Raw genomic sequence first — 144,179 nt, forward strand, 5'->3', positions numbered from 1 at the left:
TGAATTTGTACCTTCATCTCTCTCCTCAAATTTGGGACGGTTTCTGCCACTATTTCTTAAATCTTGGTGCAGCTCTCTTTTGCTTCTGGGGTTCCCACGAGGGAAGCTTCATCTTTAATGGCGGCCCATACGCGCTTTTCAGATTTCCAAAAGTTTTTGTTCTCCTGAGACCAAATAACTTGAGTCGACTGGTTTTCCTGATTCTTCTCTTGAAGTATTGTTAAGCCCGAGGCAACTTTTCATTTTTCAGCCACAGAATTTGATTTTTTCTAAAAAGATAATTCCTTAGTTGATACTAATTTTGTTCATGTTTTCAGTTTAGTATTTTAGCATATTGATGACAGTTTGAAGTCTTTAATACGTCTAATGCCCGTTTGTTAAATAAAAGGAGGTTTCTTGCCACATTATTTTCTTCCTTTGAATAGGTAGGCCATGTTTTTCTGTTTCTTTATATGCTTTGTGATCTTTTTCTGAAAATGAGGCATCTGGAAAAATAACCATCTCTTCCAGCCTTTCCATGCTGGCCCTGTGCCAGGGAGACCTTCACTAACTTGCAGTGCCCGAGCTCTGAAGTCTTCTCTGGGCACGTCTCCCCCGCGGCTGTGTACTGTTTTTTATCCCCACTTCAGACGCGACTTTTATATGTCTTAGTTTTCTAGTTTTCTCCCTGCTTCTCAGGACCTTACATGTTCCCATTCCTGTATCCATAATTTCTTGCCCCATCATCATCGGGTCTGTGGCATCCCTGCAGCTTTTATGAGCAGAGCCTTCCTCTTTCTGCAGCTTTCCCCAGCCTTTGATCTACATTATACCACTTTTCCCTGAGCCAAGTTAGAAGAAAAGGAGACCGGTTCTTTAGGCAGCTGTAGACACATTGGAATGTTGCAAATAAGCTCTGCCCTGTTCCCTATTTGAGAAGGATCACTGGGAGCTGGAAGCTTTCTCCTCACCATGCCACACTGTGGAGGGGTTCGAGAAAGGGTGAATAAAAACATCAGGAAACTTTGAAAGTGACCTTGTCTTGACTGGGCATTTGTTCAGTTGCTGTACCAGTGCCTATCTTCTGGAAGCTCTATCAAGTTTTTTGTTTCCATGTAGGAATGAGGGCCTGGAGCTTCCTAGTCTGCAACCTTGTTCTCATTTTCTTTGTACATGGTATGTAACACAATCACCATGCAAAAATCAAATGTATCTATCATGTAATGAATTATTTTAAAGCAGTCAGGCTTAACAATCCAATGCAAGAAACAGAACATGATCATCACTCCAGAACCACTCTACTTACCCATCTGTAATCAAAGCACCCATATTGTCCCCCACCACTTCCACAAAGGTGACCATTCCAACTTTGTGGGTAATCACATCCTGCATTGCCTTTGAGCTTTAACACTATACGTTCCTAAATACTATGTATTAGTTTTAACTGTGTATAAATGAAATATTATGTAATCCTTTTAAAGAATACAGTCTTCTGGGGTGCCTGGGTGGCTAAGTAGGTTGTATCTGACTTCAGCTAAGGTCATGATCTCACGGTTCACCCACATCGAGCTTTGCACTCACAGTGCAGAGTTGCTTCAGGTTCGTTGGTCTCTCAATCTCTGCCCCTCCCCTGCTCACATGCTCTCTTAAACATTAGAAAAATTTCAAGACTAAAGTCTTTTAAAATCATTGTTTTTAAGATACTATTCTTTATAAATGTAGTTCACTCTTTTCCATTGTATACTATTCCATTACATGAACATACCGCTATTGATTTAAACTGTTTTTGACAGAGTCAGGAGTAGAATTACTGGGACTTGGGGAATGTGTATCTTCAGAGTGGTTTTTAACAGTTTTAAGCTCCTACCAGCACATAGGACACTGTTTTTATACATCCTAACACTGATTTTACACATTTTAGCTAACCTGATAGTACATTCCTTTTCATATATTGCCATTTGGATTTCTTCTAGTCTTAAGAATTAGTCAAATTCTTTTGTTACTTACATATTCTAGCTATGTCCGTTGCAGGTTAGGTGATGAAACATAACTCATTTGCCCAAAATACCCAGTATGTTCTTGTGGTCCCAGGGTAAATAAATAAAGCCCACTGAAGTGTAGGACTCACATTACCTGATTTCAAGACTTACTGAAAAGTTACTCAAGACAGTGTGGTACTGCTGTGAGGCTAAACACAAATCACCAGGACAGAATAAAGAATTCAGAAGTAGACTGACACATTTTGGGTCAGTTTTCTACAGAAGTGCCAAATAACTGGGAGAAATAAGTCTTTTGTAAAACAAATGGTGTAGACTCAAGTGAATAAAAAAAAGAACTGCTACCTCAGGTCATATGCAAAATGTAACAGATGACAGACCTAAAAGTTAATTCTATCTAGCTGAAAGATAAGAAATGGAAGGTAGGCTTGCCTTCTATAATGTTTGCTAGTGTAGTTATTTTGTCAATAGGGCCATAAGGACATCTTAAAAATATGCATTTCCTTCAGTCGGATACAGACCTGAGCTCTGACCCATGTTCATCTAATTCTGTCAAAGAACAGATGATGTTTTATCTGTCTAGCTTGTTTGAATGATTAAGATAGTGTGCTGAGGTTATAAGAGAATGCACTGTCATCATAGTCACTCTGGTTCCAATTAATCTCCAGCTTTCACTGAAGCCAATTTCAAAGAAGCAGACACTTGATACTCTAATCAACATTCCTCCAGGTTCTTCTTAAGATTTAAAAATAGTGTTCCAAGAAAATTCCCTAAAATTTTCTAAGTAAAGAAAATATTTCTGCTCGTCACAGTGGTGGATTAGAAGTTTGAGCCAATTCCCTGGGTAAGGTCAAGTAGAAAAACTAGACAAGCTGGGGCGCCTGGGTGGCGCAGTCGGTTAAGCGTCCGACTTCAGCCAGGTCACGATCTCGCGGTCCGTGAGTTCGAGCCCCGCGTCGGGCTCTGGGCTGATGGCTCGGAGCCTGGAGCCTGTCTCCGATTCTGCGTCTCCCTCTCTCTCTGCCCCTCCCCCGTTCATGCTCTCTGTCCCAAAAATAAATTAAAAACGTTGAAAAAAAAATTTAAGAAAAACTAGACAAGAAATAACACCTACTTTAAGACTTCATAGAACCAAGATGGTATCATCAGCTCTAGAAGATGGAAATCCTGAGCGAGAATCTTGGTATTTAGGGCATTTTCACCCGGAAATTGGGAGACCAAACAGCAATTCCAGTAAGTTTGTAGAACTAGGAGGATAAATGTGGATATTGAATCTGCATGGGTGGAATCCTTGAAGAGTTTCAGTCTAGGAATAATGAGCTGGCCCTACCCAGGGGTAGCAGGCTAGCTTTGTGTAGCCTCCCTTAAATTGGATCAAGGTGATTCTGGCTTGCTAGTTTCCTAGGCAGCTAGAAGAAACAAAATCCTCTACAGAAAGGAAAAGTTCCTATGCCTGAACTTCCTCATACAATTTCTTACATATGTCTAGAACACATAACCCCTGCACATTAGGAAATTAAGATCACATGAACAACTGGCAGGGAAAAAAAATCCCACACACAAGAGAAACAAGACCCACAGAGCTCATAGACAGTGGATTTATTAGTGACAGCTGAAAAGAACTATGGCACTACAGGAGTTTGAAAATGTCAATGGGTCAGCTGTAAACCATAAAAAGAAATCTAACAGATGGGATAAATTCTAGAATTGAAAAATTAAGTGAAATGAAATCAATGAACGAGTTTAGCATCAGATTATAGCCATAAGTGAGGAGAGAATGTAAGGAGAAAATACACAGAATGGAGAAGCAAGGGGAGAGTGTGAGCCACATAAAGAGGGTTTGAGTCTCAGAAGGTGAATAAAGAGAATGGAGGAGAAGCAATATTTAAAGAGGTGACTGAGAACTTAAAAAATATTTTTGTGAGAGAGAGACGGCACATAAGTGGGGGAGGGGCAGAGAGAGATGGAGATAGAATCTGAAGCAGGCTCCAGGCTCTGAGCTGCCAGAGGGGCTCGAACTCACAAGCTGTGAGCTCATGACCTGAGCTGAAGTCAGAGGCTCAACTGACTGGGCCAGTCAAGCACCCCACAGAACTTTAAAAGTAGCTGCTGAAAACCAACAAGGTCAGCCAATCCAAACTAGGATACATTAGGATGAAAAAGACACATGATGCAAACATCTTAAGAAAGCTGATACAACACTATTATTAATCAGACAAAATAGGCTTTTAACAAGAAGTGTTACTGGAAATGTGATCTTTGCAAAAAACTGAAGGTTCAATATACCAGTAAAAGTTCCAGTTGTATTTAACATCTAGTAATATGGGTTCAAAACAAAAAATTGACAGTTCGATGACTATTAAGCAAATCTGTTAGTAGCCTACAATTTAAAAAAATGTTCTCACTTATTTAAGGGGGGGGGGGGGGGCGGGGCAGAGAGAGAGGGAGACAGAATCCCAAGCAGGATCTGCACTGTTGGGGCAGAGCTCAATGTGGGGCTTGAACCCATGGACTGTGAGATCATGACCTGAGCTGAAACCAAGGAGTCGGACGCTTAGCCAACTGAGCCACCCAGGCGCCCCAAAAGCCTACAATTTTAACACGTCATCCTCAGCAAATAAGTTTCAGATATATGTATACACACACACACACACACACACGTTGACCATATGTTGGACTACAGAGCAAATTTCAACCACTTTCAAAGGGTTAAAGTCAGAGTATCTGACTACAATGTAATTAAGGTAGAAACTGATAATAAAAGGATAATAGCAAATTACATTTGAACATCAAGAAATGTATATCTAACCCATCGTTCAAAGAAAGTGCAACGGAAATTATACATTAAACTGAATGACAGTTCAAATCAAAACTTGTGAGAATGGAACTTAAGCTATATTTGGAGTAAATGTATCCCTATATTAGGAATTAAATTTCTATATTAGGAAAATAAATCAACACATTAAAAGAACACCTCCTGTCCAAGGAAAGAGAAAAAAAAATGACACAAATTAATGAAACAAACATACTGTAGAAAATGTCAGCAAAGCCATAAGTCAGTCTCTTTGAAAGGGAAAAAAAAAAAAAAGCTAACAAAATTGACTGAAAACTGCTGAAGAAAATGAGCAAGGTAATGAGGGAGAGAAGAGACAGACACCCATTAAGGATACAAGACAAAAAAAGAAAATCAACGTTAGGAACATTAAAAAAAAAGTGATATGAGCAACAGTTTTACATTAATCTATTTGAAAATTTAGATGAAATGGGCAAATTCCTTGTGAACCACAACTGAACAAAACGGACTTAAGGAAGTATAACACCAAATATTGCTAGGTCCGTAAAATAAATCCGTAATTAAAAACCTCTGCACAAAGCAAAGTCTAGGCCCAAATGGTTTTACCAGCAAATTCCATCAAACACTGTTATTTCAAGCATGTAAATTTAGTTTAACACTGAGCAAAAAGTCTCTAATTCACTATATTAAAAGAATAAAGGAGAAAAATCAGAATCATCACAGTAAATGAAGAAAAAAAAATCCACTTGATAAAATTCATTCATGGTAAAAACTCAGCAAGCATGTGGAGAGGAGTATCAATAACTTCCCATGTGAGACTGGGGGAAAGACACCAATGTTACCTTTTCTATGCACTACTGTACTGGATATCCTAACCAGTGCAGAATAAGAAAATATGTAACCACCAGAAAGGGAGAGAGAAAACTGCCATTATTCCTCAACTATGACAGCACATTTATAATAAACAATACATTTAACAGGTTGTTGAGTGTAGTTTCAACATAAAAAAACCAAATTTTTTATATGCTGACAACTGAAAAAGTTTTCTGACATCAAAAATATACATTGTAATAAACTTACAAAATATACAAGGCCTATTTAAAAACTTATGTAAAACAGAAATTAAAGATGACCCAGACCTAAATAAATAGCCCATGTTCATAGAACAATGCAGTATTTTAAAGGTGTCTATTTTCTCCAAATTATTCTACAGTTTCAATGCCCAACCAAAAGCCTGACAAGGTTTTTCTTTCCTTTCCTTCCTTCCTTTCCTTCCCCTCCCTCCCTCCCTCCCTTCCTTCATTTATTTTTTGTTTTTGGTGTTACTTAACAACCTGGTTCCAAAATTTATATAAAAAAGCAAAAGGCCATAAACAGCTAAGAGAAGATTAAAGAACAAGGTTGAGAAGGGAGGGGGACTTGCTTTACTGTATCTTAATGATCTTAAGGCTACATTAAGACAACAAACAAAGAAAGGTTAAGAACTCTAATATAACATAGAGTCCGGAAACAGACTCAAATGGACACCTGACTTACTGCATTGGAGTACTGCAGAGGTGTAGGAAAAGGATGTTTTTCCCCAATAAATGGTAGAAAACTAGGTGTACGTATGCAAAACAAAAAGCATCTCAAAACAATCCACACTGTACGTGACAAATGAATTGCAGACAGACTACAAAGTTAAATATAAAACAAACTTTCTGGAAAAGAACACAAGAGACTATCTCAGAAGATTTTTTAAACAGGGCATAGAAAGCTACAGGCACCCAAAAGACTGAAAAATAAGACTACGTTAAAATAATGAATTCCTAGGTGGTCTGCAACACAAATGAAGGGTCTATATACAAGATATATAAAGAACTACTACTAATACTACATGAGAAGAAAAACCAAGAGAAAAATGGACTAGAACCAAAACCTACATAAAAAGATTTCCAAATGGCCAACCTCCTCCTACAAAGGCAAATTAAACAAAATGAGAAACCGTTATTCATCCACCAGAAAGGGATAATTAAAAAGACTGACGGATTAGGATGTAAGAATTACAAGAATTTTCATATCCTCTTTAGCAATTCTACTTCATTAGGTAAATACTCACCAAATACGTATGTATGGAAGGTCTAAGAAAGATGCAAAAGGATATTCCTATAGCATTATTTGTAATCTCCTTAAATTGGAAACAACATAAATACCCACCAATAAGATGTGAGGTGGTGTGAAGGTAAAGGAACGGACACACACACAATACTATTTTGTCAATGAAAGCAATGCAGTTGCATGCATGCAACATTCTGGATAAATTTTATACCAACTGAGGAAAAGACGAATATTAAAAAAAAAATGATTCCATCTACATTGTTCAAACTGTAGGTGCAGTTTGAGAAATACTTAAGTATTAGAAGCAGAAATCAGTAATTACTGTGAAAGCTAGGAGAGTGTTTACCTTTTGGAGGCTAAGTGGGACAGGCCAGTGTCTGGCTAAGGGCATGAGGAAACTTCTGCTCTGGAGTTCTGGCATCGTTCTGTTCTCTTGACCTGGGTTGTAGTTACAGAGTTGCTTGTTCTGTGGTAATTCACTAAAGGATACAGTTTCGCGTTCTTCTCTGTTACATTTCACCATTACAAAAAAATTTACTTTACAAGAAACTTTGACGGATTTCTTTAGGGACGCTCTGTCTCCGTTTCCTACCATGTCAATTGCAGGCTACTGTTGAGCTCTCCATTTATCCACTACTCCACCTACCTTAATTGTGGATTACACGCCGCAAGGTGGATGTCTGACAAAACCCACATCAAGCAGCAGCAGTTCCAGCAAGATGAAGACAATTCTGGAGAGTGGTTGCACAACAATGTACTCAAAGTACCGAACTGTACATTTAAAAATGTACAGATGTAAGATGGTAAATTTAGTTAAGTTTTTTTTTGCCACAAATAAACAAAAAAAGGCATCTTTCATCTTATGGTCCTGTACTAATGCTCTGGAAGATGCTTTTATACTCTCAGGTCCTCTGGCCTCTGGCTCATGGCTTAGGGACTCAAATGAAGTAAAACTACAAATGCACACTTGGGTAGGTAATAATGTTATGTCTGAAAACTGAATTTTTATCTTTGGATTTGCTGCCCCACTGCCTTATTTATACCCGAAAGCACTCAGCTTTGTTCGATTCTAAAATGTGGAACAAACACTGTTTTATGGCCTAAAACTTCAAGGCTATGATCTTTAATACCTCCCTCTGTGATATCTGGTGTTAGTGATCACACATGAATTCAGAGATCTAAAGGCTGTTTTGAGCCAATTATCGAATATTCCAATGTATTTAAACTACTACAATTTCACTTAGTGCTGTAATGAAACCACAAATGGGGTTACAGTATGGTGTTTTACTGAACCACTGAGCCGAAATGGTGTTCCCTAAAAGTGAGACGGGTAGAAGATCATCATTCTTGCTCTTACTGAGAAAATTCTACAACGAAGACTGCGTAAGTAAGATCTAGACTCCTTGAAATGGAGATGAAGTTCCTACTTGGCTAGGTATGTTCCCCCCTTCACTCGTAAAAAGTCAAAATCTGATTTGAATTCTGAAGCAGAAAGAAGGAAAAATAAAATAGTAGGTCTAGACCCAACTAATCTAGGACTTTTTTTTCTACAACGCCCTCCCCCCGCCATCTGTGGGGGAATACGTTCCAAGACCCCCAGTGGATGCCTAACCATGCGGACAGTACCCGACCCTCTAGAACTGTTTTCTCCTACACATACATACCTATAATGAAGTTTCGTTTACAAATTAGGCACAGCGACTATCAATAAAATTATAAATTACGTAATAAAAATTTATGGGAATGTGGTCTCTCTCTCTCTCTCTCTCTCCCCCTCTCAAAACATCTTATTGTACCGTACTCACCCTTCTTGTGCTGATGTGAGAGAATAAAATACCTACGTGAGATGAAGTGAGGTGAATGACGCAGGTATTGTGAGGCATGTTAGGCTACTAGTGACCTTCTGAAGACGCATCATAAGGAGGCTCATCTGCTTCTGGATCACAGTTGGCCTCGGGACACAAACTGAGGGAAGCAAAACCACAAACAAGGAGGGGGGACTACTGTACGCATATTCTCTGAAACCTTTGTAGAAGTGAACAAGGAAGGAATTATATGTTCGGAACTCTGTAACTCCTTTCAAAAAGAAAATTTGTGTAAAAGACAACACTTAACACAAAATTTGAATTAACTTTATTTCCCCTACAGTCAACAACTTCTCTGCATTGAATTTTAAAGCAACAAAGTAAAATAAAATCCCCCAAATGACAAGGTATCAGAAATCCAGATTTAGTTACACTTTGTGAAAATGTTCAGCCATTTTATTGGTCTGTAAAAGAACCATCATCTGGGTCAAAAATGAATTCTATAAATCAAAGTATATTCTACACTTTGGAAAAGAAAATCAGCAGTAACATTCTCACTGAATATTGTAAATTACACTTTTCTTCATAAAAGGTACATACTATTCTGCACTTTTCCACCAAAAGCAGTGGTAAGTTATGCTTGTTTATATAAAAAAAAGTTATATCCTGTGGCAGGAAAAACCCTTTCTCTTTCACTTTTACTAAACAACTGGAGAAAATTTTCAAGTCTATATAAAGTTGCCTATAAGCTGGAAAATGAACATATTCAATCTCCATTTATACTTTAGTGCATTTTTTGACAATTGTCACATTTTTAATAAAAGTAAGAAAATGCATATAGCATTAAAGAGTGTTTCATCAAATGCTTCAGGAATTAAAAAAAAAAAAAAAACATGGAGCAGAAGATAAAATCATTGTGAAAGGCGAAACTATTAGAAAATAAGAGAAATCCAGGCAAAGTTTACAAATCCTTTGTCATTTTGAAGAGTCACAGAAAAGGAACTCTGGATACCTGTCCACTTTAAGGGTTTTTTCCCCCTTAATCTTTTGCATGTAAACATAGTGCTCATCTCAGTGATACCAAACCCGATCCCGGTAGGAAACCTCCTGTGCGGTTGCCATGCCTTCCGAAGGATATAAATCTAGCCCTTGAATGAACAATGCATGAGATCTGCTCTGTAAGTACCTGGTGAAAACAACTGCTAACAGCAGCAATAATGTGTCAACATAAAAAACTATTTGCATCAATTAGTTACTCAGAGGTCCATCTTTGAAACAGCAGCTTCTTAGAGCAAATAGTAAGCAACAGAAAATGTACATTTGATGAAACATTCTTTGCACTGGAGAAACATGAAAATAAATATAGCTCAAGGAAGTATAATTACTTTTCTAATACCTCTTTCTCAGACCTGTACTAGTTTACTGGTTCAAGAGAATCACATCACATTTTGTCATTTGTATTTTACATATTGCTATTTGGGTAATTCAGAGAAAATGTAGGTCTCGTAAAAAATAAAAACATTGACAAGTATGCATGTGCCAGGGACCAAATTAGAGGGTTCTTTGGTGCAATTAGTCCAAATTCTCAGATTTGAAGGATAATATGTACCAATAAAAAAAACCTGCTGTTAGACATTTACAGCAGTGCTCTGTCTTGCTTCACATTACAAATAGAAAATAGCTGTTCTCAATAAGCCAATTTTAGTTTTTAAATCAGGCATCGCCAGAAAATTTTGTACATTAATCTGGACCAGTGATGGTTCTGTACCCTCTGCTGTGAAACATGACATGAGCTAAAGGCAAAGACCGGTTCTCACAAGGACAACTGCTTCAAGTTAGGAACCCGAACAGTGCATTTAAACAGTCTTCTTAGATAGTTTCTTGCCTTTCTTAAAAACTAGTTTATTTTTAATGTAGCCACGCTTCCTTTTTGTAGTCTAAAAAAGAAAACAGAACATGTGGTATTAGTGCAGGTTTCTCCCAGAATAATATATACACACATGGTTGACAGCACTGTGACAAAGACTGTCTTAATGAGCCCTTAAGAGTTCTTCTCTTGGCTGCCTCCTTGAACAATCGATGAACACTAATAACAGTTCTATGCTAAGGATGCAGAGAGATCCAAGATAAGTTGGACTAGGTTCCTAGCTTTCAGATGAAAGCACCACCCAGAACATTCCTCAAATGCACAGCATACATTCCTCACCACCAGGTAAATGAGCCCCTCCCTCTCCTCTCAACACACCAAATGCCTAGCTGTAAGAATTACTCACATTTCCAGGCATGACCGAATATAACACTAGACTAAGGCATCGGGAAATGTTAATGCTACTCCTGGTGTAGCCTCCAAGAATTAGCTGTGTGTCAGAAATCAAATTAACTTAGTTTTGGTATGTGTAAAATGAGAGTGATTGTACCCATCTACAAAGATGAAAGAGAAATAGAATTACTTGGCACATCCTCCCAATTCAGGCGGAAAAATAATTTAAAAAGTGAAAACCAAACACCAAGGGGAAAAAAAAGCTCTAACACTCCTTGAGTTTCACAGATCTTTAAAAAATAACGTTCTTCTAAACACCTCAGGATCCCACTAAAATACTTTCAGCAGATGTTTTCTGGTGTAAGAAACAAATCACTACACAAATGTGGTGGTAGAACTCATTGCAAAAAATTTAGAAGATAAATCATGAAGACACATGGGTCTCCACTCTGACATATCCACTGATACTGAAAAAAAGTGCTAATTTTTTCAAACAGGTAATTTAAAGCACTGGGTTAGAAGAGGCTGGAGACTTAAGAGAGGAAAGCAAATATTCCTCTAGCGCAGTATAAAACAGAACATAAAGCCATGGCAACCCCAAATTCAAAATCCATGTTGTTGGCTACTAGAATATATGTTTTGGGCACACAAGGCAGACAATTTTTATTGATCCATTCATTTGCTGATTTGGGGGAAATGATGGGAAGAGAAGGAAGGTCAGATTCAGAAAACCCACTATCATCAGCTAGACAGCAATTTCAGTGGCCTTGTTTCTCAGAAAGGGTAGGCCTTAACTGGGCTTAGAGGTCTCGGGAGTAACTGCCTTGAGACGAGCACCATTTGCTTTGACTTCTGCATTGATGTGACTCACCAGTTTCTCCTGCCACATGACTATAAAAAACCAGATCATTTGTCATGTGATGTACAAAAAGACTGTTGAGTGAATGTGGTATGACTAACACATTGCATGTCAGCTCCTCATTTAAATATATCAGTCTAGATATAGTTACCTATATCGGACAGAAAGTACTGATTTAAAAAGCTCTTATTTATATATCATACAGCTAATATTCAGCACTTTCATAGCACACACTGAAATAATCGACTCTGAATACATTTTAAGTAATGCAAAGGGAAAGACAACTGTTCTAATGATTTAAAAAAAAATTCTGAACAATGTAAACTGAACCTAAGCATCTTTCAAGACTTACGACTGAAATGGGTCCAATAATTACTATTATAAGCATAGTCCCTTAAAATGCAACCTCAATATTTTACTTGACCGGCTCATTATTTCGCGTCTCCCATAGAGAGCAACCTATGTAAATAGTCATTTTTAGTGCCTTTTAGAGCTAAGATTACATCTATTTGGCTTAAGTGAGCAATAATGACCTTCAATAAAATACTTCATATCTTACTAAATATTGCTTACAAAGGGACTGTAATAGTCTCATCATCGTAATTCCGGTCTACAATTTTGTCATGATCATTACATTTAAAAATAATTATCTTAAGAGAAATGATTTTTTCAAAAATTCAGCACTTGACCAATTCAAACTTAGTTTTTAGTCAATGAACAACAACGTTATGAAGAATGGAACATGAAAATGCAATATAAATTAGCTTTGACCAAAAGATAAACCAATTGCAACTGTACTTGGGTATTTGGCATTTTTACTTTCATAAAAGCTTAGAAAGTGATGGCCACAGATCTATCTTACTTTCAAATAAGTCTTACTAACTGGAATCACCCAAACTAAAAGCCAGAGTGCCTCTGGAAAACCTCACCTCAGTTTACTAATAACCACTATGCTATCCAAAAGAGGCTGCTGCTTGAGATATCTCAAGTGCTCAGTTTGAAAGGAACGGCCTTAGGAGGCTAGCTTGATACTTACTTTGTAGATAAGCCATAGTCTACAGAGATCTAGCAAATTAAACTTTACCAGGAATTTTTAGTAATTGTTTTTCAGTAATGACTTCCCTCGGCACCCACCTTCTTTGACAAATACTTCTGTTTTGGGAAAATGTTGGTGACTCGAGGTTTGTGGTCTAGTGTCTCCCTGTTATCAGGTGCTTTCACTTTATATATCCTCACAAGCCAGTGTTCTGATGTAAAGGCTTCCTCCAAATGTTTGAATTTAATGTCCTTGTTTCCAATCTCAGCGTTACGTGTTCGATCAAAACCTGGGGGTGTACGAAAATCCAGCTGCAAAAGTGACATTAGTATGGGATGTTAACCATATTAGAAAACATTCAGATGTAAATGTTCTAATGAGTGAAACTCTCTCCCTTTAAACTAGGAAACCAGAATCAGAGTAGTATCTTGTAACATTTCTCATATGTTGCTAACTAGATAGGAAGAACTCAGGAAGAGAGAAATGAAATACAGCAGAATTAGAATTGCACTGCACCCTTAGAGTAGATGAGCAGCCTGCGGGCATTAAAAAACCCAAAACAGCCAAATGAGATCCATCAAAGCCCTTTTGATAGGTTTACAGAGAAACACACAGAAGGGACTTCTTTTGTTTCAGGGCCTTGCACGAGTCGATTCTCTCAGCCTGCAAGTTCTTCATTCAGCTCTTCCGCTAGGCTGATTCCTTTCTATCATTTGGTCTCAGCCCAACACCATCTATTCAGGGAAATATTTTCTTGAAATTGGTGGTTGAGAAGTCTCCTCCATTATTTCCTTATCTTTTACTCTACTAGCATTCACTGCTAAAATGTTTGATTTATTTTTAAAGTTACCTGTGTCCTCCACCAGGATGTAAGCTGCATGATGACTTTATCTTATTCAGAGGGTGGCTTTATCTCCCCAGTGTTATTTGTTAAATAAATGCACAAGTAAGCAGCGATACTACATCCAGAAAGTGGGAACTATAAAGGAAGTTAGAAAAGCCAAACCACGGGAGGATTTATGAGGAATGAAAAGAGGAAAAAATGGGGGGAGGGGAGAAGATTTTAAGAAATTCTCAGACTAAGTTTATGTTCACACAGAGCATGCGCAAATTCAACTTTAAAACAAAACAAACTCTAATAAGGGAATAACTTGTTCTTGCAGATCTACACGATGGAAGAGTTATCCTCCTATCTTAAGCACTTACTCTTCTTGACTATGGAACGCATCAGAACGAGCACATGGTAGAAACATGGCTTAAAACTGCTAATAATTTAAAGGATAGCCCCCCAAAACGAAAGAAAAGTCCTTTAGTGCTATCCTTAATGACCAGAGAAACTAATCTTTGACCCATTCTCTTAAGGAGCCAGTTATCATGACTTAAGTGGTCGTTCTTATGTGAGTGTAGAGACCAAGCAGTTGCCCTCAATAAAAAAAAATCAAAACATAAACAAAGCCCTAAATCCAGTAGTAAAACTGTCTATTTTCTCAAAGCCACCTACAGAATATACAGAATATCCTCACTGGTGCTGGGTAATAGCCCTGTATGCAGACGGCAGCTACACTGGTGGGTGTAACAACTAAACTTGCGGAATCACTACGTTGTACCCCTGAGACGAACGTAACACTGTGTTGCCAACTGTACTTCAAAAACGAAAAAACAACCAGGAGAATGGAAAAACAAAAGCCACCTATAGAATAATTCTAATAATTCTTTTTTTTTTTTTTTTTTCAACATTTTTTATTTATTTTTGGGACAGAGAGAGACAGAGCATGAGCGGGGGAGGGGCAGAGAGAGAGGGAGACACAGAATCGGAAACAGGCTCCAGGCTCCGAGCCATCAGCCCAGAGCCCGACGCGGGGCTCGAACTCACGGACCGCGAGATCGTGACCTGGCTGAAGTCGGACGCTTAACCGACTGCGCCACCCAGGCGCCCCAATAATTCTAATAATTCTAATAATTATCTTGACTCCTGGTATTTGGATAAAGTTCGACAAGCAATTTTTCCTCTGCCTTCTAGCATCAGCTTATCAGAAAGCAATATGAAATCGGGCAGTATTCACTGAAATCTCAGTATGAAGACGTAACTTGGCATTGCAGTCATGCAATCTAAGAGCTATAAAAGACCTCAGAAATCAAGTCATCAGTCCAACTCCCATTATACACACGAGGAAAAAAAATGAGTCCAGGGAATGTGACTTGTCCAGCCAGAGCGGAATCTGAAACTGAGGTACTATGGCAGGAGGTCCAGTGTTTTCTTTTGGCCACCATGTTTCTTTGCACATTCACTCATTTTATGGACCCTTAAGCTTTTGTACCCACATCATTCTAATATCCTAGGAAACTCTCACCCAGATAGTCCTAACTAGCTATGATAACAGAACAGGGATAGAACTAGTATCTGAAGTGACTATGTAACTAAACTCTTTAACTTCAGGCTATTCCCCACCCAGCAGCAAAGTAACCTACTCAAGATCACACTGTTTCCTACCTAGAAGACTTCTCTGTAGAACAACGTCTTCCAAAGGCACGAGGTCAAAAGGTGAGATGGCAAGCAAAGGTGGGATCTGAGCCTAGTGTTAATATGTTGGAAAGAAATCTTTGTTCTAAAAAATTCTCTCCCTAACTTTTCATAGTTTCAGAAATCTAAATTTAAGGGGTGGGGAGACGGAATCTATAGATAAGCACATTTTTCTTCACAGCACAATTGTAACATTCATTATCCTGTTTTCTAGAGACAAACAAGACTACTTTAAAACTATTCCTTTGAAGAAGATTATGTAAGAACTGATATAACCAACCTGCATTTCTCCAAATCTGTAGTACGACATTTTATACATAAGACAATTCAACAACGTGGGGGATCCTGCTTTGTCTACACGGAATTCTCCTTGTGGGGTAAAATAGTCACTTTCCTAGAAGAAAGAAATTAAATTTCTGTCAGTTCAGTATAACAGATTCAAAGCTACCAGTTTCCCCCTTTATTTCCCCTTATAGAGGCAGCTTTTGAAATATCTTCAAAAAGCTGTATTTAGTTACATCTGAAAAAAACATGGTATTAGAAGATTAATTTATAAATTTAACATAACCTGGAAAAAACCTAAATGTCCACCAGTAGGGAAAGGTTAAAGGAATCATGGTGCGCACACACAACAAAGCACACTGTGCAAATATGCAATAAAGGAATGGAGGAGGCTCTCCATATTCTAATATGGGAAGATCTCCAAGATACACTACGAAGTGAAAAGAGCAAAAACAAGATATGTATTTTGGTACTACTTACCTGTTTGAATAAGAATCACAAGAAAATAATAAGTGATTACCATGGACTTTTGCTTTTCTTGGAGGAGGGGTTAAGTTTTTACTGTGTATCTCTTTATATTTTATTTTTTGAACAATGTGAATGTATTAACTATTCTCAAATTTCAAAAACACTAAATTTAAAAAGCATGGAAACTGGAGCTATCATATGTCACAATTTTAACACTGTTAAAAAGCAAATCCACATATGAAAATCATGCACCGGGAAAATTAAGATTAATACAATGAAGTAATGTTTTAAAATCATATTGAAGGGAAAACATCATAGCATTTACATTTGAACAGAAAATCGAGCACTTTACTTTGTCCCTGTCATTTGACACATATACATACATTTTCCCGAAACGTTCTTTTTTTTTTTTTTTTTTTTTAACGTTTTATTTATTTTTGAGACAGAGAGAGACAGAGCATGAACGGGGGGAAGGGCAGAGAGAGAGGGAGACACAGAATCGGAAGCAGGCTCCGGGCTCTGAGCCATCAGGCCAGAGCCCGACGCGGGGCTCGAACTCACGGACCGCGAGATCGTGACCTGAGCTGAAGTCGGCCGCTTAACCGACTGAGCCACCCAGGCGCCCCTCGAAACGTTCTTTTATTCTGGGTCACTGGTGAATCTTACTCTCATCTTTTGTCCCTTCATCATGTAAACCACAATGATGGGTGCCAATCCTCTATGAGCTCACAACTGAGAGGGAGATACAGCTTAAATCTACTAAAAGAACAGGCTGCATGTGATTTGACGATGAATAAATACCCAGATGCACCAGAGAAGGGCTTCTGGAAAGTGGGCACAAATGTGGTGGGGAAAGTATTCAAGAAAGAGAAGAGTATATAAGTACAGGTATAACATAAGTCAAAGAAAGAAACCACAAGGCAAATTTCATGGGCTAGAGTAGATTGAGAGATGGAAAAAGTCGGCAGAGGGTAAGAGGCCAGCACAGGAAACTGAAGTATTAAGGGGTTTACATTCCCAGCTAAGGAGTTTGGATCTTATACCACTGCTTCATTACAGAGATTATTTCATACCAACCACTAGGCTGAGCTTCATCCACGTTACCACAAAATTTTCTTAAGGGCACCACAAATTAACTACTCCCGGTCTCCCCATCAGTGATAATCTTAGGCTACCTTAATCAGCATTATAACACCAGAACCGAGAATGAGACCTAGCGCTTCAAGCATGTAATGCTGACTGGCCAAAAATAAGCTGTCCATAGCACCAAGCTGACAGTGCAGGGTTTTCGTTGCAACTCATGTCTCTCTGATTTCAAGGCCCTTAGTCTACTGAAGGCTTTTAAGCTGGAAAGTGACATGATCAATGTCATGTTAGATAGGGAGACGAAGCAAGATTAAGGCAAAGACAGCAATTTCAAGGTTACCATCCTATTTCAGGTTTACAATCATAAGGGTTAGTATCAGAGTGGAAGCAATGGAAGTGGAAAAAAGGGGCAGAAGTGAGAGGCTGTGACAGAGTAAAAAGCAAGAGTTTTAAGAAAGGACTGTTTTGTAGGGGAGAATAGAAGTACCAGGGGTGAATTTCAAAAGTTTTAAACCTGGAAAAATGCTCATAGTACATTTTTAATAAATAGTAAAGTAAGAGTGAGGGACGAATTTGGGGCATAAGATGACAAAAACAAATATTATACAATTAGCATGATAAGAAAGTTACTTGGGACACTGGAAGCTGTCTTTCACACATAGGCAATGATCTAGTTTCTTACCCGAATGTCTTTTGGATGTTCCCCTTCAGCTATCCTAACCATCCAGAGAAACTTGTTGATGTCATCACCAGAATAGCCAATAACTCCTCCAAAAATAACCAAAACATAATCTACATCCAGACTCCTCATGATTTTGTAGGCTGCTGTTTCATTTGAAGACATAGCTTTTCCTACCTATAGAATAAAAAATGAGAATGTATATATTTAGTCCCACAATACACTTAAAAATAAAAATGTACATTGGATGGAATGTACATTGATTTACATGGAATTCTTTTTAAAGAAATGATCTGCTATGAATTCAACAAATTTACCAAGATTTATAAGCACCTCACTTAACCAATTACAGCAGGAATGTCAAAATCTGAATACATGTTCTAATAGTTAAGTTTCATGAAATTAATATTTTAATATAAAAGCAGGCAAGCTTAATAGAAATACAGTTTCTCAGAAGTGCGAGACCAGGGAGGACCAGCGATCTAGCTGGTACAAATATATCCTTCTCAGTCTACCGGATGTCCAATGATTAGCTACAATGCTAATACAAATAGAACTCATTTGGTTAACATCCATTATCTATTTAAAATCTTTAGAGAACCGAGAGGGGATTACCTTAATTTATGCAAATTACCTATTTGAATGGACATAATTTACATGCCCATAAAATGCAGTACCTTTGGCTTTACATCCTTGCAAATAATTCAGCCTACAATTCTGAATGAAACTTAGATAAATACCATTTCATTTTCATTTTTTAAAAAATTTTTAAGTAGGCTCCATGCCCAGCGTGGGGCTTGACCTCATGACCCTGAGATCAAGAGTCGCTTGCTCTACAGACTGAGGCAGCCAGGCACCCCAAGTAAATACCATTCTTAAAAACAAAATATATAAGCATACCTGGAATTCGCTTTGTTCAATAAATGTGTGAAGAGTTATTTTGAGAATTCAGGAAAGAATACTTTTACCCACATCCTCTACTTAATCACAAGTGAAGCCTGACTGCTAAGGATTTGGAATTTTTGATCTTTTATCAAATTCTTACCAGTGCTATGTGGCTGTTATTCCAGGTGTTGTTATCCACCAAAGTAGTTCTATTAGCCATTCCAGCTATCTGATAGCCATAATCCCACCAAGACATCACTCGGGCATGTTCATCTGTATTTTGCCTTAGCCAAAAATAAGCTTCTCTAAAATCATCTAAGATATTCCTCGTGCTGAAAAGAATCACAATATTCTTGTAAATAAGACCTTAAATGCGAAGAGGGTAATCTAAAATCTTGAGGCGCTGAACCATTAAACAATCTCATATTTTAAAAGCCTCAACAAGAGGACGGGAAATGGCCATGAAGAGCTAGATATGCACACAAATCACCTGGCTATCTTAAAAAAAAAAGAGCAGATTCTGGTTTAGTAGGGGCCTGGTACTCTGTAAGTCTAAGTACCCAAGTGAAGCAGAAGCTGGGGTGGAAGGGTGTACGGGGTTGCAGGGGGGGCGGGGGTGGGGTTTGAAAGAAAACCGTGGTAGATTCAAATGCAGAGCCTCACAAACATCATTCTATCTTTTGAGACAGAAAAAAAAAAAAAGAGTAGGTATAAAATCCTTTTGTAGCCAAGTTACTTTCTTACCCATCATGATTATAAGAGGCAAGGACCACACTGGGACTGGAGTAGGCATTGCTTGTGACCCAAGTACAGTGGACTGCAAACATCATCAATAGCATCAGCATCAACATGGTGACAATGCTTTTTATATTAGGACCTAATCCCTCTTCAGTTTTTTCTTGTTCAGTTACATGTTTCCTCACTTTACCTGCCTGAAGATAGAAAATACTGGTTAGACTAGTTCATCATTTGCCTTGCTTCATTAAAACACTCAGGGAAAATGTTGGGAGAATGTTAAACCAATTTAATTCTTTGAGAACGAAAATGTACAATCCTCAGGTATTCTTGTGTGGGTGATGCAAGGTTTTCTAAAAATTATCAAGGTAAATTCTAAAGCTAAATGTGAATGAGAAGGCTACCCATTCCTGGAGCTGATTACAGGGCAAAATATCTCCAGTAAGAAGCTTTCAAATCCAGGTGCCCTTCTGTTTTACTTAAATACAAATGAAACGAAATGAAACGAAAGGAAACGAAACAAAACAAAACAAAACAAAGGAGATAACCAAAAGGCCTCATTCTGGCAACCTTTTCTTAGAAAATGTGAATTTCTTGCCCTGAAAATGACAATGTCCACTTACAATTCAGATCTACAGGACTTCAGTATAAGACAAGCCTGCATTATCAGAATCCATCTTCTAATTACCAAAACCCCAAAATAACAGACTTGTGAAGATTACATTTTTGAAAACAACCAAAAAATCCCACCCAAAACTGAAAGAACAGACTCATACGTTCTCAATTGCAAGGCTAGTTAAAAAAAACACAAAACCACCACCACAAAAGAATGTGCTTTATTAATACAAATCTGTATGAGTTATAATTAGACTTATAATAAATAATGAAAAGAAGACTTTTAAAGTTAATATTTACACGAGGAAGTTTCACTGGTTATTGGTATTTAAAAACCTAGTTAATATCCAAACAGTCAAGTTTAGTATGTCATCCAAGTGCTTGCAGCACATGTACTAAAACTGGAACAACACGGAGAAGATTAGCATAACTCCTGTGCGAATGACACGCATATTCCTGAAGCATTCCGTATTTTTTCATGAAAGGTTCTTTCCCCCCACCCTCGTGAAAGTAAGTAACAACTTGGGATAAAAAACAAAACAACAAAACAAACCAAAAACAGTCATCCAAAGCAAGTGCTCTAATTCTTACAAGTCTTTTCTATTCCTGAATCAAATATACTCCTGCTGTTATGTGAGAGGTTAAAAGTGAATTACATCATATTGGCCAACCGCTTGTTGCTAACAAACTAGAGGCTTTCTTCCCTTTATTTTACTTTTCAATCAACCAAATATTTAAAAAGTTTACACTGAATAAGGATCTGAAGGAGAAGCACTTGTGCACATACTTTCAGAAATGCAAAATTTTATGTAACTAAATAGAGCACAAGGTTTTTCCTCTTAAAAGTGGAGGAGTTTTAGAGAAAACCTGACAATAAGAAATGAGAATTCCTTCTGTGATTGCATCATATATTCTTCAAGCTAAAAGACCAAACAGGATTCAAATTCTGAGGCAAACAGTCAAGACCAACTAGAAATGTCACAGGCCGTCTAAATCCTTTTTCTTAATATGTATAGTTTTTACCATGGTAGAAAACATAAAATACTTAAAAATTTTAAAGGCCTTACTTAGATTCCCACCTTATCATACAAATTTCCTGGGTTTCTTTTATCATCCTCATCACTGCTGTCTTCCACAGGTGGGTTTTCCCTTTTCATGTCATCCCCCAAATAGTGCTCAAAAACATTTGAGAAGGCAATTGCAGATAGCATACAGACGACCGGAGTCAAAGTCAACATCAGCCGCACCATCACTCCAGCAAAATAGACAGCACTGATTGCATACAGAGCAACTGCAAAGACAAGTTCTCTTATGACACTTCAGAAGACGCTCACAGGAAACTCAACTCAATATTTAATGTTACAAAGCTAAAAATAAGCCAAAGTTAAAAAGAGACAAACATCTCATAAAAGAGCTAATTGGTTTTAAACTGATTAATACTGACTGTTTCAATAGTCATATTTAGACATTGTAAATCAAATGGACTAAACATTACATATCAACAGTTTTAGGCAAATGTATCATGATGTAAATTTAATTATGGGAAAGAAGACAATTCATTATTCGTCAATAGCATCACATATTAGGATATCCACAGCTGACAGATGAAAACATATTGGGTGAATTATATTATTAGGCTCAGTAAGTTTACAGAAGCAAATAGTCAATGAAAAGCCAGTACACGTATCTGGTATACAGCCTGCTTTAAAGTAAGAATAGGATGAGGGGCCTGGGTGGCTCAGTTGGTTAAGCATCTGACTTCAGCCCAGGTCATGATCCTGTTGTGATCTCAAGCCCTGCTTCAGGTGAGCTCTGCTTCTCTCTCTTTCTCTCTCTCTCTCCCCCTCATGGGATCTCTTTGCCCCTCTCATTTTTGGCCACACACACACACACACACACACACACACAAAAGAACGGGATGAGAAGAATATAACTTATTAACCAAAGGAGGAACTCGTAAAGTTACTGTCAAGAGATTTAAGAACTCGTATCTCATTTGAAACTAATTTTTTGACTAAAAAATAGATTCATTATACCATATCCTTAAATGTATAGCTCAATGAATTTTTACATACCCACACATCTATGTAATTACCACCAATACCAAAATATAGGACTCCTGTATATATCTCCCTCAGAAGGAACCCTCATGCCTCTTCCCACTTCATAGCTGCTATCGCACCTCCCCCCACCCCAAAAAGGGTAATCACTATTTGGATTTGGACTTCTAAAACATCAATTCAGATTTTATTCTTAAAAACTTCTTAAAAATGGAATTATATAAAAAAAGTTCTCTTCTGTATTGTTTATTTACCCATGCTATTCTTTTGTTTTTGTTTTGAGAGAAAGAGAGTGTACACGAAGGTGGGGGATGGAAGGGGGGAGAGGGAGAGAAAGAGAGGGAAAGAGAGAGAGAGAATGAACTGAATGAATCTTAAGCAGGCTCCACGCCCAGCGCAAAGCCCAATGGGAGACTGGATCCCATGACCTTGGGATCATGACCTGAGCCAAAATCAAGAGTTGGTTGTTCAACTGATTGAACTGCCCATCAGGTGTCTCTACCCATGCTATTCTTTGATTAATTGCGTGTTACACTACATTGTACAAACAAGTAAGAATTTATTAATCTATTCTACTGCTGATAATCTTTGGAATGTTTCTAATTAGGGGCTACTATGGATAAAGTTGCTATGTACATTCTTAAACGTGTCCTTTGTTGGCCATAGCACTCACTCCTCTTGGGTATGTATATACCTGGGATTGGGATTGCTGAGTAATGAGGTGGGCAAATGTTTAAGCTAAATCCCTCTTAATGACGGGATATTAATATGGCCTTATCCAGAGTCCACTGATCTATATAAACAGGGCAAGAAGGAATACCATCCTTCGTTATATAACTTGCACAAGTGCTATTTTTCTCTCCTGACTTTACTCTGGAAGAGTAACTTGAGTGTCACTCATGGTTCATGTATCATACTTGTACAGGTTCAAGTCCTGGTACTACAAATTATTTGCTGGTGTGACCCTGTGCATGTTAAAAACCTTTTTAAAGTTTCACGTTTTAACATGCGCAAAACAGCCACAATATACTTCTTGCGATGACTGAATCCTGTAAAGGTCTCTGTTATCTGCTTATTTTGCCTACTTATATTTCAAATGTCATTAGAATAGTTTGTATTACTGTCTTTTTAGTTGGAAATATATACAAATCTATCAGTGAAGAGGCTGTTTACTTAAAGATGAAATTTTACATCTTTTTACTCTGAAATTCAGGCAATGGATGCCCCTGCAAACTTCTTCCTATGTAATCAGATCTAATATAGAAAATAAAGACTATATTGTCAACAAAGTTATAATTTCCAATTCTCAGCCATGGTCTATAAATAACATTACTCTCTCAGAAAACATCATCAATTGAATGAAAAATTTATATACTAGTTCTCAATTAACACAGTTAATGAGTATATACGTAATGCAAATTCACAGAATTTTTCTTGGCTAAAACACTTACACAAGAGAAGAAATTTATCTAGAATATGCGTAGCCCCAGCAAAGAGAAATAAAACTTTAAAGTGATAATCTCAATAAAGAAAAGAAACAATTGTTCCAAATCAAAGTATTGATTAAAAATCTCTTACCAAATACTCTTTCATCGTTGATATTTTTAATGCAGAACCATAGGCCTGCTGGGAAGGTACACACAAGAATATGTAGATCAAAGAAGAAAGACACCCAAGTCGTAGGTTGATGTTCAGACACTGATGCAATAATTGGAATGTGTATTTTTGCATACCTGGTATTTAAAAAGTTAATATTGTTTAAAATTAAAATAGGAAGGAGTTCCTTTTAGATGAAGAAATTTCCTTTGACTGTAAATATGGTTCCTATTCCCCACCCGTTCTTGCTTAAAAGTATGTTCCAATGTAACCTGCTAACTGGAAATAAATCTAGTCTACATGGGTAAAACTAAAAACCAATATGCCACCCCTAATACTGGAAGAGTTCTCTAAAACCAGTTATAAAAGTGTTGGTTCTGACTTTTAATACAAAAATCTTTGCTCAAATAGGAATTTCCTGCAGTTTTGCCTACCATCTCCTACGTTTGTACCAGCAAGTGTCATTCTTTTGGACTTATTACTAGCAGACATACCTTATCCATTAAGGTACCATATTGCCATAATATGTTTCCTAACAAAATGATGCAAATGTAGGTGAGGGAAACGGAGAGGACAAATTACTCCTGAAATACCCTGAGATCCCAAAATAGTCAAATAAATTACTTACAAAAATTTGACCTCGTAATTTGACCTATTCAGAGTAACGGTCTACAACCAGGGATTTCCCCCAAACTTTCTGGTGATCCACGATCTCTTGAAATACGTGTCTAAATGTCAGCTTCAGTCATTTATAAGTAATTTGCTTACACTTTTAATTAGACCTGGGCATGAACCCTTTTGGTATCACATCAAAGGGCAGGCCCAGTCAATAAATTTTTTATTAATAGATTTATTAGGCCACATAGGGAATAACAAAGAAGACAGAAAAGTGGAAAGAGGAAACAAAGATAAATTACCATCAGCAGCGTATACTCTTATCCTTAGGAAAACATTTGAGAGACAGGTTTTATTGAACTAGATGTCTAACTTAAAACCAAAATTTTTATTAATTCATTTTATAATAGCACTCTTCAAAAATGCAAAGTATCCTCAAGTGTATTTGATAGATTAAAACTATCAAGGAATTTAGGATAACGTGGTATTAGGAAAAAACTTAAATTCTTCCTTCGTATCTATGGCATATGGGCTTATAACATAGCACCTTAAGAGTTAAAAATTAAATATTATTAGAAGATGGAAACAATATAACGGTTAAAAACAAAAATCAATCATTAAAAGGGCACAAATGTTACCCTAAATGTTCTGACAAACAAAACTAAAATAAGGAGTTGACTCTGTAGAAAAGAAATGCATGACTTACATGTATCATACTAAAGGTGTATTCTAAACAGGAATTTCAAACAAAGATAAATTACGAGGAAGTCAACATTTACCGAACTAGTATATGCTAGGTACGCTTAAGAAACGCTGCCCAAGTACTGACATGTAACAGAGGAAAAAAGGTATTTTAAAGTAGTATGAGGGCAAATAACTTATGTGCACTTACCCAGTGTCCCATAATGAGTAAAACCTGCCACTCCATGGTGCAATGTAACCTTGGAAGGAAAAAATGTAGAGGAAATCAATCTGCCTTTTTATTGTTTATGTTTATTGATTGCTATGGGTTAAATTAATATTAAAAGAATTTCAGTTTTCTTTTATAGGTGACAACATATTTCATACAGCTGGCAGTCAGGCAAAATAAGGTTAGTAATCATATAAAAACAAATATCCATGGCGATCACATTTCCAGAGATATACAAAAAGTCAACAGATAAAACTGTATAATGTTTTCCCATTCTCCTTTAAACTTCTAGTTGACTAGTAAATAAAGCTAAGACATTAAGATAGCATTTGATAAAAAGGGGGAAGATGTCTAAATTATTTAATGCGGTGTGCCAAATTTAGATAAAGTTCAAAGATGATTTTAAACATTCTTGCCTTTACTCTTGTCAATTAATCCTTCTTGGTTTTGAGCTATGCCAGGAGCAGATGGAAACTGATTTGGTTGAGTGTTTAAAAGTTGGAAAGAGACAGAAAGAGTGTAATACACACAAGAAAGGGCAAGTCTGCAGTAAGTAACACTGGAAACTTTGAATTTTATACAGTTTGGGCCTGTTCATCTATCAAGAGAAGGGTGTTTGGAAGTATATTTATCAGAGCCTGAAGCACCAAAATTAGGTACAGTTAAAAAAAACACAAAATTTATAGTGCTATTCAGATTTTAGAACCTTTGACTATTATTTTCATATTGTTTGTAAATACAACCACAGTATGTGAATTACTAGGATAAATGAAAAGTGCACAAAATTTGTAGAAGAATTACCTTTTCGAATAATCTAGAGATAAGATTTGCAGTCTACAGGTTATGACACCTACCTGTATAAGTCAAATAGATGACACTAAGGAACACAGCACCTGCAGCTAGTGATACACCCAAAAAGAAAAGGGTCTGGAACTCTTGTTTTGTTAATCGGTCTCTCAGATACTGCAAGAAAGCATAAGCTTGCAGCAATGCAAAGACACCTGATTAAAGAAAAGGGTGATATAAATAATCAACAAAGCACTTTCCCAAAGATTTTTTAAGATGTTAATTTGATGAGCTTCTTAGAATACCCTGTACTTTACATATCAAAGACTAGTCATTTCATCTAACCAACATTTCCTTTGTCGAATGACAGTTAACCAATTAAAAAAAATTATAATTTTTTTTTTTTTTTACATGATCAGACTCCCCATACACAGACCAGGTAAGAAAAATCTCATTTCAATAACTAGAGCCTATTTATCACATTAAACTCCTCTCTTGTCCCATATTTTAGTGACATGTTTTCTAGGGAGAAAAAAATAGAGAATTGCCATTAAAAAATAGCTCTAAGATTTACTGAAGGATACAAACGACTTGGATCAGAAGAATCCTAATAGTCACTGCTTATAGCTGAGTGACAGGACGTGACCTCAATTACACACTTACGTAAGATTCTAAATTACTAAACATAAGGGTGAGTGCTAAGATAAAACTAAAGTAGGAATAGCAAAAAGTATTTCATTGTCAAAATGGACAAAACATAATACAAAAGCACAGGTGTAAAACTAAAAGACACAAAAACTCTAAAAATCCAACACGGCATATTGACTTTTCTTCTAAAAAATTTAGTAATGAAAGTTATTTCTCACAATTTTAACCATTTTAGAATGGTTGGGTAAGGTATAATCAAAGACTCAGATTTTAGGAAATAATAACCCAAATACATAAAAAGTGAGATAACTGCTATAAATGACATATACTCAAAACTGGATATGCATTTCTCTATCAAACTAGTTGGTAATTTCCTAATATCAAATTAGAAATGTAAGTAGGGTGCCTAGGTGGCTCAGCTGGCTAATCGTCCAACTCTTGATTCTGGCTCAGGTCATGATCTCACGGTTCATAGGTTCAAGCCCAGCGACAGGCTCTGTGCTGACAGAGCGGATCCTGCTTGGGATTCTAACTCTCTGCCCCTTACCCCACTCCCTCCCTCTCAAAAATAAATAAATATATTTTAAAAATTAGAAATGTAAGTAAAAGTATTCATAAAGTGCTATGTAACAGTAAGGTGTGGGTTCTTAACCTATTTGGAGGGGATGGGTTTCAAGATTCTAACTTAGAATCTGATAAAAGCTATGGAACATCCCCCTCAGAGAGTTAAACATTCTGATACTTATAAAATGTTGCAAATAAAATAACTACCCACAGACTTCCTATGGGTGTCATGGACCTTGTGTGGAGAATCTGTTGAAGTTTTATTCAAAGATCTCCCATTATCTTGTTAATTGTAACCTAGATTAATAATGGCAAAGTAGTCTGTTTATATGGAGGAATATTGTATTAAAGCCATTAATTTCAATTGGTGGATAAAATATTTTAGCGAGATGTAAGGGACATAAACATTTATACCATGTTTTTTCTAAATGTGCTAAAATGCAAACCCAGTGGTACAGTAAACTCAGTGTACAGATATGCTACTTAATATCTGTTTAAATAAAACATATGTTATTTAGTGTCTGCAAATAACATGGATTATGCAAAAAGGGATAGTCTCCCTTTTCAAAACAACAGTAGTGGGGCGCCTGGGTGGCGCAGTCGGTTAAGCGTCCGACTTCAGCCAGGTCACGATCTCGCGGTCCGTGAGTTCGAGCCCCGCGTCAGGCTCTGGGCTGATGGCTCGGAGCCTGGAGCCTGTTTCCGATTCTGTGTCTCCCTCTCTCTCTGCCCCTCCCCCGTTCATGCTCTGTCTCTCTCTGTCCCAAAAATAAATAAAAAATGTTGAAAAAAAAAAATTTAAAAAAAAACAAAACAAAACAACAGTAGTTAGGAAAACAGGCACATTTGGGAACATAGTATCAGAAAAGTCTCAAGAACAGACATTCACATTTTATAGTGGCAATGTTTCAGAACCAGTATGATGAAAACTAAAAACAACAAACACCAAAAAAACTTCATTCCCTTGAAGACTGGTCAGTCATGCATTCATGTATTCAGAAAAGGGAAAATAAATAGTTTTGCATACCAGCAGCGGCCATGTGTTCACTTGTCCTGATCGGCTGGAATCCCACAAAGGGTATCTGCATGGATAATATTAAACCCACAATGTAGAAAGTGCTATACGCTATAAAGACAAAATAGGAAATAAGGATAATTTACTTCTACCAGTAAGCACTTCAAACATAACTCATATATTTTTAACAAACTTCAACCTTATTTTAAGAACAGAATCTTGAAATGACTGCTCTGTTCAATAGATATTTGATGGTTAATCACATAAATCATGAGAATTCTTTCTGCCAATCTTTAAAAAAATGTTAAGTACTTAATTTTGCAAAATATCATTTAGAACAGTTTAGGAGACTGGTGCTGCTTTCCTTTTCCATTTTAAAATGGAATCAAGGGGCGCCTGGGTGGCGCAGTCGGTTAAGCGTCCGACTTCAGCCAGGTCACGATCTCGCGGTCAGTGAGTTCGAGCCCCGCGTCAGGCTCTGGGCTGATGGCTCGGAGCCTGGAGCCTGTTTCTGATTCTGTGTCTCCCTCTCTCTCTGCCCCTCCCCCGTTCATGCTCTGTCTCTCTCTGTCCCAAAAATAAATTAAAAATGTTGAAAAAATTAAAAAAAAAATAAAATAAAATGGAATCAAGTTTTCAATATATCATTAATAACTGACATGACCCAGAAGCTAAGTAATACATAAATAAGTAAACACTATTCCTACTGGCATTACTCTGAAGCATGACCTAAAGATAAAGAATACTTATCCTCATCATACATGAATAGCTGCTATTGTCTCAAAAGCTCTCAAGTATTCCACATCCTTTTTATAGTCTAACATTCTAACAGTACATCTAAGAAACCAAAAACAAAAAACCCTGTCCACGAAGTTTTCTGTCATAAAAGAAAAGGACTAAGTATATAGAAGTTAAGCCATAAAATAGACTAGTTAATGAATTTTTTAGGGTCTAATAAAGAAAAATTATTTGCTTTTGGCGCTGAGTACATTATAGTATTCTTGGCTTACATATCAACATAAATGTATAGGGAAATGGGGGAGGGGTTAGAATTTGTGTAACAGACTTGTTTTGCATTTAGATGTTCACAGGTCATTATTAAATTAAGTTCATTACAGAGAAAGTTAGAATTTAGAATCACTGTAATTGAAAATTATTTAGAAATGAAGATAAACCCATCTGAAATAAGTTAATACGAAAACTTCCGTTTATAAAGCTTATTCACAACATTTTATGAAGCATAGTCAATAGTTGTTGGCAAATAAAGTATTCTATTAGGAAAAGACTGGGGTGTATTTTGGAAGGGAACCGTTAGAAGTATATATATCCATATTCTACACTGTATGTAGCATAGCATTCAGCAGCATACATTTCTCTTCCCCCACATTTAGTTGAGTTTATTTGCCTTCAAAGGAAACCCATCCGTAGAAGGTAAATCATGGGCTAATGGTTCAAACGTTAAGTTGTCTCTCAAGCTGCATTAGAGAGGACTACAGTGTTAGGAAAAGGATAAGAAGCTCAAGTAAATTTAATAGGAAGGACCAGTGTATGTGAATAAAGTTTCCAATATCCTCAAGCTAATGGAGAACTGGTTGTCTAGATGAGACTACAGAAGTAATCCACCTAATAATATACCTTCCAGACATATTAATGTTGGAATGGAATTATCCTCAGTGAGGTACTTGAACAAATGCAATAAAAGCTAAGTAAATCAGAATTTCTATATTATGGGACTTAAACTGTGGCTCAGTTTATTTGACGAGATTTCTAGTTATCAGTACATTTCTATCAGTCTTGTGTAGATCACCTGGCACAGAGTCATAAAGGCGGAATCAGGAAAAAAATGGGAATGAGTGATCTTGATTTTGAACTACCTAATAAAAAATTCAGTTTCCTCACTACAGAATGAGGGGTCTGGCCAAAAAGATTTGTAGATTAACCACCCCCCCCCCCCCGCCCCCGAACAATAACCTAAGATTCTTTTATTAGGCACCTAGAGCTGCAAAATCAAACCCTAGACAGTAACTGAACAGAGAGAGGCACATCTAGAAAGGCCAGGCATGGGAAAACCTTGTATTTTAATTATAGTTAAGTCTACTTATGTCCAAACAGCACCATCACCTCTTAGGCTAAGTTCTCTCTTTCTTATAAATACTAATGAACACTGAATGTTATAACACTGTCACAGAATTTGGATTAAGTATGGTAAGTGGCACATGCTGAACAAAAAAGTAAAGCCTTTAAAAAAAAAAAACCTGAAGTGAAATTTATATATAATCATTTAAAAGTGAACAATTTAGAGGCATGTAGTACATTCACAATGTTAAGCAACTACCACCACTCTAGCCCCAAAACAGTTTCATCACCCCAAAAGAAAACTCCATATTCAGTAAGTAGCTGCTCCCTATTCCCCCCATTCCAGAAGGTAAATACAAATCTTCATCTGTCTCTATGGATTACTAGTTTGTTCTAAATGTGAAAGTAACAACAAACAAAAAGTAAAAAGTAAAAGTCTCTAGCCCATTTACTTCCCTAAGTCATTTAATAATTACTTTTCCAGAATTAATCACCAAAAGATATGGTGAGCACACATAAGCACATTCATATGCATATTCTCTCTCTTCAAATGGGACTATACTATGCTTGGCGATATAAAAACTTTAGCAATCACTTGCTTGGGAACTACTGAAGTTTCCTCCCAGGGATTTGCTCAAGTTCATTTCCAGACTTACTCAAAAAGAAGAATAAACCTTCTAATATTCTCAATTCAGTGTTTTTATGCAACTTCATAGAGACACTACCATCAGTAAAGAAAAAAACTCTATACAGAAGCAGATGCACTAGTAATGAGTGATGGAGAGGAATTCAAGAAAAAGAACCTCAATCTCAGATAACATAAAACACCAGGTGGGATGTTAATTTGTATTATTTTGTAAACAGAGGTTAAGGTCAAATTAAACTGAATTAATAGAAATAAGTTCAACAATATTTTACCTTTGAATACTCCTATACATATTAGATTTGCACCAGTGATACAAAGCTGGTAAGTGTGATATACGCAATAATCCAAAGATCACCATTTTCTTTTAAGAGAACTGGATTCATGTTTCCCTATATTTCCTATTTTTTGGATCGCTGATCTTGAGATGTTTACATAGGGGAACAGATGTTCCTTCTCATAGCACTTTTTTCTACATAGACAGTACTTCCATTAAATTAAAGTCAGGACTGCTTGCCAGCTGATAGAAAATATCACAAACTCATCTTACTTAATACTGTCCTCCTCCGTGAATCTGTAAAATTAGATACACATCTCTGTACCTCAGTTTAAATCCCATTTACAAAACCCATGTTTTAAAACACAGAAAATAACAATTAGACATACTTGAGTAGAAAGGAATAGTGAAATAACGCTCAATTCTTAAAAGTAAACACCATCTTCACTACAAAGTGAAGTCCACGCTTTGTACAACGGCATCTAACAGTGTGTTTAAGAATTACCTAATTAAAAAAATAAAAAAAATAAAAAAAAAAGAATTACCTAATTAATTCATTCAAATATTAACTTTATGTAATTATGGTCCAGGCATTCTAAGGATACAAAAACCCTATTAAGATCAATCCTATCCTCTAAGCGTTAGACATCTATTTGGGAAAAAGCAGAGATGTACACAAATAACCGTAATACAATGAAACAAATACATGTCACAAAGGTTAAAAAAACAAAACAAAACCCTAGCTCTATAAAAACTTCTCACAGAAGAGTGAGAGATCTCTTCTTGACGTGAGCACTGAAGAGACAGTGGACAACATCTGTACCATTCTCTAATGTTCTAAGAAGACCTCAACAACACAAACCCATAGATAGCAACCATTCGCCCACTAATTGTTCCTATGAACTGTCTAGGAAACTTGACCAAATTACTACCTACGACTATCACAACTTTCAATCCATCCATGTTAGCCTACTTTTCTTACCCTTTTAAGCAGAAGAACAAAGCTTTCCATCAGAGTAATGAACTCTAAGAAAATGCACGATACCAATAGTGTTGTAAATCATTTATTACATCATGAAAATGTGACCACACTGCCATCCTGTGGAAGCACAGTTACTGGCATTCACTACTGCATATGATACTCCCAATGTGCTCGAAGAATTCCAGAAAAAATGGCCATTCTCTATTATTGTTTATTTGCCACCAAAGAAAATCCCTTTGACTTGACTCAAATAGTAATCTTCTAAACAGAGCTTAAATATCTTTCACCGTTAAAATATTTATTTTTTTATCCAAGGGTATGGGGTAGGGCCAGATTCATACAGAAAACTACCATCCTTGACTTAACATGCACGAATAAGTTGTTATATACAATTAATTAAAAGGCACTGAAACTTCTGATTCAAGCTCCATTAAAATTTTAAGTTTTCAAGAAGTTCCTGTTGTTCCCCAACTAACCTTTAAGGACCTCCTCCCTGACAAAGCAAAGACTTATGTTGATGGTACTCTTTACACTTATAAAATACTACTGTACTTTTATTTAAAGTTGGAAAATATTTTGTGAATATTGTATTTCCATTAACTTTGATCCACTATTAAATCACCTTAGCATTTTTTTAATGTTCATTCATCTTTGAGAGAGAGAGAGAGAGAGACAGCACGCGTGGGAGGGGGGGTGGGGGCAGAGAGAGAGAGAGACACAGAATCTCAAACAGGCTCCAGGCTCTGAGCTGTCGGCACAGAGCCTGACTCAGGAACCGTGAGATCATGACCTGAGCCAAAGTCGGGACGCCTAACCAACTGAGCCACCCAGGCGCCCCATACCACCTTAGCATTTCTGAGCTGCTTCATCTCCTGGTTGATATTTAATGGGAAGGGCTAACAAAATATTCCTTTGCTTTCCCAATTCTCTCTAAACCAAAGCAATATTAACCAAAAGAAACACAGTGGGGAAGTATTTTATAATCCAACCAATCTTGCTTCATTATTAACAAATATGATTAAAGAACCGTAAGACTGCTGAAGCTTTTGATTTATAAAGATACTTTACTACTTGATTACTGTGAATCCTGGGTAAATAAGCAGGATGAAGAATGGTAAGAAACACGAATTAAAGCTTAAAAATGAAACAAAACATAAAAAACATTAATTCTTCTTTACCAGCAGAGAAATAGAATTTTTAACAAATACAGTAAAAAAAATAATTTTTCTTTTCCAAAAATGCTGCTCATCATTCATTTTGGAGAGAATGAATCTTTGAAACAGATGTTTTACAAGTTCGATTTGTAAAAAGCAGCAATGACTTGTTCAAAACACTTGAGAGACACTTAATCCTAACTTTTAAAAACAGCATATATATTTCATACTGATACATAAGATGAAATCAAGAATACAGCAGAAAGTAAATAAACATCCGGGTTTTGGTTTTATCTGTATCATGTGAAAGAATTATGCACTTATTTTCTGGCAATGGTTGATGAGTTACAGAAGTGTATTAAAATATAAAGTAAGTTGTGTGTGTTTAAAGACTATATGAAGAACTCAAGAAATATGTATAATTTTTACATAACATAAAAGTATTAATGATCCTAATTAACACCTTTAGAGCTAAGTTTAGTTACTAAACTTAATATGCCAAGAAACAGTAATAGACAAATATCAGCAACCTCAATTCACTCATAAACAAAACAAAGTAAATATTTTAAACCATGCAGAATCACAAGTCATGTCATCACTAAAAACCTAAAAACACTTTTTTAAATTCTTCTTAATCTATCTTTTTCTTAACGTCAACTATTGTGGTTAAGTGGCTTCTAAATTCATTTAACTAATACCACTAAGACTCTGTTAATTTATACTACACAAAAGCAAACCTTTGGACTTCGGAATATAAAATTCTCAGTAAAACAGACCTTTAAAGGAAATCTCAGATCTGTTCTTCTAGATAAGAATACCAAATGATTTATTGCTTCTGTTTAGTTTGCAGAACATGAATATTCCTTGTTTCTATTCACTGAAAAAGTTTTTCTGATTAAGCTAATGATTACTGCTACATCATAGGTAAGACTGGTTCTAAATATCCTGGGTCTTAAAGTAAGAAGATAGAAGACTAATCCTGTGCAAACTAAATAATGAGTTATATTAACCATACTGATGGCAGCAGAAGCAACAGCATCTTCGAGTGTGCCCCTGAAGTAAATCTTCCCCTAAAGTAACCACTGAGAAAGTTTTATTATAAACCAGTTTAAAGAAAATTTCCCTATCCACTTCCTCCGATAATTAGTTTCAATTACCTATTGTAAGATAGACATCTGGAAAACTCACTTTACGGAACTAATATTGCAAATTCTAGTGAAATTTTTAATGAAAACTTGGTATAAAAATGGGGGGGGGCAATTATGATAGTCCCTGTTTGTCTGCTCTTGGCTCATGTTCCCTTGAAGATACAAAAAAGAAAGGCAAATCAATTAAGTCAAAATAAGACATCAGTAACAAATTGTAAACACTCTATGCAGCATGGGAAAACCATGTCTTAATGGTATATGGACATATTCAATCCTTATAAAAATCTAATTCATCTATAGGCTATAAACGTAATCTTTTATTGTGGTAAGAATTTATCTGCCACAAATACAAAACTGTATAACCCTTTATTACTTTCAATATCTGAGATCTAAACTATCAAAATGATTTTAGTTTATTTACATTCTGAAGCCCTTCTAAGAGTTACTTTATAATTTAAAAAAGTTGCTAATTAATAGGTTTTAAAGATGTTTTATTACCTATAACTATGTATTAGCAGAAATGGCAGACACCTCTTTGATATTTAGCATTTCTAGCTTGTAAAATGTTACTGGCAATTAAACAAAATACATTTCTGTAGTAAGAAACGTAATTCTTATGTTGCTTTTTGAATTCTTAGCTGACTTAGAGAAGTCATTTGAGAAAAAACTAATTCTATTCTATTTAGTTGTAATTTTTTCCTTCCTGAGTTTTTATTTATTGTAAAATGCAGCAAACCTTAATTTCTTGGGAAAATTGCCCTCCAAGGCAGTACAAGTTACGTGCAAGACCAAATATGTTACTTCTCTTCTATTCTGATTACCCCATGCCTCCACCTAAGTATATGCTATTGCCCTATAGTCTGTTATTTCACAATACTCCTAACTCTTCTTTCCAGGAGGCTTCCCAAGGCCTTAGAATGGGATATATTAATAAGGTATTAGTATAGACAGTAAAGAGTCAATGTCATAAATATTTTATCTCTTAAACTTCATGTGAACAAATGGGAGCTGTTTCTGATCTCAAGCTCATAAAATTAAATCCCTTCATGGTGTTTTTCAAGGGACACTACCAAAACAAAGAATTCTAGATATTTCAAAAAATAAAATTGGTAGTTTTCCCTATTTAAACAGATATCAGACTTTATTTTTCAAAAGAGTGCACTTAGGGGTGCTTGGATGGCTCAGTCAGTTGAGCGTCTGACTCCTGATTTTGGCTCAGGGCACAATCCCAGAGTCATGAGATTGAGCTCTATGTAGGGTTCCACACTCATGGAACCTGCTTACGTGTGTGTGTGTGCGCGCTTAGGAGCAGAGACAGAAAAGTGTATTTGTGTGTAAGTAGAAATTTGATGGATGGCAGCTAAATCTCAAAAGGGTAGAAATAATAAGATGGTTAACAGCATCTAAAATTGGAAAACAAAAATCAAGAAATAGGAGTTTCGGGGCGCCTGGGTGACTCAGTTGGTTAAGCAACTGACTTCGGGCTCAGGTCATAATCTCATGGTTCGTGAGTTCGAGCCCTGCATCAGGCTCTGTGCTGACAGCTCAGAGCCTGGAGGCTCTTCAGATTCTATGTCTCCCTCTCTCTCTCTGCCCCTCCCCTGCTCACGTTCTGTGTCTCCCTCTCTCAAAAATACACCTTCATATTTTTTTTTTTTTTTTTAAGAAACAGGAATTTCATTTTGTGCTACTATGATTTGTAATAAGAAACATACATTTGGTCTTCATCCACTGTTCTGGCAGAGAGCTCCCAAAACCCTTGGAACTTCCTAAGTGAGGAGAATGATGAAGGTTCTTTTATTGTGTTACTGAGGTGACTTTTGCACCTCACCTAAGATGAAGGCTGGTTGCCAGAGGGAACCAACCACATGATCGGAAGGCTGGAATTTCAGCCCCACGCCCCTGACCTCCAGGGATGGGAGACGGGCTCAAGATTGAATTCAATCACCAACGGCCAATGGTTTGATCAACCATGACTATGTAATGAAGCCTCCATAAAACCTCCAAAGGACAGGGTTCCAAGAGCTTCAGGTTGAGAAAGTGGAGATTTGGGGAAAGTGGAGCGCCTGGCAAGAGAAGGGAAGCTCAATGCTCTTTCCCCATACCTGGCCCGATACATCTCTTCCATCTGCATGTTCCTGAATTACATACACCCTTTTATAATAAACCTGTAATCTTGGACTCTAGCAAATTAATCAAACCTATGGATTTGGAAGAGGTCATGGGAACCTCGGATTTACAGTCATATGGTCAGAAGTCCAGGTGACAACCCGGACTTGTGACTGGCATAAAAGCAGAGGCCAGTCTTATGGGACTGAACCCTTAAGCTGTGGCATCTGATGGTACCTAAGGGTAGACGATACCACAACTGAGTTGAATGTTAGGACACTTAGCTGGTGTCAGGGAACAGTTTGGTGGTGTGGCAAACCTCCCACACATGTTGGAATTGGTGGTTTAAAAAGTACATTCGTGGTAAAAACCAAAAGAAACAACTGAAATAACTGTAAGTAGTTGTTTCACGATAAGAATTTAAGGACTAAGCCGATTAAGGAAAAGGCGGAGAAAAGAACTGCTGATTTTGCTTTTAAGCTTTGTAGTAATATTTGACTTTCTCAATTATATACATTATCTTAAAATTTTAAACTGTATATAATAATAAGCACACCACTCTATTATTGTGTTTTAGCTGCTCTGTGATGCTCTATGTAACACACCAGTGTCATTTCTCTGCTATATTTTTCATAATCAAAATAGCTGTGGTGAAAGTTTATCTACATTTAAAACAAAAAACAATCTTTAGTCATCCTCAGTCTTTATAATCACCTCTTGGCCTCTGGCATTCTTTCTTCTTTTTTAAAAAAATTATTTATTGGGGCGCCTGGGTGGCTCAGTTGGTTAAGCATCCGACTTCGGCTCAGGTCATGATCTCACGGTCCATGAGTTCGAGCCCCGTGTCGGGCTCTGTGCTGACAGCTCAGAGCCCGGAGCCTGCTTCAGATCTGTGTCTCCCTCTCTCTCTGCCCCTCCCCCGTTCATGCTCTGTCTCTGTCTCAAAAATAAACATTAAAAAAAAAAATTATTTATTTTGAGAAGAGCACAAGCAGGGGAGGGGCAGAGAAAGAGAGAGCGAATCCTAAGCAAGCCCCGCGATGTCAGTGCAGAGCCTGACATGGGTCTCAAGCTCACGCACTGTGAGATCACGACCTGAGCCTAAATCAAGAGTTAGAAGCTTAAGTGTCTAAGCCACCCAGGCGCCCCTAGAACTTTTTCTTCTTACCTGGCTATTCCTTCATAATTTTAACATTAACAACAGAGGCCAACACTTAAATAACACTTTGTGTTAGTCCTTTTATAAGCACTTTTCATTATCCTTAAATTCTACAAGGTGGGAATTATTATTATCTCCGTTTGACTCATGAGGACATTAATTAAGGCATAAAGAAATTAAGTAATCTGCCCAAAATTGCTAGTAAGTGACTAGTGGTAAAGTGACCACTAGTAAGTGACTAGACCAGGAAATTGAATCCTGTTAATTTGGTTCTGCAGTACATGCTCTTTTTAAAGAGTTTTTTTTCGGGGCGCCTGGGTGGCGCAGTCGGTTAAGTGTCCGACTTCAGCCAGGTCACGATCTCGCGGTCCGTGAGTTCGAGCCCCGCGTCAGGCTCTGGGCCGATGGCTCGGAGCCTGGAGCCTGTTTCCGATTCTGTGTCTCCGTCTCTCTCTGCCCCTCCCCCGTTCATGCTCTGTCTCTCTCTGTCCCAAAAATAAATAAAAAATGTTGAAAAAAAAAATTTAAAAAAAAAAAAAATAAATAAATAAAGAGTTTTTTTTCTTTTCAAAATTTATTTATTTTTAGAGAGAGGGAGAGCAAAAGTGGGGAAGGAGCAGAGAGAATCCCAAGCAGGCTCCCGTTATCAGCACAGAGCCTGATATGGGACTCAATCCCATGAACCGAGAGATCATGACCTGAATGGAGATCAAGAGTGGGACACTCAATCAATTGAACCACCCAGGTGCCCCCGTAGTGCATACTCTTTACCCTGTTAGGGCACTTCTCATTTATGGTTACATCATCACAAACCCTCTGTAAGTCTGTTTCTATACTATTTTCTCCTCTCAAGATCATGATTTATCTCTAAAACTTTCAGAAGGACAGTCAGTTGAAAAGCCTAACAAGACTTTCCTGAAACTTAAAAGTCAAAACTGATCTTCACAAACTCCTTCTCATTTCCATTTTGTTCATATGCTATGATTACAATGTATTAACGGATACCAATTACATTGATGGCCCTAGAAAAGGGCCATCTTTTGATCATCTATGCATCCTAATGGCTAGCACAAAACTAAGTATTAAACATTTAATCCTCTACTGAACTGATTTACTCCTCAAAAAAAAAAAAAAAAAAAAAAAGGAAAGAAAGAAAAGGTAAAATTAGGCAAACTAAATTCTAGTGCTTCCAAGCTTTTTACATGCTTGTAGAATTTTTACATGCAATTTTTACGTCTATTGTTGTGTAGCATTAGATATGTTTTGTTTATGTATGGCAAGTATAAACATGATGCCTAAAATTTATTGGTTTTACTTAAAAAATTTTTTTTAAATTAAGAAAGTTTTTAAAATAAGCTCTATGCCCAATATGGGGCTTGAACTCATGACCCCAAGATCAAGAGTCACATGTTCTACGGACTGACACAGCCAGGGACCCCTCTGGTTTTCTTTTTAATTCATTCAAGAGCAGGATTGTCTTTTCTTCACTCACAAACTCTACAATCCTAGAACAATTTGTACAGAACTAAAGTATGTGGTATATGTCTATAATACTTTGCTCTTTATATGATGGTTCCACCAGCAAATATTACCATAAAAATGTAGTTTAGATATAATATAAAAAGTGATTCTGTTACTCTCTTCTTACTCAAATGACCTCAACGAAAGCACACACACAATAAGCAAATTCTTCAGTGACATTTAAAAATCACTTATCAATACTAGAAACTAGTTTCTTCCTGCTCTTTAAGTTATTCTAATTTAAAATTTTAATTGTAATAAACCATGAGATAAAATTCACATTTCTATAAATTAAAAAGTCTCATTTATTATGAATTTAGTACATGCTCATTGTAGAAAATCTGGAAAGCAGAGAAAAATATGAAGAAAAAGTATCACTAGTAATCCTTGCTGTCTGCTTTTTATTAACTTTCTCCTAACTCACCAAATACCAAAAAAGATTACATTTAATGATGCCATAATATTTCATGATTTGGCAACACTACAATTTAAGTGTAACTTAAAAATTAAAATTTCTCTATTGGACATTTAAACTATTTTCAATTATAAGTAACACCATAATGAACACTGCTAAACATGTCTTCATATCTTTAATAATTTATCATGTAAAGTGTGATTAAACATTTCTAAAGGTTAAATGATTTTACATCCATTAGTGTTATGCGATACCTGTAAACCACTCTCTCTATAAATGCAAATTACGATATGGGTGTTCTTTCTTCTTATTAAAACATCAGAATCCTATTTGTGACATAACTGTGTGTAATTCACTTCCCAACATGGTGAATACACCAAGTACAAAATATATCTTCACAAAATAATTTAACTTTCTTCCCACATAAATTTCAAGGGGCTTTTCTTTTCCCTTGCCCCTCCAACCCCCCACTCCTGTGCCACACATACCCTATACATCCACATTATCTTCCATGTGCCCCTCTTCCACATGTGAACAAACTTTTGAGTTTTCCCTGGCTTACCAACGGATTCTAAAGACACGTGCAAAAAATCTACTGAAAGGGAAAACCATTTTTCATAATTATTTCAAATGATTCATTTTTACTTCATTTAATTTGATACTAAGAACCCAATCAAATATTTGGTTTAAAGGATTATGAGTTTGCCATTTATCAATCATTATTTTCTTTATCTAAATGTTTCTGCTCATGAGGAGAGAGAACTACAGACAAAGGATGTTACGTGATAAAATCAGAGGACAAACCTCTATATGTAGCTTTATAATGCCTTCAAATTTTCCAGGACCATTAAGTTAGGTTAAATTGAACTTAAATCTTGATACATTTAGGATAAAGTAGAGAATAGCTGATTTTTCTATACCATCATTTCCCATCCATTTAACAGTAAACTATGAAAAAGTATACAAATCACCTAAAATACTCTTAATCATATGAATGGAATAAGCTATAAAACAAGGAAGGTGGGGGTAGAGAATCTCAACACTACAAAATTATCTGAGGTGTTTACTAATCTAACTTCACACATATATATAATATCCCTGAACTACTTTAGTGTTCTTCCCTCTTAAAAGAAGAAACATTTTCAAGAGCCAACCAAAGCAGTATTAATTGCGTACTTTTTGTAAAGTTACCATAGAAATCCTATTGGCCAAATACAAGGTCTTTCCTTAATTCTCACCCTACTAGATCTTAGTACTAACACTCAAGGGAAGTTGGACACTGTTCATGTTTTCAACTTTTATGTAGAAAATCCTGGGGCGCCTGGGTGGCGCAGTCGGTTAAGCGTCCGACTTCAGCCAGGTCACGATCTCGCGGTCCGTGAGTTCGAGCCCCGCGTCGGGCTCTGGGCTGATGGCTCGGAGCCTGGAGCCTGTTTCCGATTCTGTGTCTCCCTCTCTCTCTGCCCCTCCCCCGTTCATGCTCTGTCTCTCTCTGTCCCAAAAATAAATAAAAAACGTTGGAAAAAAAAAAAAAAAAAAAAAAAGAAAATCCTTTCATTTGACCTCTTTAACAATGTATGTATCTAGCTCCTTCTATTTTGGCTCTTCTTCCTCTTCCTGATTCAGGGACGTTTCACAAGTCTATTCCTCAATCTGCTCCCCACTCTATTCCTCTGACCATTAAATTTTCAAGACCCAGAAGTTTTTAAATTAAACAAATTTTTAGTTCCTCCCCTATTACATTTAACTTAAAAAATTTCTCTACTTACATATCTCTAAAACAAAAAGTTGAGACTTGAAGTTTAATCTATCATTCTCCTTTCTGGATCCTAAAGACTGTTTACAGTGTTTTCAGGGTAGAGATATATCACAGGCTAATGTATTTCAACAGTAAGGTATTTATTTACATGGAAGGCATACAGTTTTAATAGAAATAGTAATTTGTAGCATCATGGGCTATGGAGCCAAAACTTCTAAGCTCAGGCCTAAATCACATGGTCTTGGGCAAATTATGTCCTTTTTTGCTTCCTCATCGTGTAAAATAAGGACAGTAACAGTACCTACACTACCCTCTCACAATGTGGTTATGAAAATTAAATGAGTTAAATACATGTAAACAACTTAGTCTGTGGTATCAAATAAGCACTTGATAATACATTATTTCAGTGGTGACTGTTATAAAGTATGCTGAAATGACTATATATGAACTTTTTAAATTGATATGGTATACACCCTATATAATTCACCTTTTTAAATATGCCATAGAGTGCTTTTTCTTATTATAGTCACAAAGTTGTGTATTTATTACCACTATCTAATTCCAGAACACTTCCTCATCCCCAAAGAAACCTCATTCCCATTAGCAGTCACTCTTCCATTCCCCAAACCTCTGGCAACCACTAAACCTATTTACTTTCTGTCTCTAAGGATTAGTCTATTCTGAACATTTCATACAAAAAGAATCCTACAATTATACATGGGCTTAAGTGTCTGGCTTATTTTACTTAGCATAATGTTTTCAAGCCTCACAATGTATCGGTACTTCATTCCTTCTTACGGCTAAATAATATTCTACTATATGAATATACACACTTTATTTATCCATCAGTTGGTGGACATCTGGGGTGTCTTCACTTTTTGGCTATTAGGGATAATAAATATTGCAATGTACATCACTGTACACGTTTCTGTGTGAATAGTTACTGTCAATTCTCTTGGGGGTATACCTGGGAGTGAATTACTGGGTCATAGGGTAACTCTCCAATTAAGTTTTTGAGGAACTGCCAGACTACTGGGTTTATTTTGTTGTTTTTTAAAATTTTTTTAAATGTTTCTTTTAAATTTATTTTTGAGAAAGAGCATGACCAGGGGAGGGGCAGAGAGAGAGGGAGACACAGAATATGAGGCAGGCTCCAGGCTCTGAGCTGTCAGCACAGAGCCTGACGCAGGGATCGAACTCACGGACTGTGAGATCATGACCTGAGCCGAAGTCGGACGCTTAACCAGACTGAGCCACCCAGGCGCCCCTTTGTTGTTTGATTTTGTTTTTTTAGGTAAGTAAATAAGCTTTATCTTTCTGTTACTGCTTTCCAACAACATTACCATACTGGAATTGTATTATTTTACTAAGACATTGGGTTCAAACCACAACTTCTCTCTTATTAATTCAACCTATAAAGGTTCTGTCTCTATCATGGATAATGAGCTCTACGATTTGAGACATCTATCACTAAGCATCTTATTCAAAAGATATGTTTTAAAACCTAGAGAAAAAAAATAAAGATTTCATAGAAAACAGGTTCGTCTGAATGTTCACCTTCCCAAAAGTCCCAAGTTTAAAACCTAATGGCCAATGTATCAGTATTATGAGGTGGCATTCGGGAGGTAGTAAGGTGGTAGTAAGGGCTTTGGGGATTAGTAACCTTTTAAAAGAGGTCCAGAGAACTAGTTCCTCCCTTCTACAATGTAAGGACAAAGCAAAAAGGTACCAGCTATGAACTAGGAAGGGAGCCCTTACAAAAACGTGACCATTCTGTTACCTTAATCTGGGACTTTGCAGCCTCCAGAACTGTGAGAAATTTCTGCTGTTTACATGCCTGTGGTGTTTTGTTTTAGCAGCCCAAATGGACGAAGGTACTCTGTCGTATACTATATAGAAAAGGTTTTCAAAAGTTTATTAAACTGTTTACTCTTACAGTGACTGTGCTGAATTTGAATATGCATATGTGAATGATTTTCTTTTCCTTTTTTAGTTTTTCTTTTTCTAACGTTTATTTATTATTGAGAGACAGAGACACACAGAGCGTGAGCAGGGGAGGGGTAGAGAGAGGGGGAGACACAGAATCTGAAGTAGGCTCCAGGCTCCGAGCTGTCAGCACAGAGCCCGATGTGGGGCTCGAACTCACAAACTGCGAGATCATGACTTGAGCTGAAGTCGGACGCTTAACCAACTGAGCCACCCAGGTGCCCCATATGTGAATGATTTTCAAGACAGAATACCCATACCCCCAAACTAAGGAAAAAACTGGGCTGACAAATATTAAATCTAGTATCTGCAGACTAATTTTTACAACAGCAAAAACTCATCAAGAAGTTGGTAACAATGTATATACGTAAAAGTGCCTGACCCACCTTATTGATACAAAAAAACAAAAAAAATATATATGAAATTATTTTCACCTTCTTATGAGTAATACGGCCAAACAGAAATGGCTGTTCAATGAAAATGTATGGCTGTTCAATGAAACATCTCTTAGAGGTGAGATTTCAAACGTCAAATCACTCACCTATGTAGACTCTTTTGCTGTATCTCTGCATCAGTAACAGCACAAATACATGCAGTGGAATAAGGTTGATGATAAACACATAACCACCCCAAGCAGAGACCTACGGATTAAGAAATGCAAAGTTAAATAATTTAAATGTCTGCTTTTAAAAATAGATTGTTTTATTTGTCATGACAATCTAAACATATAATGAACAAATATAAACAAACACTAGGATTTTTGGCAAGTGTGACAGATGCTTAAAATTGATTTATGAAGCCTACATATAACCTATTTCTATGTATTATTAAAATAATAATCCCATAAATCCAACATGCTTCTCTATATTCACTGGAGAAATGGTCAGATTAAACTTAGTAACACTGAGAACATTATAATTTTGAATTGGTAGTAAAAAGTCTGTCATAAAGGTGAGGATTCTTAAGATACAGATCATAAACTTTTAAAAGGGAAAAGAAAGGCTTTTACTTCCCTCACTTTTGAGAACTACATTGCAAGAAGCTTCACTGAGAATAAGAACAATGAATGTTTAGCACCAGCCAACAACTGAACTATAAGGAACTCTCGGATAATCTGGATATGCTTCAAGATACTCAAAAGGTACTACCTTAAGTATAAATTATTTCATACTAATGGATTACAAATCAAGATTCCATTTTAATGTTTAGCATGTATCATAAAGTTAGACTGTTCTATCAAAATAACGGAGTATGTTCTGGTCTAATTTTTTTTTGTATGGTTCTTTAAATTTTTTTTTTTTTTTTTTTTTTTTTTAAAGTAAGCTATATGCCCAATGTGGGGCTTGAACTCACAACCCTGAGATCAAGAGTCACATGCTCTACCAGCTGGCTCTGTTTCGGTAAAGATAATGTTTATTTTCGACCAACACTATTACCTTTTTGAGTATATTCAATAGGCAATAAGCTCTTGTCAAGAACAAAGTTGTGGGTGTACATTAATAATCAAAAGCTTGAAAGAACCATTTGACCAATAGACACATTAAGACACTAGATGTTAATATATACATTCTAACAATGCTGCCCATATCTAAAATATTTCAGAACCACTTGTAATGAACTGCCTTCGGTATACAATAAAGAACATGTTTATTGCTTCACTGACATGCTATTTTACACCAAAAACAATGTTACTCTGATTGAGCAGGGGTTCTAAGTGAAGGACTTTGAATTACCTCCAAAATTTAAATGTAAACTTCAAAGAGAATGAGTTTTCTATTACTTGGGTACAAGCACACAGATATGTGCCTGGCCTTAACCACTTTAAAAGGGGCATGGATAATTTGGATGCACAAATTCCATGCTATGTGTTCAAAAACAAACAAACAAAACCTTACTTAAAATTATCACTAGTTTTCAGCACAAGACTACTAGATGATAGTCTGTGGTGTGGGAAAAAAGGCAGGAGAATGAAGAGGTAATTCTGAACCCCAATCTAAGTAATCTGTTGAAAAAAGTACGTAGGTAGTTTACCTAGAGGATAGCACCATTATTTAGGTAAAGTTGTACATCTGAAAAGAAAAATTGTTTCACTTGCTGCAAATATTATATTTGAGGGATTGGCATTTATTAGCCCTCCCCACTAAAGCAAAGTCCATACACACTCCAGAGATGGGGGTAGGGAAGAGGATAGCAGTAATGAAGGGGACTATATTAAACAAAATTAAAATCCAAAGATTTCAGGAGAAAAGGAAGTGGAGAACTAGTCTGGATGAGAAGAAAATGATGAAGACGAGGAATTGGTCTAACTGTGAAAGACTTGCCAGACCTTGTATAATTTCAATAATGAATTCTTACCATATAGAAATATGATAAGCAGCAGCACATCGTCCAAAAAACTGACCCAGTTTTTACAGATTTTACCTAAAAAACAAGCAAATGTTTATCAATGTTCCTGATGGGAAAAAAAAAAGTTAAATATTTAGTAAGCTTGTACTACAAAAAGCCAAAGTTATTAAAAAAGTACAGAGGTTTTATTCAGATATTCAGATCCACTTAAGATATGCATTTAGAACACCAGGCAACAGTCAGACATTTTATAAATAGCCTTGATTTTTCCGTTGTTGTTATGCAGTTTTCAGTAAAAACACTCATCTTAAAAAAAAATTATATTTTCCTATATATGCTTTATTTTCTATTTTAAAATGATTAACATCAACAAATTAAGATTTTAACTAAATAATTTGTTCAGCAGAACTACATTTTTACATAGTTGGTCTTCTTAATCTGTAATTTTTCATTTGAATATATACATCTTGTATAGAATTCTAATTATAAGCATCCATTTTTGAAAACCTATCATCTAGAAATTTTCAGATACCATAACCAATATCAACAATAATTAATAAAAATTGGGGTGTCTGGGTGGCTCAGCTGGTTAAGCATCCAACTCTTGATTTCATTTCAGGTCATGATCTCACTGTTGTGAGATCAAGCCCCATGTAGGGCTCCACCATGAATGTGGAGCCTTCTTGGATCTTCTCCCTCTCTCTGTCCTTCCCCCTCTCACATACACACTCTCTCTCAAAATAAATAAACATTAAAAAAACCCAATGATCAATAAATAATTATCTATATCTTCAAGATATTGATATTCCTAAAGAAATTTCTAGGATATGTCAGTAAAATGCTCAATCACTCTGAACCAGAAAGACAACCTGCAATCAACGAGTTTCAAAAAAATAACATCTCTACTGTCTAAAACAAAACAAAACAAAAACAAAAAACAACAAAAAACTAACCAAAGAAATAATTCCCAGATAAATTTGTATGTTCGTCTGAAAATAACAGTTTGGTTCAGAAAACTAAATTAAAAAAATTTTTTTTTCAGTTTATTTTGAGAGAGAGAGCACATGCAACACATACACAAGTGGGGGTGGGACAGAAAAAAGGAAAGACAGAATCCCAAGCAGGCTCTGTGCCATCAGTGCAGAGCCCAATACATGCCTCGAACTCATGAACTGTGAGATATGACTTGAGCTGAGATTAAGAGTTGGACATTTAACTGATTGCACGCCCAGGTGCCCCAGAAAACTGAATTTTAAGTTTCAAAAACACAAGTTCTAAATAGTTATTTATGCCAAGGGTAAAGAGTCATCTTTAAAAAACAAATCGAATATTCTAAAGACATGATAAGCCTAAGTCCCATTACAAGCAATTCTGATTAAAAGAGTTATCTCCATGTTCTGATAGGAAGTTCAAATAGTTAGTACTATATTCTACATACCTAATTTCAAGGAATTTACTTTTAAAATGAGCCTCTACTAATATATTAAAAGAAACTATAGGTGACATGTAATCTTTGGGGGAATTGTAAAGCACACACACACACACACACAATGAAAGGAGGGAAAGAAGAAGGAAACGTTCCTGGTTTACAGCACTTAAAGATATTATCAGACTAACTTCTGTTACATAGAGAAAGACTGCTTTGAATTCAACATCATAGTGTATGTGTGTGACAAAACACCCCCCCCAACCACTGCCAAAACCAGCTTGACCTATGCTAAAATGTGAATAAGGAAGGCAGCATATTAAAATTTTGACAATTTTAAAAATAAAAAAATTCCCAGGGCAGATTAGAAATGATTCCTATAATATCCGATCTCCAGAGAGATTGGAGAAGTGAGTTGGAACCAAGTGCTAATGAGAAAATCACATAGAGACCAAAAGACAAATTAGAGAGACCAAAGATGATTTTTAGAAAGGAAAGCAGCTACCAGGGAAATGGGAAAGAAAAGAATATTCAGAAAGCCTACTTCTAGGTGGGGAGACTAGAAGAAATAGTGTTGTTAGAGGATGAGATGAGCCAGAAACAAAAAGGAATCCCAAGGAATGGAGCACAGAAAACTATGCTAGGTAGATCAATAAACAAGGAAAAAAAAAAAAAAAGATTCTACATAGAGACTGAAAATTAAAAGGACAGGTCATCCAGTAAACTGGAGGTAGAGATGACGAATGTTGAGGTTAAACCTGCAAACGACCATTCAGTCTTTTACATTTGTGTGTCAGTTATCATTTTATTGCCTCTTAGCTCCAAATGCACCCTTCAATATATGTTCTAACAACAGAGTATCTTCTATTTCTCCTGTGAAGTGAGTATGATGTTAAGTTTTCTCAGCAGAGGGTGCTGAGGGAACGTTGCACAAGAGGCTCTCCAATGATTTCAGGTTGCAGGCTGGAGTTGGTGGGGTGGCTGTGAGAACATCTGGTGGTGCTGACCCCAGCCATGGGCCCAGAACACAGTCCTTCTGTGACTTTGCAACATTAGTCTAGAAATAACTTTCCTGCAGTCCTCTTGATATGGTAACCAAAAGCCTCATACACATTGTAGAAGCTCCCTGCCACTGCACACCATACTACAAGTCACTAGCTCCCCATTCCTGAATTCCTATACTCCAGAGGGTGGTCAATTGCTTGTCAGGCAGCTCCAAGCCAGCTCTAGCTTGGCCTAACCATGAAACTTCTCTGGGGCTGGTAGGCTGAACCAGACCCTCTTCGAATGAAATCTGAATCCTTTCCAAGTTTGTCCTTCCTTGGGTACTTTCCCTCAGCCCTAGCAAATCATATACAGTTTCCTTCTATATTAGTTACTCTTCTATAGCAGTTAATAATTCTCTATATAAAATTCCCCTTATTTAATCTACTGGGATTGATGGGGCCCAGTCCTGTATAATCTACTACCAAAAAACCAAAATATATTTACAACTACTAAATATAGTCCATACCCTGAAATTTCCTCAAACTCTAAAACCAATTGTATAGGTTGAAAGAGAATGAGAAAAGGAAATGTACTATGAATCAAACATATTCCACTGTATTAATAATATACAGAAAAGTCTGCTAAGCTATGTTGGACACATTGTAAAACTGTAAGTCAGTCATGCCTCAACTGGAGAGGTAAGACGCAAAAGCGAGAACTACAGCCAAAGCCCAGTATGAGAGAGACCATGTGATGAGTACAGACACTGAGTGGCAAAAGGTCCTTATAGATCCCGAATGTCATTGGTAACAGAAATGCAAGTCAGGAGGCTAATATATGACTGAGTATTGAGATCCAAATTTACAGTGGTAGGAATGTGGACATAAAGGGGAGGCTATGTTCAAGGGCCAAATCAACATTTTTGGTGAACTAGAATTAGAGTAGTGCAGAAAAAGAAGTTGAGAACTCCTAGTTTCCTACCTTGAGGTACTACCCATCAGTGAGGAGGAGGAAGGCCAACAGATGGTAGATATGAATGGGTGGTTTTTTAAGTCAGTCTTTCACATGTTAATATTAAAACTCCTGAGTTAGAATTCTTCAACAATGGAAATATAAATCAAGAGAAAAAAATGCCTGGAAAATTCCCCAATATTAGGAAATTAAACAACATGCCTCTAAAGAGTCTAAAGGTCAAAGGAGAAATTGAGAATTAGAAAAAAATTTTAACTACATGACAATAAGAATACAACATATCGAAATATACAGAGTATAGCTAAAGCAATGATTAAAGTATAATTTAAATTTCATATCAGAAAAATAGAAACAGCTAGAATAACTTAAACATTAACCTCAACTAGCTAGAAAGGAGCAAACCAAATACAAAGTAGAATAATAAAAGTCAAGAATTCAGTGAAATAGAAAACAAATACAGAGAAAAATAAATGAAACCAAAAGTTGGATAAAATTTAACTAGACTGATAAGAAAAGAGAGAAGATACAAATGACCATTACTAAGAATAAGAGAGGTAATACCACTGCAGACTGTACAGAAATTCAAGAATTATAAAAGAATATGATGTATTTGTGCCAGAAAATCAGATCATTTATGTGATATGAAAATTTTCAAAAAAAGAGATCTTTTAAAGAAACAAAATCAGAACAGAACTGTGTCAATAAAAATTGAATTAGTAATTAAACAATCTTCCCAGGTTCAGATGGCTTCACTGGTGAAAAGTATCAACAGTTAAGGCAGGCACAATACCAATCCTATAAAAATTCTTTCAGAGAATAGACAGGGAAACACTCCCCTAACTTATTTTAGAAGCTCAGAATAACCTTGATATCAAAGCCAGACAAAGATATCACAAGAAAAGAAAACATATTAATATCCCTCATGGAAACAGAGAAAAAATTCTTAACAAAATAAAATCAACACAAAACCAACAATATAAAAAAAGATTATATGCCATAAACAAGTCCAATTTCTTCCATGAATTCAAAGTTGTTTTAACATTGGAAAAAAAAATTAATGCAGTGGTTCCCAACTGGGGAATAGGGACTGAATACTCCTGGCATCTAGCGTGTAGAGGGAAGGGATGCTGCTAAACATTCTACAACACACAAGACAAGAAATAACTGCCTGGCCCCAAATGTCAATAGTGTTGAAGGAGAGAAACCCTGAATTAATGTAATTAAGTACAAAATCATACAAATCCTCAATAGACACAAAAAAGCTACTGACAAAATCTAATACCCATTTATGGTAAAAATTCTCAAACTGAAAATATATAAAAACTTCCTCAAGCTATGATCAAGGACATCTGTAAAAAACAACTAACATTATACTTAATGGTGAAAGCCTGAATGCTTTCCTCTTAAAATCAGGAAAGAAAGGATGTGCAGTCTCACTGCTTCTATTGAACACGCTGCTTCTACTATACTGGTTCTAACCAGTACAATCAGGCAAGGTAAAAAAATTTAATTTATGCTCTCAGAAAGACATTGTTAAAAATATAAAAAAGACAAGCTACTGACTGAGAGCAGATGTTTGCAAAACATATATCTGATAGAGAATGTATTTCCAAAATATATAAAGAGCTCTTACAACTCAATAAGAAAACAACCCAACCAAAACATAGGCAAAAGGTTTGAAGAGACATTTCACCAAAGAAGAATCAGAATGGGAAATAAGCACATGAAAAGATGCTCAATTATTAGTCATTGGACTAAAGCAAATTAAAACCACGAGACACCACAACATACTTACTAGAATGGCTAAAATTTAAAAACCTGAACATACCATGTGCTGGTAAAAAAGTAAAAGCAATGCCTCATATTGTGATGGAGGGAATGAAAAGTAACAAAGCCACTCCGGAAAACTTTTTGGGAGCTGTTTATACGATTAAACTTGTACTTATAAACCAGCAACCCCACACCTAGGCACTTATTCAAGAGGAATACAAATATATGCCCATGTGCAACACTGTATGCAACTATTTATAGCCACTTTATTATCACCCAAAATTGGAAAACAAAATAAGCTACGGTACACTCATATCGTACAGCCATACATACTACTCAGCAATAAAAAACAGCAAACTACAAAATCATGCAACAACGGATGACTTACGCTAAGTGAAGCTAAGCAAGACATAAAGGGCCACCCTTTACTGTACTGTTTCTACAACACACCTTATGGAAACCAAACTCCCAAAGATATGTAGACAGAAATCAGACCTGTGGTTTCAAGGAATTTGGGTTAAGGAGAGGAATGATTACAAAGGCACAGGGGAAAAACCTTTAAAAAAAATTCTATAGGAGGCAATGATATATATGTATGCACTGTTCCTTGTACTATTTTATCTGTATCAGCCTTGTTGTTGGTGAATAGTAACAACAGAAGTAAAAATAAGCATGTACTCATCAATTTCTGTGTTCCTATAATGTTCTATACATTTACATGCATTAACTTACTTAAACTATGTAATGTAAGAACGATTATTACTTCTATTTTAGGGCTGATGTAACAGACATGCGGGTAGTTTCAACAACTTTCAATGAACATAGAAAAACAAAAAGAAAAAACAAACAAAAAAACCCAACTCTCAGTGACAATAGCTAATATTCAGAAAAGAAATATCCAGACCATGGTGGTTTGGCTTCAAAGACGGTATTCTTCACAACTTGCTCTTGATTTAAAAAAATAAACTAAACAAACAAGGTTAAGGGTGCCTGAGGGGCTCAGTTGGTTAAGGGCCTGACTCTTTTTTTTTTTTTTTTTTTTGGGACAGAGAGACAGAGCATGAACGGGGGAGGGGCAGAGAGAGGGAGACACAGAATCGGAAACAGGCTCCAGGCTCCGAGCCATCAGCCCAGAGCCTGACGCGGGGCTCGAACTCACGGACCGCGAGATCGTGACCTGGCTGAAGTCTGACGCTCAACCGACTGCGCCACCCAGGCGCCCCAAGGGCCTGACTCTTGATAAGGGCTAAGGTCATGAGCTTACAGTCTGGTTCCTGAGTTGGAGCCCTGCACTGGCTAGGGCTTTGCGCTGACAGTGCAGAGCCTGTTTGGGATTTGCTCTTCTCTCTCTCTCTCTCTCTCTCTCTCTGCCTCTCCTCTGCTCACGTGTGTGTGTGTGTGTGTGTGTGTGTGTGTGTGTGCGCTCTCTCTTTCTCAAGACAGAGAGAAAAAAAAGGTTAGAATCTATAGAACACGAATCTAAAAGCATATTAAAAATTGTCTGTGGGGGTGCCTGGGTGGCTCAGTCGGTTAAGTGTCAGACTTCTGCTCAGGTCATGATCTCGAGGTTTGTGAGTTCGAGCCCCACATCGGTCTCTGTGCTGACAGCTTGGAGCCTGGAGTCTGCTTCAGATTCTGTGTCTCCCTCTCTCTCTGTCCTTCCCCCACTTGCACTCACGCTCTCTCTCTCTCTCTCTCTCTCTCAAAAATAAACATTAAAAATTTTTTTTTCTTAAATGTCTGTCATCAGTGCTTTGAAAACAGAGTACTGTATCTTAAAAATTTTAAAGATGTAACTTGTAAAAAAAAGGTTCAGCAGTTGGTTTAAAAGTAAACACACCAGATGAGGAATCAGTAGACAACTTACATTTACATTTTAGCGATTACATATAAAATGTTTTTATCTTCATAATGTCATTTGGCTACAAACAACTTTTCAGAGTAGTCAGAGCTGTTAGTACTTTATTTTCAATTGGTAATGATCAGATATTAAATAAACGTAATTATCTATTGCAACTCTGTAGCCAAAACATTTTTATTTCATTTATAAGGAAAGTGAATGAGATTAAAGTGTCAAATACCTTGCCACAAGTCAGAAAACAGCTTTCTATGCCAGAACTCCAAACCAACTCATTTCAAATACTGAAGCTGTTTCCACTTTAAACCCAATTTATTTTAAGTATGTTAGTTTAAAAAATACAACAAAAAAACTCACTACATAATCTTTTAGTCCTTAGGATGCTTTTCATCATTTTGTCACTCCATCATTCTTAAAACCAATATGATAACTCAAAATGCTCAACATCACTCATCATCAGGGAAATACAGTTCAAAATCACAATGAGATACCACCTCACACCTGTCAGAATGGCTAACATGAACAACTCAGGCAACAACAGATGTTGGCGAGGATGCGGAGAAAGAGGATCTCTTTTGCACTGCTGGTGGGAATGCAAACTGGTGCGGCCACTCTGGAAAACAGTATGGAGGTTCCTCAAAAAATTAAAAGTAGAACTATCCTACGACCCAGCAGTTGCACTACTAGGTATTTACCCAAGGGATACAGGTGTGCTGTTTCAGAGGGGCACCCGCACCCCAATGTTTATAGCAGCACTATCAACAATAGCCAAAGTATGGAAAGAGCCCAATGTCCATCGATGGATGAATGCACAAAGAAGATGTGGTGTGTGTGTGTGTATGTGTGTATACACACATACACACACACACACACACACACACACACACAATGGAGTATTACTCGGCAATCAAAAAGAATGAAATCTTGCCATTTGCATCTATGTGGATGGAACTGGAAGGTATTATGCTAAGTGAAATTAGTCAGAGAAAGACAAAAATCATATGACTTCACTCACATGAGGACTTGAAGAGACAAAACAGATGAACATAAAGGAAGGGAAACAAAAATAATATAAAAACAGAGGGGGACAAAACAGAAGAGACTCATAAATGTGGAGAACAAACTGAGGGTTACTGGAGGGGTTTTGGGAGGGGGGATGGGCTAAATGGGTAAGAGGCACTAAGGAATCTCCTGAAATCACTGTTGCACTATATGCTAACTAATTTGGATGTAAATTTAAAAAAATAAAAAAGTAAAATTAAAAAAAAAAAAAAAAAGCAATATGATAACTCACAATTTCCCCTACCAGGTCACCAACTTCATTTAACTCTAAATAATCAACATATATAAAAGCACCAGTTCCACACTGTGTTCTATAAAAGCATCTGTTGAATTAATTAAAAAAAAAAATTAAGCCGCTTAAAAAAAGAATGTTGTAATGGAGAACTCGGAAATAAAATTCATATGGAAATACAAAGGACCTTAAATGGCCAAACAAAAATTATTAGTGTATACAAGTATTTTTTTTTTAATGCTTATTTATTTTGAGAAAGAGCAAACAGGGAAGGGGCAGACAGAGAGGGAGAGAGAATGTCTGAAGCAGGGCTCAGAGACTGACACAGGGCTCAAACTCATGAACCATGAGATCATGACCCAAGCCAAAATCAAGAGTTGGACACTTAACTGACTGAGCCACTTAGGCACCCCAAGAGCTAGTATTATTTTAACTTTGATTTATAACTCCAAATTTAGTCTTCTACATACTTTAAGAAACTAATACAAAGAATTATTAGTTTATGTTTTTGCACACACAATGTATAAAAATCTAATTTTGTGACATTGCCAATCAAAAGGGGGTAGGAACAGAGTTGTGAGAAGATTTTTATATATTATTAAAGATGAGCTAGTATAAACTGAAATAAGAGTAGTATAGTATTAGATTGCTAAATGTAACCCCCACGATAACCACAAAGAAAACAGCAAGAACATATACACAAAAGGAAATGAGAAATGCATTTAAACATTTCACTACAAAAAAACGAAAGACAAAAGACAATAATAAAGGAAATGAGACAGAAAAACTACTAGGCATATGAAAATAAGTAGCAAAATGACAGAAATAAGGTCCTTCTTATCAATAATTACTTTAGATTAAATTACACTCTCCAGTCAAGACAAAGACTGGTGGAATAGATAACAACACATGGTACAACTATATTCTGCCTCCCAGACACTCACTTTAGATCTAAAGACACAAATATACTGAAACTTAAAAGGATGGAAAAAGATATTCCATGCAAACAGTAATGAACTGTTACTATACAGAGAATGGGTGACTATACTAATGTCAGACACAACAAACTTTACATCAAAAAAGGTTTCAAGACAAAAAGGACAATATATATTAACAAAACTTGCAATGCTGTAAGTATAACAATTACAACATTTAGACACTTCATGACAGACCATCAAAATACATGAAGCAAAAACTGACAGAAATTAAGTGAGAAACAGTTCTATAATAGTTGGGGATTTCAATACACCACTAGATAACTGGTAGAACCAGAAAGAAGAAACCGAGGAGTTCACATAATACGCCAAATAGACCCAATAAGAAAAAGGACACGCATTCCACTCAAGTACACATGGGACATATTCTAGGATAGACCATATCTTAGGCAACAGATTAATTCTACAGAGATAGATACAGCAGAATACATATTCTCTGACCACAACTGGGTAAAATTAGAAACCAATAACAGAAGTGAAATGAGAAAATTCACAATTTTGTGGAAATTAAACAAAATGCCCTTAACAACCAATGGATGAAAGAAGAAATAACAGGGAAATTTAAAAATACTTACAGAGGAAAGAAACTGAAAACACAACACACCAAAACTCATGGGAGGTTGCAAAGTAGTGCTAAGAGAAAAAATACCTATAAACACATCATTAAAAAACAAAACAAACAAAAAAACCAGATTTCAAATTAACAACCTAACAGTAAAACTTAAGGAACTAGACAAAGAACAAACTAAACCCAAAACTACTAAAGAAAGAACATAATAAAAATTAGAAGTAAGCAAAATAAAGAATAAAAATAATAATAAAATCAATGAAACCAAAAAGGAGTCCTTTGAAAACATCAACAGAATTGACAAATCTTTAGCTAGGTACACTAAGAAAAAAAAAAAGAAAGTCAAATCACCACATCAGAAATGAAAATGTAGGGGCGCCTGGGTGGCGCAGTCGGTTAAGCGTCCGACTTCAGCCAGGTCACGATCTCGCGGTCCGTGAGTTCGAGCCCCGCGTCAGGCTCTGGGCTGATGGCTCAGAGCCTGGAGCCTGTTTCCGCTTCTGTGCCTCCCTCTCTCTCTGCCCCTCCCCCGTTCATGCTCTGTCTCTCTCTGTCCCAAAAATAAAAAAAAAAAAAAAAAAAAAAAGAAATGAAAATGTAAACATTACTACTAATTCTGTAGAAATTAAAAGGATCATAAGAAAGTGCTATGAATAACTGTACTCTAACAAACTGGATAACTGAGATGAAACAGGACAAATTCCTATACATATAAAATCTACTAATACTAAATCACATAGAAACAGAAAATCTGAATAGACTTATAACTAATAAAGAGATTGGACCAGTAATCAAAAATCTCTCAACAAAGGGGCACTCGGGTGGCTCAGTCAGTTGAGCGTCCAACTTCAGCTCAGGTCATGATCTTGCAGTCTGTGAGTTTGAGCCCCATGCCGGGCTCTGTGCTGACAGCTCAGAGCCTGGAGCCTGCTTCGGATTCTGTGTCTCCCTCTCTCTCTGCCCCCAAAATAAATTTTTTTTAATAAAAAAATAAAATTCTTAACAAAGAAAAGCCCAGGACCTGATGGCTTCATTGGTAAATTTTACAAAACTTTAAAAGAACTAATATTGATACTTCTCAAAATTTTCTAAAACACTGAAGAGGATGAAGCGTTCCCAATTCATTCCATCAAACCAACATTATACCCTGATACCAAAGCCAGACAGAAACACCACAAGAAAACCTACTGACCAATTATCACCCATGAACACTGATGCAAAAACCCTCAACAGAATACTAAAAACCAAATTTAGCAAGTATGAATTCCCAGAGAGATTGAATACCAGCAGTATTCAGCCAAGAGAAAGAAAAAGGGTCATAAAGAAATATAGAAGACAGAAAATCCAAGAAAAACAGTGAAATAAACTGATATTTAAGATTTCAAAGACAACCTCTCAGAAATAGTTATCAATCTACATGTTGAAAGAGAGCACCATTACCAGAAAGGTCAATTCTGGGACACATCTAGAAAATTTATTATTTTAATGATATTGAAAAAAAAATTACTTCAGGAAAAAAAAAGACCACTTTTCTTATGAAACAATGAAATTAGGTTCTTGACAGTATGAAGCAAAATAAAATGCAGGTGGTACGATTTTAATAAATTCAAGCAAAGAATGTATGACCTAGAATTTTATATCCAGCTCAACTCTCAAGCTATCAAAAAACAGGTTTAAACCTGCAAGGACTTGAGGAATGAATACTATTCTTATGAGACTCTCCTAAGGAGTCCTCTAGAGGAATATCTCAGTCCAACTGAGAAATATGTATAAAAAATATTTTAAAATATGAGTATACAAAGTATCATGTACTAATATATAACATATATTACATATTTAATAACAGTGTATGTTAATATACCATATATAATAAAGGTCATATATGAAAAACCCACAGCAAACATACTAAATAGTGAAAGACTGAAGCTTTTCCTGTAAGATCAGGAACAAGACAAGGCCCACTTTCACAACCCCCCCCCCCCCCACTTTCACAACTTCTTTGCAACATACTACAGTTGACCACTGAAAAACGCAGGGATTAGGGGCACTGACATTCACACAATCGCAAATCTGCATATACCTTTTAACTCCTCCAAACTTTACTAATAGCCTACTGTTGACTGGAAGCCTTACCCCTAACATAATCAGTTAATCGACACATATTTTGTATGTTGCATCTATTTTATAATGTACTCTTACAATAAAGTAAGCAAAATATTTTACTTTAATGTTTATTTATTTTAGGAGAGAGAGAGTGTAAGCGGGCATAGAGAGAGGAAGAGAGAGAATCCCAAGCAGGTTCCATGCTCAGAGCAGAGCCTTGATCCTACAACGATGAGATCATGACCTGACCCAAAATCAAGAGTCAGTCACTTAACCAATTGAGCCACCCAGGTGCCCATGGAAAATATTTAAAAAATCATAAGAAAAGAAAAACACATTTATATACTGAACTGTATTTATCCAAAAAAACCCCATATAAGTGGATTGGTGTTGTTCAAGGGTCATTTGTACTTGAAGTTCTAACCAGAGCTATCAGGCAAGAAAAAGAAAAGGTATCCAAATTAGAAATAAGTAAAATGATTGTTTCCAAATTGTATGATCTTCTATGCAGAAAATTCCAGATTACACACACACACACACACACACTGTTAGATCTAATAAATGAATTCAGCTAAATAGTGGGATACACAAAACCAATACATAAACATCAGCTGTATTTCTATATATTGACAATGAACAATCTGAAAAGGAAATTACTGAAAAAAAAATCCAATTTCAATAGTATCAAAATGAATAAAATAATACATATGAATTAACTAATGAGGTAAAAGACTTATACAACTCTAAAACATCATCATAAAAAATTAAAGGCATAAATAAATGGAAATGTACCATGCTCTTTCATGAACTGGAAGACAATAATAAGATGATAGTATTCAAAGTAATCTATGAAGGTTAATGTATTCTGATTCAAAATCCCAATGATGTTTTTTTGCAAAAGTATAAACCCCATTCTAAAATTCATATAGCATCTCAAAACAACTCTAATAACCAAAGTATCTTGAAAAAGAACAAAGCCAGACAAAATACACTTCCTGATTTTAAAACTTACTAAAAAGCTACAGTAATCAAAATAGTCTGGTGCTGGCTTTATAAAGACCTACAGACAGACAAGAAGAGCAGAATAAAGAACCCAGAAATAAATCTCTGCATATATGGTCAAATGATACTCAACAAGAGTCCCAAGATCATTAAATGGGGGAAAGGATAATCTTCAACAAATGGTGCTGAGAAAGGTGGACATCTGTGCAAAAATAATGATGTTGAACCCTTACCTAACACCATATACAAAATTCACTCAGAGAGAAATCTAAGACCAAAAACTCTTAGAAGAAAACACATGGCAAAAGCTTCATGACATTAAATTTGGCAGTCATTTCTCAGATAGGACACCAAAGGCACAGCAACAAAAGAAAAGATAAACAAATTGAACTTCAAGGAAAATTAAAACTTGTGCATCAAAAGACAATGTCAACAGAGTAAAAAAGGCAACCCACAGAATGGGAGAAAATATTCAAAAGTCATGCATTTTAGAAAGGATTGATATCAAGAATATACAGAGAACTTCTAAAACTGATCAACAACAACAAAACCTGATTCAAAAAACAGGCAAAGGATATGAATAAACATTTCTCCACATATACAAATGGTGCAATTTTTGAAAAACCTATGGCCTTTTTATGTAAAGTTTACTTATTATTTTGAGAGAGAGGGAGAAAGAACGAATGGGGGAGGGGGCAGAGAGTGAAGAGAGAGCAAGAAACCCAAGCAGGCTCTGCATCGCCAGGACAGAGCTCAGAGCCCAATGTGGGGCTCAAACTCAGGAACCATGAGATCATGACCTGAGCTGAAGTCAGATACTTAAATGACTACGCCACCCATGTGCCACTACCAATGGCCTTTTAACCACAAGCAAAGATGCTCAACATCATTAGATACCAGGGAAATGCAAATAAAAACTACAATGAGATACCACAGGTTTTGGCAAGGATGTGGCAAAATTGGAATCCTGTGTACTGTTGATGGGAATGTAAACTGGTACTACAGTGGCTACAGAAAAAGAATGGTTAATTCTTCAACAAACTGAAAACAGAACTGTCACATGACCTGGCAATTTCATTTCTGGGCAAATACCCCAAAGAATTGAGAGCAGGATCTCACAAATACCCATACACCTATGTTCACAGCAACATTATTCACAATAGGTAAAATACAAAATCAACCTAAGTATCCATCAACAGATGAATGGATAAACAACATGTGGTATATAAACATAATGGAATGTTATCCAGCCTTAAAAAAGAAGGAAATTCTGTTTTGTGCTACAACATGTATGGACCTTGAGGACATTATATTATGCTAAGTGAAATAAGCCAGTGACAAAAAGACAAAATTGTATCATTCCACTTGTATGAGATACTCAAGGTAATCAAAAATCACAGAGACTGAGTAGAATGGTGGTTGTCAGGGGATGGGGGGAGCGAAGAATGGGGAATTATTGTTTAATGGATGTAGTTTCAGGTTTTGCAAGGTGAAAAGCTATGGAGATGGACAGCAGTGATGGTGAATGTATTTAACATTACTGAATTCTACACTTGTAAATGGTTAAATTTTTTTTTTTTAATTTTTTTTTTTTTTAACGTTTATTTATTTTTGAGACAGAGAGAGACAGAGCATGAACAGGGGAGGGTCACAGAGAGAGGGAGACACAGAATCTGAAACAGGCTCCAGGCTCTGAGCGGTCAGCACAGAGCCTGACGCGGGGCTCGAACCCACCGACCGCGAGATTGTGACCTGAGCCGAAGTCGGACGCTTAACCGACCAAGCCACCCAGGGACCCCAATGGTTAAGTTTTTTTAATGTTTATTTTGAGAGGGGGAGCATGAGCAGGGCAGGGGCAGAGAGAGAGGGAGAGAAAGAATCCCAAGCAGGCTCTGTGCTGTTAGTACAGAACCTGACGTGGGACTCAATGCCACGCACGAACCGTGAGATCATGACCTGAGCTGAAATCAAGAGTCAGACACTTAACCGACTGAGCCATCTAGGCACCTCTAAATGGTTAAATTTCATGTTATGTGTATTTTACTATAATAAAAAGAAACCATATGAGATACCACTTCATGCCAATAGGTGATATCTTAAAACGCACACACACACACACACACACACACCCACACCCACACACAGAAAACATTAAGTATTGGCAAAGATTTAGAGACATTAAAAGTTTCCTACGTTGTTGGGAGGAATGTAAAATGCTGCAACCACTGTGGGAAACAGTCTCGAGGTTTCTCAAAAAGCTAACCAGAGTTACCATGTGAACCAACAATTTTACTCTTAGACATATACTAAAGAGAAATGAAAACATACATCCCCCAAAAAACTTGGTACACAAAAGTTAGCAGCATTATTCATTACAATCAATATGTGAGAAAAACTCAATGTCCCATCAACTGATGATAGTTAAAAAAAAAATTGCAGTATATCCATATAATGAATTATTTATCCATTAAAAGAAATGAAGTATTGATACATGTCAGTAACATGAATGATTATGCTAAGTGAATGGGAGCCAAACATAAAAGCGCATACATTTAAAAAAAATGTTTGTTTATTCACTTTGGAAGGTGGGGGCAGAAAGAGAGGGAGAAAGAATCCCAAGCAGGCTCCGCGCTATTAGTGCAGAGCCCGACACAGGGCCGGAACCCAGGAACCGCGGTATCATAACCAAGGCCTAGTTCAAGAATCCAAAGTGCAACCGACTGAGTCACCCAGGCGCCCCCACCCCATCCAGACTTCTAAATGAGAATACCTATTTGCTTGTTGATTTTATTAACATTTTTTTACTCACATAGCAAACTCCTTCAAAGTCCTTCCTCAAAATCACCCCTACTGCATGAAGTTGGTGCATATGATGGATATATGCTATATTTTTATACTTTCATTATAAACGGGTATAAACAACATATGGCATAATTTGTACTGCTTAAAATTTAAATAAGGATATTATACTGTACATATCCTACCTCAACTTATTTTTCCACTCGGCAGTATACTGTCAAGATCTATCAACGTTCGTACATACTTCTATAATTTAAAAAATTGCATGTCATTTGAAAGGCCTTAAACAGATGTTCCAAAACATTTTTTTCTCAGCTGCACAAAATAAACTAAAAAAGTTTGTTTTTAAACATTTTCGGGTGAATATACAGCAGCATTAGCAGCATCCTACTGCTTGTCAGCATCTTCATCTTCACAGGTGTTTTCTTCTGAAACTCAGTGTCAAGTAACCATCTGACTGATCTGTTCTTCTCTGGAATTCCTTGCCAAAGTGAAAATATGCAAGAGCTCAGTAATTTTAAAAGATGAAATTTATTCAAGAGAAAAATAATGCTTCCACTCACCTAGCTACCTAAAAACATACTCAACGTATAAAAAATATATTCACATGTAATAATTTTGGCAGTTTTCAACATGAAAGGGCATGAGCATAGGCTACAGGTAAATTAACAGACAAACAAACAACTAAATACATGCAAGCTTTAAGCTGAAGCCAGTACTAAGTAACATCCTTTTACACGTTAAAAAGAACATTAAGTTTATAGAACTTGGCAACATACTTCTGGTTTCTAGTTTCAGAAGTACAGAATCATTCCATTCTAACAAAAAGTAAAAAGCTGAACAGACTAAAAAATCAACAACTCTTGGATCTGTAAGCGAGGAAATGACAGAGGACAAACTGGAGTAGCCAACCAGCCCTATCTACTTACGGAAGGCAGGTGGGGGGCAGGGGGGGGGGGGGGACACTGGTCAAGTTTACAGTCCAGCTTACTAAAAGACAGCTAATCCTAGAACTACAAAATGTTTTCTCTCTCCACACACCTCACATCCACTTTACTAAAGGCTTATTTACCATAATTCCTTTTACCTAGCAGATCATGTCTGGCTATGAGAAAAATATTGCAAAGTATACCAAAAGGCAAAAAACACAAGTTGAAGAGACAGAGCAAGCATCAGAACCACATACGACAAACATATTGGAATTATGAGATCAGAAATGTAAAACAATTACATTAATTACATTAATTGATTAATATGCTAGGGGCTCTAATGCATAAAGTAGACAGCATGCAGGAATAGATGGGTGATGTAAGTAGAGAGACAAATCTTAGGAAAGAACCAAAAAGCAATGTTAGAGATAAAAAATACTGTAACAAAAATGAAGAATGCCCTTGATGGGCTTATTAATGGACTGAACACAGCTGAGGAAAGAATCTCTGAACTAGAGGGTATCAACAGCAACCTCCAAAACTGAAAAGAAAAGAGAACAAAGACTGGAACAAAACAGAACAGAAAATCCAAGGGCTGTGGAACAACAACAAAATGTGTGATATACATGTGTGGAAATACCAGAAAAAAGAGAGAAAGGAATAAATATTTGAAACAATGACAGAAAATTTCTCCAAATCGATGTCAGACACCAAACCACAGATCAAGCACTAATGAATAAATGCCAAAAAGAATCCAACTACCCTGTACCAGGCACATCTTATCAAACTACAGAAAATTAAAAGTAAAGAAAAAATGCTGAACAAGAAACAGTAAAGACACCTTACCCAAAGTAGAACAAAGATAAGAATTACAGGACTTCTAGCCAGAAGAAGCCTGCTTCAGATTGTCTGTTCCCCTATCTCTCTGCCCCTGCTCCTGCCCCACTTGTGCGTGTACGCTCTCTCTCTCAAAAAACAAATAAAACATTAAAAAACACCCCCAAAACAGTAAGTCTCTAGCCACACTAAGAAAAAAAAGAACACATAAATTACTACTTTTAGAAATGAATGAAGTGATGTCACTACAGTTCCCATGGGCATTTATTAAAAAAAAAAAAAATAAAGGAATACTATGAATAACCTTATGCCCACAAATTTGAGAACCTAAATTAAACGGACCAATTCCCTGAAAGACAAAAATCTGCCAAAACTCACACAAGAAGGAGACAGTCTAAAGAAATCTGTATCCTTTAAAGAAATTGAACCCATAATTAATAACCTTCTAAAACAGAAAGCAAAAGGCCAAGGTGGGTACACTGATGAATTCTACCAAAATTTAAGGAAGAAATTACACCAATTCTCTACAATCTTTCAGAAAATAGAAGTAAGGGGAATACCTCCTCATTCCATGAGACTAGTATGATCCTAATATCAAAACCAGGCAAAGACATTAAAAGAACACTACAGAGCCATATGTATTATGAACACAGATGTAAAAATCCTCAACAAAGTATTAGCAAATCAAATCCAGCAATGTACTGTAAGAATTATATACTATCATCAAGTGAGATTTATCCCTGGTATGAAAAGCTGGTTCAACATTTGAAAATTAATTAAAGGGTGCCTGGGTGGCTCAATCTTTAGGTGTCTGATTTCAGCTCAGGTCATAATCTCACGGGTTCATGAGTTTAAGCCCCACATCGGGCTCTCTGCTATTAGCTCATGCTTCAGATCCTCTGTCCCCATCTCTCTGCCCCTCTCCACTTCACTCGTTCTCTCTTTTGCTCTCTTAAAATAAATGAACTTAAAAAAATTAGTTTATCACATCAAAAAACTCAAGGAAAAAAGATCATGTAACTTTTATCAATACAGAAAAAACATTTGAAAAAATCTATCCATTCATGATAAAATCTCTCAGCAAATTAATAATAGAGTGGAACCTCCTCAACTTGATGATATCTACCAAAAATCTATAGCTAACATCACACTTAATGTTGAGAAGTTCAAAGCTTTCCCACTAAGATCAGGAAGAAGTTAACAATGTCCCCTCTCACCACTCCTTTTGAACATCGTATTGGAAGTACTAGCTAATGCAATAAGACAAGAAAGGGAAATATAGGGTATATAAATTGGTAAGAAATAACTTGGTAAAAGCAAAGTAATGCTAGTTTTGCAACAGAATTCAAAATCCCAAGTCACTAAATCATATTTCAACTTATCTTAAGTATTTTTGACCCCTCTCTCCACCCAAAAAGAAACAAAATCAATAGATGCTTTCTGTCATCCTCTTTTTTGGAGCTATGACATATAAAGGATATTATCATCATCTGTTAAAACAGGCATAACAAGATTCTTGTAAAAAATCTTATATGCACACAGGGGTGGGAGGGGAAGAGGAAGGGAGAATGCACACATGAGCAGTACCTGACATTTTAAAATGTTATGGCATTATTAAGTTGATTATGAATAGAAATAGATCCCTATATGGAACTATAATTGATAAAGGACAAATGTATACAACCTACAGCATTTCCACAGAGTTCATGAGTATTAAATGGTAGCAAAACATTAAGTGTTACTTACCCATAAGTAGTATGTGAACTGAAGTGCAAAAATAGCAATGCCTTCATTATCAAAGGAGCCAGCTACTGAGCGAGAAATGTAACCTGGCACAATAGCAATAAAACAAGCAGCTAAAAGTCCTGCTCCTTGGTTCCAAAGTTCTCTGGTAAGCAGGAAAGTAGATATAGATGTAAGGCCGCTAAAAGTCGGTGCAAGGAACACACATACGTCTCTTATATGAACTGTTATGTTCAATGTATTTAAAATCCAATGGATGAGGCCAGCTGTTATCATCAACCCTGGGTAAACCTAGGAAGACAAAAATGGAAAATTTAACTGCATATAAAATAAGGGAATTAAAAAGACTAACATAAGTTCTTTTCTTTATTATTACATATTGTTTATAGTAAGTTTGAGAATAAGATCTCAAAACAGTTTGCCTTCTTCACTGAACTTCTACACTACAAAACTAAATGCTCTTTTGTATTGGATACAAAGGAAAAGCTTATAAATGGAGCAATACATATTTAAATAAACGATCAGATAGACTGATTAAAACTGAAAATGTTTAGAAATAGAAAACTGTCGGCAACTTTCTTATAGATTCTACTATTTTTTCACTAGAAAACAGAGTCTTCGTCTAACTTACTCTTTTAAAAAAAATTTTTTTTTTTACATTTACTTTTGAGAAACAGAGTGAGACAAAGTGTGAACGGGGGAGGGGTAGAGAGAAAAGGAGACACAGAATCTGAAGCAGGCTCCAGGCTCTGAGCAAGGGGTCAGCACAGAGCCTGATGCGGGGCTCGAAGCCACAAACTGTGAGATCATGACCTGAGCCCAAGTCAGACGCTCAATCGACTGAGCCACCCAGGTGCCCCCTAACTTACTCTTAAGTTTAGGGTTTTAACAGGCTCCAACGTGGCCCACACTTTTGTGTATGTAAGGGGAGTGAGAAAAAAAGAGAAGAAAAGTTATGTGCCATATTATTTAAGTGTCTTCCCGCCTTCCAAAGCCAAGATTTGGAATGTAAACAACTCTAAATAGGGAAACAAAACAAAACAAAAAATACAACTAGTCAATTGGTGAATTCAAAGATAATTATTTTGGGATCCTGAAAGGTTGAACATTTTTACACCACTTAGTATTTAAGGCTGGAAGAGAATAACAAGAAACTACAAGAGGCCAATTAAACCTTACCCTAAAAGGGGAACATGATAACATTAGGAGAATTCAGAGAAAAATAAGTAGGATGTTATTTTTGAGCTATTCATAGGTGATTAAATGTGTATTTACATTTCCATCCTTATCTAACACCTGAAAGATTCTTTCCTTTCTTTTATCACAGAAACTACAAAAAAAAAAGTTACGTTTCTTTTCCTAGCTATACTGATTAAAAGTGCAAACCCTCTATGGTCTTTAACTCCTTCCCTTGCTTCTTCTCCTTAGCACTTACCACCATTTAACATACTTCTCGTTACTTTATTTATTATCAATTAAACTCAACACCCTTAAAAGAATATAAACTCTGGAAGAGCAGGAAAAGTTTCCCCAGCACCCAGAACAACAATTAGCATAAAAGAGATGCACAATACCTATTCAGTGCACGGAAGGAGAATGTGATTAAAGAAGGGGGTAAAGTGTGGCAATCATCACAATTCTTAAAAACTAAAATTTTGTGCTTTTTCACATAGAATACCAGGTCCCAACGCACAATTTTGACAGCCATATTAAAAAACAAAATGAAAATGAATCTGAAAGTACCTCTTAAGGTAGTCAATACATCCAAGATAATATGGCAGACTAAGCTGATACACAAAATATAGCCAAAATACATACAAGTAGAGGAGCAAAGGACCTTAAAAACCAACCAAACAAAAACACCCACCCAACAACAACAAAAACATATTTAAGCTCACAAGAAAGGGAAGCGTCTAGATGCCAAAAACACAGAAGGAATTTAAAGTAGGTTCTGATGCCAAGGGAGCCCCAATGAGAAAAGAAAAACACTCCAGGCTGGACACACATCTTTGAGACTGGAGGCTAGCAGGGCGGCTCCAGACAGGGATCAGAGAAAATACCTGATTCCCAGCACGAACCCAGGGTCTGTTTATGGAACTAGACTGGACAAATTATACCCACCCATCAAGGGAAGCAGTAAGGAATTTTTTTGCCTTACTTCCAAAGCTTTGAATAGAAACAAAATGAGAAACTCATTCAATACATGTGTAAATGTGAGTTCCACATTTACAACAAGTTCAGATGTAAGAAGCCTCAAGCTGAGAAATAACCTCTAAAAACTGTCCTAAAACCAGTAAAACCCCTATTAGCTAGGGTGAAAGCAAATGAGAAAAAAGTATTACAAAAATGGTCCCAAATACCAGGACACTTGGAGAAGAAAACAAGCCCTCCAGTGACGACGAATTCAAAATAAAAAGTTATACACATGCCAGGAAACAAACTGTACTCATCAAATACTGCACTAAGGTATATAACAGGATATATCTTCCTTATCTGCCCTGGAGACCATCATGACTCCTCTCCTTGTTTCTGTATCTCTGTTTACATCAAGGATAAGAAGAGGGGCGCCTGGGTGGCGCAGTCGGTTAAGCGTCCGACTTCAGCCAGGTCACGATCTTGCGGTCCGTGAGTTCGAGCCCCGGGTCGGGCTCTGGGCTGACGGCTCGGAGCCTGGAGCCTGTTTCCGATTCTGTGTCTCCCTCTCTCTCTGCCCCTCCCCCGTTCATGCTCTGTCTCTCTCTGTCCCAAAAATAAATAAAACACGTTGAAAAAAAAATTAAAAAAAAAAAAAGGATAAGAAGATGCCCCAGATTAGAAAAACATCTCACTATCATGGAGAACGTATTCTTCTGACACAGAGGGAACATTTATAAAATGTGGCTATATGCCAGGCCACAAATCAAGTCTCAAAAATTTCAAAGGACTGAAATTTCTGTTTGTTCTCTAACCATAATAGAAGCATAAAGTAAAAAAAGATAACTAGGAAATCCTCTTATGTTTAAAACTCAAATTCTAAATAATCCGTGTACCAGTGGGAATTATAATGGAAATTAAATTTCAACTTGAATGAAAATAAAAATACTATGTATCAAACCTTATACATTATAAATGTAGCTAAAACAGTGATTATTGGGAAATTTATAGTTTTAAAATAAATACATCAGGAGTGCCTAGGTGGTCAGTTGAGCATTGGACTGTTGGTTTCAGCTTGGGTCATGATCCCAGAGTTGTGGGATCAAGACCTGCGTACAGCTCTGCACTCAGAGTGGAGCCTGCAGAAGATTCTTTCTCTTTCCCTCTGCACCTCTCCCCCATTTGTGTGCGCTCTCTCTCTAAAATAATAAATGAAATGAAATGAGATGAGATGAAAACAAAGAAAGGTTATTGAGTAAAGTATCAAGAAGTCAGAAAAACATCAAAATAATCTCAAGAAAATGTGGGGAAGGAAAAAAATTGAAATTAACATAACAAAAGACAAATATATAATGCAGATAATCAACAACGTCAAAGTTTCTTTGGGTTAAGAAATCTAACAAAAGTGATAAACTTCTAACAAAAAGTAAGGCTAAATATATGTTCCCCATAGATGTCTACCTATCATTTTCTTTTTAACATTCTTCCTACATTCCAGATCCCATACATATTTTCCCTTATGTCACATTCTGAATGTAACAGCTTCCCATGAGCTATGATCAATACTCAATTACCTGAAGTAACTTAGGGCAGCTTTAGGACCTAAAAATTGAAACTGATTCTTCTAAATTTCGATTTCCTTCCAAAAAATATGATTTCAACAAAGTTGTTACAGAATAAAATAAAACCGCAAATAACCTGAACTTAAGATGTACTATGACAAGAAATCTCCCCTCCCAGTGTCCCCTTGTTAGAAATAGTGGCTAGTATGAGATAACACAAACATGTGCAGGGAAGGGGTGGGGAGGGAGTGTCAAGAAGAGATTTAGTAAATAAAAAAATACTGGATAATCAGCTACAGAAAACTGTATTAGTTAACTATACAAAGGTTTCAAGGATCTCCATCACCTTAGTAACTAATGATTTACTGAAATAACTATAAAACTTTGTGATTAACATAAATAACTGCAGAGATACTTACAGTACCACCCACTATTCTTCCTAGTGGATACCATGCTCTTTCATCAAACCAGTTTAAAAATTCATAGAACCCATGAGATGCAAGATGATGTGTTGATCTATAGTTAAACCTAGAAAAAACAGGAAAAAAGGAAATGTTATAAAAGTTTGCTTACTAGAAACAAGTAGCTCTATCTTTTTAATATTATAAAAACAAATATCTTTATATTTAACTCTATAGCTACATAAAAATTTCTTTCATAGAAACTGAGTAACATTATTCTCCAAGGAATAGGCTTATAATACTACTAATATAACTAAAAACAAAGGCCCATCCCCCCCCCCCCAACCCCCAACCCATGCCTACAAAACGAGTAATGCTCAAAATAACATTTGGTCATTGCTTAGGATGCAGGCAGTACATGGCTATGGATTTAAACAAAATAAGGTGAGGGTACATGGAATTCACCACACGGTCCAAGTCAATGACTCTCAAAAGATTAATAACTACTGACAGAAGACAGCATCAGAATAACTTGACATGGTCGCCTTCAGTCCTACAACCCTAAAAATTACAGGAATAAGCAATAAATTATAATAGCACTAAAACCATAAGAAAATAAAGTGTAAGAGCACTCACTGTAAAACAAGAACGACCTTAAGGAATGAGAAATTTAATCAATGAAAGACAAAAGATAAATGAGAAGAAATGCACTGGACCATTTTTAGACAAATTTCATCAAATACAAAAATGAACACACCCAAATATCAAATATTTGAGAAAAGTAAGCAACATGAAAGCATCAAAAACAAATGGAAGAATACCATAGGAAGCAGAAATAAGACTACCTACAAAGACTACCTAAGACAGGCCTTGGCAGCCTGATAGGATATAACAATTATAAATATATACAAACTCAACATCAGAGCACCTAAATATAGTAAGCAAATAGTAACAGATCCAAATGCAGAAATAGAGAACAATGCAATAATATTAGAGGAATTTCAATGCCCTACTTTCAATACTGGACAGAACATACAGAGAGAATATCAGTAAGTTGATACCGGATTTGAACTACACTTCAAACCAAATGGATCTAACAGATTAATACAGAACATTCCATATAACGGTGGCAGAACACATATTATTCTCAGGCACACACAGAATATTCTCCAGGATATAAATGTTAGGTCACAAAACAAGTCTTAACAAATTTAAGAAGACTAAAACTATATTAAGTATCTTTTCCAACCACAATGGTATGACTCTAGAAATCAAGAAGAAAACTGGAAAATTCATAAACATGTGGAAGTTAAAAACAGTTGTGAAAAACCAATAGGTCAAAGGAGAAGTAAAAAGGACAATAAAAAATATCTCGAGACAAACACAAATGGAAACATAGTAAAACATACAGAATGCAGCAAAAGCAGATTTAAGAGGGAAGTTTACAGCAACAAATATCTACATTAAATAAATAAATAAATAAAAGATCTCCAACAACCTGACTTCGCACCTCAAGGAACTAGAAAAAGAATAAACTGTACCCAAAGTTAGCAGAAGAAAGGAAATAACAAAGATTAGAGCAGACATCAATGAAATAGAGACTAGAAAAACAAAAGATCAACTAAACTAAGAACTGGTGTTTTTGAAAAGATAAACAAAATTGACAACCTTTTAGCTAGACTAAGAAAAGAGAGAAGACTCAGATAAATAAAATCAGAAATGAAAGGGGAAATATTATAACCTAAACCACAAAGATACAAAGGACTGTAAGAGACAACTATGAACAAACACACACCAACAAACTGGACAACCTAGAAGAAATGAACTAATAATAAAAACATATAACCTACATCAACAATGGACCAGGAAGAAATAAAGTCAAAACAGAACAATAATAAGGAAATTGAATCAGTAACCAAAAACCTCCCAAGAAAGAAAAGATGGCCTCAATGGCAAATTCCTCCAAACACTTAAAGAATAATTAATGCCAATCCTTAAACTCTTCCAAAAAACTGAAGAAGTGAGAACATGTCTAAACTCAATTTATGAGACAAGACTTACCCTGATAACTGAAGCCAGATGAAGGTACTACAAGGTGAAAAACAAAAAAAACAAAACAAGCTATAGGTCAACATCCCTGATGAACATATATGCAAAAATCAAGAAAATACTAGCAAACCAACAGCACATTCTTTAACACACCATGATCATAGAGCACAACCAACAGGTTATCCCTGGAAGTCAAGGATGGTTCAACATATGGAAATCAATAAATGTGATACACCAGATTAATAAAAATGAAGAATAAAAATCATGATCATGTCAACAGATGTAGAAAAGGCATTGGACAAAATTCAACATCCTTTCACGACAAAAACTTTCAACAGATTGGGTATAGAAGGAAGGTAATCTGAACATACTAAAGGTCATATATGACAAGCCCACAGCTAACATCAAACTCGATGGTAAAAGGTTGAAAGATTTTCCTCTAAGATCAAGAATAAGACAAAGGTGCCCACTCTCACCACTTCTATTCAACACAAAACTAAAGTCCTATCCAGAGCAATTAGGCAAGAAAAAGAAAAGGAATCCAAGTTGGGAAAGAAGTAAAATTGTTTGCAGAAGACACAATCTTATCTACAGAAAAACCTAAAGACTCCACTAAATAACTGTAGAATAAAAAGGATTCAGTAAAGGTGCAGGTTACAAAATCATCATTCAAAACTCCGTTGCATTTCTACACACTGTGAAATATCTGAAAGAGAAATTAAGAAAACAAACCCACCATTTACAATAGTGTTAAAGTCAATAAAGTACTTAGGAATACATTTAACAAAGGTGTAAGACCTGACCAGCACACTGAAAATGGTGACAATGCAAGAGGCAAGCAAATGGAAAGATATCTCATATTCTTGAATTGAACCATTTACATTAAAGTGTCCACGTTACCCAATGCATCCTACAGATTCTATGCAATCCCTATAAAAATTCAATGGCATTTTTCACAGAAAAAGAAAATCTAAAAATGTGTATGGAACCACAAAAGGCTTTGAATAGAGAAAGCAATCTTGACAAAGGATGTGGTATCACAAAGGTGGAGGGATCATACTTCCTGACTTGAAACTCTATTTAAAGCTATAGTATTCAAAACAGTATGGTACTGGCACAAAGAAATAGACCACTGGAACAGAATACAGAGCCAAGAAATAAACCCACACATACATAATCTTTGACAAGTGTGCCAAGAACAAACAATGGGGAAAGGATAGTCTTTTTATTTAATGGTGTTGGGAAAGGTGGATATTACATGCAAAAGCATAAAATTGGACCTTTCTCTTACACCATACACACAAATTAACCTAAAATGTATTCTAGAGCGGGGCTCCTAGGTGGCTCAATTAGTTAAGCATCCAACTTTGGCTCAGGTCATGATCTCATGGTTCATGGGTTTGAGCCCCACATCGAGTTCTGTGCCGACAGCTTGGAGCCTGGAGCCTGCTTCGGATTCTGTGTCTCCCTCTCCCTCTGCTCTCCCCTCCCCCCCGCCAGAATTCTGTCTCTCTCTCTCAAAGATAAATAAATGTTAAATGTATTTTTAATGTATTTTAATGTATTCTAGAGCTCTTTTGCTCAGGCCTGTGGCGCAGGCAGGATGGGCGAGTTCAAGATCTTCATACTTCCAGGATGCTCCATGGCCACCAACAAGATCAGAAGTGGCATGATAAACAGTACAAGAAAGCCCATTTAATGGTCACAGCCCTGAACGCCAACCCTTTAGGTGGTGTTTCTCATGCAAAAGGAACTGTGCTGGAAAAAGTTGGGGTTGAAACCAAACAGCCAAATTCTCCCATCAGGAAGTGTGTCAGGGTCCAGCTGATCAAGAATGGCAAGAAATAAAAATAAAAATAAAAAAATCACAGCCTTTGTACCCAATGACGGTTGTTTGGATCTTGTTAAGGAAAATGATGAGGTTCTGACTGCTGGATTTGATCACAAAGGTCATGATGTCAGTGACATTCCTGAAATTCACTTTAACGTTGCCAAACAGCCAATGTCTCTCTTTTGCCTTTATACCAAACCAAGAAGGAAAGCCCAAGATCATAAATTTTGATGGTGAAAACATGACAATAATAAAATAAATCAAGTATTATAGACTGAAACGTGAGACCTGAAACCACAAAATTCTAGGAAAAAAGACACAGAAAATGTTCCTTGGCATTGCCCTTGGCAATTATTATTATTATTATTATTATTATTATTATTATTATTATTTCCAGGAGGGGACACCAAAACCAAAAGCAAAGAGGCTATATCAAACCAAAAAGTTAGAAAAGGAAACGACGATATGAAAAGGCAACCTATGGAATGAGAGAAAATATGTGCAAAACATATTGAATGAGCAGTCAGTATCTAAAATAAATAAGGAACCATAGCACTCAGTAAGAACAACAAAAACCTCCTCCAAACAAACAAATCCGATTTTTAAAATGTTTTAATTTTGTGAAAGAAAGAGCGTACGCGTGGGGGAAGGGCAGAGAGCGAGGGAGACAGAGGATCTGAAGCAGTCTCTGTGTTGTCAGTACAGAACCCCAGATGGGGCTTTAACTCACGAACCTGTGAGATCATGACCTGAGTCGAAGTCGACGCTTAACCAATCAGGCTGCCAAATCTGATTTTTCTTTTAATTTTTTAATATTTATTTATTTTTGAGAGACAGAGAGAGAGAGACAAACAGAGCATGAGTGGGGGAGGGGTGGGGACAGAGGGAGACACAGAATCCGAAGCAGGCTCCAGGCTCTGAGCTGTCAGCACAGAGCCCGATGTGGGACTCGAACCGACAAACCGTGAGATCATGACCCGTGCCGGAGTCAGATGCTTTATCAACGGAGCCACCCAGGAGCCCTGCCAAATCGGATTTTTAAATGGAGCTGAATTATCCCTAAGATAACATATGGTCAACAGATACATGAAAACATGCTCAACATCACTAGCCATCAGGGAAATGCAAATCAAAAATACAATGAGATACACCTCACACCTATCAGGATGGCTATCTATCATCAATAAGAGGTAACAAATGTTGTCAAGGGTGTTGAAAAAAACAAAATCTCAAACAGAGACGGTGGGAATATAAACTGTTATAGCTATTATGGAAAATGGTATGGAGGCTTTAAAATGGAACCACAATACAATCCAGCAATCCTATTTCTGGGTATATATCCTAAGGATGAAATCAGTATCTGGAAGAGGTATCTGCACTCCCATGTTCATTGCAGCACTTTCATAACAGCAAAGATATGGAAATAATTTATGTGTCTTTCAATGGATGAAATGGAAAAAGAAAACGTAAATATATATATAATGGAATATGACTCAGCCACAACACAAAAGGAAATCTTTCTATTTGATTTGTAACAACATGGATGAAACTGGAGGGTATTCTGCTATGAGGAAACAAGCTACAGAAGGAAAAATACTGTGTACCACTTATAAGTGGACTCTTAAAAAAAAGTTTAACTCAGAGTAGGATCGTGGTTGCCAGGGGATGTGGAAATGGGGAGAGGATGGTCAAAGGGTATAAACTGTCAGTCATAACATGAATAAATTATAAGGATTTAATGTACATCATGGTGACTATAGTTAATAATACTATATTGCATACTTGAAATTTGTTGAGTAGATCTTAAGAGCCCTCATCAAAACAAAAGTAACTACCTGAGGCAATGCATGCGTTAATTAAATTGTGTGCTAATCATTTCCCAATTTATGTCTATCAAATCATCAAGCAATATACTTTAAATATGTACAACTTTGTCACTTATATGTCAATAGAACTGGAAAGAAGTATTATGAAAAAAATTAAGAAACCTAAAGATAAATCCAGAAGTTTTCATGTTTATCTTAACTGGAGGGAAAAAAAGCCTCATACACAATCTCGATAAATTTCAAAATGTTAAGGATAACTAACTACAAGTCTCCTAATTTTACCTCCTATCTCTAGTCCTCTTCCTGCTTTCTGTACAGGCAGCCTTGCCTACCCAAGATCCTCTCGTTAATTCATTCTAACTCTCCCCAAAAGATGCTGGTCACAACTGGGTCTCTTCAACAAGTATTACCAGCATGCTCAACAACTTACCAATATTATCTCCCTGCCTACGTAGGTTTTTTAAAATTTGGGTTTAGTTTTACCTTGAATGTCCCAAAGGCATTTCAAACTCAACATCCAATTAAACTCATGATCAGACTCTTCCTACCTACCTCCAAACGAATATATACACTATGTCTGCTTTTAGGGTGTTCCGCCGTCTAAATTAAAGCCAAAAATTTAGATGTAATCATTGATGATTCCTTCTCTTTCACATCCTATACACAAATCACAAGTTGTCATACTACTTCTTATTAAGGATCTCTAAAATTTGTCTACTGTAACTGATATCACAAAACCACAAAGGATCATAAAAGACTGCTATGAAGAATTATACGTCAACAAATTGGACAATTTGTCTACTCTTTTCCTACTGCAGTACTAGCACTCTAATCCAGGCTATCGCCTTAGGCTACAGCAGTAGTCTCCCCATTCATCTCCCTAGATCCATTTTTGCTCATCTCCTAATTCCCCAATCTATAGGTCTTAAGAACATCTTTTCAAAATGCAAATGTGATCATATTGCAGCCCGCTGCTAAACTATTCAAAGGCTTCCTCTTCCAAAAAAGTTTTAATAAATTGTAAGGAATTAAAGGGAAAGAAGCTCCACTTCTTAACATGATCAAAGCCACGCACGGTAGCCCCCCTTATCTGTGGGGAACACGTTCTAAGACCCCCAGTGGACGTCTGAAGCTGCAGACAGCGACAAACCCTAAATACATTTTTTCATACACATACCTATGATGGTAATGTTTAATTTATAGATTAGGCACAGTTAGAGATTAACAGTAACTAACGGTAAAACAGAATCGTAATATACCGCAATAAAAGTTATGTGAACACGGTCTCTCTCTCAAAGTGTCTCACTGTACGATATTCATCCTCCCATGCTGATGTGAGATGAGAAACTGCCTACGTGATGAGATGGAGTGAGATGAATGATGTAGGCACTGCTGACCTTTTGATGAGAGAACCATCTGCTTCAAGACTGCAGTTGGCCACAGTTAACGGAAACCACGGAAAGCAAAACCACAGATTTGGGAGGAGGGGGTCTCACTACTGAATCTATCCTTCAGTTCTCCAGACTCATTTTGCTCCTTCCCAGGATCTCCAGACTACTACTAATTCCCTTCCCTTGGACGACTAATATCTCCCCTCTCTTGGCGTAAATAACTTATCCTCAAACCTTAGCACATCTCTAAGGATACTGTTCTGAAAATGTCCCATGTACTTTTCTTCCTAATACTTGCCACAGATGTAATTTCACATTAGCTCACCTGATTAATATTTACCTCACTAGATAAATACTCCCAATTAGGATGCTACTGTGTCTCCAACATCTAGAACAGCATGTAGTAGACAGCAGCCCTCATGTATTTGTTGAATGAATAACTGATTTCATAAATATGTTTTCCAGTGGGTGTGAGATCACGACAGCTTCCCAGATAGCTACCTAATGCCAATTTTAAATGGCATCCCCAAATTAAAGACTAAGACACTTAATTGTAATTAATCTAATTAATTTAATTGTATTTCCTGAGATGGAAACCTGAAGGCATAATCAAAAAGTTAAACAAGAGAGCTCACTAAAATTCTACTGAAAATCTAGTCAAGGTACCTAAAAACTAAACATAAACAGAAGTAGAATGTTTAGTCCCATTTTATCCCCAGGATCAAGTTACTCCTGGTATGTAAGACTCCCAGAACTCCCTTATGGATTCTCACATACCCATTCTCTTTGATTTTTCAGTTTACTTTCCTCCTGCCTGAATTGTCATTTATTTTTTACCCATTTTCTGGCTTAGTTTCCAACCCACCGGCATGAAGGTTCTTCTGAATGTCCTATGGCTTTCATCTCTTACCCCTTGGAAGTGAAACAACAGGACTACAAAAGGCAGTACTTTTTTTTTTACAGTTTATTTATTTTGAGAGAGAGAGAGAAAGAGAGAGAGACAGAGAGAGAGGGCGCACACAGGGAGGGGCAGAGAGAAAAGGAGAGAGAGAGAATCCCAAGGAGGCTCCTTGCTGACGGCACGGAGTGTGATGTACGGCTGGAACTTACAAACCGTGAGATCACGACCTGAGCCAAAACCAAGAGCTGGATGCTTAACCAACTGAACCACCCAGGAGCCCCAAGGCAATACACTCTCATTTTACAGGGCACTTTCAGTGTTAGAGCAGTCACTACTTTTTTTTTTTTTTCAGACCCGTAACACAGTACCACATTCTCACTCCTCCCCCAGATGACACAGCACTCAACTAAACAACCCTGTGTGACAGCAAAATTAACTATGACTATAGAAATAATAAGTAAATAAAAAGTGGACATTCTATCCAAGAGTTCTTGTTGCTTGGTAATATTACCAACACAGGATTATCAAACATGATTTCTGACAACAATGATAACTATGTGTTGACATTTCCATGATGACTCCGGAGGTTGAATACTTTTCATATATTTATTAGCCATTAAAAATTTCCTCTTGGGTAAAATGTGTGTTGAAGTGCTTTAGACATTTTTTTTCTAGGTGATTTAAATAAGTTCCTTACACTTTTTTTAATGTTTATTTTTGAGAGAGACAGAGCCTAAGCAGGGGAGGAGCAGACAGAGAGAGGGAGACACAGAATCTGAAGCAGGCTCCAGGCTCTGAGCTGTCAGCACAGAGCCCAACATGGGGCTCGAACTCACGAGCCATAAGATCATGACATGAGCCGAAGTCGGCCGCTCAACTGACTGAGCCACCCCGGTGCCCCTAAGTTCTTTATAAGCTATAAACTTCTTTTATTACGTGGCTTCTCTTTTCACTCACAATGGTATTTAAAAGAATAGAAATTCTTGACATAAACCTAATTTGCCAACCTTCTGCTATAGGGTTAGTGCTTTTCTCCTGGTTAAACAAGTCCTTCCCTACCCCAAAGTCATAAGGATATTGTTTTCTTTTCTTCTTCATGACCATTTACAATTTCAACTTACTCATTTAAGTCCTTAATACACTTGGAATGGATTATTACACATGGTAAGAAATAGGGATTCAATTTTATTTTTACTTCCTCCTTACAAATGATCATTGTCCCATCATTTATTAAAACAATGATCTTTTCTCCATTGTTCTACAGTTCCACTTCCATTATATTTTAAGCGTTTGTTAATGTGCAGATCTGTTTTTGGGTTCTATTTTGTTCAAGTGGCCTTTATGTCTTGCATCAGTAACATGCAACCTTGGGGCGCCTGGGTGGCTCAGTCAGTTAAGCATTCATCTTTGGCTCAGGTCATGATCTCACGGTTGGTGAGTTTGAGCCCCATGTCAGGCCCTGTGCAGACAGCTCAGAGCCGAGAGCATGCCTTGGATTCTGTCTTCCTCTCTCTCTGCACCCGCCCCCCTCAAAAATAAACATTAAAAACTGTTTTTAAAAAATAACATGCAACCTTTATTACTGGAGCTTCAAATTATATCTTGATATCTGGTACAACTTTTTTACACTGTGTTTTTTATTTTGTCCTTTTACATTTCTAGATAAATTTTAAAGCAAGCTTGTCAATTCCATCAAAAAAAAAAAAAAACCCCAACAAACAAAAAAACCCAAACACATGTGGCGTTTTGATTGAAGTCCATAACTCCATATATCAATTTGGGAAGAATTAACATCTTTACAATACTGACTCATCAAATCCATAAATGTAGTTTATCTCCTTCATTTAAATCTTCTTTAATGTCTCTCCAGAAAATGTATAATTTCACCTTAGAGGTCTTGCAACATCTTTGCTTAGATTTATTCCCATCTTTAATGGTATCTTCAATTATTTTTTAAAACTTGTTTGACACTGACAGGAAATCTGATATTTTTACATCAACTTTATAACCAGAAACCTTGCAAATGCTTATTCTAAATTGACAATCTTTTCAGTCAGCAGAAAAATAGAATCATATTAATTACAAAGTAAACAAACTTAATTGAAATAGTTAAGATACACAATATGAAATTCCAAAATGGAATAATCTACTACATTTCAAACTATAAGGGCATGGAAACTTTATTCAAATTAAATCTTCATGAAAAATAAAAGACAAAAGTGTATTTTTCAACAGAAATGAAAACAAAGTTCTTGAGGCTACATATAGTTGCAGTGATGTTAACCAGTGAGGTTAACTATTTCATCCAATTTATTTCAGTATCTTGTTTTGGCTCACAAGATTGATACCTATGTATATTAGTCAAAATTTTTATAAACAGTAATCATCTTTTAAAAGTTTTCCTTGTTGTGGGGCACCTGGGTGGCTCAGTTGGTTAAGCATCTGACTTCAGCTCAGGTCATGATCTCACGGTGCATGAGTTCGAGCCCTGCATTGGGCTCTATGCTGACAGCTCAGAGCCTGAAGCCTGCTTCGAAGTCTGTGTCTACGTCTCTCTCTGCCCCTCCCCCACTTGTGCTCTGTCTCTGTCTCTTGCAAAAATAAACAAAAATTAAAAAAAAAAAGTCTTCCTTGTTGTTAAAAATATTGTTTAATTAAATGATGCAGAAGTTTGTTTGGAGCCTAACAGGAAATTCTGATTCAAAACTGAACAACCACATAATTGTACTCCTCACTGTGTGTGTCTGTACTTACACACATACATATAAATTATATTTATAAAAATTAAACCAGAAGCATGCAAATCTAACTTGATAAAATATCATGACCCTATGTTGCAGATTCAGTTGTTAATACAAGTATAGTCTGATTATTTTCATTTATGTGAATTCCCAGAATCCCTCCATTGGGAATATTAAAAACTCAATCCAAACTAAATAGACATTTTTCCAAAGACATACGAATGACAACAGGTACATGAAAAGGTGCTCATCACCGCACATCAAAACCACAATGAGATATCACCTCACCTGTTAGAATGGCTATTTTTAAAAAGACAAGAAATAAAACAAGTATTGGCGAGGATGTGGAGAAAAGGGCACCCTGGTGCATGCTGTTAGTAGCAATGGTGCAGCCATTATGGCAAACTGTATGGAGGTTACTCAAAACACCAAAAGTAGAACTGCCACATAGGATCTGGCAATTCCACTTTTGGGTATTTATCTGAAGGAAACAAAATCACCATCTCAAAAAGATATCTGCACCCCCATGTTCACTGCAGCACAGCCAAGACATGGAGACAAACTAAGATTCCATCAATTAATGGATAAAGAAAATGCAGTGTGTACACACACACACAGAAATATTATTATTCAGTCACTAAAAAGAAGGAAATCCTGCCATTTGTGACAACAAGGATAGACCCTGAGGGGATCTGCTAGGTAAAATAAGATAAAGACAAATACTGTATGATTTCACTTACGTACGTAAGAAATCTAAAATAAACCCCTCATAATTGCAGAACAAACTGATGGTTGCCAGAACTGGGGGACAAGAGGTGGGTGAAATGGGTGAAGGTGGTCAAAAGGTACAAGCTTCCAGTTATATGTTACGTCCTAGGATGTAATGCACAGCATGATAACTATAGTTAACAATACTGTACTGTGAATCTGAAAGTTGCTATTAGAATAGATCTTAAAACTCATCACAAGGAAAAAAAATCTATAGGTGTGGTGATGGATGTTAAAACTAAATTTACTGTAGTAATCATTTTGCGGTATATACATATATCAAATCATTATGTTGTACACCTAAAACTAATCTACTGTTCTATGTTAATTAATCTCAATTTCTTACAAAAAGAACCTAGGGGGAAAAAGTTAATAAATTAGGAGAACAAACCAACAACCCAATCCAAACAAATATAAAAAGCATCTGGACCAACAACACAACTACTCTGGATTCTATTATAGTAAATAGCTGAAAAATGAATTTATCAGCTTTTAGTTTCACCTTCTTGAGTAATTTTAGCATGGTCCTTCCGAGGTCTTTGTTCCATCTACATAGAAACCCACCACAAGCATACATTTTACTCTCTCTTCCTCATGCAATCCTCTCAAACCTGAAATATATTCTATCCTCCCTTTTCCAGTCCATTTTCACTTGTGCTTTGAAAACATCACGTTGGAACCTCTACTCTAGTTCACCTAAGATATTTTTCCTTAGTGATTTTTGTATACTTGGAGGTATCCCAGTCCATGGCACTTCACTCAGGAGACTCAACTGATGTTTTAGTTAATTCTCCTTTTTGCACACCAGTCATTGGAACACAGACTTAAATTTTTGTCTTCTATTCCCTTCTTCATTAAACCCAAGCAACTGTGTGCACAAAAGCAGTCTTCAATCTCAGCATGTCCAATTTACATATTTAAAAAATGTTTAAGTAACTGGAGTGGGGTGATAGAGACAAAACAAGAGGACCATAAAGTGGTAACTGTTGAAGCTGGGCTGTATGTACTCAAGATTCATTATAGTATTAGCTCTACCTTTTTTTTTTTTATTAGAGATAGACAGAGAGATGGGGGGGGGGGGGGAGTTGGGGAAGGAGGGAGAATCCTAAGCAGGCTCCACACTCAGAAAGGAGCCTGAGGCAGAGCTTGATCCAAGAACCCGGGGATTAGGACCTGAGCCAAAATCAAGAGTTGAACGCTCAACTGACTAAGCCACCCAGGTTCCCCAGCTCTAACTTCTGTGTATGTTTCCAATTTCCCATGAATGTGTATGTGTATATGTATGTACGTGTATAGTTTACATATACGCTGTCTTTGAATAGCCACACAATACATATATATGTAAACTTTATTATGGAAAATATCACACACAAACTTACTCTCATATACAAATTATAGCTTCCCCCAAGTAAAACTAGGTAAACTGACTGAGAAATGAACGTATTAAAGGTCAGGAGTCACCAAAATAAAATGGAAATAAAAGAAACACAAGTGGTAAAATAACCTCTATCTTAAAATAGTCTGAGAACACTAATCAGATTTTAAATATACCCCATCTTTTACTAATATTGTCAAACAACTTTCAGTATTTTAACTTCAATAATTTATTTTGAAACAAGTGTGACAAAAGATGGCAATTATTAAATACAGATGATAGCTGCCTGAAGATCATTATGGGTCTACTTTTGGTTTATGTAACATTTTCATGAAAGTTTTTTAAAAATAATGAATGCTTCCCCCAAATACTCTCAACCCAATCTCTAGAGTCACTCTGCAATTCCAGTGTGTGGAAAAATGACTTTATTAAGACAGACAAAATAATTCTCACATGGACATGTTTAATTTCTGAAAGAAGCATATCAGTAATTCCACTACTTGCCAGTAACAAGCAAACTGATAGTTTAAAAATGTAAGAAAAAAAATGGGATGAAAGAGTACATGTGATTTTTAAATTTGATAAAGAAACAGCAATAGCCATATTACAAATTAAAGGAGGTCTTAAGAGGGGTGCCTGGGTGGCTCAGTCAGTTAAGTGTCTGACTCTCGATTCTGGTTCAGGTCTTGCTCTCACAGTGAGATCAAGCCCTATGTTGGGCCCTGTCCTGACAGCATGGAGCCTACTTGAGATTCTCTCTCTGCCCCTCCCCTGCACACACACTCTTTCTCTCTCTAAATAAAAACATTAAACAACAATAACAAAAAAATAAAAGAGGGCTTACAAGACCCACCTTTACATAGAAGCTAAGATACGTTAATTTTGTTTTCTTCTGCAATGTTTATTAGGTAAGACCTAAAGTGTCTTTTGGCTTTCTAAGACACTGCATTCTATAACTGCTTTTCCCTGTATCTACAGGAAACAATGGAAAGTAAGAAAATAGGAATAAAGAACTTGATTCTGAAAGCCACACACCTGTTTTGGGTTTTTTTTTTAAATCCTTGCAAATCCTATAGTTTATTACTTCTTCATCACAACATACCTTTCAAAAATTAAGCAAATCTTATGTCCTTGATTTAGGGAGAAGAGACTACCCCTTAAAGTAGCAGCATGAGATTAAATGATGGAATCCTATTTATGGAAAAAAGGTTCTATCTCTTGGGATCTAGTAGAGATAGTACAATTCTGTATTCAAAACATTACAGCTTAAGTAGAAATTTACAAGCTGGTTGAAGGCTTATCCAGCATATACGGTATTGTTTCTTTATGAAAACAAACACTAAATTCCACCCCATTTGCAAACTAGGACTACCTTTATGAACAAGGAGAAAAGGACACTAGCAGCTGCCTCTACGAATTCCTTCTATGCATTTGGTTGGAGATGTAACCAGTTGTACATTTGGTTTTGGATTTACTTCATCTAATATAAAATACCTAATATACACTCAAAACAATAACAACAAAATCTCGTGATTATGTGCTGAAGCAAAATATGACAATATACCCTCAATCTTAAAGGTTAAATAAAAATTATGCCTCAACCTTAAAATTAACCTATGGCTTTCTACCTTCAAAAAGAAACCTCTGAGGTGGGAAAGGGTTTTATATGTCTAATTAACTTTCCAGTTCTCTACAAAAATATGGCAGTGTGTCAGGTAAAAAAAAAAAAATAACATAATTGAAAAATGCCTAAGAATGAATTAAGTAGAAGAATAGTATATAGTTATCCTTAATGCTATAACTAACCTAAAGGCACCTAATACTTCTGGGACTAGCTTTTGAAACATAATATATGGCCCATGTAGAATATGAACTGGAAAAGGTAAGAAATAAAAGTTTCACTTAATCATAGCAGGAAGTAAAGGACAGACAAACTTCTCGCCCAAAGACAAGAGCTAAAGTAAAGGTGACACTGAAAGTAAAACACAAGTTTCCCAAGGGCCAGTTCTGTCATTCTTTTCCCTAAACTAGGTTACATCTCTAAAACTATCTACCAAATGCATACAAATAATTAAATCTTTCATTGAAGTTTGCTATTTGACATTTCTGAAGAAGAGAGGAAGGGAGGTGAGGGCAGGTGATGTTAATCCTTCATAACGCTGACATTAAGCTGATGGTCTCAAATAAGTGCCCGCTATATCCTTTTCTTACACAGATACAAGATTGATACAGTGTTAGATAAACACAGTAAAAATGCTAGCAATTTAGAAATCAGGATTTATAGAATAGATTCAAACTAGAAGCAACCAGTGGTGCCTGGGTGTCTCAGTCGGCAAAGCGTCCAACTTTGACGTCACGATCGTAGTTCGTGGGTTTGAGCCCTGCGTCAGGCTCTATGCTGACAGCTCAGGGCCTGGAGCCTGCTTCAGATTCTGTGTCTCCCTCTCTCTCTGCCCCTCCCCCACTCACCCTCTATCTCTCTCAAAAATAAATAAACATTAAAAAAAATTGTACAAACCAGAAGTAACCAGTACAAATACAGAGGCAAAGAGTGACAAACATGTTCCACATTCCAAAATCATTCAGTCCACAGATATAATTTTCTTAAGACAATGCAAGCCTAGTTTAGCTTAGCCTTTGCAAATAAAATCTAAGAAACAAAAGAATCAGAAAGGAGGGAAGAAACAAAGGAGAGGCAAGCAGCTTTGATCAGTGATGGTGCTGAAGAACAAATACAAGTAGCAATGAGGGGAGGAGAGGAGGGAGGTAGAGCAAAAAGAAAGGGAAGTCGTGGAGCACTATGCCAAGTGATCGACCACATCTCAACACAGCCCCCTTAAGACCTGAGGCACCCTAGTGTTTTAACATGCCTTGAGATGAGAAACCAGATTAAACTTACGTTTCTATCAAAAATAAGGATACATGGACTCTAAGTGAGCGCTCAGAGTTGTCCTCTATGGATACATAGCATGTCTTCCAAAAAACTTCCCCCAAACTCTCACCTGTCAAAATATTAGAATAGTATGCGCCTCTAAGGGTGAATAGTACGGTTTTCATTTTTGAAAGATACAAATCTTATTATTATTATTTTTTTAATTCTTGAGCAACAAGTATGCACCAGGTTTCTGTCAGGTGCTAGGAACAGAGCATTGAAAAGGACAGGCAAAGTCACTGCTCTCCTGAAGTTTAAGTGCAATAAACACAAACCAAGTAATTATAGACTGAAACAAGAGCTTTGGAAGAAATTAACGGAATGAAATAAAAGAGTGAAATGGGAAGAAGGGAAGGAGGGGGGAAGGGGAAAGACTGCTTTAAGAAAGGTGTAAATGGAGTCTTACAATATTTCTGAGACCTTTAAGAATGGGAGTAACCAATCATTCTAAAAGGGGAAAGAGCTGTCCCTACAGAGAGGAAGTAGCAAGGGCAAAGACCTCAAGGTGGGAGCTTTTAGCATGTTTAAAAAGAAAGGTGTTCAAGAAGGGGAGTGGCCCTATTTATCGATCATCATTTTTAAAAACTGTTAACAACTGCTAGGTACTATAGAAGAATCGCTTTCATTTAATCCCCACACACAAAAATAAAATCTCTGAGGTAGAATACAACACTATGTCCAATTTAAAGCTGATGAGAGACTAAGGTACAAAGATGTCAAATAACTTATCCAAAGTCATACAGCCATTAGTGGTCAAACTGGGATTTGAACTAGGCAGCTTTGACTCTGGTGGGCATAGTGAATCTTATTAGCGAATTTCAAACAGTTCCCTGTGCTTCAGGGATTCCAAAGAGCCCCCTCTGGAACTACATTTCTGATATGAGTCAGGTATAAACGTTGAAGGGAGTAGGATACACGCTTATGAAGAGAAAAGATCACTATCCTATTTAATATACATTTACCTGTTTATATATTAGATTCTTGTGTAAACCTGCATTTGAAGAAAGGGTTCAAAAGCTAAAACACGTGTTTGAAAACCACTGGTGTATGTTTAAAATTATTGAAACAAAAAAACCCATCAGCACAGTTCTTTTTTTCTTTTAAAGAAAAAAAATTTTTAACATGTATTCATTTTTGAGAGACAGAGCACAAGAAGGGGAGGCGAAGAGAGGGAGACAGAATTTGAAGCAGGCTCCAGGCTCTAAGCTGTCAGCACACAGCCTGACGTGGGGCTCGAACTCATGAGCTACGAGATCATGACCTGAGCTGAAGTCAGACACTTAACTGACTAAGCCACCCAGGTGCTCCAGCACAGTTCTCTTAAGATGTGTTAAGATGTAACTTTGAACCCTGAAGTTTATGGCCTTTCCTGAGCTACTCTGGAAACAGAAGGACAGAGAAGTCCAATATTATCACTGATTATATCATTTTAGACTAAAACTCTTTGGTACATATTACCTTTTAAACAATCACAGCCAGAATACCCACTACCTTGAATGTTACAATCATTCTGCCAGAGAGAGAACTTTGGAAGACGGAACACAACAAGTTCTCAGCTGGGAAGAAATACATTATCACTTACACTCTTTTTTCATTGACCAGTTCTTCTCACTTCCAGTTCATGGCCCCACACTTGTGCTCAGAAGAGAGGGGGAAACTGGCTATTGCTGAATTGCAATGATGACTACCATATATGTTGTGCTGTTTTGTAAATGAAGCAAAATTAATTACTGATGTATGATAGATATGATCTTCTTTATGCCACACATAACTTAAAGGTTATGTGTGCATGTGTATGTACACAAACATTTCAAAGACTGTATATTCTTCAAAGAAATCCTAGGAGACTACATAACAAGTTGTCAATAGATTGTGCCTCATTCTTTGACTATTTTTTTTAGTGTTTACTTTTGAAAGAGAGCACGTGTACAAGCAGGGAAGGGACAGAGGGAGACAGAGAATCTAATGCAGGCTCCATGCTGTCAGTGCAAAGCCCGACGTGGGGCTTGAACCCACAAACCATGACATCATGACCTGAGCTGAAGTCAGATGCTCAACCAACTAAGCCACCCAGCAGCCCCCCACCCGACTTTGACTTTTTTTTTAAACAATGAGCAATTATTAAAAAAGGAAAAAAAAAAAAGCCTAGACCAAAAAAAAAAAAAAAAAAATCGTAGCCAGGAAACTTTATTAAGTACTGCTTGACCAATAAATAACCATCACCACCACCTTATTAGCATCACACACAATGCTTTTACCAAGGCTTTCAACAAATATTACTTTCACAAAGGAGATACAATGCAAGAGGTCCCCATCTTTGCCTCAAGGTTCTCCCCTTCTTGGCACCTTTCTTATGCTTCATATATTAAACCAGTTCAACCACTGTGTGTCTCCAGATAACCACACTTTTCTCGGTAAATTATAATTTCTAATCTTTACTCCCTCAAGGTTTATTTCCCATCTTATAAAGGCATATGTAAGCATGGGTAACACATAATTTTCCAAAAGACTTGCAATCCCTCCTTCCTCTTCCTTCCACTATCAACACAGGCTTTATTTTCCCCAATCTTTCCTTCCTTATACACCAGCTTGCCACACAAATGTAAAACAACTACTCTGAGACAATATCTAATGATAACATGAAAATAATGTCTGCTAAAATCTGCATATTCAACGTATCAAAAAAATGAGAAAAGATGGGAAAATATTTCTTCTCACAGCTCTTTCCTTCATGGTTTTTTAAAAAAAAATTTTTTTAACGTTTATTCATTTTTGAGAGACAGAGAGAGCATGAGCGGGGAAAGGGCAGAGGGAGGGAGACACAGAATCTGAAGCAGGCTCCAGGCTCTGAGCTGTCAGCACAGAGCCCGACATGGGGCTTGAACTCACCAACTGTGAGATCATGACCTGAGCCGAAGTCGGACGCTCAACCGACAGAGCCACCCAGGCGCCCCTTCCTTCATGGTTTTTAAAATGTTTACAAGGTATAAAACAGAAACTTTGGAATTTCTATTTGATCTAAAACAGCTAATTTACTTTTATAATATACACACTGTATAATAAATTAAAAACTTATAAGATACCTCATAAGCTCTCATTAGAAAGAAAGAATGCAAGACAAACATGCTAATAAGTTAATTCTATTGTTTCTATTGCCCATTACTGCAACATCTCTCATGACATATACAACTTCGTTATAACCATAATCATCTATCAGTATTTTGACTTGAACTACTAATGAGATTTAAAGTTTAGCAATTTGTTTTGAATTTCTTCCTCTTTCCCCTGTTATCAAGTATTTTCTAATTTCACAGGAATTTCAAGTACAGTTGTTTCTCATCCTTTATTGAATTAAAAAAAAAATCACACTTTACTCTTGTTACTAACAAGTGAGAAAATTATTCATTTACTCATTTCAGAAATGAAGTCTATATAAGACTTATTTTGGCCATCTTAAGAAGCCATTCTCCCTAGGGGCGCCTGGGTGGCTCAGTCGGTTAAGCGTCCGACTTCAGCTCAGGTCACGATCTCGCGGTATGTGGGTTCGAGCCCCGTGTCGGGCTCTGTGCTGACTGCTCAGAGCCTGGAGCCTGCTTCAGATTCTGTGTCTCCCTCTCTCTCTGACCCTCCCCCGTTCATGCTCCATCTCTCTCTGTCTCAAAAATAAATAAATGTTAAAAAAAAATAAAAATAAAAATTAAAAAAAAAGAAGCCATTCTCCCTCTTTCTGAAGGAAAAAAAAGTGCCAAAAATCTGTAAAAGTGGCTAATTTGTAGCTCCTTTTGGCTTTCACTCTTAGTGTAATACAGTATTTGAATAATTTTCTACCCTAAGTGAAGCAATGGAAACTCACCTTCTCCATTATGTATTTTTAAGACTTAACTATTTCAATGTGTCTCTTTTCTTCCTAGCATTAGCCTAGGTGTTCCATAAGAAAAACACTTTTCCTATTTCTTCAACCACTATAGCAAAAACTGCAATATGAAAACAAGAAGAAAAAGCACTCTTTTAAAGAAGGTTACCGTTTTTATGGAAAAGACCAATTTTTCTAACTTTAGAATGCTACACTGCTTCCTAAAGAATGCTGTTTAACCACTATCAGCTCTATTAAAATAATAAAATCTGTGCTATGTAAAGGGTTGGCTCTGTCCTAAGGGTGACCATCTGAATATGAAAATTCCAAATGAGACATAATTCACCAAAGCATCACAAGGTTTTTATTGTAATTTCTATCCCTGAAACTGACCTCTGTTCATTTTTCTGATTTAATAGTAACTTTTCTACTCTACGTCACGTTTTAGAATTAGTAAGATAGTCTTTATAATTTTTTCAACTTGCCCTCACAAATAACTCAGGATATATATTAGTCATTAAAGATAAATTAGCTGTGTTTGATTTCTATAGATTATGATCCAGCCAATAAACTTCTAAGAACTAAAACTGTCCGAAAGAATCATGGAGTTGTCTCAGTAACACGTATCTTACTTGTTCTCTTAGAGAAAGCACAGTATTCCCACACCAACATTGTGAACTGTACCTTCATTTTGGAACCCTAGATTTTCACACCTCAGGGCAACATACAGGACAAGTGAGTGATATATCTTTCTTTTGTAAATGGGAAATGGATGACTGTACAATAAGATATGGGGGTGGGGAAATCAGTGTGATGCTTAAACCTCAGTTTTAAGAAGCTGAGAATCTGAAAATTCCCTTGCAAGTATCACATGCCTCTAAATCCCTTGGATGAAAAAAAAATCAAGTACCATACAAAGACATTTTCTTAGTTACAACGCTCCAAATATTGATGTCAAAGCTTGGTCTACACTGTTCTCTTTTCAACATTACCTCTTCTCTTTTTCTTGTCTATTTCCTGAACTTTGACTACGATGTAGGATTCCCAAGTACACAATTCCTTTTTCTAAATTCTAAATCCATACATTGAACAGCCTACTTGAGTATCTACTTAGAAATCTGTCTCCACAGATACGATACTCAACATACCTACAACTGAACTCATTATTTACTCTACCCTCTACTCTTAAAGTAGCTCTCTATCTTAGTTAAAATGTTACCATTATCACTGGTATCTGGGAATCATAAAATCCTCATTCCCTATCCTTAGCTCTTAAATTCCCCTAATTAAAGCCCTCTTCATATTTTATCTGGATCATTTCACCTGCCTCCTGACTTCCTAGCTTCCTGTATTTCCTTCCAATGGGAAATCCATTCTCCACACAACAGAAAAGTTTCTCTCTAAAATGATTATACCAATCCAACTGTTTCCCTAAGTCTACAGGATGAAGTCCTAATGTTTTTAAGACTCCCTTCCCTATCCCTACCCTGAAATGGCTCTTCCTACTTCTTTTTCACCTTACATACCTCAACTTCTGGTTCTATGCTAAACCATACTGTTTGTGATTTTTCATACTTCCATACCTTTGCACAAGATGTTCTTGTCACCTGAAGAGCAAATCCTCCTTTAGTATCCTCCCACACCTATCTTTCAAGACCTAACTCAAAAGACATCTCCTCCTAAGCCTTAACTATCCTTTTCAGATAAGGGTTGGCACTTCCTCCCTTTATACGTTTATATTGCACTTTTTATTTTACCTTTTTCAACACAACATGCTAAACAGCATTAATTTACTTAGTAGGTTCCGTTGTAAATAATAATATCAAAACACAAACAGTGAACATTTTAATGAGTGATTATGAATTATATACTGTCCTATATACCTTTATGTGTATTAGTTTATTTAACCTTCATGACAACTTATTGATATGGGTATTATTGTCATACCTAATTCACAGATGAGAAGACAAATGCAGAGGTTAGGTAATTTGTTCAAGATCATTCAACTAATAAATAGCAAAGTCCACAGTCTTTCTCACTTGATTTGGTGTCTAGCCAAAGATAAATGAATTGATCTTCCTACCTCAGCACCAAGCACAGTGCCTGGCATATAGTAAGTTCAATAAATGTTTGTTAAAGTGTCTGAGCATTTTATATATGATCCAATTTAAACAATTTTTCCACAAATGTCCCAAGTAAAGTGATTTAGTGCCAGTATGAGGTTGAGCTGTATAAAATGTTTTAACTCTCACTCTAAGGTAAACTATTCTTTCCATAAAAATACAATATTCAGGTAGAAGGTAATAAAAATGGTGTGACTGACTTAATTAAATTTTCATGTGTTAACAGTTCCGTATAGCTCAGTCAATGCATTTGGGTCCGTTTCTCTGTTCTGGTCTCTATATCAATCCTCTAGATCACTCACAAAACTATCCAGTACTGTATACAGAAATGAAAAACATCTGCTGCAGCCAGCCAAAAGAATTTGTTCCACTTACTCTTTTTTAACTTCCATAATTACCAATCTCAGTCCTATTCTAACAACTCTCCGCATCATGTTTTTCATTATATCCTAGCCATGGGGGCCTTATTTTTGCCCCTTCAACATGCCACATTGTTCCTGCTTGGAGGAATGCTCTTAATTTAGATCTTCACAGAGCTACGTAACTCCTCGTCATTTTGATCTTAGCATAAATATCACCTCAAAAAGGCCCCTTCACTTCCAGATGTATAGTGGTAGTCTATAGATACATCCCAGAACTAGCTACCATATTATTTTTTTCATAGCCTTTATCACGACTGAAATTATCTAGATCTTTGTTTATACGTTCACCTGCCGGAAAATAGGTTCCATTAGAACAGAGACCCCTGTATACATTCCTAACCCTTGACACTTTGACCGGCACAGTTCTCACACAATAAATATTTGTTAAAATGACTTGAATACTGAATATACCATTAGTACTAAAAGCCTATGCAACCAAAGCCTATTAAAAAACTTAGTTTTAAAATCCTATGATCTGTAAGATGCCTTAATTTAACTTCTTATTCCACAAAAACAATAAAGATAATATAGAATGATAAAGGACAAAAGAAGTATAGACATAAAAATTCAAGAGTAGATAAAAACACACCAAAATGTACATCATAAGGGCCTATACATTTAAAAACTAAATCTAACTTCATTTCCCAACAATGAAAGCCAAATAGAAGCACCTGGCTGTCTCGGTTGGTGGCACACACAACTCTTGATCTTGGGGTTATAAATATGAGCCCCACGCTGGGTGTAGAAATTACTTAAAAATAAAATCTTAAAAAAAAAAAAGCCAAATCAGAGAGATATGAGTGACACAGGTCTCAACAGAAAGGATAAAAATGTCATTTCCTCAATCAGATTCTATTTTGACTGAAAGTATAATAATATGACAGTATTTTTAAACTAAAATAAGGGTGGCTGGCTGGCTTGTATGGTTGGTAGAGCACACAGTTCTTGATCTCATAGTTGTGAGTTCAACTCCCATTGAACACAGAGCAGAGCTTACTTAAAAAAAAAACAAAACAAAACCCATGGTCTTTAGCTATGATACTAAATTCTATTTGTTAAAAACTAAAATAGAATACAGATATCAAAACACAGTGACTCTAACATGAAGTTTAATTTAAAAAAAATTTTTTTTAACATTTATTTATTTTTGAGAGAAAGAGAGCACGAGGGGATAAGGACAGAGAGAGAGGGAGACACAGAATCCGAAGCAGGCTCCAGGCTCCGAGCTGTCAGCACAGAGCCCAACGCGGGGCTCAAACTCACAAACCGTGAGATCATGACCTGAGCAAAGTCAGACGCTCAACCAACTGAGCCATCCAGGTGCCCCTAAAGTTTAATTTTGCAATCAAGCTATTTTTAACTCTTTACAGGTTTTTAAGGCTAGGTACCACCTCAAGAATAAGAGCAACAAGATTAGAAATAGGAGAGGCAGGACACAGTAAGTTAACAGGTGACAAATAAAGAGATATTTGCAGCCACAGAGTTTCAGATTTTGACATTCCTAAACATCTTGCCAAGTTTACATTTCCCCAACAAAACTGGTATTATAAGTGAGAACAAGCATTTCTGATGCTTGTTCCACTAAAAAAAAAAAAAAAAAAAAAAAAAAAAAAAAAAATCAGATTTACTGAAGTATTTCTTCTTCATCATTCTTATAACCACGTCTGGGATGGTTTGGAACACAGAAGCAAAGAGGGCAGTTATTATGATTTAGTTCTGCAACCAAAAATGTCAAAAACAGCAATGAAGAAATGAAGAGAACCAACAGACATATCAAACACAGTTTCGGAGTGTTCATTACAGGTAAGCACTCAATATGAAGTAATTAGCTGCTGACTTTACAGTTGGTCATTTCTGAAAAGCTAGCAAAACCGCAGACTGGCCTTGAAAAAAAACCTCATAGAAAACGGAGGGGAGGCAGGTATTTAAATCTTTCTGGGTGAGGGACTCTGAGAATCTGATGAAAATATGGAATCTCTCACCAGAAGAACGTGCATAAAAATTTTGCAGAATTTTTAATTAATTTTTAGAGGACCCCCAACATATAAATCTTTTAGAAAGGCATTTCTTTCCAGCACTGAAAAATCTGCTGAGTTACCTTCTTGAATAGTTCAGAAAAAAACTATACCTGTGATCTACCAAGGCAGTTGTGGGAAATCAAGACCGTACTTATTTTTCAGCCATTAAATCATTTAAAATTTAATATTTCATCAGGAAAAAAAAAATCACCATAAGGCACAGCACTAGTTAGACAAAGTGCGATCTAACCACGCAGTTCTCTTTCAAATTACTGTGGTGCTTAAGGGCTTTTTGTATCAAAAATGTAAAATAATAGGTTATCCTTTTTTTGTCCAATCTCAAAAAACTAAAAGGAAAGATGACAAAAAGATTCAGGAGAAAATAGGCATATTTAATTTTCATTTGTTTTAGAGCAACAAAATAAACTTCACATTTATAAAAAAGATTAGATTTTTTAAATTTTGGTATATAAATATAGCACCGAGCTATCTCAAACTGTGGTTGGCAAAGCCATAATTGGAGCAAGATTACTCTACCAACACTTAAACAGATGTCTTTTGTGCATCCTACAGCAGAAAAAGCTAGAAGCTACATAAAGAAAAACACTGAATGTAAGATTCTGTAATAATGCAAATATTTTTCCTGAAATGCAACCATAATGTATAGATACAAATTATGAAGAAATTCTAGTTCACAAATAACTTTTCCCTAAGAGCCAGTAAGCCTGGGCATTATGCACACAAGTTCACAATTCTAAGAACCAAAGGCAAACTTGGTTTGTGACCTCATAAAGCTGACAATCTTTGCCAATCTTGCAGAAGGGACAGGCAAGGACCAAGTATAATCAAGCAATCAAGCAGAGAAGGGAACATATGGGCTACTAAAGGACACCTAACATTTCTCTGAAGAATAATTTACATTAACCATTAAAATATACCGATCTTACACGTTTGATTCAATGACTTTTGACAATTTTATACATACCATCAACAGTAACTATCACCTGAAACCATCACCCACAAAGTTCCCACGTGCACTTTTCCAGTCTCTGCCCTCTCCTCAAAAGTTTGAATTCTTTCACCAGAGATTCATTTTGTTCTTGGATTTCACATAAAGAGATCATAAATTCCACTTTCTGTGTCTGGTTTTTTTCATTCAGCATGTTTTCGAGATTTATTCATGTGGCAGCAGCTTGTTTCCTTTTTATTGCTGAGTAGTATTCCACTTTCTGAATACAATTAATTCCCTCTCTCTCTCTCTTTTTTTTGGGGGGGGGGGGAGTGCGTACAAGCAGAGGAGAGGGGTGCAGGGACTCCCAAGGAGAGTCCGTGCTGAGAGTGTAGCCCAATGTAGGGCTTGATTCCATGACCCTGGGATCACGACCTGACCCAAAACCAAGAGCTGGATACTCAACCAACTGAGCCACCCAGGTGCCCCTCCTCTGTCTTTTTTTAAGGACGTGTGTTTTAATTTCTTTGGATAAATATTTAGCAATTCCACTAAGTTACAGAGTATTCATATATTTAAAAATACTAAACAGTTCTCCAAAGTAGTTGTACCATAATACTCCACCCATAATGCATACTCCATATTAAGCTCATTTTTCTTTTTTTAAATGGGCTCACCTGCACTGTGCTAGATACTGGAGAAACAGAATAGACCTGTCCTCACAAAGCTCTCTCGTGGAAGGCTTCTACAAGTGACATCTAATTTAAACCTGGATGGATTATTGAGCAAAAAAGGGAGGAAAGAATAGAAGCATTCTAGAAAGAAGAAAGAGCATATAAGCAAGGGCTAAAAAAAAAACAAAACAAACACAGAAGTTATTTTCATAATACTAATAGGAAATAAAGCTAGATCAAGTTTTATGATGTGAAGATTATGCTAAAAAATGAGAAAACAACCTAGGATGAGTAAGTTTTAAAAAGATCAATTAAGTCTTAAACAGATATTTGTATTTATTAGATGCACTCATGGCATCATGTACCTTCACAGTATTTGTCATTCTTAATTGTTTCCAGTCTCTCTCTCCCCCAGACTAGATTCATGTCTTTTTGGACTCACAACCATTGTATCCACAGCACCTGGCAAATAGGCAATATTCAGAGATGTGAAAGGTTTATCAAGGATATTTAATTTTTCTTTTTTTAAATTTTCTATTGCTGTATAACAAATTACAACAAAATCACTGGCTTAGAACAACACACATTATCTCATGGTTTCATAGTCAGGGGTCCAAGCTTAACCAGATCCCCTGCTTAGGGTCTCAAGGTGAAATCAAGGCATTAAAAGGGTTGCGTTTTCATCTGGAGACTCATTTAGGGAAAGAATGAACTTCCAAGCTCACTTAGGTTGCTGGCAGAATGCATTTCCTTGAGGCTGTAGGACTGAGGGTCTCTTAAGATGCTACCCGCAGTTCCTTGTGCATGGACTTCTCCAACAAGGCTGCTGACTTCATAAACCAGCAAGAAGTCTCAGGTACAAGTCCACTAGTAATACAATCTTACATAACGTAACATAATCATGAAGCTGCATTCCCACCACCCTATACTCTGTCCACTCTTCAAAGGCTATCAACAGACTGTGTTGAAATAATACATTCTGTGAAAAGATTTATATAAAGTCAATTATAGCTCTGAGTTTGTTTGCAAAGCGTAGCATAAGATTTTACAAAATAGTTCACACGTATTTACCTAGTAAACGAGAAAGCACCCAGTTCTACCAACAGAAATGACCAATCATGGATGCCAATAGAAGTGTAAGAGAATCAAGAAATAAAGGAAAGGAATAGACCTCCACCAAGAAAAAAATAACAACAAGTGAAAAGCAAAGTATTAGAACACCAATGATTACATCCAGGATTAAAGGTTTTCTATTCCTTCTCCTTTATCCTGTCACTGGGCACTCTCAGGCTACAAAGTACCAGATCTACCTAAATCCCACTAGTTGAGAGACTTCATATATACTCCAAATTTAGCACTAATGGGAATAGAGAACTAAGATAAGTACAAAGCAGCTGAGGCCACCAGCTCAAGTTGACATTTCAACCTACCATTTATTATTCCTGCCATCTAGTGGTAGGATCAAAAACAAAAACAAAAACATGCCAGGCAGACATGTTAAACAGGTACACATGGGAGAAAAAAACACCAGTTTGTGAGGACTACTAAGTAAGCAACAGTCTAGGGGCACTCGGGTGGCTCAGTCAGTTAAGTGCCTGACTCTGACTCAGGTCACGATCTCATGGTTCATGAGCTTGAGCCCCGCGTCAGGCTCTGTGCTGACAGCTCAGGCCCTGGAGCCTGCTTCAGATTCTCTGTCTCCCTCTTTCTCTGCCCCTCCCCCACTCACACTCTGTGTCTCTCTCTCTAAAAATTAAAAAAAAATTTTTTTAAAACAGTCTAAACCCAATCCTACCACATCTACACACAAGCACCATCCAGAGAATGTACTAAGCATATAGCCAATTTTATGAATTAACCTACGGAAATTTATATGTGAGGATATATTCAAGCCTAGTAGGAGAACAGATTCATCAGTGTTTAACAGCAAAAAATGAAAATTTCAAAGAATTACTAATGATACAAAATAGTCTTTTTTTTTTTTTTTTACTCTTTTACTTTTGGTAGGTCAATTCTGAAGTTTGTAAAGACCCATAAACACACAGACTGACCACTATCCCAGCACCAATCACCACCACTCATATAAAAGCAGTTGCAACTGGGTCTTAAGACTACTCTCAGTAAACTCTGTGCTCTTAAAACTGACAGATGGGTCATAATGATTCAAAATTTTCCCTAAGCAGAGATCATGCTGTATCTATAGAGCTGCATTACAAATCAAAAAGGTATCAGAACTCATAAGAACAGAGCAAAACTTCTTCCAAATACATTAACTGAAAGCAAGATCCATGTTACAATCCTATCTTTTAAGTTATCTCTTAACTTCTGCCTTTACTGACAACTACCAATCGTCCTAAGTACTCATTTGAAAAAGGAGACTGTTCTGCTTTATAAAGGGCACTTAATAAACTAATTGGAAAAAGGAAAGGACAATGAAAAGCTGGGACTAAAAACTTACATCAACATAACAGGCTGGTGGGGGTAGGGGGAGGTTAGGTGGCTCAGTCAGTTAGATCCTGATTTCGGCTCAGGTCATGCTCTCAGGGTTCCTAAATTCAAGCACTGCATTGGGCCCTGTGCTGACAATGCAGAGCCTGCTTGGGATTCTCTCTCTCCCCCTCAAAAAAAAAAAAAAAAAAAGTCTAAAAATGTATTTTAATGCCATTCAAAAAAAAAAATCTGAAATAATTCTAGGATCACATATAAAACTGTGTATTTGATAAATTAAAACTAACCAATGATATTTTTTTGCTCAGTTATTAAATCCAATATAGACTGAAATCTAAAAATCCTGGGCTAGGGGCGCCTGGGTGGCTCAAGTCGGTTAAGTGTCTGATTGGCTCAGGTCATGATCTCACAGCTCATGAGTTCAAGCCCCACATTGGGCTCTGTGCTGACAGCTCAGAGACTGGAACCTGTTTCAGATTCGTCTCCTCTCTCTCTGCCCCTCCCCTGTTCGCACTCTGCTTCTCTCTCTCTGAAAAATAAAATTTAAAAAATTAAAAATATAATAATAAAATAAAAATAAAAATAAAAAACCTGGGCAAAAGCCAAAGAGATGCACACGCCTGTATGTATTCTCTTCCTCTCCACACAGCACACATACACATGTGTAATACATATTTAAGTCAGACATCCATTCATATATTATAGAAAAAAGATCAAATATATAGGATATAAACATATCATATTTACATTTACTTATTAGATACCTGACTTATTGATATTCTAGAATTATTATATATCATACTATATAAACAAGATTTCCAAATAAACAATAATTATATCAATATCTATTATATTACATATATTTAAGTTAGAATATATATTCACAGTCTGTAGAAATAGGATTTTGAACTAACAAGCATTAAGTATGCATTGCATGGAACATTTTTTTAAAAAAAATCCTACAGTAATTCCTAAATTAAATATGGTAAACACTAGGTTAAATTAAACTAATAATGTATTCAAGAACATCTCAGTCTTTAACATGCTAATGTGTAGTATAAATAAGTGGATGGGATATGCAGTTTTTCCAAATTTAAGTTATCAGAGATTATTTTGTTTTGAACTACAATTCTTGGGATATGTATTCTGCAGAACACGTTTTGGCAAACACACTAACAATTTCTGTTCTCTTCTAGGTATGAAGTTCATTCCATATTACAGAGAAACCAAAAGTGATTTACCCACTTTTCAAACAGACAGTATCAGCAAACATAACTCAAGAAGGAGCTAAGAAAGAATAAACAAAACGTGAATCAGTTCTCTCCTCCCATCTGAAAGGGGCTGAAGTAGACAGACAGGAAATACTGAACTATATGAAAACTTTAGTATCCTTTACATACCTAAAGTAATTTTAGCAATTTCTATGAAATAACAACATGTAGTAAATCCTCAGAGACCAGCATGTTTGGGGTATACTCTATTTTAAAATGTGTTTATTCTGAGAATTACAAATGTTGCAAATGCATTTACTGAATTTTAAATAGACTTAAACACACCTTCCCCCCCCCCCCCGTTTTTTTGTTTTGTTTTGTTTTTACAAATAGTGTTTACACTATGGTCAACCTGGTGAAATCTGGATTTTGCACTTTTTGCCAAATTACTGCACTTGACACCTTTATTTCACATGGTAACATCAGATCAATATTACGGTAAATACATTATACTTTACTTCTTGAGGAAGGTAACTAATTCTAATGCATGACAAAGGGACAGAATCTGGGGCGGGAAAGAACAAAAATGACTAAGAGCCTTGGTCATACAACAGCTGGTATCGCTGGTGGAAAATGTTCCTGAGTTCAAGTCCAGAGATGCTCTGTATTCCACTACATGTCAAAGAATCCCTCCAATAAGCAGAAGTATTATTAGAAGACTTTCATTTCTGCCATTGAATCTTAGATCCAAGAAATATGAAGGAACATGAAAATAAGTCATGCTCCCTGAAGCATTGCTTTTATACCGGAGAGCTATACTGAAGCGTCTGTATGCAACATACAGAATTGTCATGATGGGAAACTATACTTTTACACAGAACATTCTTCCTAATCTGAGAGCTGGGAAGTGCCTACAAGTTTATTTCTGTGTATTTTATATTTGTTCAGACATGACAGAAAAGTTGTCTCATTTTATTTAAAGTCTTGTGTTGTGAAATTCAGAATTGCTCTGTAGTATTTTCAGTTTTAAAGCAATCCAGCTGCATTCAATGCCTAAAATGTGTTTTTTAAAGTACAGAAGGCAAATATTTGAATACTGGTTGTGAATCTCTGAGTTCCATTATTTTGAAAAAAGTATTTTCACCATAACACTTAAGAAACTTAATTTCCATGATAAAGTCTGGAGGTGAGATCAGTCAAGAAAAATCTCAAATATATGCCAATTCCTTACCACTGTCTTCTGAGAACTCCAGCATATGCTCAAAGTGGGAGAACTAATAGCGGAACTAGTCTGGCTTTCAAAAACAAGTTTTGAAATGTGTTGGCAGATAGTGACCGACTGATCCAACTGAATAATTTAGAGGGGAAAAAACTGAAGTATGGGTATGGGCAAGGCAGGTAAGACTAGAAAGAACTTGTCGATGAATGGCCAGGTCACGTAGCACTTTACCTAGAATATTATAATAGACCGTAAGTGAATAAAAAATGCTTGTAAATTTTTCCAAGCCTCAGTCTTTTGGAAGGGGAGGAGTATAATAAGTAGACTGATGGAAACATCATGTTCCCATACATGAAATGTGTACAATTATGAAAGAGAATACAATTGTACGCATTTGCACATGCTGTTTTTATACCAAAATATCACCCGAGGCTTGACTTCACTGGTATTCTCTTAACATGCTAAGCAGTACTTCCTTTTCTCCTTGAAATGGGGGTAATATCTATCTTATAGGATTTAAGGAGTAATAAGCCACAAAATGCATTAAAATTTGCAACAAATTTAACAGACTTAGAATCCCTCCCCTCACCAATACAAAATTTTTTTAAAAAGTTTAAAAACTTTAAGTTTAAAAAAGTTTAAAAAAAAAATACGCTGACCAAAGACACAAACAGGTAATTTACAGAATAAGAAACAAAAATAATACACTGTGATAACAAGTCTCCAAAAAATGGAACTAAATCATTCTGTCCCTACCAGTATGACTAATAGGCCTGTGTCTATTCTCAACAATAAAATATAGTGGAAGTGACAATGATCAGTAGATGCCTAACCCTTAATTGGACAAGCAGCTTTCTCATTCTTGAAATGCTCTTAGAATCCAGCTGCCATGCTGTGAGGCAGCCTAAGCAGCCACACGAAGAAGCTAAAAGCCACAGGTGAGCTCCCAACCAAGACTCCAGATGCTTCTAAGCTATACAGCATCCCAGTCCTTCTAGCCCCAGCTGACTGCAGCCTGTTGAGCCTCCAGATGACTGTAATCATCCAAGAACCACAGTTGACATCACAAAGCAGAAAACTCCCATTCCACTCACAGAATTGTGAAATAATGAAATGCTTTTTTGTCACCAAGTTTTGGAGTGGTGTATTATATTTTTATGTATAACTGAAATAAAAATTACCACAGAATACTCAGGTATATACCCTAGTAACCATCCACACATATAAACCAGAAAGTACAGTTTTTACTGTTCATAGTAGCATTATTCATAAAAGCAAAAAGTTGTAAACCCAAATATTCATCAACTAGCAAATGTATAAATACAAGTCAAAGATCATATAAAGAATAATACCATTTTTAAAGCTCCAAACAAAGCAAAACTTAGCAATATATTATCTAGAGATGCAAACATATATATATATATATATATATATATATATATATATATATGTATTTTTTTTTTTTTTAATATGGCAAAGGAAATGTTAAAACTGAGATAATGGCTTCTAATTGCTAAAAGGAAAACCAGGAGGACAGCTTAGAGAAGAAATATGGATAGATGTGAAATTGGTGATGTTCTAGTTCTCTAGTTGGGTAGGGGTTTCACACAGATACTTACCATTTTGTTCGTAATTACGTACATGGTATATACATTATATATTATTTGCATTTTAAATATAGTTTGACTTTTAAAAATGTTACTTTTTATAATAAGTTATAATAAGTTACATAGTTTATAATAAGTTATAAAGTTATAATAACTTTATATTATGCTGCAATTCATATCCAACAATTGTAACAAGTACTAATGACAAACTTTTCAAAAGTCTAGAAATATTTTTACTTCAAAAGGAAAATGTTTTGCTTTAACTGCTGTTTATATTACTATAAGCCCGGTAAATTTTTTTAACAACAAAAATAAAGTATGCTAAAAACAAAAAAGATCTCCCTTCTAATGAAGTGACTGACTCATTTTAACAACCATCAAAAAATTATTTTAAAGTATTTTAGTTGTTTCTCAAGCTCATTTTTCTTTAGTGTATTTATTTTGAGAGAGAGAGAGAGAGAGAGAGAGAGAGAGAGGTCGGGGAAGAGAAAGAACCCAAAGCAGGCTCTGTGCTGTGAGCTGGGCCCAGGACAGGTTTCAATCCCATGAACCATGAGACCATGACCTAGGTGTCAGAGGCTCAACTGACTGAGCCACCCAGGCTCCCCGTTTACGGTTTTTAGATTTATTTCACCTACCACATGTTTTTTCATTATCCTGTTCCTTCTAATGCCAGAAAGCTTGGCCTATTAAAGTTTTCTTTAGATATGGCATACAGTAAAAATGATTTTAGGATTAAAATTAAAATTCTATGAAGTTTATTAAATTAAAAAAAATTAAGAACATATGCAATGTTTTAATTGTCAATATAACAGATTAAAGGCACACTGATGGATAAAGGTGTAAAAAAAAAGTACACAAAAACATCTGGTAAGATCATCACAACATCAGTTTAAGGACTCACAGGAATGTTGCTATTATATAGTATAAGGAGCTGACCAGTCATTTTGTTAGTTCAATCCAGAGTTTAAAAAAAAAAAAAAGTAAAGACTTTATATTTTGGCCTCTCAAGATCTACAATATTCAATGATCCTCCTAGTAATTAGATGCAGACAAAGCTATTTCTATTATTGCAGAGACACTTTAATGGAGACAAGCAATTTATTCCATCCCTAATGAGTAATTTTATTTAGTATCCTTTAACCTCTTGTGGCAAAGTTCACATGAAATCAGTGGGAGCTGTGATGGCTCTTAAAGTGTCGTGGAATTTCCATATTAATTGCCAATACAGGTATCCCCTGCTTTTCGAAAAGCTCACCCTAGGCCACTTCGCCACCTTCTTTAAGACAGGCCTACGTTAATATAACCAAAAGAATAAAAGAGAAAGGGAAAACAGCATTCAGTGTTTGTTTTGCAGCACGCCACTATGGAGGCAGCATGAACCTGAGCAGCGGAAGTGACACCATCAAGCTACGTCCCCAAGGGACAACACTCATCATCAAGCCACCATACTCATCATCAAGCCACCATGGCTTAGAACTGCATCTTGTGATCATCTGTTCCTTATCTCTATTTTGTGCGTCCCTTTAGCCTAAGCCTCTTGCGCATCAGAAAAGCGTAGGGTTATTTTTTGGGTCTGGGAACACTAAAAAAAATTCCATATAAATTAATGGTTCTTTGCTGTATGCATTTTCGACTTATACAAGTTTTCATAGGAATGCTCTACTTTTGCATGGGGAGATGCTGTAACCACAAAGTCAAGAGCCGAGAAACAAAAATGGATCATTAATCCAAACCCACCCAAACTCATCATTTGCCTGAATTCAAGGCATATATACCCAATGATCATTTCTATTCTTACTATTCCTCCACATCAAGATACACTTCTCCAATTCACATAAAATGCCACCGTGTAAACTTTACTTCTTATTGCTGCCATGTCTTTTTTCATGTATCATCTCAAATGTTAACAGCATTAACTGGTCTGTCTTTTCTTATTCAATATTCCTTAACTAGTGAGTTAAAACTCGAGATAGAACTAAGAGTTACCTGTACTTGGAAGAAATACTCAAACTAAAATTTCCTTCCCTTAAAGTTCTTCCTAAGGTATCCAGCCAAGTCAGTCATTTCCCAATTGCTGATGGCAATCACTGATGCTCACATACTTTTTCGATAAGGATTATCAACCTTTTTTCTTTTCTTTTTATCACCAGGAAAGAGTTTTCCTTCTTCTATAACATTAAAATGACACCTTTATTAAGGGTGAGATTATGATGTTCACTACTAAGAGGTTCACTAACAATACCAAAAGGGGGGGCGGGGAAGTGAATTTCCACACCAGCAAGCAATTCTACACCACCAGCTGGGTATCCTACAATCCACCCTAATTCTAACACTAAAACAGTGTCAGATCCCACAAGAGCTCAGTTCTATAAGACTGACCCCCCTGGACCCTCAATCCCCACCTTTACACACCAATCAAAAGTCCAAGTTGTCCCCAGTGCTTCTAACCAACTGGCTACAGATCAGAAGTTCCAGTGACCCCCTCCTTAGGTTCAATTAATTTGGTAGAGTTGCTCGCAGAACTGACAAAACATTTAACTTACTAGATCACTATTTCTTATAAAGGGACAAAACTCAGGAACAACTAGAGATTCACAGGGCAAGATGTGTGGGAAGGAGTGCGGGGCTTCTGTGCCCTCTCCAAGTACACCACCCTCCCCAAATCTCCACATAGTCACAAACCTGGAAACGCTCCAAACTCCGTCCTTTGGGGTTTGTATGAAGACTCCATTTCGTGGGCATGATTGATTAAATTATTGGCAGCTGGTGACTCAACCTCCAGTCCTTCTCCTTTTCCCAGAGGTCAGGAGGTGGGACTGATAGTTCAACCCTCTAATCACAGGGCAGGTTCTAGTGGCAACCAGCCCCCATACTTAGATTACCTAAGGGCTTTCCAAAGTCACTGTATTAACAGAACAAAAGATACTTAGAAAATTACAAGGGTTTTTAGGAGCTCTGTGCCAGAAGCAAGGACGAAGACCAAATATCTCTCTTCTGAATCACAATATCACCACACATGATTCTACTGATATCACAATCAAATCCAAGGTTTATCAAGGTATTATACAAGCGACTTCCTGTACTATCACCACCAGAACATAAAATGTGGTTACCATTAAGGATAAAGGATCCATATTAATATAAACTGAACATCCACTATGTTCCTAATATAGTGTAGGATATTCTAGGATGATTGGAAATGATGTTTGTACCCTAAACAATCTTGTCTCTCTATAGGAACAGTAAGTTATTAACATTATTCATTAAAGAGGGAAATAAGCATATCACCATAACTGTATTTTACCAATTTAGGCAAAGAACAAATAGCTTAAATCTCCTTGAGTGTTTTTACATTACAGGTGTTAAAATTTTCAAAATGGCCCTAGCCTATTTAGTTAAATGAATAGTCCTGAACAAAATTTAGCCAAAGTAAGTTTGCTCTATACTGGGATCAATAAAACCTGTACCTATACCTCTCACACAAGGCAGATAAACAATATTAGATTGTTATTTCTGAAAGAAGTATGCCTGGCATGTTTCCTAACAGTTAATACATTTCAAAAAATTAGCCCTACTTCCCTGGGGATTTCAAACAAGAGGAATACTAGGGGTGTTAAAGAAGCTTAAATCATAAGGTTGGACCATTATCCAAATACAGCCTAATTCAAAGTCATTTGTACTTCTCTCTGGCATATATTACAAGGGACTTAAGGGAGAAGAAATAATAAGTATGTACATACCTTCCTCATAATACTTGATTTAAATTTTAAGTTTGAATTCTGGAGAAATACTAGCTGACTAAACTGGGAGTTTCAAGAAAGGAAGTCCTAGATTTAAATTCTTCAACTAACAATGCCTTAACTATGATAACAATCCTTTATTTGTTTACAAAAGAAATCAACTATTATCCATTCAAGTAGCATGGGTTATATACGAATGGGGAGTGGAAAAATACCACTGGATTTAATCAAAATCATTCGGACCAATAAAGAGACATGCATTAGAGAGCATTCATGTTTATGGTTTCACTTAAGAACAGCTCTCTAATTAAAAGAAAAGCTTACAAGCTAGAATCCCATTTCCAATATCCTTAATCATTTACTAACACACAATGCCAAATTTCCACACCCCAGTAGATTTCAAGTTCCTACACAAAGAATCATGATCTTCCTTTATTATATTCTTTTTTTTTATTGAAGTATAATTGACACACAATGCTGTATTAGTTTCAGGTATGCAACACAGGATTGACAATTGTATACATTACTCAATGCCTGACCTTTACTTCTCTTGGAATAAAACCTTTTATCCCCTGAAGACAGTTTCTGAAAGGATCCTACTACTATGAAACCTCTCCTATTCTTCCTGAAGACCAAGGCAGCTACTAAATCAATAAAGGAAATAAAGATATGGGAAAGAAAAATAGTGGTAGCCATGGAAGACTGGAAGAATAGAGAGAAATGTAAGCTATTCAAGATCCCAGGACATTTACACAAACAAAATCACACACAACCCAGCATCAACAATCCGCTACAAAGATACCACTATATTAAATAGTCCATTCTTAGGGTTCTCCTAAACTCCTTCAGCTCAGATCCCCTTTCAACATTCTCTTCTTTCAAGAATTAACTGCTATGCCAATCCTTACATAAATTTTAATATATATGCTTTAAATTGAAAAATAGTTGGCAAAAGCCATAGTTTAAAACTAGTAATTTTGCATTTCTCTCTCTCTTGAAAGACAGTGATGTCTCCTCCCTCACTCTCTCTACCTTGTAGTCTCAGTGTCTGCTGAAAGATCAAATTTCTCTGGCCAGTTAGTACTTTGTGAAAAATTGTCAAGGTTATCTGGAGACAAGGTTGATTCCAGCTCAAGAGTTCCATCTTGAGATAATTTTTTATCTCAAGGGAAGAAAAGGATGCTTTCCCTTTCCTACAGGTACTTCCTGCTGCAAAAGAGGAAGAAACCTCCTCAGGTCAGTAAGAAGACTGGTTAATCAAATTATTGCTAAACCTTATTACCACATATTCTCAACAATCCTTTGATCAATGAAGATGGATCTTAAATGCAGTGAACAAAAAAAAAAAAAAAAAGACACAGTTACAAGTGCATTTATCTCAAGTTTTAAATTAGACAAAACTAAATTATGTTATTTAAGAATGCACACAGAATTATACCACCTATGATGAAAACCATGGATGTAATTACTATACAAGTGAGGAGAAGGGGAGGCAAACACACACCAAGGCTTCTGAGGTGGTGGCACCGTTCTATTTCTTGATCTGGGTGATGATCATATGGCTGTTTACCTTACAATTAGTCATTACACTGTCCATTAGGTTTATACACTTTTCAGTATGTGTTATATTTCACCATTAAAGAAAAAATTTTTAAAGACTAAAACCACTTTCTCACCAATAAAAGCCCTTGCAGAATATTTTTCTCATGCTTATGTAAACATTTAAGACATTTATTTGCAAAAAATATCTCAAAAACTTCAAGAGTGCTGCCTTCCCAGTAATTCCGTATTCCATTATTTTTCCTGTGGATTATACAAGACTGTTTAACAATGTACCTTGATAATGAAACCTACTTAGAGTTTATTCTACATTATAGGAGTTACTGGTGTTTGAAGAATAGGCTTGAACTGCGAAGAGAGTAGATCTTAAAAGTTCCTGTCACAAGAAAAAAAAAATTTTTATAAGGTGACAAATGTTACAATTTTATTATCATTTTGAAATGTGAACAAATATCAAATCATTATTCCGTACAGATGAAACTAACATAAACAGGCATGAAAATAAACATACTGGTTGTGAGTTTCCCATTCTTTTCACCAACTCCACCCCAACCATTTGGCCAGCAACAAACAATAATTTAAGCTGTGCAGACACTAGAACTTTATAAATTAATTATGAATTACTATATTTTAATTTTAAATTAGCACAGAAAACAGTATATGCTGGAATATTATCTATCCATCTATGTATGCTTAAAAACCAAATTCATTTGGTTGGAGGTTGGAGAGACTGCTAGATATCACTAAAGAAAAGAACACTGTACTGTGAAGAAAAACCTTTACTGGAGAATAGCTGATAAACCTGTAAGGCATGAAAAAAGAAGTTAAAAGAAAACCTCAAAAGAAACATTATCAATTTAGCTATCACCTCAGCATGTATACTTTACTAATAGACACATAAATTTTCTTTAGGTCTTTATGAGTAGTCTTTCCCTTTATACAGGAATGAAGAAAAAAGTCAAAAAATTTTGAAACTTAAAGCATGAACACTATTAACTTATGGAAATTACAGGTAACTGAAGCACATAATTTTTTAGAACACCAAACTTCACATAAAAGCTGTTTCACAGTTGAACTTGCCAACATCTCTAATATTGTCAACTTAAAGTGAGTGGTAGGGGCGCCTGGGTAACTCAGTCAGTTTAAGCGTCAGTCTGACTCAATTTCAGCTCAGGTTCATGATCTCATGTGTGGCCCTGTGCTCACTCCCACTCCTCTGCTCTCTCTCTCTCCCCCCAGTTCCCTCTCCCTCTCAAAAAAAATAAATAAACTTAAAAATAATAATAATTGAGGGGGCTCCTGGATGGCTTTTTTGGTTGAACGTCCAACTCTTGATTTTGGCTCAGGTCATGATCTCCTTTGTGGGTTCAAGCCCTGCATCCAGCTCTGCACAGAGCCTTCTTGGGATATATTCTCTCATTCTCTCTCTCTCTCTCTCTCTCTCTCTCTCTCTCCCCCCCCCCCCCCCGCCTTTTCTCTCTGCCCCTCCCTCACTCACACTCTTGCCCTCTCACTCTCCCTAAAAATAAACTTTAAAAAATAGATAAGTAAAGTGGTAGAAATGTACTTCCCCTCATCTTCTAAAGTAACCATTTTCAAGTAACTTCTCACAAAACGCCCTCTACTACAAACACAGGTGCAAAGAAAACAGAAAGGAATCTAGCCAAGCTACAACTATACCACCTTCACCCTTTGGTGTTCAGCTTCTTTGCCCTGAAAACAAGCCAAGCCAACATATACTCTGGAAATCCTGTAGCTAAAGAATTCTGGGATTACTCTAATCTTCCACCCCATAGCTCCCTTAACTGGAATGGGTTAATATCTCCAACCTTACTACAATGACCTTTTTACAGACAAAATAAAACTAAATGAAAACAACATTCACTTGGATTCAATCATCTTTTCTTTTCATTTAGCTATTCCCTTAAAAGCTGCATCTCTGTAAACTCCCTAGTCATTCAGGATTAAAAACCTCAAGTCATCATCAACTCTTCTCTCTTCCCTACATCAAAACAAAGTAATTAGGGGTGCCTGGGGGGCTCAGTCAGTTAAGCATTCGACTTTTGACTTCAGCTCAGGTCATGATCTCACAGTTCACGGAGTTGAGCCCCAAGTCGGGCTCTGTGCTGACAATGCGGAGACTGCTTGGGATTCTCTCTCCCTCTCTCTCTGTCCCTCCCCTGCTTGTATGTGCACGCTCTCTTTCTCTCTCTCTCTCTCAAAATAAATTAAATAAATAAAATAAACTTAAAAACAAGTATAAAAACAAAGTAATTCGCTATCACCCAACTAGTGAGTTTAGTTAGCTAGGCATGGATTGTGCCCAGGGGTTTTGATAGGCCAATATGTTAAGACTTAAATCAGGGCAGCTGATTAAAAGACATAAATTAAACGGAGGACACTTTCATTTAAGACTGCCTTGAAGGCAGAGGATGCAGTAAAAAGGACATAGTTTTTGGAGACAAGTAGACCTGTATTATTCAATTCTTAGGGGAATGCTGAACTGAAATATCTTTTATCTACAGAAATAAAAGATGTTACCTTATCTCCTCAGTTCTAAGACATAAAATCAAGTTGTAAGACACTATAAAAACTAAGCACTTACCACTTAGAACATATATTAAAGTTATCCTGCAACACTAAGTTCCACCAGAAGAAAAAAATTGGTTACAGATGATATGGTCAATTTGTTTAGTGTAGCAGTCACAATTCTTTAGAAATGCGTATTTCTGAAAGTAGCATAAACTTGACCAACATAAAGGCATTCACCAACTTATTTTATGTACAGGATATATTCCAAGGTATGTTTAGATGCCTTACATTTGAAACCCTGAAGGTATTTTTACAAAAAAATATAATTCCAAGTAGTGGTTAGGTTTCCTGGCAGGTCTACAAATGCCAGTTTACCTACATTTACCTAAAATATGAGAGGCTCTGGCAGTCGCTCCTACCTCTTCCAACCCTTACCTACACCTAACACATTAAAAAAAAAAAAAAAAATCCTATGGTATTGACCCCTTCTATCAATTTCTAAATCCCTGGAAATTATTTGTGTCAGAAGTAGGTCAAGCAAAGAAACAGAAACCTTCCCAGAAAAGAGTGATTTAAAAACAAAAATATCCACCAGAAGGAGGTAAAGCAAATAAAGGAGTGAAGACGGGGGTAGGATGTTAACCATTTACATTTTTTTCCCCTTTCAACAGCATTAATTTGGCCCATACATTATATTTGTAGATCCTATGTTATTTGAAAATACGTTTCCATTTTTTCCTACTTATTGTAGGGACTGACAGAAGTCACTTTTGCAATTATACATAAATTAAGCATTATATCCAGACAAAACATGGCAAAAAAAAAAAAAAAAGCGTAGATTCAGAGTAAGCAACAGGCTGACCAATAAGAGGCTTCTAATAACACAAAAAGAATTTAGGTGTTCTACATAAATTAAGTCTAATAAAACCAACATCAATACCCTTCTAACAACTTTAGTTTCTTCTGCGATATAAGCTTTGGCAAAGTCAAATCATTTAACAGACATGCGTTGACTTACAATGTACTCTCATTAAGTTAATAACCAAACCTGAAAAGATTAAATCTGATTCTAACCTGCAGTCCAACTGAGCACAATACAGAAACAGTATTTATACTCATTATGTTCAAGTATTATAGAAAACAAATGTCCAGAAATAAGATTCTCTTCATCATGCAGATGGGGAACAAAAATAACATTCTTCATATTATAACGAAGGATGTACTATCAGCGTCTACAAGCAGGATCTAAAAGCAGCATCAGAAAAATATGTCAGCACAGTGCCTGACATGGGCTTGATCTCAGGAATTGTGAGATCATGACCTGAACTGAAATCAAGAGTCAAGATGCCTAACCATCTGAGCCACCCACGTGCCCCACCAGTGTTGTCTGGTTGAGCTGGTTGAGCATCCGAGTTAGAATCCCACATCAGGCTCACTATCAGCTCAGAACCTGCTTTACATCCTGTCCCCCTCACTCTGCCCCTCCTCAGCTCACACGCGGTCTCTCAAAAATAAATAAACTTAAAAAAAAAAAGATATGATAAAGCAAATAAAGTAAAACACTAACTGTAGAATCTAGGTATTGAGCATGAGTGTTCACTATAAAACTCTTTTAGCTTTTCTGTATGCTTAGAAATTTTTGTAAAGTAACAATTTAGCAATATACAAATCTGTTGAATAGTAGGATGCTTTACAATTTGGGTTAACAGCAATATTGTCTCTAACAGCATTAAGTTTTCAAAGTAAACAAGTAAAAAATATGATTCATCACTCCAGAATATTAATCATTTTTTCATTATTTCTGAGAGCATGTATGTACTGATAAATACGAACATATTACAATGAAAAGAACTTTTAACATTTTCTCATATCCCAAAATACTCATAACTTACAGGGAGCATAAAAATCAGAAGTAGATTAAGAACAGGCTAGTAAATTTCCTCATGTTGTTAACAGCTGGGTCAGAACCTATAATGAGTTTCTAATATTTAGTCTACAACCAGTGTCTTTTAAGTTTATTTATTTTGACAGAAGAGTGTGTGTGTGCGCACATATCATATGTAAGGGAGGGGCAGCGAGAGAGGGAGAGGGAGAATCCCAAGCAGGCTCCGCACTGTCAGCACAGAGCCTGACACCGGCTTGACCTCAGGAACTGTGGGATCATGACCTGAAATGAAATCAAGCGTCAAGAGGCCTAACCACCTGAGCCGCCCAGGCGCCCCACCAGTTTGCCTGTATGCAAACTACTCATGGCAGTTGAGAGTGGTCTTACTCAAGTGAGCCCTCAAGATGTGAAAATCCGTCACAGAAAGTTCTAAAGACTTTGCTGGCAGATCGTAACCACTTCAGGACCTATTACATGCCTCAAGAAACCCATGATTCCTACTAACTGTAGGAACCACCACAATTTACCCCAAATGGGAGCAGGTCCAATCCCACTCTCCCATGCAGCGGTTCATGACACTCCCTGAACTCCTCCCTCGTTGTTCCTGTAACTTAGAACGATCTTCGGCTCAAGACCAGAAAAACTGTAATGGTTTTACAATGACTCCAGTGACCGTATACCTGTTCTGAAGTGCAGCTGGACTGCGGTTGCTAATGATTCCACAAAGTAACTTTTTAAGATGTGGGGATGTTTGTGTTCTAAAACTGGTTTTGTCACCCATTTTGTCTTCTTCAGAACTGAGGTCAATACCCTCTTTCTTCATCTGCAAAGTGAAGAAAAACATGGAGACCTCAAAGTATAGGAACTAGTCCCCAACTTACAAACAGCTTATGTTCTAAAGGTTTATCAATCCTTTGAAAACATGTTTGCGCTAATTAATCTACTTACACCATAGTTTCTCTGAAAAACTGAATTCCGGGTTTCAATTCTAAACTGCAGCCTTCTGCCCAGCAAGACGTCTGCTGCCCTTTTACAGCTAACTGGAGCCAAAGCTCAGAGAGGCTCAGAGAATTCTCTCTAGAGCTCCAAGGAGAACCTATTGCAACTTGGGCAGGCAGGGAAAAGGGCAAGTCTCCTGACGCAGGGAGGTTTTACACCAACTCTGTGGCAAAAGCTACCACAATTTAAGAAGATAACGGTTATGGAAAAGGTACTTGGTTAATATCACGTCAAAGTATTAGTAGCTGTCACAAAAGTAAGTAGAAACTACATTTTGCTCCAGATAAAAAAGAAGATAAAATTAGCCGCTGTTAAACTAGTTGCTCAACCAAATGTTTGGCAAGTACAGACAACATATTCTCAAACTGCTTCCTCATGTCTGATCAACTCAACTGATAAGGGGAGGAAATTACTAAAGCGAAGTGGTGAGGAGATCGTACCAAAAATGTTGCTAAGTTCTAGAAAAGTGCAGTGTACTTTAAAATTCAGTAAATATATAATATTCAACATTATATACCACCCCTCATAACTGTAAGATTTATAAAATTAACTGAGTGACAAATTTAAAAAACAAGTATAACTTTGTAATGAGTCACCTCTGGCAGCTAACTGGAGTCTTACGCAATTTAAGAACTACTGTGAATTAGAAATAACTCACAATCAAACAGAAAAAGTAAACTTTTCACTGAAAACACTTCAGAAATGAAGCCAGTAACAGAGACATGAAAAAAAAGGAATAGAGAAGACCAGAAAAAATTGGTTTGTTGATAGAGAACCTGAAAGAAACATTTAAATATAAAGGTTCATGTCATTGCTGTGTTAAAATAGTAACCTGAGAGGCTCCCAGGCTAGTATAACACCACAGTGTTAGATTAAAGATCAAAGTGTTGGCACTATTAGCCGCTTTGAAGGAAAACTGCTTTAAAAATCCAATGTAATAATGACAGGCAATCTACACCCAAACCCCTTTTCAAAAATTTTCAATAAGAATGGATTATAAGAATGAAATACCTAACTACTTGAGATCTTCAAAAGAAAAGAAAAACAAAAGCAAACGAAATTTTTTTGGCCTGAAACCTAATTTTCCCATTAAGTCAACCCAAATTATACTCTGACATTAAATTTATAATGGCAAATCTCTGTTCACAAGAAGGGATAGGGGCAATTCCTTTATTGTAAAAACTGTTTACCACTAATGACAATTATCTAATATTATGAACAGAAGCACAGGAATACAATAAAATGTAAGTATTAAGACTATCAGTAAACAGAACACCTAAATTAAGTAGATCTTTAGGAATGAAGAGGTGTATATACCTTTAGTGAAGATGAATTAAAGTTCAAATTTCATACATTTAGTGTTTCAGAAATGTTTCTATGCACAGAAAAATAGAAATAAAACAAATTTTCATGTGGATAAAAAAGGGTTATGTTTCCCCAAGCATATTCTTGAAACAAGAGAAAAGACCAACTTTTAATTTTTTGCCATACTTTAAAAAAAGAAAAAAAGAGTATTATCTGTGAAGCAACCTGATTTAAGACTTTTCATGATTACATACTCAATTTCAGTAGTACTCTTTGGCTGACTTGATGAAGATTTCTAATCTCCCTTCAAAATAAAGAAAAACAACAAAATCATCTCATCACTCAGTCGTGAATTTTTCTGCCATCCTTAATTTCAGCCTCAAAGTTACTACTAAACAGTACTCAGCCTTTGTAAAAAGGATACTCTGTGGAAATACTATTCACGATTTCTGTTGCCCGTAATGTTTTGTCACCATGCACTTCTGCTGTGTAATCTAAAAAGACATAACTTTCTCTTTTCACACTGTTCAGTAAAATATTAGCAGTTTTCGCCTTCCGGTTCCAATTTCATTTTTATCTAATTTGCTTAAGTGTTTCAAAGCTAAGCCTAAGAATACTGTACCTAGTTTCTAAGGTTTCACAACATTTTCTTCTGATTTGAAATAAAAGTTATTTTTTAGAAAATGTCAGAAAAAAATCAAAACCACCAAAATGGGATTAAAACGTTTCACGAAGACTGTCACAGTAATTAACTGTTTACCTAAACTGAGTTCTCCATGAGTGGGCTCCCGTCCTGTTCAATAGATGATGCACTACCAATCTTCCTATCCACAACAGAACGTCAATCCGGTATTTTAATACACGGGTAATTCACTTCCCAAAATACTTATGACCCATATATTTAGTAACTCTCAACGAGATTCTCTCACTGTATTTCAGAGGACAAAACAAATATCCTAAAAGTTTAGTTAGGTCTAATTATAAAGAGGTAAGATTAACTCAAGGTTGACAAGTCGGTCAACATGTTTTAAGTTCGTTTAAAAGGCATAGATAGGCTCGGGTAAAAAACAAAAACAAAAGCCAACTCAGGCTGGGAAAGCTGGAAAAAAAAAAAAAATTAAAGCAATCTTCCTACCTACTTAATTCACAGACAAGTGTGGTGCCTAAATTAGCTAGTGCTCTTCACAAGGTAACTTCCTAAGACATTCAGGTCAGTCCGGATACCACGGGCAACTTTTGATTGTAACCCAAGGCTCCCCATCACCGTGGGAGTCTCTGGTCTTGTTCGCAAACCCTCCGGAAGGGACCAAGAAAGGAACCAATGCCCTGCCTTCGGACAGCGTGCATAACATACCGGGGGTGACGACTGGGCTCGGAGAGTAATCATGTTCTCGCCACCCAAGATAACTATGGCACAGCCAGGTGCGGAGTGCCCTCGGGGGCCTTGAAAACGGCCACTCCTAAAAATATCTAATGGTAAAGAAATAAGAGTCCCTAGCTTCCAGGATCACTTTCCGGGGTATTATTTCCTTTCCTCCAACACCCCACTCACTCTCTTTTCCCCACCTTGTAAAAGGAGAGCAAAAAGGAGGAACAGTAAAAGCGTCAAACGGCGAGGCTGAGTAGACAGGGCTCCTGCCCATCTGGACTCCCCCACCCCCCCACCGGCAACGAGGCAACCCCGGGGCGATCCCATCCCAACGAGCAAAACCGCGCCGGCGAAAACGAGAGAACGCGACACACCACGGGCAGGGAGGCGGGGAGTCCGCCACGAGTCGGCCGGAGGGAGACCTGCCGGCTCGCGGCGTGGCCGCTCCGGGCTGGACACCCCGAGACGGCTGCGAGGGGGGCTTCGTTCGCCCTCGCACGAGGCGTCACACTTATCCGGCCCGGGGCCAAGGTCCCACTCGGGGACCCCGACGCCCCGCCTCGGGCTGCGCGGGGGAAACTTCGCCCACGGGCAGGGGGCGCGCCCGCGGCTCCGGGACCCGCGCTCGCCTCGGCCCGGGCGCGAGCGGGGCTCGGCGGCGGCGCGGGGCCAAGTCCGGGACGAGCCGCGGCGGGGTCCCCGCGGGCCGCGGGCGGGGGGAGGGGCGGCGGGGCACTCACCACGGGTCGAACTCGTGAATGATGCTTTCGAAGCGAATGACCGCGAAGAGGCGCGAGCTGAAGCCGGCAAGCCAGGCCAGGAAGAGGATGGTGAAGGAGAGCAGCGACTGCCAGCCGGCCGGCTGCGACAGCCCCCCGGACAGCCCCGCGGGGGCCGGCTTCGGCGGCGCCACGCCGCCCGCCGCCTTGTGCGCGCACTGGGCCCCGGGCCCGTGGTGGCCGTGCCGGCTGTTCCCCAGGGCCATGAGGCCGCTCCACGGGGACGAGTTGAGGGACGACTTGTGCTTGCTCTCCGGGGCCGAGGGCTCCGCCATGTTGTGCCCCGGCGGCGGGTCTCGCTCCTCGCCGCCGCCGCCGCCGCCGCCTGGTGCGAGGGGTGCTGGGCGGGGACCTGGAGGAGGAGGAGGAGGACGAAGAGGAGGAGGAGGAGGAAGAAAAAGGAGGAGGAGGGAAGAGCGCCGCGCGCTCCCGCCCTCAGCGCCGCGAGGCCGGGGGACAGGGGGTGGAGGCGGCGGCAGGGAGTCTCCGCCTCAGCAGCGGCTGCGACCGCCGCGCTCTCAACTCGGATGGCCCTTGCGCCCCACTAGCCATCCGTATCCCCCTTGCAGCTGCGGCAGCGGCGAAAGCCGACGGGACGAGGGCGCCAGAGAAGAAGCAGCAGACGGAGGCGGCACCACAGCTCGGAGCAGCAATGACATTCCCCCTCACACCCGCCGCCCGCCCCGCGATGAAGAGCAGGAGGAGGAGCCCCCTGGAGTCCGGGCGGAGCTCAGGCTACCTCTGACTCCGCCCCCGACCCAACAGGAACTAGCCCTTCCACCTGTCACAATGCGACAGGTCCGTTAGGGGGTGGGCCCAGAACTGCGGTGCCCACCAATAGGAGCGCGAGCTGGGGCGGGGCTTAGCCCAACCGCTCTCCCCCACCCCACCTCCCTCCCCCTCCCGCCTCGCGCCCGTTCGCCCGGAGCGGCCGTGCAGCCGCGCTACGGCTTCATTGTCAGTTGAAAGACGCGGTTTCGCGCGTCGGTGTTGTCGGCAAGGAAGGGTGCTAGGCGGCTCCGCTCGTTGCATGGAGCTGAGCCGGGCCAGGGGTCCGGAGGTGACCGAGAACAGCGGAGCGGCCTCCGTCAGAATCGCCTTAAGGGAGGCGGACAGCGCCGCGCTGACCGACCGGGCACTCACGGGCTCGCGGCGGTCGTGACTTTTAACCCGCTTTGCGCCGAGCGCCCACCACGTGACGGAGCGCGCAGGCGCGTTCCACAAGTCCTGCGCGCGTGAATCTGGCTGGCGGGGCTCGGCCGCCCGGGGCGCCCCGCGCAGCTTGCGCAGCCTGTGAGCTTGGGCGGCTGCGGCTGCACAGCCTCGATGCGCCCCCTCAGGCTGTGCCGGGTGTTCTGCTCCCAAGGTTGGGAGCGAGGACAACTTTGCCGGCGCTGAAAACTCTTCGGCGCCAGAAAGAGACCTAGGGGGCAGGCGAAGTGCGACTTGCTCTCGCTTTTCTCACTTGTATTTTCCTAATTGCAAAAATCGTGTTTGTTCACTGGAAATAAGAGCAAATGCAGGACTGTGTTAACGGGTTGCATACGTACCACCAAACGAGTGAAACTTTTCTGTCCGCTGCTGCTGAATTCTCTTTAGTAAGTAACGGACTGGAGATCCCTGTCCACGAAGTTTTGCCCGTCTAGGTTGTATTTTTAGACCTTCCCCTTCTCCATGCTCCTCCCCGCCGAAAGGAAGTGCCACCAGGGAGACCCAGTTTAAGGCAAAATGCGTTGAAACATCGGTGGAGTAGTGGCGGGACTAGAATTACTTTGATACGCCCCGTGAAGGGCATGGGGCTCTGCTTCCGGAAATACTTGATTCGCTCTTCGTGTAAATTAATTGTCCATTTTATTTAAGTAAATAACGTGAACTCAAAAGCGTGTGTTCTCGTAATATCATAAAGCAACTCCATTATTAAGCCATTTAAAAGTGTAACACATTTAACAAATTTAAACATATTTAGAGATTGTGTTTAAACAGTGGATCTTTTCGAAATAGGAGACAAATGAAAGAGTGTGCTTAGTTTGAGGTTGATCTTTGCAACTAATGGATCCAGCTACTCATTTAACGTGCTGATTCGCTTTTCTCTGGTTTCCTTACAAAAATAAATAGTCTCATTAAGGAAAGGATGAAAAGGTTTCCAGAAATAGACTTTCCCACCAACAATTTAATAGCTGACAGTTATTAAACTTCTAAATTTTAATGAGAATTATGATAGAATATTAACTGAGCCCTGTTGTAGGAGAAGGGATGGCATGCTCTTTCTCAGAGCCCAAACTGTGTATGTTAAAATGCCAGCATTTTGAGTATTGGTGCCCTTTTCCAGATGCAAAGTTCAATCAGCCTGAAATAAAATTTAATTTCTTCAGATAGTTCTATTTTGCTGTCTTTTGTATAAATGCTCTCTATTAAATTCTATATTGTCTTGCTTCCTTTTGGATCATTTAATTACCAAAGTCCCAGTCTGGAAAGTGACAGGACTCAGTTCTAAGTGCCACATGGTTACGTACTGGCCATGTAGCATTGGCCAAGTCACCTGCGGTGGGTTACCCCTTCTCATAAAGTCAATTGTTAATATCATGAGATAGCTTATCTGAAAATAGTTTGAAATACCATTAAGGATCATAAGCAAATGCAGCTTAGTGGTGAGGGTAAAAGCAATGGGGGAAAAAAAACCCCTATCATTCTTGGTCTTTGTTCACTCGGTCATGCATTGAAGTATTTGTGGAGCTCCGCCTTTATGCCAAGCACAATGCAGGCACTGGGATGCAGTATGGAACATGAGAAACATGGTTCCTACCCTCACAGAACTCACCCGACGACCCCAGGGAGATGGGCATTGAGTAAACCATCACATCGTTAAGTACCAAAATGCAACACAACAAACGCTATCAAAGACGTATGGGGGATTCGATCGACACAAGAGGAGAATGTTACCCAGGGAAGCAGCACAAGGGATGAGGATGAATTCACCTGGGGAAGAAGATAAAGAATTATCCAGACAAAGAAGCATATGCAAAGGCCTTGCTTTGGGGCCAGGGAGACAGGTACAGGGAACCCAGAAAAGGGCCAGACTTTGGCTGCAACACTGGAACCATGTGACATAGGAGTTGAATAAATGGCCAGAGAGTGTAGGTCATGTTTAGCAGTTTGGTTTTTTTTTTTTTTTTATGTTTATTTATTTATTTGTTGTGAGAGAGACAGAGACCTCACGAGATGGGGAGGGGCAGAGAAAGAGGGAGGGAGAGAATTCCAAACAGGCTCCATACAGTCAGCACAGAGCCTGACACGGGGCTCAAACTCATGAAATTGTGAGATCATGCCCTGAGCCAAAACCAAGAGTCGGACGCTTAACTGACATCCACCCAGGCACCCCAAGAAATGTTTTTGTTTTGTTTTAACCTGAGACTAATGGGAAGCCATAAAGGGTTTTAAGCAGAATTTGCTGTGTATGAAAGTGAGAGAGGTCATTAGATGTGTGTTTTGAAAAGATACCAAGAGTGCAATGTGGAAAGCACATTGCAGAGGGGCCAGTACGAGATCTCAGTCTACCTGTGCCAACATCTGACATTACAAAGGCTACTTTTGTGAGGAATGCATTACAGAGGAACCACTAAAGAATCCATAAAAATAAATTGCAACATGATGAATTCTCAATTTCCAGGCCATCAGCATAGAAAAGTGCTTTTCAGTTTGTGCATGCGACTTGAATGTGTTGTTTTGCCTCTCCTAGCTTGAGCTTCTTGATCCTGCTAGGTGTTCTGGATGCTGAAACTGGGACAGTAGGGCCCAGAGAGGAAAGGGCAAATAGGGGAGGTATCAAAAGGGTGGAATCCGGAAAGGAACATAAAGTGAGGCCAGCAGTGACACAGAGTGCAGAGAAGTGATAATTCGACACCACCGAAAAGTGTGCCTTGTACTGACAATCAGGGGTTTGCCAGTTACTTTAGCCAGGTCAATTTTAGTGAAGTCCTACCGAGCAGAAACCAGATGGCAGCAGGTGAGGAGGGATTGGAAGCAAAGGATGTGGGGGCAGGGAGTGTGAACCACCCTTTTGAGAAGTCTGGCTTTGAAAGCACACAGAGAACCAAGTCAGACAAAGAAAGCACAAAATGATCCTCAGTTCCTGGCTTTTCCCAAGATGGTCAAGAAAAGATTTCAGTGCAGATAATGTGTCTCAGGAATGGCACAGTTCTGAGAGAAGGTTCCATTCTTAGAGGAACACAAACAATAAAAGACATACTCTTGCACTGGGCACTGGGCAGAGTAGGGAGATGCCAGAGTCTGGCATATAATTGGCATTCATAAATATTTGGTGATTGAAGGACTTCCCTACTGTGAAGTCCAGAGAAAGGTAGTTGCTGGTATTGATTCCATTGCTTAAAAATCTCTTCGGGGTTTTCTGTCTTTCCACTCTGTGCTGGATTGTCAGTTGTCAACTCATCTTCACCCCCTTCTATGGTCTCCTCTGCATTGCTTAGAAGTTGGGAACTACGTTTCCCAGACCCTCTTCCCTGTATGGTTCCATGTTAGAGTTTGAGAGGAATTCAGTCAAGATTTGGAAGATAGAGAAGAAGGAAAGGTGGCTTCAGACAGAAGGAGAAGAATGAGCAAATGCAAGATTCACAACATCTTTATGGCTGCTGTGACAACCACTTATGTCATTGTCATAGACTAAAACAGTAAGACAGAGTAAGGGAGCTTTTTCTTGGAAATGATTGAGAACTAGAGACCCTGAGGTTTAGGCAGCAACTTCACTGGTCTTAGTACCTCCTGGTCTTCCAACGTTCATACAAGTAATCATTCCCGTATTAAACTCTTTATTCCTGAAATACCTAGAGTAGCTCTGTTTCACCGATCGAACCTAACAGCATTCAGTTCTCTTCGTGAGTTGGTTTTCCTTCTCTTGACTGTCGCCTGAAATTTTTCATTCCTTTTTACGACTTGATGATACTCCAAAGGATGGATGTACTATACTCATTTCAATAACTGACTGGTGGATGTTTGGGCTGTTTCGAATCTTGTGCAACTACAAACACAGATACAAGGGAAAGACTTATGAAGAAGTAACTGTTCCCAAGGGTAAAGGTGTTGGTTGGAGAAATTTCTGTAAGTGAAATTTGGTGTCAGCATATCTGGAATTTCAAAAAATAAATTGTCCTCCCTATAGGCTTGTATCAGTCGCATTCCCACAATGTACGGGAGAGGCCCATTTCCCAGAGACTCACCAGCAGAGTGTGTTAAAGAAACTGTTGGCTTTTTGCCAACAAGCAAGGCGTGAATTGTTAGTTTTAATCTGCATTTCCCTTGCAAGTAAGGCCGAGGGTAGTTGATTTTACATTTAAGGCAATCTTTTCACATCCTCAATGAGGCAGAATTGGCACCACTGATCGTATATCTTTAAGTGTAATTATTGGAGTAGTATGCTCCAAGTTATGGAAACCATTAACATGTATAGTTTTATTTGCCTGTTGCTCATAAAATGAGGTCATCTATATTGAATTCATGCAAATCTGTTCTTAAAAAAAAAAAAAATAACAACCAAGCTCTTCTGCTGTTTAATTTAGCATATCCCCTGGATTATCTATTCTAGATCATGCACTTCATAAAAGTACTTTGAAGTAATGAAGGGATTTTTTTATGCTGTATTAAGAAATTCAGGTAGAAATTTTCTAAAGATAAAGCCACTGTTAGTAAACGCCTCCCCTGATAGAAAGGTGGTTTTTCACCTATCCCTCTACATTTGGGAATATTTTTAATGTCAATCCAAGTAGTCACAATAACCACATTATTGGGGCGCCTGGGTGGCTCAGTCGGTTGAGCGTCCGACTTCGGCTCAGGTCATGATCTCGCGGTCCGTGAGTTCGAGCCCCGCGTCGGGCTCTGTGCTGACGGCTCGGAGCCTGGAGCCTGCTTCTGCTTCTGGGTCTCCCTCTCTCTCTGCCCCTAACCCACTCACATTCCGTCTCTGTCTCTGTCAAAAATAAATAAACATTAAAAAAAAAAATTTAAAAATACAAAAAAATAACCGCATTATTATTTATAAGAGAATTTATTAGATTACACTCTTATGAAATGAGTCATAGTAAAGTTCAAAGAAGAAGTTTATAAAATATGAAGATACTATTATTTCACCCTCCAGGTGTCAGAAAAACAGGAAACTTGAACTAGGGGCTCTCTCTTGCTTTAACAAGAGAATTTAACATATAATAAGCTTCAGAATTTGTGTATACATTTTTAAAAAAATCTTCTCACTTCTTTCTATTGGGGGTTGTTGATTTCTCAAATGTTTATTTTAAACTGAGGTACAATAAATATTATGCTGAAGAAGTGTATTCCACTTAATAATTACAGAAAACAAACTCATTTACTAAGGAATTAGAAGACATTTTGTTGGTTATTAAATTAGTGACACAATGGAGAATGGAGGGCGCATTAGCTAGAAGTTATAAAATTGAAAACTACATTATAATTTTGATAATAAAAACACAATTAAAAGGAGCTAAAGGGACATATTAATTAAAAATATTCTAAACATCTAAAGCGTGTATAAATGCATTTATGATTGGGATGTTAATTTTATTTCTGATAGTGTGGGGTTTCTTAGGCTCTTTCATTTTTCAATGAACCGAGATATACCGGGGTTACCGGCTGATGGAATTCGTTGAAAGGATGCACAGAGGAGTAAGAGACACAGGAAGATGTCTCTGCAGCTGCACAGCCAGGCCTCACAGAAAACAAGAACTTATTTTGGGACACAGCAATCCTGGTGGCTCAACAAACTCTGCTAGGCCAAAAGGATGACCTGTCTTCTTCCTTTGCACTCAGCAGCTCCCTACACCGTGCCCTGTCCTATATGCTGACTCCACTGTTCTGTGTTGGTTCCCGTTGTAACTACCTTTCTCGTCTTTGCCTCTAACTCACTCACTATTCTTTCTTCTCAGAAAGTCTTTACTCACGCTTCCTTAGGACTCCTACAGCTTTGGGGCTTCTCTTTGGTTGTTCTCTGTCAAACAACTCTGCTTCTCATGAAGTCTGGGTACATCTGTCTTAGATCGATTTTCCCAGAAGCAGACCCTGAGATGAACTACTGTATACTTTATTAAGGTAGTGCCCTCAGGAGAAATTGGTAAGGGAGTGAGAAGGTCAAGGAAAGGGAAGAAGCCCATTAAGGATGCAGTCTCAGCAAAGTCCAAGGAGGGTCCCCCAGCATAATCCCAGTGGGGGAGCTTGGGAATTATAAGTTACGCCTCTGACCTCAAAACAAGAGAAAAAGACCTGAGGCATTGCCACTCCCACACCTGTTGGTCAATGGTTAATAAGGGCAAGGAAATGCGTGAGCTTCTAGGCACTTCTGGCTCTCCGGTTATTTGAAGGGAAAGCCTGGGGCAGAAGCACGGGCACATGTTAGGGATCTGAAGGTCCTGGGCATGGGTGGAGCACTGCTCCAGCAACCCTCTCACATTAAAATATATCTCAAATTGGAGCTCCCTGAGACAGACAATCTGCTAGGTGTAGAAATTAGCCTCCCATGCACAGGGCTCCTATTGGGTTGTTGTACTGGCTGACTCACTCCATAAGCTGTTGGAACCATCTAGACCAGTCACATTTCTCTGGGCTTGTCAGTTGCAGCCAAGTTAGTAGGGTCACACTCTACAGTGCACGGTCACCTAGGTACATGGTCATCTCCAATAGTTGGCTGTGACTCTGACAGTTATGCTGATGCTCTTAAAAGAGAGCAGAGTAACTGGCCTGCATCTTGTACCTTGCATGGTCTGTTCCAATACAGACGAGTTCATTTTGTTTTAGTTTATTTGCACCTAGATGCAGACTTGTTACTTTAATTTTTCTGTTTTGGGTTTTGTTTTGTTTTGTGTTTGGGTTTTTTTTGTTTTTTTTTTTTTTGATCAAGCGTATCTTGAAAATAAGCCACTATCTCTTAATTCCAGATTTGATTTTTTGGATGAGTAGGAGTTCTAAATAGTAATTACTCTTCATGTACAGAAAAGGGAACAGGTGTTTGGTAGTTTCGCATTTGTTTCTGACAATAATATTTCTCAAAACAAGACCCCACAATACATATATCAGAACCACCTGGGGTGTTTGCTATAAATACAGATTCTTATACCCCGATACCCAGTATGCCTGGGACATGGCCTATGAGTCTGCATTTTCAATAAGCCTCCCAGGTAACTTGATTCACATTGAAGTCTGAGAACCACTGCTTTTCAGTATAGATATTATTCACATCATTTTACTTTTGAGGAAATTGAGGTTTTACAACGCTAGGAATGCCTAGGTGGCTTAGTGATCCCAGGGTCCATGCCAAGTGGGAGGCTGCTTAAGATTCTCTGGCTCTCTCCCTCTGCTCCTCTCCCCCACTTGCTCTCCCTCTCTCTAAAACAAAACAAAACAAAACAAAACAAAACAGGGGTGCCTGGGTGGCTCAGTCGGTTAAGCATCCAACTTCGACTCAGGTCATTATCTCATGGTTTGTGAGTTCGAGCCCTGCATTGGGCTCTGTGCTGACAGCTCAGAGCCTGGAGCCTGTTTCGGATTCTGTGTCTCCCTCTCTCTCTGCCCCTCCCCCCACTTGTGTTCTGTCTCTCAAAAATAAATAAATGTAAAAAAAATTTTTTTAATAAAAAACAAAACACAACAAAAAGGCTAAGAAATTCACCTGAGGTTATATATAATTAACACAGAAAATGTCTCAAAAGTTCTTTTCCATAAAATGAAGTTTTCACTGATGATATTTTTGCAATGTGAAAGTTTACTTGTTTGTAAAATGTTCACTATTAAAGCAAATCTCAAGGAGTATGTGACCGCATAGTGTCTATGTATATCATTTCACTTAAGCTAACTGTACCCTTCGAATTGTGGTGAGTACAAAATTATAATTTGAATACTTTTATATTTCTGCCAGGAAAAACAAACAAACAAACACCTGAACACTACTGCAAAGGCAGTAGTCAAGCGAACCTGCACAGCAAAAGTGAAAGAGTTGATCAAAGAACATCATCAAGAGATTGAAGAAGCAGTTTAGCAATTTTATTCCAAACACAGTGACAGCGTGTGTTTGGTGAAACGCTGGGAAGATTCAGCACCTCACACCTGAGTTGTCCTTTATGTGGGATAACCTGAGCAGGTACGTGGAATTTTGCAAAGTCCCTTTTGACCCAGGTAAGAATGCAGGAACTGGGCGGGGCCGAAGTTCTCTCCTATCTAAAACATAATGTAGACCTCGCAGGCTATGTACAGAAATGGCCACATTTCTTCATGAAGTGTGGTTTGAAACATTTGTTAAGGGGTACCTGGGTGGCTCAGTCAGCTGAGCATCTGCCTTCGGCTCAGGTCATGATGTCACGGTTTGTCAATCCAAGCGACGTAGTTGGGCTCTGTGCTGACAGCTCAGAGCCTGGAGCCTGCTTCGGATTCTGCGTGTCTCTGTCCCTCCTCTGCTCATAATCTCTGTCTCTCTCTCAAAATAAATAAATAAATATAAAAAAATAAATTTTTAAGAAACATTTGGCAAAGCAATACCAGTTTTTCACCTTCAAATCCAAAGAGTGGCTTGCATATAGAAAGATAGAGCATAGTCAGTAAAAATCTGATTTCCTTATGTTTTATTGCCTATAAGACATTCTTCTAAGGAAACCAACTTGGAGATACCCTAGGGGTAGCAGGGTCTGATCCTACACTTTGAGTATTTGAAGACAGAATCTGTGCTCTTTTTACTAAATTCTTCTTCCACTGGATGTGTTGTTATGGGCTGAAAGTGTCACCCACGCATTCACATGTTGAAGTCCTATCCCCAGTGTGACTGTATTTGGAGAGAGGGCCTTTAAGGAGGTCATTAAGATTAACTGAGGTCAAAAGGGTAGGTCTGGTGTCCTTATAACAAGAGGAGATGTTAGAGATCTCTCTCTCATGTGCAGAGCAGAGCAGAGGCCATGTGAGGACATAGTGAGAAAGCAGTCTTCTGCAATCCAAGGCAAGACATCTCACCAGAAACCAAACCTCTGGCACCATGATTTTAGACCTCCAGTCTCCGGAACTGTGGTGCAAATGAGCTGCTGTTGTTTTAGCAACCTAGTTTTTGGTATTCTGTTACGGTAGCCCGAGCTGACTGAGATGTATACCGAGCATGACCTAGGTGATCAATATATTTTTCTTTAGATGACTTTCTCTAGCATAGTCACAAACATTCTTGGAATTATAGAATTTTAAACGTAGAAGATTCTTGCTTATAAGAAACTTACTAACACACACCCAGTAGTTTCTCATTACCAGCAGGGGATACGTCCCAAGACTCCCAGTGGATGCCTAAGACGGAAGGTAGTACTGAACCCTATATATGCTCTGTGTTTTCCTCCACATAACATCCAAACCTATGATAAAGTTCGATTTCTAAATCAGGCAGAGTATAATTAGTTATAAAGTCGAACAATTATAAGAATATATTGTAATAAAATCTATGTGAATGTGGTCCTTTTCTCTCTGTCAAAATATCCTATTGTGTGATTCTCACCTTCCTTCTTAGGAGGATGATCTGAGATGACACATGGCCTACGTGATGAAAAGAAGTGACATGAACGACGTAGATATGTAACATAGCGTTGGGTTACTACTGACCTTCTGACCTTACATCAGAAGCAGTATCATCTGCTTTGGACCCCAGATGACTGTGAGCAACTGAAATGAACAGAAAGCAAAACCACAGATAAGAGAGGACTGTTGTATCTCATTTATGTAGGCAACTCGGGAACATTAAAAATATACAGAATTCCTATGATCTGAGTTCTCATTTTACGTACATTGTAAAAGCTACTAGCGTATAAAATAAAATTACATATTATATATTTTATATGTTTATATGGATTATGAAATATTTTATCATATATGTATTCTATATTATAGATATTTTTAGGTAAATATATGAATTTAAAAACCACAACTGTAATATTTTTGGCTATAGGGAATCTACATAATCCTCATTTTATAGATACCTGAGAGATCCAGAAAAGCTAAGTGACTCGTTAAAGACACACAACTCATGAGTGGCCAAGCCAGGATTACAACCCAGGTGTAGTGGCTGCTAGTATATCATGAATGCCTTCCAATTCAATACAGTAAGTGCTATATTACAAAGGTAATGCATTTTGATTACAATATATTTTAGGTATGTTTTAGATTTATAAAATAACACGGATTATCAGATACAGAATACTTATCACCTTAACATTTGAAAGGAAAGTGTTATTTTGAACATTACATTTTAATAATATTTTCAGGTTGTATTAGTCTGCTAGTGATACAATAATACTGCATAACAAACAATTCCAAAATGTAGTGGCTTATGTCAAGTACTTATTTTCACTCATGGGCCTGTGATGCATCTGTGATTCTGTTGGGCTTAGCTGATGTCAGTTGAGCTTAGCATCAGGTGTGAGGAAGGAGGAGGTCTCCTCCATGTGTCTCTTCAGTTTCCTTGGACCCAGTTGCTCTTCAGATCTGTTCTCAGGGCAGATGCCAAAAGCTCAAGAACAAAGCCAAATTATGCAAACACACTGAAATCCACTGCATAATGTCTGCTGATATTTCTTTAACAAAAATAAGTCCTACAGCCAAGTCCAACATCAGCGAGGTGGGCCTGTATGTATGAACAGCTCTCCTGAGATCACTGCAAAGCCTCGACAGCAAAAAGCATGGGTGTATAATTATATTACGGGAGAAAGTTGAATTGAAAATAATAATCTCGTCTTTGAAAAATATCACTTGTGGTTTCTGGTATTAGAATATAGCCCACAAAATGTACTTTATATAATTCTATGCAGCAAATTAGTGAGCCAAAAGTGAAAATAAATCTCAATGTGCTGTACATATTCTCTTCTTTTTTTTTTTTTTTTTTTAATTTTTTTTCAACGTTTTTTATTTATTTTTGAGACAGAGAGAGACAGAGCATGAACGGGGGAGGGGCAGAGAGAGAGGGAGACACAGAATCGGAAACAGGGTCCAGGCTCCGAGCCATCAGCCCAGAGCCTGACGCGGGGCTCGAACTCACGGACCGCGAGATCGTGACCTGGATGAAGTCGGACGCTTAACCGACTGCGCCACCCAGGCGCCCCCATATTCTCTTCTTTAAGATAAGGAAACATAGTATTAATTATAAGTTCTATATTTCTTGAACAAAATATATGTCTCCTCCAAAGAATGTCTGCTTTACTTACATGAAAGAGTTTCTTTAAATGAGAAAAAAATAAATATATTCTGGCTGTAAACTTGTCATTTTGGAAAAATTTTAATTATATGAGTTTTAATGTTTAGGGTATGTAAACCTAAACTTTATTTACCTAATCACAGACATAACCATTAGATAAAGAACAGTTCTGAATCCAAGAGTATGGCATGTAGAGGCAATAAAATAAAGAGGCCAATACAGAATTCAGAAAGAATGACAGAGAAGAAACTCTGTAGAATGGGAAGGAACACCATACAAAGTCATGTTATCCAAATTTTAACCCCATTTAATCAGAATTGGGCACTTTCCATTTGGCCTACCCAAATGTCACTTCTGAAAAAAATCTATTTGTTTCTTAATTTAAAAAATATATATATTTATTTATTTGGGGGAGAGTGCAAGACGGGAAGGGGTGGAGAGAGGGGGACAGATGATCTGAAGTGGGATCTGCACTGACAGGAGAGAGCCCAATGCGGAGCTTGAACTCATGAACCACGGGATCATGACCTGAGCCAAAGTTGGAAGCTCAACCAACTGAGCCACTCGGGTACTCCTGAAAAAAATCTATTTTCAAACTGGATTAAGAATAACGATAATCGGGGCGCCTGGGTGGCTCAGTCGGTTAAGCGTCCGACTTCGGCTGAGGTCATGATCTCGCGGTCCGTGGGTTCAAGCCCCGCGTCGGGCTCTGTGCTGACAGCTCAGAGCCTGGAGCCTGTTTCAGATTCTGTGTCTCCCTCTTTCTCTGACCCTCCCCTGCTCATGCTCTCTCTCTCTCTCTGTCTCAAAAATAAATAAATGTTAAAAAAAAAATTAAAAAAAAAAAGAATAAAGATAATCTATGAACTCACTAAAGTGAAAATCCCAGAGTTTGTTTGGTTTCAGGTTGAAACAGCTTGATCAGGGACTTTGAACAGTGTCACTAGAGCTCCATTTTTCCATCACAACCATCCACTTGCCATTCACCTTCATGTTGGTTCTATGCCCGGAAAGGCTCTTTCTTCCCTTGTAGCACAAAATAGCTGCCACCTCTCCACGTATTTCCGCATCTCACATTCAGATGAGAAAAGAATGATATAATCTTTTTTCCACCCCCGCCCCTGCCCCGCCCAGGATTCCCAGCATTCTCATTGCATCTTAGTGGCTCTGAGCAGACAGTGTTCCCCTCTTTGAACCAATCATTGCGGCTAGGGAACTGTGATAATTGTCTTAGCCTCAAGTCACATGCTCCATTCTTGATTCTAGAACTTGATTCTGGAACCCCACCTGAAGTATGTTGGTTGAAAATGGGAAGAAAAGGTTTCCCATGGGAAACTGGGTTATAGTTAATAAAAGACAGGAGTGTGGATGGTGGGTACCAAACCAAGAGGTGTTTACAAAAATGGGTGCACATTACAACCCCGTTACGTGTTGTACTGGAAATAGTCTCCGGTTGTTTTATGGTTATAAGCAATTTTTAGGAATCCAGTAATAAGCTCTGCTACGAAAATGTTCTTCACGTTCTTTATACACTATGTCACTTGAACTTTTCTGTTACTTTTATGTAGTATAATACTAATGACCAGAGCAGCCATTTATTGAGCAAGTCTTACTTGCCAAGCACACCAAAAGCCCTCATTTATTCCTTATGTCAACTCTGCCCCAAAAGCTTAGTGTTTATATTTGAAAGATAAAGAAGTGAAGTCAGCCAGCTTTCCTGGTAAAACTTGTAAACTGTATTAGTTAGATAATATCAGAAACAAATTAATCTGAACTCTCAGTGGCTTAATACAATAAAGGTTAACTTGTCACTCCCGACTCACATCTCAGTGGGTTTATGAGGGGCTCTGTCCCATGAGATTATTCATAGGCCTAGGCTGACTGAGGCTTTACTTTCATATAGCTACAGCCTCTGAGCTAACTGGCTTTCTCCATGATCATGGCAGGGGAACAGAGACAGACCTGGAGAGTCCCACACTGGACGGAAGAATTAAAATTTTCAGTCCAAGAGTGGCCTGAATAACTCTCACTCACAACCAATGGCCAGAACCAGTCGCATGGCCTTAACTATTACCAGGGGCATAGAAACTGTAAGGGAGCAGCATGTAGCTATTCAGTGAGCAGCAATTGCCATGCCTACAGAGCCAATCTCAGATCTTTCTGACCATAAAATGGGCATTCTGTCCACTAGACCCTAATTTCTTTTGGGTCTAGCTATAGACTTTTTGTCTAGTTACCTCGTACTTCTTTCTAGTTTTAAAGTACCAATTATTAAAGGTTTTCCCCATAGAAAAGGTAGAAAACAACCCAAGGGTGGCATGGGACGGTGATTAAGAGCATGGGCCTTACAACCGGACTTCCTGAGATTGTATTCTTGTTCTCTTTCCTTGCTGTGTGACATTGGGTGACCTATTCAACCTGTCTATGCCCCAGTTTTATCCATCTGTTAAAGGGAATAATAATGTTGTTAACAATAGGGTCTACATAACAGGGTTATAACGATTAAATGGGTTCATTGAAATAAAGCATGAGGACAGCACTTAATACCATGAGTGCTCAATAAATTGCTATTCACTGAGAAAAACTGTTTCTTAGCTGCAAGATGTTAACTTCAGCCAGAAAATTTGGAAACATGGGCCCTGGGTCACAAAGGCAACCACATGAGAGGGAATAACAATGCAAACCTCGAAGCGCTATTGAAAAAACAACTCAAAGGTCAAGTTCAGTTGAAACAGGGTAAGCAGTGTGGTCTTTATTGGCAAAAGCAAGTGCGTGTGTGTGCATTTGTGTGCAAGGTACAAACTGTAAAGCAGCAAGTTTGACAATCCACATAAGAAATTCTATCTATCTTGATAGTCCCTCCTCATGTATCCTGTACATAATGCAATATATTTGGACGCAATATATCTTGTACATTCATGAATCAAGAAATAAAACCAAGATTAAAAATACAGATTTTATTTAACCTACTCTCATTACACACACACACACACACACACACACACACACACACACGCATGCGCGCAATTCATTCAATCTCTCTTTGGCTACTGAGCCCTAAAACCAATCCAGAGAAGCCTGATACTTCCTGAACTCATTCCTTCTTTTCCAGACAATCTCTCTGGGGAATGTGATTTCTCAGTGGCTCTGCACAGGATTCATGAGCACCATTAACTCTTCACTCTTTCCCCTAAAGGTGTGGGACTGAAAACCAACTCCCAGCTGTTTGCCCAACTTGCTAGAGCAGCCTTCTCCCCACTGCCAGCCTCTACGGGACACACAGGACTTGCTTTCATTTCAACACTGAGAACACAACCAAACATTTGGGAGAATAAAAGCTATTCCAGGCATGCTAACAAATCTGAGGCATTAACTTTAAATTAAATGTATTTCTGCTGGAATTCCATTTTTGTTTCTCTAAATCTAGAGAACTCAGTTAAGTCCACGTGTCCCCAAGCTTACGATGTCACATAGATAAGAAAATCTTAAGACTCTGCATGCACTTTAAGATTTACTTTAAAAAAGTTAAGTACTTTCGAAACCAGAAATTCCAATCTCTTTCTATGTACATTATTTAACAAAATAATGAACAGTTAATAGTAACTTCTCTGAGTATAATAAGGACCTTAATTTAGTTCTCCTTTATTTTTCCCTATTCATCTTTGTGCCCTTTAAATAAAAGAGATTTATTTTATACTCTGCATAATTATGGTTTTGTGCCTCTGCTTTAGCACAGGGGATGCCTTCTTCCATCTCTACTTCAAAAGAAGGTTCATAATTTCAGAGGAATAGTTAAGCATCTTGAAGGCAGAGCATGTAAGTACAAATTATATAGCAGACACTGACCAAATATTGTTGACATTAAGATCTATACAGAAATTCATAATGTTCAGAGTAAGTAGGAAGAAATAGCCCTGAAAACGCCCCATAAGTTTAAGAGGTTTTTAATTAACTCTACAGACCAGGATAAAAGTAAGGAATTTATTCAATTAATATTTATGCCCTTCTCAACCAGATGCAGGACATTTTCACCAAGTCAACAGCACATTTATTATTCTAGTTTTGTTTGGGATCCAGGTTGAGCTATTTATTTTCCAAACAATAGCCTGTAAAAATGAACTCGGTTTTTTAATAACTGTTTCTGGCTTCCCACATTCATTTCCTTTGCCAAGTTGTGTACCTGACCTACATTTTAAAAAGTGGTTACAAACTTCCTCTGGAGTTATAAAACCCACTTGAGGTCAAGAAGGTATAGCTCAGGTGCATTTTACCCTGGGCTGAGATGCTGTTGTAAAGATTTAAGTAAACAAAAGTGATGAATTCTATATGGAGTCTAAGCACGGTACAATTAAAACTTTGAAGGTGTGGGAGTGGCTTCTGTGTGTTGCTGTCCTGATTATAAAAGCACAGTAATACACCAGACCCCTTTGTTTCTCTTATATGGGTGGTTCCCATTACTTTCTTTCGAAATTCCAAGCCACGTGAGGAAGAGAGTGTGAAGGGAAGGAAAAGAGAAGGGAAGGGGAAGAAAGAAAGTGATATAATTATGGAAGAAGCTATTGCACAGATGGAAGAGAGAATTCTAGGGAGTAGGAAGAGTTGACGGAAGGAGCTTTTATATAAATATTGTTTCCAAATCATCATACTAAGAATAAAACTACAACTAACTACAGCTGTGAGATATCAAATGATCAAAAAATAAGACATTTGTGTGCCAAGGGAAGAAATGCTGCCCAGGTGTTGACATTAGCAGACAAGCCTGGGCAGGAGCAAAATCTGGGCATCGGAAGGTAGCCATAGGATCAAATTTATTTTTACTCTATTGCCAACCAAGAGAATCCAGGCTTATTTTTCACAACTTTTGTCTTTATCTTATTTTATTATTTTTTTTTAAATTTACATCCAAATTAGTTAGCATATAGTGCAATAATGATTTCAGGAGTAGATTTCTTAATGACCGTTACCTATTTAGCCCATCCCCCCCCACAAACCCTCCAGTAACCCTCTGTTTGTTCTCCATATTTAAGAGTCTCTTATGTTTTGTGCCCCTCCCTATTTTTATATTATTTTTGCTTCCCTTTCCTTATGTTCATCTGTTCTGTGTCTTAAAGTCCTCATATGAGTGAAGTTATATGAAGTTACTATTAACTGTTCATTATTTTGTTAAATAATGTACATAGAAAGAGATTGGAATTTCTGGTTTCGAAGTACTTACTCCCAAATGTTTGGTTGTGTTCTCAGTGTTGAAATGAAAGCAAGTCCTGTGTGTCCCGTAGAGGCTGGCAGTGGGGAGAAGGCTGCTCTAGCAAGTTGGGCAAACAGCTGGGAGTTGGTTTTCAGTCCCACACCTTTAGGGGAAAGAGTGAAGAGTTAATGGTGCTCATGAATCCTGTGCAGAGCCACTGAGAAATCACATTCCCCAGAGAGATTGTCTGGAAAAGAAGGAATGAGTTCAGGAAGTATCAGGCTTCTCTGGATTGGTTTTAGGGCTCAGTAGCCAAAGAGAGATTGAATGAATTGCGCGCATGCGTGTGTGTGTGTGTGTGTGTGTGTGTGTGTAATGAGAGTAGGTTAAATAAAATCTGTATTTTTAATCTTGGTTTTATTTCTTGATTCATGAATGTACAAGATATATTGCGTCCAAATATATTGCATTATGTACAGGATACATGAGGAGGGACTATCAAGATAGATAGAATTTCTTATGTGGATTGTCAAACTTGCTGCTTTACAGTTTGTACCTTGCACACAAATGCACACACACGCACTTGCTTTTGCCAATAAAGACCACACTGCTTACCCTGTTTCAACTGAACTTGACCTGTTGGCATCCTCGCCAACATCTGTTGTTGCCTGAGTTGTTAATGTTAGCCATTCTGACAGGTGTGAGGTGGTATCTCAGTGTGGTTTTGATTTGTATTTCCCTGATGATGAGTGATGTTGAGCATTTTTTCATGTGTCAGTTGGCCATCTGGATGTCTTCTTTGAGGAAGTGTCTATTCATGTCTTTTTCCCATTTCTTCACTGGATTGTGTTTTGGGTGTTGAGTTTGATAAGTTCTTTATAGATTTTGGACACTAACCCTTTATCTGATCTGTTGTTTACAAATATCTTCTCCCATTCTGTCGGCTGTCTTTTAGTTTTGCTGATTGTTTTCTTCGCTGTGCAGACACTTTTTATTTTGATGAGGTCTCAATAGTTCATTTTTGCTTTGGTTTCCCTTGCCTCCAGAGATGTGTTGAGTAAGAAGTTGCTGCAGCCAAGATCAAAGAGGTTTTTGCCTGCTTTATCCTCGAGGATTTTGATGGCTTCCTGTCTTACATTGAGGTCTTTCATCCATTTTGAGTTTATTTTTGTGTATGGTGTATGAAAGTGGTCCAGGTTCTTTCTTCTGCATGTTGCTGTCCAGTTTTCCCAGCACTACTAGCTGAAGAGACTGTCTTTATTCCATTGGCTATTCTTTCTTGCTTTGTCAAAGATTAGTTGGCCATATGTTTGTGGGTCCATTTCTTGGTTCTCTATTCTGTTCCATTGATTTGAGTGTCTGTTTTTGTGCCAGTACCATACTGTCTTGCTGATGACAGCTTTGTAGTGTAGCTTGGAGTCTGGGATTGTGATGTGTCCTGCTTTGGTTTTCTTTTTCAAGATTTCTTTGGCTATTTGGGGTCTTTTCTGGTTCCATACAAATTTTAGGATTATTTGTTCTAGCTCTGTGAAGAATGCTGGTGTTGTTTTGATAGGGATTGCATTGAATATGTAGAATGCTTTGGGTAGTATTGACATTTTAACAATATTTGTTCTTCTTATCCAAGAGCATGGAATCTTTTTCCATTTTTTTGTGTCTTCTTCAATTTCTTTCATAAGCTTTCTATAATTTTCAGCGTGTAGATTTTTCACCTCTTTGGTTAGATTTATTCCTAGGTATTTTATGGCTTTTGGTGCAATTGTAAATGGGATCGATTCCTTGATTTCTCTTTCTGTTGCTTCATTGTTGATGTATAAGAATGCAACTGAGTTCTGTGCATTGATTTTATATCCTGCAACTTTGTTGAATTCATGAATCAGTTCTAGCAGTGTTTTGGTGGAATCTTTTGAGTTTTCCATATAGAGTATCATGTCATCTGCGAAGAGTGAAAGTTTGACCTCCTCCTGGCTGATTTGGATGCCTCTTATTTCTTTGTGTTGTCTGATTGCAGAGGCTAAGTCTCTCAATACTATGTTGAATAACAGTGGCAAGAGTGGACATCCCTGTATTGTTCCTGACCTTAGGGGGAATGCTCTCAGCTTTTCCCCATTGAGGATGAGATTAGCGTTGGGTCTTTCATATATGGCTTTTATGATCTCGAGGTATGATCCTTCTATCCCTACTTTCTTGATGGTTTTTATCAAGAAAGGATGCTGTATTTTGTCAAATGCTTTCTCAGCATTTTTGAGAGGATCATATGGTTCTTGTCCTTTCTTTTATTGATGTGATGTGTCACATTGATTGTTTTGCAGATATTGAACCAGCCCTTCATCCCAGGTATAAATCCCACTTGGTTGTGGTGAATAATTTTTTTCATGTATTGTTGGAGCCGGTTGGCTAATATCTTATTGATGATTTTTGCATCCATGTTCAACAGGGAAATTAGTATATAATTCTCCTTTTTAGTGGGGTCTCTGTCTGGTTTTGGAAACAAGGTAATGCTGGCTTCATAGAAAGAGTTTGGAGGTTTTTCTTCCATTTCTATTTTTTGGAAGAGCTTCAAGAGAATAGGTGTTAACTCTTCCTTAAATTTTTGGTAGAATTCCCCTGGAAAGCCATCTGGCCCTGGACTTTTTGGGAGATTTTTGATTACTAATTCGATTTCTTTACTGATTATGGGTCTGTTCAAATTTTCTATTTCTTCCTGTTTCGATTTTGGTAGTGTATATGTGTTTAGGAATTTGTCCATTTCTTCCAGATTGCCCATTTTATTGGGATATAATTGCTTATAATATTCTCTTCTTATTGTTTTTATTTCTGCTGTGTTGGTTGTGAACTCTTCTCTTTCATTCTCGATTTTATTTATTTGGGTCCTTTCCTTTTTCTTTTTGATCAAACTGGCTAGTGGTATATCAATTTTGTTAATTCTTTCAAAGAACAAGCTTCTGGTTTCATTGATATGTTCTTTTTTTTTGGTTTCGATAGCATTAATTTCTGCTCTAATCTTTATTATTTCCTGTCTTCTTCTGGTTTCAGGTTTTATTTGCTGTTCTTTTTCCAGCTCTTTAAGGTGTAAGGTTAGGTTGTGTATCTTAGAACTTTCTTCCTTTTTTAGGAAGGCCTGTATTGCTATACACTTTCCTCTTATAACCGCCTTTCCTGCATCCCACAGGTTTTGGGTTGTGATGTTATCATTTTCATAGGCTTCCATGAACTTTTTAATTTCCTCTTTAACTTCTTGGTTGGCCCATTCATTCTTTAGTAGGATGGTCTTTAGTCTCCAAGTATTTGTTACCTTTCCAAATTTTTTCTTGTGGTTGATTTCAAGTTTCATAGCATTGTGGTCTGAAAATATGCACGGTATGATCTCGATCTTTTTGTACTTGTTGAGGGCTGATTTGTGTGCCAGTATGTGGTCTATTCTGGAGAACGTTCCATGTGCACTGGAGAAGAATGTATATTCCACTGCTTTAGGATGAAATGTTCTGAATATATCTGTTGAGTCCATCTAGTCCAGTTTGTCATTCAAAGCCATTGTTTCCTTGTTGATTTTTTTATTAGATTATCTGTCCATTGCTGTCAGTGGGGTGCTGAAGTCCCCTACTATTATGGTATCACTATCAATGAATTTCTTTATGTTTGCGATTAATTGATTTATATAATTAGGTCCTTCCTCATTTGGCACATAAATGTTTGTAACTGTTAGGTCTTCTTGGTGGATAGACCCCTTGAGTATGATATAATGCCCTTCTGCATCTCTTGATACAGTCTTTATTTTACAGTCTAGATATTCTGATATAAGTATGGCTACTTGGCTTTCTTCTGTTGACCATTAGCATGATAGATGGTTCTCCATCCCCTTACTTTCAATCTGAAGGTGTCTTTAGGTCTAAAGTGGGTCTCTTGTAAACATCATATGGATGGATCTTGTTTTCTTATCCATTCTGTTACCCTATGTCTTTTGATTGGAGCATTGAGTCCATTCACATTTAAAATGAGTACTGAAAGATATGAATTTATTGCCATTATGTTGCTTGTAGAGTTGGAGTTTCTGGTGGTGTTCTCTGGTCCTTTCTAGTCTTTGTTGGTTTTGGTATGTATGTATGTATGTATGTATGTATGTATGTATTTATGTATGTATGTATATATGTATGTATTTTTCATCCTTCCTCCCCTCAGAGTCCCCCTTAAAATTTCTTGCAGTGCTGGTTTAGTGGTCACAAATTCCTTTAATTTTTGTTTCTCTGGGAAATTTTTAATCTCTCCTATTTTGAATGACAGCCTTGCTGGATAAAGAATTCTTGGTTGCATATTTTTCTGATTCAGCACATTAAATATATCCTGCCACTCCTTTCTGGCCTGTCGATTTCTGTGGATAGGTCTGCTGTACACCTGATCTGTCTTCCCTTGTAGGTGAAGGACTTTTTTCCCTTGCTGCTTTCATGATTCTCTCCTTGCCTGAGTATTTTGTGAATTTGACTGTGATATGCTTTGCTGATGGTCGTTTTTTGTTGAATCTAATGGGAGTCTTCTGTGCTTCCTGGATTTTGATGTCTGTGTCTTTCCCCAGGGTGGGAAAAATTTCCACTATGATTTGCTCACATAACCCTTCTACCCCTATTTCTCTCTCTTCCTCTTCTGGGACCCCATTGATTCTGATGTTGTTCCTTTTTAATGAGTCACTGGTTTCTCTAATTCTTAAATCATGCTCTTTTGCCTTAGTCTCCCCCTTTTCTTTCCCTGCTTCATTATTCTCCATAAATTTGTCCTCTATATCGCTGATTGTCTGTTCTGCCTCATCTGTCCTTCCTGCCATGGCATCCATTCTAGATTGCAGCTCAGTTATAGCATATATTTCATCCTGACTAGCTTTTACTTCTTTTATCTCCACAGAAAGGGATTCTAATCTATTTTCGACTCCAGCTAGTATTGTTATTATTGTGATTCTAAATTCTGGTTCAGACACCTTGCTTGTATCTGTGTTGGTTAAGTCCCTGGCTGTCGTTTCTTCCTGCTCTTTCTTTTGGGGTGAATTCCTTCGTTTTGTCATTTTGAAGGGAGAAAAGGAATTAATGAGGTCAAATAAGATTAAAACAAAGAAATTAAAATTAAAAAATATTAAAATTAAAAAATTAAAAACAGACACACACGCAAAAGAAATCGAATAAATGATGCTAGATCCTTGGTGTGTTTTGGTCTGGGTGTTGAAAGGGGCTTGATAGATTAGAGAAAAAAGGGGAAAGGAAAAAAAAGGAAATCGTTTGAAAATTTGAAAAAATGAATACACTGAAGTAGACTAAAATGAAATGATGTAAGTAAAATAGAATTTGAAATAAGTTACACAAAAGAAAAAATATAGTAGAAAAAATTTAAAGAAAAATATTTTTAATAAAAATTGAAAGTAAAAATGAATTTTTTCTCTTTCTGTATTCAAGAAAAAGAAAATAAGCGAAAAAGAGGGAGAAAAAAAGAAAGAAAATTGAATAGATGGACGGGCGAACAAACTGAAATACGACTGAAATTACTTCGTGTTCCCCTAGAAGTCAAACTATGAAGCACTTTATAGTCCATAAACTAAGCTGGCGGTGAGACGTGTTCTTGAAGAGCGAGGTGGGCCTAGTTGGGCGGGGCTTATTAATGTAATGGCTCCGTCCCCCACTAGGTGGCGCTGCTTAGCTTACCAGGGTGGATTGTTGCGGTGCTTGTAGGTGCGTACACGCGTGCGCAGGAATGGTGAAAATGGCGTCACCCAGCCACCCAGTCTGTTCTCCCAGATCGGCAATTGTGCACCCGTCCTCTGTCTTCAGCTTTCATCCACTCCCCGCTTTTACACTGTCCGTGACCAAGACCCAGGCAGCACCTCCCTCCTGACTTTTTTTCTCGGATGCGGCTGTTTTTCCCGACCCCTTACTTCTGCGGGACTGCGGCTTTGACCCGTTCTGCCCTTTTGCAGGAGGGTTTCACTGAGCAACGGGCCGGGTGCTGGCAGCACCCAGAAACGTTTGCAGGAGCCTGCTGCCACTGCCCCGAAACTGGGGCTGGGTGCCAGCCAGCCCCAGGACAAGTTTGCAAGATAGCGTAGCAGCAGCGTTTCAGGGATTATGGAAAATCACAACACACGTCCGGCACCAGGCTTCATCCCCAGTGACCTTGTTCCAGCACCAGCTAATGTGCCTGTTCTCCTGGGTCCACTGGGGCCTTGCCTTTGGGGACTCACACAGCCTCCTCCTAGTGGCCTCCCAGCAGGGGAACCGTGTCTCCCTGTGTGGCCTGAAGAACCCCGGACTCCACTCTGCTCCTAGGGATTCGCCCTTCTCACCAGAGCACCGCCAGGTATCGAGCTGCGGAGTTTTCGATTCTGCACTCCCCCTGTTTATAGAGTCTTAATGGAATTTAAACCCTCTCCTTTCTCCCTTTTTAGTTCAATCCCTGCGGCTATTTCCACTTTTCCACTTTCTCTCCAGCTGCTTTTGTGGGGGGTGCTTTTCCCGTACCCACCCCCCATCTCTGTCCTCTCTCCATAAGCAAAAACAGCTCCCTGCCCTCCGCGGCTTCTTTCTCCCCCAGTTCACTTCTCCGCGCCACGTACCTGCTGAGTTCCGTGGTTCAGGTTGTGCAGATTGTTGTGTTATACCGCAGATCAGTTTTCTAGGTGAGCGGGATGGTTTAGCATTGGTCTGGCTGTATTTCATGGACGCGAGACACACCAAAAACTTCCATGCTGTTCTGCCATCTTGGCTCCCTCTCCTATTTTCCACAAGTTTTATAGCTGATTTGTGTACTTCTACATTTGTTTGTCTTATTTTTTAACGTTCTATTTGGAGATTCTAACTGTATAGCAGAGAGTTCCCATATACTCATTACTCAGCTTCCCTTGATGATAGCATCTTATATAATCATAATACAATGTGTGAAACTAAGGAATTGACGTTGGTACTTGGCTGTTAACTGAACTACATACTTTATTTGGATTTCACTAGTTTTTCAATTAATGGTTTTGTTTTTGTTTTTGTTTTTTTTCTGGTTCCACGATCTCACATTGCATTTAGTTGCTGTATCTGTTATTGTTATGGACTGAATGTTTGTGCCCTGCCCCTTCCCCCTCCCCCCAAATTCTTCTGCTGAAATCTAATCCCCAGTGTGATATTTGGAGGTGAGGTTTGGGGGAAAGTAATTAGATCATGAGGGTGGAACCCTCATGAATGGGATTATAAAAAGAGGCCAGAGAGCTAGCTTGCTCTTTCCCCTGTGAGGATTCAGGGAGGAGTTAGCGGTCTACAACCCACAAGAGGGCTCTCACCAGAACCTGACCGTGCTGGCCTCATGACCTGGGACTTCCAGCTCCCAAAACCATGAAAACTAAATTTCTGTGGTTGATAAGCTTCCCAGTTTATGGTACTTTGTTATAGTAGCTGGAGCTAAGACAGTTATCTATTGCTACACAACAAATTACTACAAATTTAGTGGCTTAAAACAGCATATTAATGATCTTATAGTTTCTGTAGGTTAGGAGTTTAGGCACAACTTCATTAGATCCTCTGCTTAGGGTCTCACAAGACTGGAATTAGGTGTCAGCTGGGCTGCAGTCCCATTTGGCGGCTAGACTGGGGTGAATCTGCTTTCAAGCTCGCTCAAGTGTTGGCAGAATTCATTCCCTTGAGACTGTAGGACTAAAGACCTTGGCTTCTTGCTAGATGTTGGTCGATGCTGCCTTCAGCTCTTGGAGGTGGGCCTTCCAGAAGTGTCACTTACTTCTTCAAAAGCGGCTAGGAAGAGAGGTCTCTTGAGTGAGCAATATGGAGTCATAAAGTAACATAATCACAGAAAAGACATCCCATCACCTTTGTCATATTCTACTGGTTAGAAATAAGTCAGGGGGAGGGGATTGTACAAGGGCATGACCACCAGGGGGTTGGGATCATCACTAGCCCCCATAGACTATTCCCCACAATGGTCACACCTCTTTAATCGCCTCTAGTCTGTGACAATAACTTAGTCTTTTTGTCCTTCATAACCTTGACACTTAAGAAGAATACTGACCAGTTATTTTATTAATTTTGTATACCATTGTATTTATAGTAACTATTAAAATATTTTTCTCAGTGGGGTGCCTGGCTAGCTCAGTCAGGATAGCTCGCAACTCTCGCCACCAGCATTATGAATTCAAGCCCCACACTGGGCATAGAGCTTACTAAAAAAATAGAAAAAAAACCCCTACTTTCTCAGAAAATCATGAGTACATACTTCTCATTTACTCTTCCCCCACAATGATTACACCATCAAATAGTAATGTGTCTCTTTGTTTTTGTTTCCTGGGTGATGCTGGAGAAAAGCTTATACCAAGAATTGATGGATTATGTATAAAATGTTGTGAGACTAGAAGAATGATCATACCTCTGATAGAAATCAGAAAATTAGGGGGGGAAAAATATAGCTCGGGAAGCAGAGTGAACATTTGTCGTTTCTCCTCTGGGAAAGCTCCCTGACTGTCTGTGCAGTTCAGGTGCAGAGAACTCCATGCAGCTCCAGCAGTGGACACATCTGTTACACCTGTCAGAGCCCCGGGCCACAGTGATTGGCTCAGGGATTGGCCCGTGACCCAATCAGAGCGGCAGAAATGTTCAAACGAAACCCTCTCTAGGGCCGTTGAGAAAGAGGCAGGCGTAGTATGTTACAGGGCTTCACGCCATAGGAAGCTTCTGCTTCTTTTCTTTGAAGCAGAAGATACCACACCTGGAACTGTGGTAAAGCATTCCGCCTTGCGAATTAATTAATATTAGGTTTTGCTGTGAGACAGAAACCCCAAATTTAAAATAATTTAAATAAGATAGAAATGTATTTTCTCTCACATGAAATGAGGTCCAGAGGTAAGCAATTCAGGGCTATATGTGGTAGCTCCAAGGTCATCAGAGAGTTGTTTCTTTCTCTCTCGTTCTAATTCCTGATAACATGGCTCTACCTAATGGTCCCAGATGGCTGTTTGAGCTTCCAGGCTGTGAGGAGGAGGAAAGGGTGAAGAGGGATCCTTCAAGGACACCTTCTAAAAATTGCTCATGACACTTCTACTTATATTCCATTGGCCAGAACTTAGTCACACTGCTATGTTTAACTGCAATAGAGGCATGGAAATGCCTTTATCTCAGGAGGCTGTGTGCTCTGCCACAAATAAGAGGTTTTATTACAGAAGAGTAGGGGGAAACAGCTATGGGAGGACAGTGAGCTCTCTCTGTCCTATCTCCACAAAAGGAGAGTCTGACTGACAATAGAGCCTGTCCTGAAGGAGCAGAGTTGAAAGAGGAAAGCAAGTCAGTGTTGCCCTAATGATATTTTTCAACCTCTGGATCAAGCTGTACCTGAAGCCAAACTACCCCTGCTACTTAAGCTCATAACTTTCCTTCCTCCCTCCCTCCCTTTTCCTTCTTTCCTTCCTTTTTGTTTTTCTTTTGAAACCGAAAACAATCTTGATTGGTACAGAAAGGAGGATTCTCCCAAAGAACTATAAGGTCACCTTTATTTCTTTGTCCTCTCAAGTTCTCCATTCCCTCAAAGCTGCTCAGAATGACGGGGCGCCTGGGTGGCGCAGTCGGTTAAGCGTCCGACTTCAGCCAGGTCACGATCTCGCGGTCCGTGAGTTCGAGCCCCGCGTCAGGCTCTGGGCTGATGGCTCGGAGCCTGGAGCCTGTTTCCGATTCTGTGTCTCCCTCTTTCTCTGCCCCTCCCCCGTTCATGCTCTGTCTCTCTCTGTCCCAAAAATAAATAAAAAACGTTGAAAAAAAAAATTAAAAAAAAAAAAAAAGCTGCTCAGAATGGCAGCCGAGTGTTCTCTTAGATCTCCCATGAGCCAAATTAGGCACCTCTATGCTCCATTTCCTTTCAGGCTAAAGGAGAGAGGGGACTGCTTGCATTTCATAGAACTTGCTTTCTTGGATTTGATTACAATTTTTAAAAAAATTTTATTTATTTTGAGAGGGAGAGAGAGTGGGGGAGGGGTAGAGAGAGAGGGAGAGAGAGAATCTCAAGCAGGCTCTGTGCTGACAGCACAGTGCCTGCCATGGGGCTCGATCTCACACACTGTGAGATCATGACCTGAGCCAAAATCAAGAGTCGAACACTTAATCCACTGAGCCTCCCAGGCACCTTGGATTTGATTACAATTTTTAAAATCTGTGAACTTATAAACCTCTGCTAAGACTTATAAGCTAGAATTCTCAGCCCTACCTATTCTAGCTTATTTATTTATCTTTAGCAAATGCTTCCTGGAATTCTTTTGCTATTTAGTAAAAACTCCTCTGTCAAATAGATTGCTGCGTGTATACCCACCTCCTCCTTCTCAATTATGACTTTTATTCACATTAACAAAGCCGGTGGGAATTGGAGCTTAATGGATTTTTTCTGTTGATCTGAGAATCCTGCCATGATAGGTCACATTTTAAGGGGTTTAAATAGTTGGTCAGTGATACAGCCTTTTTTTTTTTTTTTAAGTGACTTTACTAATAGTACCACTTTGCCTATTCTGTTCCCTTGGCATCTTTTTTTTTTTTTTTTTTTTTTTTCTGGATCTTTTCGTTGGAGCAGAAGATATAAAACATTAGGTTTGGAGGTTTTCCTATCAGATTCTAAAAGCATGGTTTTCACTTAAATTATCATGCTTCTCTGTACCTACTTATATCAGTAAAGTGATTAGAAGTGTCTACCAACTGCAATTCGCAGGCTATGAAATTCAGCTTTTTGAATTTAAATTATATGGCAGTACCATATGGCAGAGAGGAAAGGAGTGCTCAATTTCTTATCTAACAGAGAGTGCCTCTCAAGCAAGGGAAATTGCCGTCACGGTCCAAGTTTCAAAAACGGGCTCTCTGAGGCTTAGCATTACCTGCTGCCTCCCAAAGTACATACATACAGGATTTTCCCCAGCCACTGTGAGAAAAGTTGCTACAACTCAGTGGAGATGAGGAGAACCCGAGTCAGCCACTGCCCATCTTCCCACAACTGGATGCTGAGGTGGCCATGAGTAC

General features: G+C 37.7%; 1 protein-coding gene, 1 long non-coding RNA gene and 2 pseudogenes across 2 annotated transcripts; 3 read left to right on the plus strand and 1 right to left on the minus strand.

The window, feature by feature from the left end:
• Positions 1-8,977: 8,977 nt before the first annotated feature.
• STT3B (STT3 oligosaccharyltransferase complex catalytic subunit B) lies at positions 8,978-116,495 on the minus strand. Its single transcript, XM_058729643.1, has 16 exons — positions 115,718-116,495; positions 69,265-69,373; positions 65,154-65,441; positions 45,877-45,942; positions 44,063-44,162; positions 28,305-28,403; positions 26,134-26,280; positions 25,262-25,310; positions 23,737-23,891; positions 21,178-21,389; positions 19,493-19,680; positions 18,909-19,080; positions 17,867-18,040; positions 15,629-15,742; positions 12,926-13,138; positions 8,978-10,609 (listed from the first exon to the last, which is right to left on the minus strand). Exons 1-16 carry the CDS (start codon positions 116,029-116,031, stop codon positions 10,529-10,531), a joined length of 2,481 nt encoding a protein of 826 aa, XP_058585626.1. The 5' UTR covers positions 116,032-116,495; the 3' UTR covers positions 8,978-10,528.
• LOC131513263 (U6 spliceosomal RNA) lies at positions 20,476-20,574 on the plus strand (annotated as a pseudogene).
• LOC131513001 (small ribosomal subunit protein uS12-like) lies at positions 69,994-73,350 on the plus strand (annotated as a pseudogene).
• Positions 116,496-124,700: 8,205 nt separating the features above from the next.
• LOC131511340 (uncharacterized) lies at positions 124,701-126,554 on the plus strand. Its single transcript, XR_009261471.1, has 2 exons — positions 124,701-124,942; positions 126,303-126,554. It is a non-coding gene; the product is annotated as an uncharacterized LOC131511340 (long non-coding RNA).
• The last annotated feature ends 17,625 nt before the right edge of the window (positions 126,555-144,179 follow it).

The sequence above is a fragment of the Neofelis nebulosa genome, chromosome 5 (genome assembly GCF_028018385.1).
Source record: "Neofelis nebulosa isolate mNeoNeb1 chromosome 5, mNeoNeb1.pri, whole genome shotgun sequence".
In the NCBI taxonomy this organism is placed as follows: Eukaryota; Metazoa; Chordata; class Mammalia; order Carnivora; family Felidae; genus Neofelis; species Neofelis nebulosa.

What these genes read in the sequence shown, in the direction of transcription:
- STT3B (XM_058729643.1), bottom strand. Translation starts at nt 116,031, where the DNA reads ATGGCGGAGCCCTCGGCCCCGGAGAGCAAGCACAAGTCGTCCCTCAAC. An exon ending in GAAGAATAGTGGGTGGTACT is followed by an intron (nt 65,442 to 69,264) that starts GTAAGTATCTCT and finishes TTGTCTTCCTAG; the next exon opens with GTTTACCCAGGGTTGATGAT. An exon ending in TGAACACATGGCCGCTGCTG is followed by an intron (nt 26,281 to 28,304) that starts GTATGCAAAACT and finishes TTCTTTAATCAG; the next exon opens with GTGTCTTTGCATTGCTGCAA.